The sequence below is a fragment of the Semicossyphus pulcher genome, unplaced genomic scaffold (assembly GCF_022749685.1).
Source record: "Semicossyphus pulcher isolate SPU_LCO1_2020_fin unplaced genomic scaffold, fSemPul1.0.p SCAF_7, whole genome shotgun sequence".
Classification (NCBI taxonomy): domain Eukaryota; kingdom Metazoa; phylum Chordata; class Actinopteri; order Labriformes; family Labridae; genus Semicossyphus; species Semicossyphus pulcher.
In genome coordinates this window covers 12,842,543-12,986,721 of record NW_027211748.1, presented here as the reverse complement: position 1 = coordinate 12,986,721, position 144,179 = coordinate 12,842,543, and the positions used below count along the sequence as shown (strand labels likewise).

The 144,179-nt window shown below is 42.5% G+C and overlaps 1 protein-coding gene across 1 annotated transcript; it reads left to right on the top strand.

Moving 5' to 3' along the window:
• The first annotated feature begins 71,872 nt into the window (after nucleotides 1–71,872).
• Nucleotides 71,873–130,966, top strand: cdh2 (cadherin 2, type 1, N-cadherin (neuronal)). Its single transcript, XM_069684245.1, has 16 exons — nucleotides 71,873–72,123; nucleotides 73,769–73,877; nucleotides 106,661–106,881; nucleotides 110,995–111,162; nucleotides 112,799–112,954; nucleotides 114,711–114,855; nucleotides 115,073–115,245; nucleotides 116,382–116,519; nucleotides 117,007–117,192; nucleotides 117,704–117,957; nucleotides 118,635–118,777; nucleotides 119,838–120,071; nucleotides 121,417–121,650; nucleotides 121,924–122,063; nucleotides 126,669–126,833; nucleotides 129,428–130,966. The coding sequence occupies exons 1-16, from the start codon at nucleotides 72,064–72,066 to the stop codon at nucleotides 129,632–129,634; spliced, it is 2,733 nt and encodes a 910-aa protein (XP_069540346.1). The 5' UTR covers nucleotides 71,873–72,063; the 3' UTR covers nucleotides 129,635–130,966.
• The last annotated feature ends 13,213 nt before the right edge of the window (nucleotides 130,967–144,179 follow it).

Here is a 144,179-nt window from a genome sequence, read left to right as displayed (position 1 = left end):
TACCCCATGTATAGAGGCACAGTCCTCTATGCAGCGGCCCCGGGTTCAACTCCGACCCTTGGCCCTGGTCACCCGCTGCTCTCTCTCCACTCATTTCCCATTCCATTCACTATGTTGTCAAAAAAGGCAAATAAAGCCCAAAAAATTATCTAAAAAAAGTTACATGTTCGTCATGTGATTTAACATACACTTGAACATTTTAGAAATGGTAGATGACATACTGTTTAACCCTAACCCTAACCCTAACCCTCGAGAACGGTAGCCCATAAGTCGATTTTTACTTATTTCAATAAGAAACGTGTCGCTCCACCTGTACTACTTTGGAGCTGTGGCTCAGAGGTAGAGTCGGTCATCTTTCAACCAGAAGGTTGGTGGTTTGATCCCCAGCTCCCTCAGTCTACATGCAGAAGTGTCCTTGGGCAAGACGCTGAACCCCAAATTTACTCCTGGTGACAAAGCGCTTTGAGTGGTCGCAAGACTAGAATCAGTCCATTTAGCATTTACTTTTTCATGCGGGTGTCAGAGTTGCTGAACTAAGTGTGGTAAAAGTAGTATGTACATGAAAACACAGCTTTCACCTGGTTTAAATTCTGTATTTTTTATATCGCAATATATATTGCAGAACAAAAATCATGAAACCCTAATTCTACTGTTGCTGTGTAATATTATAGTTATTGGCATTCCACTTGCTTAATTCAAATAATCCAAGCATAATCCATGAGAATAACAAAACAGCTGTAGTATATGCGTTAAAGACCTGTCGGTCAAATAAATAGTCCCACAGATAAAGCTCACCAAACCAGCAAAATCAAATTAATTTATTGTCCGTTAATGAGATTTAAAGAATAACTCTCATTAGTGCTGGACATCTAATGTGCTGATGGACAGGGTTGGTATATCTAAGGCTCTCAGCCCCGACACCCTCAAGAGCCACATTACAAGAAAAAGAGCCACATTTACAATCTCACTTGGTGCAGCACTAACAACTGTCTGCACCAATAAAAAAAGAGCGTTTCCCCCCTAAATGTAACCGCTGTAGAAGCTATTAGTATCAATCACGTCTTAGTGGAAGAGGCCATTTGAGGGAAAATGAGGCTCAAATCAGCCCTCTGAAATAAAATTGATGTGAAATATTAAGATTTATCGCTGCTCTTCAACACCCCCCCTCCAATCCACACACCTCCTTCATTCTGTTGCTTTCCTCCTCTTCCACTCCTGTCCCAAGTGTGCCCCTGTACGCCGTGCAAGGCCCGGGTTGGGCAGACAGTCGCACAGCTGGGGGCTAATGCAGAGAGGGATGGCTGATGATGCAGGCTGCAGATGGAGTGGTGCCATGGGAGGTTAATCCCCAGCGCAGTCAGAGGGCTCCTGAGATTTTAATTACGCCCCAAAAAGGAGAGAAAGAAGAAGAAAAAGGGATGAGGAACGCTGTCACGTTAATAATTTATAAGCAACAGAGCAATGTTTCTGTTTTATTTCAGCGGAGGGACTGTCATTTCCCAACTGCACCCGTCAGACCTTACCTCACCGTGAGGATGAACTGGTGGAGAGTTATGGTGGAAGAGGTGAAGACAGAACATCAATGGAGAAAGCGATTCTGTGTTTTAGGACTTAATGGCTGCACCTGGCCATCTCTTTTTTCCCCTGATCCACAGACAATATTACTACTCTCACATAAAGTGTCTGGGTTCCTAAAAAATGACTCTTCCTATCTTGTAACCTGTCGGCAATGGAGGCAGAAGGTTGCGTAACATGATGTACTGAAGCTAAAAACAGATTTTGAAAGAGAATATTTATGTTGACCGTGTTTGATCGCACTTTATTGGCTGCGTTCGCTGGATCGGTAGGGAATGATAAAGCCCTCACTGCTTTAGCTTTGGATTAATAATGTAAAAGCCCTTTTATCAACGGAAAATGTACGGATGTTGTCCGGTAGGGGTGCATGTAGGAAAGCAAATAAGGTGAGCTGATATGTTAACGCAGCTGGTAATAGTCTGGAACATTTACCAGAGTTGATGACATTGTTCACGCTGAGCTGTGCCTCAGTTGCCAGTGTTGTATTTCATGTGGTAGTTATTTAACCAAGACACAGTCACCCTCATGATTGACTCTTCCTCCTCCTCGTGCACGTTCTACCAAGGGGCCACTCACCCAAGCAGAGTCCGACAAATAATCAGGTGTTCATGTGCAAAAGGGCTTTAGACAAACAATTAGTCATGGTTACTAATGATTTCTTGTCAGTTTGTTCACATTTTTCAATAACACAATGTTTTGTGTTTGTCATCTCAACTAATGAAGTTTTCCAACTTACAAAAATGATCCTTTTCAACTTTCTTAATATTGAAGTTTCTGTCCGTAAATATATAATTGAGTCGATGTAGTCAGAAGTGTCTGCACGATGGTGCAGTGGTTCGCGCTGTTGCTTTAAGCTTCCTGGTTTGCATCCCAGCCCAGACTATGAAACTGGAACAGTGTTGCAAAACAAGAAAATTCAAAGGCAACTGAATTGTAATTAAAGGCTAAGTCAACTAAAAGATATGAATACAGCTTGTTTCATGTCGACTTCATTTGACAAGGAAAGTTTTTGTCTTGAATCAATACAAATTTACTCAGCTTATCTTCTCAAGTTTAGTCAAGTTAAAATTTTTTTTACATAAATTCTCAAGAAAAAAGAAAAAACTTTTCTTTTTTTTCCAATTCAAATAGTCACTCAGTTATAAAGTCAAGAGAGAACAAGAGTTGCTTTTCTTTTTATTCAAAGAGTTTTATTTGATGAAAAAACAGACAAATCTGCTGCGATGATGTTCAGCAAACAGCAAACATCTGTACGTAATGGCCCATAAGATGATTTGCAATGCAAAAATGTCATATTACCACCGTCTGCAAGTCACTAATGATATTCATTCTAATTGTTTCCACTATATGGTGTCTGATTACATTATATTAAAACAAAATGCAAAATCATTTAAATTGGAAAACACAATATGCAGCACATCTCGTCTCTGCTGTTTGGGGAAGGTTTGTGAAAGTTTATCGTATCTCCACGAGGGATAAACTGCATGAATTATTCTATTTTTACTCCAGTGATTTGTAATATTGAACAGAGGCTTTCAAGTACAAATGAGCTCTTTTGTTTCCCGTTGAAAAGTCACACAAACTGCTGCACAAAAAAAAATCATGTGAGCACGCCTCTAGTCTTTGTGAAGCTACGTGAACCTATTTAGCAGTATTTATTTGGTCAATTACCTTTAACAATTATCTTCATTGTCTTAATAAACCATCACAATTGAGTCAATATGTATCGGAGATATTCCTCATTGTTCAGTATGAGGGTTGACTGCTGAAAAGGCCTTCTGCATGATTTATTCCAAAGGGCAATCATGGCGATAATGGTGTAATGGACTGAAGACAAATAGACAAATAATGAGACAAAGAAATCAATAAATAAGAAATGGGCATGAAATGAGCACCCACACACAAAATTACAGCAACACACACACACACACCGGATAAAGAAAATTAGGCCTTTGGAGTTGGAGCTGGCAGACAACCCTGTCCTGTATTCAGCAGTGTGACGTGCAGACTGACCCAGAGAGACAAAAAAGAAGCTGTTTAGGGCGCCTGACTCACACAATTACACATCTCTGCCTAATGGGGGCCACCATTATTCAACATGAAAGGAGGGTGAGACATAAGCACCAGTGTTGGCTTTTCGGATGCCACGTGAACAAGTAATCTTCACCGTCATCCTCTCAGACAAAGGAGCTGTTTGGTCAAGTGCAGTCATGGTTTTATCAGGAATCCTTGAGTAACCTTTCTTTGGGAAACCAACCGTGTAATTCAAAGGAAGGGGTTTGGGTGTGTTATGTTTCTTTAAGAGAGAGATGAGGTATAAATGACAGGAAAGAAAACATGTTTTGGTTCATCTGTATGTGGCTGATTTCAAAATTTCAAAGACAGGAAGTAAAAAAATCGAGTGCTTATCAAATTTAGTTCATTTCTGCTGGTTAAAACAAGTAACAACAGCAGCCTTTGTGGTTTATTTGATAGGGACTGATACAATACAAACAGACAAACTGAAAACAGCCATCCAATGCAAGTATCCTCGTGTTTATAGCGTCTGCTAGTTTGCAACACCTCTCCCTAGAAGGGCTTTAAGGAAACTGAGAGGTTAGTAACAGAAAAGAAAGAACAGTAGTGCTTAAGCCCACCAAATAAAAATGTCCTGCATTTTTTGGCACTTCAACGGACACGAAGTCAAGCAGTGTAGCTTGTTTTATTAGAGGTATCAAAGCGAAAAGCAGCAGGAGGCCCGTCTTTGTCTCCTCCTGCCTGATGTTACATGTAAAGGTAGTGGCTTTTAATTTAAAGGGGTTGAGATGATAAAAGGGCAGAGGACTCTGACTGGTAAAAGTAAGGCTCCAGAATATAAATTGGTTGAAGGGATTGGATCAGGAGCAAAGCGATTGGTTGGACAGATAAGGAACCACCAGAATGAGAAGTGTGCAGTTCAGGCTGACAGAGGTGATGGATTGCTGTGTGTGTGTGTGTGTTTGTATGACATATGTCACCTTCCATGGCTTCACTCTCCTCAGGGAAAAACCATTACTATGGTTAATTCTTCCTTGGTGTTTGTCCTCCAATTTTCCTGTCTTTGCAGGAAGGCTGCTGAAAGGTTTGCAGGTGGTAAACAAAGACGCAGTTGCTACCTATTCACACTGCCAGCTGAGAATGGCCTCATGACACTTGGTTGTGTTTTTGCCAAAATGAATGTGTCTCCATTTAATCTTTATTAACACTATAGCTGTCATGACATCATCATCGCCCTCTTCATAATTACCCGGTTGTCTTCAGCTCGAATGATCCGTAAAGTTAAGGCTGTCAAGATAACCATGACCAATAAGCAGTCAAATGCAGGCAAATGCCCAAACAGAAAGGAAACTTTGCTTTTCAGCAGCATAAAGGAAAAAATCCATACCATCGCAGCCTTACGTGAAATACATGTGTGTTTTTTTGAGTAATAGCTCCACACTGTGCTTTTCTTTCTTCTGTTTAAAAGGTTCACATTTCTACTTAAGCACAGCTGAATCTTGAATCGAAAAAGGATGAAAACTGCTGTAACTTATTGTTGGTTTTCCTCAGAGATAACAATACAAAATCATTGAATAGTTTCCGAGCAAGGACCATGTAAAAAGCCTTCAAGCCTTCGCGGTATTGTGCGGGAGCATTAGTCAAGGCCAGCGTTTTCTACAGCTGAAAGGAAAAAGGAAACAAAGCATTCCTACAACTGGGTCAGGCAGACTCACCCCACCAATGAAAATGAATCAGAGTCACAAGTGACAAAAGAAACGATTCAGAAACATCTATTGAGGCGAGCACCATAAGTGGCAGTTCAGAGAATTATTTCTAATTAGCCTAGGGACTCGTATAGTGTCACCTGATTGTACGTCCCTTACAAAAGTACCAAACACAACATTTCACTCTGTATTTTCTGCTGGTATTAAAGAAATATCTCTTCATCGCCTGCTGGGAGTGTTGGATCAATTTGTGCTTGGCATGATTATTCACTGTGAGACCATGAGAGCTGTGGGTTTGGATGTTTAACACTTTGTTATACAGCCGCCAACAAGGAACCCATCTGAACTACAAATCTACTGTGGGTGGCCGTATGTATTTGTCTTGGTGACCCTCTGTTGCATTTAATAGTGTGAGATAGTGAAGGGTCAAAATAGCGATCCGGCAATATATCGTCGTCTTAACTCGTGCAGTACGATTATCGCTAGGCTGGCGCCAAATATTGATATTTTCTAGAGATAGGCCGATATGGTTTTTTCAGGGCCGATACCGATATCGATTATTAGCAGTCAAGGAGGCCGATAACCGATATTTGAAGCCGATACTCATTTGCAGTAAAATCGACCATCGACCGTCATCTGTTTCATGTTTTACCAGCAACACTCTTGTTATACTGCCTTTCTTTGTCATCTATAATGTGAAAAAATCAGGTTACAACACAGTCAGATACAGTTAAAGTGTCCACCCTGTTCATATGTAGTTACAAAATCCAACTGGATCTAAGAGTGTTCCTCCCCCAGGGCCAGTGTTTGTACCAACATCTGAGCAGAGAGCGTCATAGCAGCCTACAGACTGGAGTTGGGCTGCCCTGCCGCACTCTGTCCTGTGTCAAGCTGTCATCTATTTCTGCCTTCTCGACTTCCATGAGAGCGTTGTCAGGCGAAGAGTCTCTCACGGTGGACGGCAGTAGAGAAGGTCAAAATGCCGAATATCAGCGCCAATAATCGGCCCGGCCGATAATCGGTCTATCCCTAATATTTTCATTTACAAATACAGTTCATGGCGCTCTAAACAGATCTGCGATTTTAACTCACTGCATGACTCGTGAATGCTTCTAACATGAATGGAAATGAATTGGCCAAAGAAGTAATGACAGCAGGATAAAAGGCGAAGAAGAAGACGGCGGGATAATGTGTCTAGTATTGTTTTGGGGTTATTTAAAATGAGGAAAAAATGGATGGTATACAGGGTGTCAATTTTTATCTTCATATTCTTGCACTAAAGCTTCTGTGAGATTTCTTCATACGAGCTGGAGTCACCAAATTGTTTTAACTGGTCAAAGGTGACCTCAATAAATAAGCCCTTCATATTGGACCGTTGCCATAGTTTCTGGTGCTTTAAATGGCTTTTGAAAAATAATATTGAGGGTTTTTTTAAGGCAAAAAAAAAGATGTTACTTTGCGGGGGGTTAGGAAAACATTATGGTATGGTTTAAATTACTATTTCATGAAGTTTAAGGGAGCATCGACACCCTTGTTGGGATAATAAACACGCTGTTAAGGTTAAGGTAAGGGTAAGGTAAAGATTCTCAGTAAATTGGAAAGCTAGGATGATGTAAGCACAGTAATAATTTAGCATTTCATTAATCTATTGTGGTGGATTTTGGTATCAGATACGTCGACTCCAAATTTAGGAGGATTGTAGGAATTGTAGTCTAAAATTAAAGAAGTATTTTTCCCCTGGGGTGGTGAAAGGCTTAGCCTGTGAACATGCTTTATTCAGGAAGTCTGGACTGCTTGGAAATTTCATTTAGCGAAGAGGAAATTCTAAGTACAGGAAAATGGGTGAATGCTACAAATTCCCTTGAATCATTTCTACGTGCCACTTAAGCACGAACCTGTTCAGGAGAGTGGTTTTGCATGAGGCTCTCTGGCTGATGAGAGATTTTCTCTGCTCATGTATACCACTGTTTTCACATTCTTTCATCACAGCATGCGGACTCCAGCGGGCCTCTCTGCTTTGTTTTTCTTGGATAAAAACACAGGTTTGCTGTTTATCTGTACTATCAGCATCTGGCACTTATTACAGAGGGATGGGAGCGCAAGCTTGGATTATTAGGATTACTGCTGGATTGGTAGAAGGCCGGGATTCGTAGCGAGGTTAATAATAGCAAACTCTCCTTTTACCCATATAACAGCGGAGAGGCAGGCCTGCAGGCTCTCGCTGCATTACAAACGTCTGAGCCTGCCCCCACTTTTTTGGAACAGTCCATGAGAAAAAATCCCCTCAGCAATCTCATCTGAAGCTCTGCTACCAAAGGGAAGGCAAAAACATGTGTACAAACAAGCAGGATAAAACAGCACGAAGACCATACCTACCAATGTAAAGAAAAACAGGTGTACGTCTTTCTATAGAAGCGTGAAAAAGACGCATAATTTACTGTAATTCAGAAGCACCTCGCTGTTTGTTAAGCTCATTTAGAGCTCTAACACCTCGCTGTTATATTCTTACCATCCTGCTATCCAGTCAGCGTGTTTTCCTGGTTTTCCGCCATGGTGTGTGTGTGTTTGTGTTAAGAGCGTGGACTGGATGTGCTATTCCTCCAGGCAGATATAAAAGGACCACTAATCCAGAGCGACAGAGGAATAAACACAATCCCTAATCTCATTGATCCCTCGCAAAATCATTCAATTATACTCCACTGCTGAATATGGCACCATGCACAGAGGGAGAGGCGGCGAAGGTAACAACGTCTTTCTCTCATTACGGAAACATGATAATGAAATACCAAAAGCAGACAGATAGGCGGATGTATTCAAAAGAGGCCTGCCGCGCTGCTTTATGACCATGAAAAATGGTAGTCTGACAATGTGCTTGGTGGTATCACTGGAGAGGAATGTAGTTACTGTTATCAGAGGGGGGGCAGCGGGTTGCAGAGCAAAAGAGGAGCACTCAGGGCGTCATTTAAAAAAAAAGGGGGTGATGAGTGTGAAGATGAGAAGAAAAGAGACGCAGGATGTAAGAGGAAACAAGAGGAGGAAATATTTAGAGAGCTCCACAGATATATGCACCACTAAGTGACCCAGTTTAACAGCCTAAAGCCTGCTACCTATTATCACAAGGGATGCCTGTTTTTCTCCAACAGCTTCAGCTTGGAGGGCAGACCGGCTCTGATATCAGTGTGACAGCTACAGGGTTGGCTGCTGCCTGCTCATTGATTCAGGGGTTGTGTTTTTATCCTGTTCATTAGAGCTTTCTAAGTGGTTGGAGCGCTTGTAGGTTCGTGACATTTCAGCTAGTCACATCAAAGGCTTTGGCAAAAGGGGGGGGGACGCGTGGAGCAGCTGAGGGGATGAGGGCTGAGAGGTAAGGTGGGATTGGTGGCATACAAACACACACACACACACAAATAAAAAGCATTCGTACGCAGCCAAAAATAAGTACAGTCGCACTTCTTGGACTGGCAGTGACCTTTTAAAAAACAGGTACAAGAACCTGTTCTGCCTCTGGACCTCGTAGTCCCCTTTTCACCCTGTAAAGCAAATGTTAGTTTTAGAAGCGAGTTTGATCAGGCCAGCATTGAGCGTGCGGGGCGTGGATCGTGGCGGAGCTAGTTTGATGTATGGCACCAGATGCCCGCTGCCAGATGTTGTACAGGCTGACATGCAGGTCTGGCATGAGGCGAGTTTGCAGGGCTGGCTGTGAACTAATTAATCTACCCCCGCCCTGGTTTCACAGAAGGTCACACTAAAAAAAAATGTGAGTTTGTGAATATCTGAATGTCTGAGTATGTCTATGTTTGAGTCTGCATGGTTTTGAAATGCATATTTTAACTAGGGCTTTTGTGTCTAAGAATGTGCCCATATCCAAGGACGGCTCTCTTTTAACATGCGATTGTACAAGCGTACGCCGAGTATCCTCTTTGTGGGAGCATATTATGGCCGAAAAGCATGTCTGCCAGTGAGAGGATAAATTGAAACAAGATGTGCTGGCCCCTCGCTCCTTTGAAGGTGTTCCACATCATACCTCTGATTCTGCGGAGGGTAGGAGCACTACCATAAAAGGACACTCTGTTTACCTTAACCTGCCAGCGCCTGCTTGCCAGATGTTCCAAAGTTTTTCTTTCATCTCCTCACACGAACCTTATTTGTATTTTTACAGCAAGTTTGTTACTCCACATTTTTGCCCCGATGAGAAAGGAGAAACTTTCTTTGGCTGCAGGACGGAGTTACTAAATTTGAACATTGTTTGATTTGCCTTTTTGGAAAGCTCGCTGAGATTGAAGGATTTGGGTGGAGAGGCTCACAAGGTTCACTGGCCTCTCCTTCAGCCTGCCTGTACTGATGAAGGCATTGATACCGTAGAGACTCGAGGCTGGGACCTATAAACATGGCCTCCATTAAGTCCTCAGATTTAGAAAACACATCTACACATGTCAGACTTTCTCTCAAAGTCCCTGTTATTCTAGCACAAGTGTTTCCTTTGGATTACTTACTAGCTGATTGCGATGACGGCTGACGGCTAGTTAGAGCAATTTTCTTTTCATTTAGCACAAGGACACGTTGCAAAAAGGAAATGAAAGATAATATACAATATCTATGATACTTAACCTAGAGTGTGTTCTGCATTGAATAGTCAATATTAGAGAAAGTAGCTCATAATACAGCACACATTCAGCAAATACTCTAGCAATGAGTCTTGGTGTTTGAGTGCAGTGTGAAGTAGGTTAGCCTTGTATTTTGTGTCAGCAATGTAATTCTCCTGTATAGGCCACCATGCTACTAGCTCTCTCTTTTTTGTAACATCTCACAGAGTTGATGGTTTTTTATTATGATGAGGACATGGGTTACTTATGCTACATGTATGTCTGAATTAAGGAACACTTTCTTACTTACCTAGGTCTTTGTGTTCCCAAACAAACATAGCTCATCAATGAAAAGGCCTCCACCCTCTAGGGCCATGGTTCTCAACTGGTGGGTTGGGACCCAAAAGTGGGTCGCGGAGCTGTTTTCAGTGGGTCGCGGAAGTGTGCTTGGGGAAAAAGAAGTCGATGCTGCACTTTTATTTTGAAGGACACGAGTTTCCTACGACGTGCGTGCAGTAGTAGTGTCGTTTATTCACACTCCATGTATCCACTGATTGAGTAATCCAGGCTACAGTTACATTAAACTTGATGAACCCCAGGAGTTGCATTTATGTTGCAATTCTTTTGTCATTTTGGAGGACTATAAAGTCCAAACTGCACAGATTTTCACTAAATAAAATCGAGTGGTTAAAAAATTTGGGTCGCAATTCGTCATTAAGGAGGTGGTGGTGGGTTCTGAGGATGGACCAGTTGAGAACCACTGATCTACGGCATGTTCCATTCAATCCAGTTGCTGCTATGGCAGTTAGGGTTGGGCGATGTCAACCAAATTTGATGTCGTCCAGAGTGAAACATCCTCAGCCCAGCCAGACGTGGCAGACGGCTGTCCACCAGTAAGTTTGGTTCTACTCAGTTTATGCCTGTTAAAAGGAGGTTTTTCCTTGCCACTGTTGCCAAGTGTTCATTGGCGGATAAGTGTTGTATCTCTGTAAATAATATTACAAAGAGTTCTGTCTAGACCTGCTATGCTAAGTGCCATGAGATTAATTTTGTAGTGATTTGGTGCTTTATAAATACAAATTAGCTGATTGACGGAACATTGGAATGGTCAAAACCAAACTTAGTTCGGCTGTGATTTTATGTTTCGATAAAGAAAAAAAAGAGGAAGGCTACCGTATGTAACATAATACAGATATATTATAAAGCATACTTTTTGAAATTCAATAAAATACACAGTTTGACCCTGAACATTCAGCCAGAATTCCTTTCCTTAGCAGGTTGTTTAAATACGTTCATAATTTTCCTCCTCCTAATGTAATCAAGGAGAGCACTTTTCATGAAAATGGCTTTAATGTAATTATTTGTAATGAATTCTTAACCTTGAACCTCGAGTTGGTTTATTCCAAAGAGTCATTGAAATGCAGTGGCAGTTAAGACCAGTAATTATGAGGCCCTTAACTGGATGGAGGGAAAAAAATAATAAGAGTAGAAGGTCACATTCTCGCTTCCTCGCTGCCGTAACCTCTTCAAAAATGAGGAAAGTGAGGAAAGCTCTGCATGAATGAACATCTGACGAAAGAGCTCCACTAATTTAAATAGTAGAGAAGAATAATACTGAGAGAATATGTATTATTTGGGGATAAATGTATGACTGCCTTGTGAAAGCAAATGTTTGATGGAGTATAGGACGATTCTTAAACAGGATTTAGAGTATAGATTTTTGAATGCTTGATGAACTTAATTTTACAGATGGGTCTGGTAATCAGCCCTCATTTAATGAGGTTGCATGTTTGGGAGAGTAACAAAGATAAAATGTTTTCTTAAACTGGAGACGATTATTTCTTTTGCCTCGTTGAAAGGTTCCTAATTTGCTCATGTTTACAAAGAGGATGCTTCAAAGGAAGTAATGACTGACTATGATCATAAATTGTTCTGCTTTGATGTAAAAGATAATAACTATGAGATATTGTGCGGTGAACAAAAGACATGTAAGATTTAAAAAGGCATTTGACCACCCGAGTTTGGTTTAAACCCAGTAATATTTCTCAGGGCTTATATTTTATAAGGCGAATTAGAGGGGAGGTAAGTCCATAAAAACTGAACTACTCAGTGATCTGTTTTCCCTTGCAAAGGACAGAGACACTGGTAATCCCCTTCCACTCAGTACCCACATGAGCATATGCAGAAAAAAACATCTCATAAAAACTAAATAGAGGCTCTGACATGATAAAAACAGCTAGTGTTCACTTGGGAACACTATGTCTTTGAGTCGATCACAGGTTTGCAAATTCTTAAGGCCACGCCGATCATCAACACCCAGCGTCCCCTGCAACGAAAAAACCCCCTCCACAACATATTTATAGCAGCATTACAGGGATAAAGGTTAAATGTGCACACATGATCACAGAATATTCAAGAGATAGAAACACTACACTGCAAGAAAGTTTCAACAAATTGCGACAAAGTTACTCCCAACAACTTCTAAAGAGCAAAGAGGAAGATGATATGAGGACACACGCAGAGGCTCGGAGGCAGATAGGCGCATCATGAGAGAGGATGAGGGGAAACGCTGTCGTATGCTGTCATATTGTCATCACCATTAATGAAAATTAGCATCAAGTTTAAAATTAACCATATGTAACGGTTACAGTAATTTGAGCGCCCATGACAAAGTGTATTAAAGTTATTGTAAGAGAAGCACAGGTGGCTCAGCCGGACAGAGAGAGAGGGAGGGAGAGAGAGAGGGAGAGAGAGATGTGGGACAAGAATGGGAAAATGGTATCTCCCCATATTGTGCAGTCTGTATGCATCCACCATCTACTGCCATGGTTCTCAACTGGTGGGTCGGGACCCAAAAGTGGGTCACAGAGCTGTTTTCAGTGGGTCGCAGATGTGTGCTTGAAAAAAGTTCAAAGTTGTAGCTAAAAGTTTATCCTGCGCTTTTATTTTGAAAAACATGGGTATCCTGTGACGTGCATGCAGTAGTAGTGTAGTCTATTCACACTCCATGTATCCACTGATTGGTTGTCCCAGCTACAGTTACGTTTACATTCTTGAGACTTAATGATTCTTACAAGTTGTGTACAGTATGGCAGTGCATTTATCTTGCAGTTTTTAAGTTTATTTCTGTCAAAAAAGGCAGCTAACTGAATGAATTGTAGAGGGAATATGTTCTTCTTATGCACTGCTGCCTGCTTGTCATTTTGGCTGACAATTATACTGTTGTGTTTTGTCATGTTGACATACTGTGATGTTCCATCTCAGGTCCAAACTGCACAGATTTTAATTAGATTAATTTGACTAGTTAAAATGTGGGTTGCGATTCCTCATTAAGGAGGTGGTGGTGAGTCCTGAGGTCAGACCAGTTGAGAACCACTGATCTACTGTATGTAACACACTGTAGAGCTTTTTACACTGCCAGTTCAAGGCGGGATTATTACGCCTCTGGTACGTTCCCTCTTCTATGTAGAACGCACGGAGGCGTAATGGTGGGGCGAAGTCGTTTCGCCTCTGAGCTGGCATCAGAGGTAGTAACTAAGGCTGGGTTTCGATATGGATTTCTCAATTTGATTCGATTACGATACATAAGGTCCCGATCCGATTCAATTTCTGATCCGATTCAATATCGATTTGTTTAGGGGTATTACAGTTACAATATCAGTGCACCTCTAACCTGGTGCATTATCAAAATGTTTACTGTTTACAATAAGAATTAACCCCAAGGAAGTTACATCATGTTCTTTTTATTTAACATGACCAACACACAGCAGTCAACACAATATTAACAATGTTATGATTCACGAGATCTCATAGCGCGAAGAACAAAGCCACACGAGAGTTGTACGGAAAGGCATACTGTATAACAACATGCCGAAAATACACTCGCGGCCAAAGCCGACGCTAACAGAGAGCAACATAAACATCAGTCTAAAACTAACTTACATATTCATGGATGCACACACGATATAAAGAGTCCGTCAGCGATCACTGATGTCTCCATAGTAGCTGCAGTAAACAAGTCCAGGCATGTCTCCCTAACTGCCGTGTTTCGAGGGGATGTGCTGAATCGTGCTGCGTTCAGGAGCGCTCAGACACATTTTTACATATTTTTAAAGCTCAATCTCAGGATTTATGAATCGATATTGATTCATTTAAATGAGAATCTATTCGAATCGGAAAAACAGATGTTGTAAACCCAGCCCTAGTAGTAAAAGAGTCGTAACAGAGGCAAAATGGCGTCTGTGTAAACTGAAAGAGCTGGCATGGCGGAACAGTGCCTTGTGTGTGTATTTGAAGCACGCGCTGTTTGTTCACACCTCGCGCAGCTCTGCACAAAGCTCCATGATGTTTCTTAACAGCATCAAGCCTTCTATTCAACATTTGATCTTCACTACAGCCAGTGTAATGAAGCCAGCATGGACTATGATGTTATTACCTCGATCCAAGAATCCATAAGCGCCTTTTGTTTGAAGCGCAACTACAGTGCTCCATCAGCTGACAGGTCAATCAGCTGCTCCTGAGATGACAGCAGGGGGACAGGGAGGGAAGCATTAAATAGGTCACAAATCCATACCTGAGATCTGACCATAGGAGCGCTGCTAGATGGTTGAGGTGTTCAATTATTTTACCTTGAAATGTTTGCAGATAACATCATTTACCTCGAAAAACAAAAGCATAGAGAACACAGTCTTTTAGAAGAGAAATGATTTCAGTCAGATAGACACGACTCTTTAGAAAGTCCTCGCTGTGTTGATTCAAAGGAAATGGGTTGCCTTCAAAATAAAGCTACTGAACTTTGTTATAAGTTCAAATAGCCTTGTCAACACATTTCCTAAAGCAGCCTTGAAAAACCAGACAGGCTTTCATTAAGTTTACCAGACACATTTTGGCAGTGAGGGTCACAATGCCACAAAGAAAGTGTAAACAAGGAATAATATACAGATTTCAATTAAATGAATAAAGATATGTCTGCTGCTGTTTGGGAATAAAGTGAATTTAACTTGAATACTGTTAAAACGTTAAACGTCATTTACATTGGCCAGATTCCAACATCTTCTCTCTAGCCAGTCACACATTTGACCATACCTTTGGCAGCTGGCAAGTACGCATCTTCAGCAATTGTGTGAGGTAGCAAGGTAGCCCCTTTCTAGCTATACTTCACCTCTTGAGCTACGAGACAGCAGCGTGTTTTTGTAGCCGCAAAGCATTAATGTAACTGCAGTTTTTTTTGGCTGTTTTGCACCTCTTTAAATTTTGAATAACTGATGTTAGCTTTGATTAACATTGACACACTTCATGTTCAGGTGCTGACGTACATAAGAGGACTTGGACAGCTGCTAGCCGAAACCTCACTGAACACCACACACTGTGGCTTTGGACAATGGGCATTGCCAATCCAATTTAAGCCTGTACATCACATTACCTTATTTTCTTCAAGTCTGACACCCACCAATCTTCTCTTTGGGTTCACAAATACTTTAGGCAGTTCTCAGCTACAAATTAGGCTCGTTCATTTATTTTCTTTAAGGTGCTATATGTGCAGAAATCTTTATGGCTCCTTGTGTACAAGCACCTTAATGTAAAGAATCATCAACAACAAAAAATCCAACTACACCGACATACATTTTCCTCATGCACATCCCCTTAAGCCAACTTGCGCCCCCCAAAACTTTGAGAAAGTCTGGCTTATTTGAGTCAAGTCCATTATTCTCCAAGACAGCCTGAACCTCTGCTTCCTACACACTCTGCTCTGCTGTATTTTGTTCTTTTGCTACAACCTTTTTTTTTACATCACCTGAAGGACAGCTACTAAAAAAATCTTAAAGAACAAAATCTTATTTTCCTTTTGTCTTCCTGTTGTTTTGCATGCTACCTGAAAACCTGCTCTTACCCTCCCCTTTTTCCTGGGATAAAAGTGACAACATTTTCAAAAGGCTGCTTGATTAGGCAGAGTGCAGCAGTCGCTGGGCCCTGCGGCTGTTGTCAGGCTTGTCTCTGCACCACTGCCTCTGCTGGTGAGATTTATCCTGTTTGTTTTGGTACAGTAGCAACATGTTTCTCTTTCTGAGCAGATATGCACCTTCACTCCCTCGAAAGAAAAACAACATTTTCACAGGGAGGAGAAGAAGAAAGGCGCCGAGGCAGGTGCCTGCGCTACTTCCAGGAAGGATTTCTCACTGGCAGACAGTATATTACACGTTTGGTGTTCCTTTATCTGCTCTGCTTTGAAGGCTCTTCCACACCTTTATTTATGTGCACATTGATTCATACAGTAACACCTGCTGTATGATTATACAGCACAAGCACAAAATGCTTTTCCAGCTACAAATCCTGCCTAAAGTCTCAGGTGAGAGCGTGCTACTGGGAGTTATTATGTTATTATATGTAAGTGTGTCGCGTTATTCACACATGCATGGCAGAAGCTGCACAGAATAGACTGTGCAAGCGTGCGAGTTTATGCTTCTATAGGTGTCTTTTTAATATTCAAACAGAATACCATATTTTGTTCACCATATGCAAACATCACTCTGAATAAAGCAGGATGTTTAGTAAAAGCTTGAATCCACAGTGTTATGCTTGTCACCTTCTTTGTGAAGACAAGTAATTAAAATTATGTTTGAATTGTCGAGCTTCACTCACTGTGGACGGTTGCAATAAAAAGCCTGCTGTTTGTGTAAATCAGCCTTTACACAAAAAAAATCAAAGACACACCAGCTAGCAAAGCGTGATATTACTGTGCTCATGCAGCTTATTTTGATGCAGGAGAACACAAACGTGGTTTGAAAGGTGTCACTTTCAGTGTACTGGCTGTTTTGAACAGACTTTATTGGCATTGTCAACCAGGACGGATGCAACCAACGAGCCCATTAAGATTTGATTTCTCAGTTGCAAAAGCAATTACTGTGCTTTTCTAATGTATGAAAATATATTGTGGATGTATAAATTGAATTATATTAGTAAGTATGTTCAGGTTTAGCCGCTGATATTTTTAAGCACCAAGCCCACAGGCCTCTGAGCCCTGAAATTTGGTGGCCAAAGTATATTTTTGGTGGCCCAAATGTAAACTTCAGTAAAAACAATACATAAAAGGCATTTTAATGTAACTTCCCGTCTTCCTTATAAATGACACATCTATTAATGAAATTACACATGAAATGAAAATGTATTCTATCAATTTACCCAAGTTATTTGTAAACATACAGTACATGTATCCCCTTACAGTCCCACAGTTTACAGTCTAAGACACCTTAGATCAGGGGTACTCAATTAAACTTGAAAGAGGTCCAGTTACAGAATTTTTTCTCAAGCAAAGGTCCGGAACATCAAAATGTCTGACTTGTGTTATGATTCAGTATCATACATTTATCCATTCTGAACGTGTGTCAAATCAAATAATGAAAATACAATTAGGCTGAATAGTTTTTAAAACAATGCTTATTATAACTTTCACACAGAGCTCTCATAATTTAACAATAATAACATTGCATACTTCAATATTGGTAAGGAAATATAGTGTGTGTTTGTATGCTGGGGGTCTGGGGGGGTCTCTCTGCCACCTGACAGAATTATCAACATTTGACCATAACAGGAGGATTCACTTTATAGTTTATGTTTTGCCGAAAAGAAGTTGCAGTTAGACTTTTTCTCATGGTGAGTTTTAAAAGAGGCAATGACTATGAAATAAATAATATTTAAACGCACTGTACACTGACGGACTGCTGGAGAGAGCGAGAGTGAGGGGGAGAGAGAGAGAGAGAGGGCACATACCGGTACATATAAGAACAGAAGTGCGGACATAAGAGGAAAACTGGTCATGATGATGAAGCCCGATGAAGCTCTGTGTAACTCTCAGGTTTATCAGTGTTTGAACTAAACTGCAGCCTGGAGTGACAGTGTCAGACAATGTCTGAGTTTAATGATCGCCACGGTCACACAACATATACGAGTCTGTCCAGTCTTAAAAGCTTGGTTTTCTACTACTAATTTTAGAGCACGCCATGTCTACTTTTCCCAAACTCACTTATTTTCTCCCACTGTGTCTCTGTAACTCTCCTGTCGGCTGGCTCTTTAGTCTGTATCTGTATTCTCACACACCCACTGGGTCAGTCGTGATGTTTATCTGAGTCACAGATTTGATTGGCTGAGTAGCGTCACGTGTGATGATTTACAACAAATGCATTGGTCTGCGAGTTTCCTGGACCCCCAAATCACTACCGCAAAGACAAAAAAAAGCTGCGCAGGATAAAATAGATGCGTTTGTCAAAACTCTAAATAGATCTGGGTCCGGAAACGATGGCAGTTGGGTCCGGATCCGGACCGCAGTCCGCCGTTTGGGGACTGCAGTCCGCCGTTTGGGGACTGCAGTCCGCCGTTTGGGGACTGCAGTCCGCCGTTTGGGGACCACTGCCTTAGGGCCCGATCAGACAGGACGTGTTTGAACAGCTGGGAGTGGCTTTTTTCCCTACTGTTGTTAAAGCAACCACCGAATTATTAGCTGTCATTAACCTAACCATTATATTGTTAACCGACAGAAGGCCCGCCTCTCCTTTCATCCGATTGGACGATGAGAAAAAACGCCCATGACGTCGGCCGCTATTCTACTTTGAGTTGAAGGTTTTTCAGCTCGAGGCGGAAAAACGTGAGGCGCTCTGCAAAGCAAAAGCAGCACGCAAAAAGCGTCCCTCTCATTGAAAACAATGACAAAAAAGCCCCCGGCTGCTAAAACGTGTTCTGTCTGATCGGGCCCTTAGACTGCCTGTAAGTGTAAAAGTGGGGGTCAGCTACTACGGGAGCAAAGAACATATGATTGCTTTCATTTCTATAAGCCCAAACGCAGACAAAAAGCAACAGAATATGAGAACGCTGTGTCCACTTGACATATGGGTGTTTCTGCTGCCTGTACTCATGTTCTTTCACTGCTGGAGCCGTTCAAAAGTGGTGCCTTTGCTAATGCTAGTGTGAAGGAATCAGGATGTTTGTGGAACTGTAACACAGGGTTGTCAGAGACTCACAATATGGGGACAAAACATAAAACACATACATGTGATCCTCGGTGGCCACAAGGTAACTTTTTGTGCCCGTCAATGTTGAGCCCTGATAATAGAGATACAAGCTTTTAAGTAGGATATAATTGGGAAAAAAAGGACAGCCATTTATCTGACTTAAGTTATACCCAGAGCAGCAGTGACCCTGGTGACAGCTCGGCCGTGTGATTGAACAGAACATGTATTAACTCAGTCTGTCTGCTTTCTAAATGGATTCACATTTCTCAGAAGAATGTCACATACTATAAAGGCTTCAGCTGAACTCGGTAGATTTCCCTCCCTTCTCTATCTGCCATCCTGTGCATTTCTATAATGAAGACGATTTTGAGGCAGTTAGAGTTGAATGGATAATTTAATGTAACTGATTTCACTTGTGACAGTCGCTCCTTACAGGGAATGCCTCGAGAGAAACCATCTGTCCGGGCTTCTACCGACTTTCCTTGTAGTCATTAAAGCACAGTGCACCTTGCACAGCGTGGGAATGCTACAGCACTCTATGATTCACATCACACACACTTAGTGTCTCTCATTAACTGTGCCACCACAGTCATTGATGCTGCAGCAGCCAGGGTTGCCTATCAGACAGTGCCTGCATGCTTCCTGCAGGCCAGGGGGTCAACAAGCAGTCGAAAAAGAACCGTTTCCATCCAATGACAGACTGATGAAAATAAATTGGATTCACTTTAATATCTGGCTGGTTCCAGGAAAGGAGGTTGGCTCTTAGCATGGGGCATACGAGTAGAAGGTGAACAGCCTCTCTGCATGCATTCACAAATCCAGGACAATGCGAGAGACACCGAGACACGAGAGGAAAGAAGACAGGCTTTTCCTCTTTGTGTGGCTGATCTTGCAGGGCTGACAGTCTGTGTCCACAGAGTGTGAATTGTTATGGCACAGAAAGCTTAGCAGCTGCTCGACGCTAATTGTGGCCCTCAGGTGAATTGGCAGCTGATGCTTTCTAAGACACCTGAACAACGCGAGTCAGAGTAAAGTCATCAACTAGAGGAGAATTCAGGACGCTAACGTATATCCGCATACAGCAGAGGGGAAGATTTAGCTGACAAACTTGATTGTATTATCTAAAGGTGGGCGAATGTGAGACACTAAAACCATTTATGTCTTTCTTTTTGGTCTTTTCAATGCGTAACCATGGAAACACCTGTCATTTAAGAGCCCAACTGCAAAAATAATCATAATGACAGATCATTTTAGCTCCTGCAGAGTCTTCAGCTTATTTGAAAGAAGGTGTCAGCAGGAAGCCAAAATGTCTTTCATTTATAGCAAAATCTGTTTCTTTTACAGTCGAATTATTATTATTTTTTTAAGTAGAAATCTGTTTCTATAGTAAAAATCTGTTATTTTAATTGAATTCTTTTTTTAAAATTTACATAGAAATCTGTCATTTTACAGTAGAAATCTGTTTTTATAGTAGAAATCTGATATTTTGTGGTAGAAATTTATGTTATAACAGAAATTATTATCATTTCTTTAATAGTAGAATGTAACACAGAAGCTCCCAAACACACATCATCACACACTGACCACCAGTGGACTATATGTCTGTGCCGCCACATAAAGGGAGACTAGCAGAGCAGCAGGAGATGAAAATATATAATTGCTTATTTATTTTCAAATAGCAGAGTTAAAAAAAAAATCATACGCTAAAGACTTTAATAGGCTCTCTAATCGAGTATGACCTTTCCTGTGTGGCAGTGTGTTTTTGTCTGTGTGAAACAGAAAGAACAGAGAGAGAGAGAGAGAGAGAGAGAGAAAGAGATGAGGGAGAAGTAATACTGTTTTGTATCCACGTCTAACCTCCTGCCCTGTGGCGATGACATGGTCTGTAGGAGTTCCTCCATTAGGACGCGCTGACCTAATGTAATAAACATCCAGGACTGATTCCTCCCAGACCATGGGTACTTTATCACAGATGATAAACCCTGTTCTGGTAAGGCTGGCTGGGGGGGGGAGGGGGGAGGAAGCTAGAGGAGGAAGGGGGGTGTCTAGGGGGGGGTGCTTAAAGGGTGAGCACAGCCATTACAAAGGGCAGGGACGGCCTGTCATGCTTTTGCGTCAGCCTCTAACCCCCTTTTCTCTGTCTCTGTCTGCATTCTGCTTCACTTGTCAGGAAAATTGGCAAGCACTGGGAGTGAAAAAGGCGGATCAAGTTGAGCAAGCTCCCAACTCAGAGGCCATGCTCAGGCCCTGAAAAAGAAAAGTTAGGGTCCTCCCACTTGAGAAAACAAGAGGAAAAAGAAAAAAAACAGGAACTAAATTTAGACTAAACTTTTACAGCTGTGAGCATTTTATACTGCAACCAAAAAGTTGCCAGTTTTCACTGTTTCTTAACCATATAAGGAAACAAGAAAGATGCATGTGTGACCCCGTCGAGAGGTAAAATTCCCCTGTAAATATCATTGGACTTCCAGGCGTGTTCAAATGGAAAAGGCAGCCTGGGTGGGTGTTTCAGCTCTGTCTCTGTAGCAGCTGAACTTCACAGCAAACTGTCCTTTACATGAATGCAAAATGAGCTGTTCAACGCTATCACAGCGCTCATCTCTCCTTTGTAGCTCTCACTTTACGAACTGAAAGGTGCGATACAAAATGTGTGGTATCTGTCAGGAAGCAAGGTGTTTATCTTACAAGGGATTTCGCCAAGAAGAAAAAGGCTTAAACTCACAAACACGAGGCAAAAGTCTGAACTTTACACACACACACATCTCCGCTCATCCTTTGAGCACTGCATCAATAAAAAACACTCTGCCTTGTGTTGCTAAAGACTGACCCTTAGTGCTATAAAAACAGGCCAGGTGGGCTCAGTATAAAAGCAAAGGAGGATTTTGTGTCCCGGTGTTGCCACAGAAACTCTGAGCTTCAGTGATTAATATACCTCCCACAGTGAGTTCTCATTTATCAGACAGCCAGTGAGAACCGTGGGAACCTCTGCAATACGCTCAAGTGCTGAGCTCCTGCTAATGTTTTCAGTCTAACTGTGTTAATTTACCTTAAGTCCACTCTAAATATGAGTTTTTGAACTGTGTCTCACATACTGGGGTCGATTCAATGTTCCCACCAGTTAATAAACTCGTGACAACACTGGAGAGACTGGTTACACTGGACATTTCACAAGAGAAGATATTCGCTGATGACACCTGTCGAGAGTTTACTTTGATCTTGGCGGCCATTATCTTGTCAGTCAACAGCCTCGTAATATGGCGTGGGTCAACTCTCCGCGCTCTCATCATGATAGTAATATCTGACTGCTGCTATTGTATCAGGCTGAACAGACACGCTCAGTTTATCATTTTAGCATCCAGTCTCCAACTAAGAATTGATAACATTATTTTTCAAAGAAAGCAAAAGGACAGTGGGGGTTGGTTAAAAGTTACACAATCTATGCAATATTTTTTTTAAGCTGCGTTATTGTACACTATGGGTGGGAATCACAGGGTAACTCATGATATGTGATACGTGGCCCACGGTAACGATTAGGGATAGACTGGCTGATTACCGGCGCCGATATTCAGCATTTGGACGCATATCGGCATCAGCCTTTTTTTTTAATGTATTGTATTATTCAAAATTTTGACGCCAATATTTTCACTTTTACTGCAAATGAATATCGGCTCCAAATATCAGTTATCGGCCTCCTTGACTACTAATAATCGGTATCGGTATCGGCCCTGACAAAACCATATCGGTGTTTCTCTAGTAACGATAATATCACGATGAAGCAACTCTGCGATAGTTGATACATTCCAAGACAAGCATATAATGATACATCACCATATCTGATTATTCGCCAATTATTTTCCGTTCACAATACCCTCATTCATGTTATAAGTCGCCACCGTGAGGAGTCATGAAGAGGGGACGCGGAGACTCAAAATCGCAGGGAAATCTGTTCAGAGCGCTGTATATTTTTTAGATTAAGATAGCGATATTTGGTGCCAGCCTATCGATAACTGCATTGCACCAGTCAGGATGACGATATATTGCTGCATGAATATGTTGTCCCACCCTTATTGTACACAGAACAATGCAGGAGCAACAGCAATTTAAAAAACAAAAATTACCCTTCAGTTTCATGACGTTTTTTTCCTCCTCGTCAATACAAACAGAGCAGGAAAATGAAATTGGAAAAACACTCAGAAAAAGCAGTTTCATTGTGAAATTGGGGGCTCTCCGATGCTCTTCGGCGGGGCCTCTTGGGCTGCAAGTCAAAGTACCGCTAACATAAACTCACCAGCTGAACAAACTTTTTATTTACAATTATATAGCAAAAAAAGACACTGGTCAGATGGAAATGTTATAATGTTGGAACAACAGCCGTTGTGTATCTTACAAGCAGAGACTCCTGTAGGCTATTTGGAGAGTTTGGTGTAACACTGAAATTAAAAGAAACACGGGTAACATTGTCCTCCATTGTAACCTAAAAACATAGCCACTGATTTATGTACCGATTTTAGGCTAATTTACAGTACAATAATCCCATTGGGAGAATTATTACTCTTAAAGTAACTATGGAAACTTAAAATGTATCCAATGTTATGTGGTATGAATACACTCTATGCACAACTGGCCTGAAACAAAAGCGATTATACTGGTTCGATTGTCAAAAGTGGAGACTATGTTAGCACAACTGCTGCTCTGTACAATAAAGTTGCACTGAAATAGGGGAAAAAAACACGTCCTCCTGTTTGAGGTCTGCCTGTAATCCAGCTGATATCTGCTGACACAGAAACAAAGCACCAGATACAAGCCCAGGAGTATCTCTACCTTTTAGTTTTGCTTGTCAAAAGGAAGCTGTTGTTGTCTGTATTGTTTCAGGCGAGGCGCTGGGTGTGTAGCTAGAGTGGGATGGCGCCAGGTAATACATTGCGGTAAACTCATTAGAAGCCATTGGTAACTAATTGTCTGATAGGGGGGGCGATACCCTGAAGGAGCTCACTCCTAATGGGATTGGCTGAGTTTCCTCTAACCCGGCTCCATGCGCGTGTGCAGAAAACACTGCCAATACTATACAGGCACATAGCCATGGTCTTTTACTCCTTCAAACACACAGCCAGTTGACAGAAGGGAGATTAGGGAGTGAGAGATGTAATTAAAAGTATTGCTTTGGATGCAAATAGCGGAGGAGCAGTGTACGTTCAGGTTCGGTGGTTCATTGACTGAACGGGATGGATGCTGCTGTCCGTGTATGTGTCCATGTTTGTGTGTTCCCTGAAAGAAGAACACAATCTAGTAGCATAACCTGTCATCAAAAGTTATCTGAAAACTCAATCTGTAAGGCTTTATTGAAAAGATAAACGCAATTAACAATTCTAACGAGATCCAAATTGAAATGTATTCCAGGAAATCATATTAGGCACATTCAGCTGCCAAATGTAACTACATTACAGTACGCTTAATGTGGCACTGAAATAGGCCGACATAATTCTTCCTGTCACATGTACAGCGGCGGAAAGCAGCTCCAGTGATTTCAACACATGCAGTGATACAGAAGACTAACTGAGCTGTTGGAGCGTTTATCTGATCAATGATTGGTAAAGCCATTGAATGATCTGTGTGGGTGTGAGAGAAGCAATCTTTATGGGAGCAATCTGAGGAAGAGCCTGTGATGATGAACTCAACTTTTGTCTCACATACACGTGTTTGCATTTATAGTTATACAAAGCAGCGTGCTAACTAGCTAAACTTGTGTTGTTGTTCAAAAAAGTCATCCTTCTCGTGTTCTTGGCACATTAACGTCTCTTTTTGGATTTGTATGATTTGTAGATGACCAATCAGGTTTGTTATCTGACATATGGAGACACGTGCACAAGTGTAAACCAAAGTGGATTAAATCACATATGAAGCTCAAGAACCAGAGTCCTAGTTTGCAGTGGTCAGTTCTTGTGTTAGGTATTACTGGATTACACAACAATTTAATTCACTCAACAGCCCTTTTTACATTGTAAGTCCGCCACAGCGCCGGAACGAAGCTCCACTATATTGCTGCCTTTTCCATTTGTCATTGGACAGAGCAATGCTGGCGTAAAGCCGCCCTCACCCCGCGATCCCACAGGATCCGTCTGAGGCGCGTTTCTGATCTGTCAACGGCGCGAGCCCTAGCCCACAGGAAGCGTGTCTGGTCCGCAGCGCAGCGGAGCGCTGGTCCCGGCAGCTAGATTCGCGAGATCACAAGATCGCGAGAGAACTACATTATCGTGCAAGAATTGAGAAATCACGCGATAACATCAATGTTAGCAGAGCAACACACTACTATAATACAAACAATAGTTCAGTTTGCACATCCGAGGTTGATTATCTGCTCATTTGAAGATCATTCCGTGATTTTTGTGCTTCTACCATGGAGGAGTACACTACTTAATTAAAAGTGTTCTTTCTTCGAGATTTCAGTGAGCTGATTTTAAAATAAACGGAAAAAAACGGCAGTCTGAACATGGTGCTTTATTTTGAAATGACCGGATGCTGTATGCTGCTTTCGTGTGTGACTTCCTGTTTGGAACGATCTGCTCTGTTGAGCTTGCCGCGTGTTTGAAGCGGCCTCCATCAAAAATAGACCCGGCACGTATCTTTAGCAGAGCAAAGCGGAGACACGCTTCTGGGATGCGCCGGAGACGGCCGCAGCGCGTGCTTTTGGAATCACGATCGTTGATGCTGTTTCGCCTCTGTTACTAACTCCGATGCCGGCTCAAAGGTGGATAAACTTCGTTGTGCGTTTTACATAGAAGACGAGACGAGACAGAGGCTTAACAATCCCACCTTGAACTCGCATTGTGGAAACAAGTATTACATTGTGTTTAATGTATTAACACAGAAAGTTCACACTTTTATCATTATGCACCTGTAAAGCTATTAAAATAATTTCAAATATTGGGTCTAAACTTTGAGTCAGAGAAACGACACATTATCATAATAGCGTTTATAAGTAAATCCTGCCATGATGGATTAAGTCTTCTAAACTAATGTCTGAGCAGAACTCTTACAGAAGTGTGAACATTCATAAAGTTGAGTTAATGTTCTTATCAGTGTATCAGTGTGGTGACATGGCAGCCTTATATACACCCCTTCAAAGTGTTCTGTGCTAAAAAACTGAATTTTTACTGCGGTCTTATCAAATCCGTCTCCCAGCCGAGAGAGCCGGGTGTACTTCCTGCTGAAATATTTGCATTTTCATACATCTTCTGACAAATCCAGGGGGATACAGGCCATTAGGAACCTGGTCCAAAGGTACTATACATGAATGCTAAATGAGCTGTTAAATAAAATCACCCTCCTCATATTTCCTATCCGGGGGAGCTTGGCAAGACATGTCCTACCGCTCGCATTGACATATTGCTACAAATGTGAGTGAGGGGAACATACTGTATGTCTTATTATGCAAAGCCGGGACTGCATTGCTTACCTGCACCAAGCTGTTTTAACATACTCAATTTATCCTATATCAAACCACATCTCTGTTACAAGCTAAACATCTTTGCGAAGAGGATGCATCAATCTTTGGTTTCTAGATGGATGGCCAAAGCATCCGAGAATATCTTGCGCTGCCTGCTGCTCATTTATTAGAACTATTTATGTTTTTATGTAGATGCATAAAAGAAACATTGCTTTAGTCATGCATCTGCAGAGCAAAAATAACACCAAAGGGTTTTGAAGTCTGCAACGTGAAAGTTTTCATCAATATGCAGTCTGTGAAATCACCGTCCAAACTTTTGAACAAAAAAAACAAGATAACTTCGGTTCACTGCTGATGCATCAATGTTAGCTGTAAATTGATAAAACTGTGAGGCTGCCCTTGGTTTCATTGTGTTCACTGTCGGTTGCTGAATATCAATAATTAAAAAGGTTTATGAAAACGACCTTTGGTGTGATTAGACTTCCTCTGCGATGATGTGATCTCCTGTGACATTTCTTCAATGTTGTTCTCAGCGTTGAAAGGCCTTCTTGAGCTTGAAAGTGTAAATTCAAAATAACTTGGCCTTGAACTTAATACCCACCCGCTCTCTCCCTGTTTCGCTCTCTCGCTCTCTCTGCATCTACGCATCTAACCACACATCAAAGCGCAGGCTGTTAAAGCCCCGTGGTGAGTGCTCCAGAGGCCCAGCGTAGTGCACATACACAGAGGTGTCTGCATGTGAAGGAAGTTTAGAGAATCACCAGGACTTTAAACAACTTAAAATCTTGTAAAAGTAGGATTATGATTTCTGATTCTCTTTCATTTCCCTGAGTCTGACAGCGCCGTCGGCCTTATACAAATCAAAACAAACCAATTGTTGAGTTGACGGACAACTTCATTCTCAAGGCGGTATCACAGCCTACTCAGGAAACTGGGTTTGACAGAATTTCAGGAGTAAAGCTGCACACGCTCTGCTGCCAGGGTGTGCAGGTTAATAGTAGCCAGGTTTAAATCAACACATCTCTCAGGAGGGATGATAGGATATTTTCCCATCACTTTATACCAATAGCTGAACTACATGCATGAAAAGATATTATTGTATGTCTGTTATTTAACTTGCTAAAAGAATTGTGAAACTTATCTCAGCTTGAGGCGAATCGGAAACTGTTTCAGGAAGTAACCTCAAGACAGTTGCATTTCAAATATGCACACAGATACAAGTAACTGGAAGGCATCGCAGCATGGTGTCAGGGAGATATGTAGGCTGAGGATGTAAAACAGGATATGTTCTTTTCGCAGCACATCGGTGATGAATAGGCTGCATGTAAGAAGGCTACACAAACGCAGGGTATGTTTCACTCTTTATTACAAGGATGTCGGCTGTTATCTTACATACCGCTAAAATAACACGCAATGTTTTAATTTTTCATGTCCCTATTGTAATTATCTGTACATGAAAACATATACGGGTAAAACCACAGAAGCAAGGGAGGTATTAAGCCCTGGTGTGCGTGCCTGGAGGCGTGCATAATTTCCATCTCTTCTAAAACATTCTGCTAACAGTGTTCCATAACCATTTTTCTGCCAACGCCTTTGGCAAGAGACAAGAGAGGATATGATGTATCCCATACAACATACATATCTGCCAATGAAACATTTGATTCATATAAAACCAGACCATATGGACACATTATACCACCTGCAGACATATTTATAGCAACTATATAGCAGATCATGGATGGTAACCATAACTGCACGCTCTGGATTAAAGTAGAGATGCACGATATTGGATTTTTGGCCGATATCCAATATTTTACAACTCATTTAGCCGATTACCGATACCGATATTTTTTTCCCGCACACCTAATTGCAGAGATCATCAACTCTCATCTGTATTGGAATTAGTGTACAGTATAATGGTGATACTCTTATCACATTTGTTACAACGGTCGGAGTGACGGGTCTTGAGATGGTTAATCAAGTTTGTAGTGTTGAAAGACTTTGCCTTGGCTCCTCCTCGCATCACCGAAGCTGAGCAGTCATTGCAAATAGCAGTTTTGCTGTCTATTTCGGACACTTTGAAAAACTTCCACACCACGGACGTTTTAGCTTCCAACTCTCTCATGCTGCAGGTAGACAATGTGACGCGCAGGTCTTCTTCGCGCCGGGGACATTGCGCCAAGGTCGGGCATTTAATCAAGTATGCAGCAGCCCATTATTTTATCGGTTAATTATATCGGCGGATATCGGCGTGTTCATTTTTAAGCCATTATCAGCCGATACCGATAACGTGCTGATAATATCGTGCATCCCTAGATTAAAGCATTCAAATAATCACAACAGCATCTTCGCTTTTATCAAGGAAAATAACATTAAAATAGAAGTTTTAGAAACTTTTGTGATCCACAGAATGAATAAGTTTGTGCAGAAAAAAATACTGCACAGATACATAAAACTGTGTTCTATGTGCTTTAAAAAGCCTGCGCTTGCTGACGTATCAGGCTGCTGGGAGAAAAACATGTTTTTGTCTTTATTTTTAGACGTTTTTAGCCTAAAACATTTCTAAACTCTTCAGAATTTTGAAAAGCCCGTGGGAGGAGATCACATTTTTAGACATGTTTTCTCTCTTGGGGGAATTCTGAGAAGTAACAAAAGGTAAATTATCTCAAAGAGCAGCAATGTCTGTCTCATATAATGTATTCTTTCTTTTGGTTATCTCAGGCTCACGTCGTGCTGCAAACGCAGTGATCAGCAGAAGGTTTTCAGTGTCTGTTTGTGTTTTACTGCGGTGTCTTTTGTTTTAATAATGTTTTGTTGCTGCCCTCTGTAAGATAAGGATTCCTTGAAGGGCCTGTAATAGTAAGGTGAAGAGAAGAGAGCTAGCGAGAGTATCGTGCTATCTTGACATTTCAATAATACATTTTAGAGAAAAATAACTGCCGTTGTGGAGTGATGATTAAATGGTTTTTGCTATTTTTGACCTTTGCTCTGGCAGCTTGTCGTTGCCTAGAAGTTTTGCTTCCCCTTTCTCAAGATTACATCTTAGGGTGCGTTCTCACAGCTTTGGTCCGGACTTTCAGACTTTACTAGGAAAGTCCAGTTCGAAGTCTGGTGCGGACCTAACTACTAGGCCATGGTCCGCCAGAGAGACGGGACTCCGTTTCCAAATGAACCACGGTCCGGTTCGATTCAGGTGAGAACGTAAACTGACTTAAAGGATAACGTCGGGACTTTTGAACCTAGACCCTATTTTCCCATGTGTGTGTGTAAGTGACTAGTGGAGACAACAATTATCGAAATCGATCCAGTATTCAGGGAGGGAGCACCAGCTGGCAGCCGCGAAATGAGATACAATGTAACTAAATGAGGCACCACGCATACAGCCACTGAAAGCGCTTGTTTTTGCTACTGACAGGCTCAGATCGTTATAATAAGTGTCTCCCTGAATACTGGATCGATTTCAATAACTGTTGTCTCCATTAGTTACTTACACACAAACAAACACATGGGTTAGTTATCCTTTAAAGTAGGACCTAATACAGGAAGCAAAGCAAAAAACTGCATTATGGGTTGTTAACAGATGTTGACACCTGCAGAGACAGCCACACAGCCATACCACAAGATGAGTAAAGGACAGATGCGAGGGAGCGACGAGGGAATAGAAATATGGGCTGACCAAACAATTTCACAAATGCTTGTTTGAACGCACAAGAATACAAACGGTTCAGTGACAAACTAAAGGAGAATGGGACTGATCGAACTGTGGAAGAATGTTGGTTAAAAGTAAAGAAAAATCTGTCAACAATACGTTAAAGTCCGCGATACCTCTTGTCTTGTTCTCTTACTTCGAGTTTTCCCACATGGAAATTCGGACCAATCAGAAAGCAGTTTCCTCGTGCATCAAAAAGTTGCTGGTTTAAGCTGCCGTGTGAACACAAACCACAAAATGCAACATTGTATCACTTTGCTCTTTTGTTCGGATCAAACAGACTTTTACACAATTAAGTACTTTTACTGTGGCCACAGTTTGCAGCATTCTAATTTCCCTGCAGGGATTGTTGGAAATTAATCTAATGAAGTCCTGAATGGTTGGCAGAAATTTGCATGATGATGTATAGTAAAGCAAAACTTCTCATTCACCTTCCATCATTGGCTTCTTTTTAGCTGAGCAGTTAAACTCACAATATAATAATAATAATAATAATAATAATACATTTTATTTGAAAAGCGCCTTTCAGGACACTCAAGGTCGCTGTACAAACAAGAAAACACAAACAAGAGTAAAAACACCAACAAGAGTAATAACAAACCAGATAAAATACATTAAGAGTGGGTGAGGGACAGTGCCGAGCGTTAGGGAGAGTAGGTAAGGCGGAACAGATGAGTTTTGAGTTTAGTTTTAAAGATAGGGAGGGTGGTACAGTTTCAGATCAGGTGGGAGAGAATTCCAGAGCTGGGGAGCAGAGCGGCTGAAAGCTCTGCCCCCCATGGTGCTGAGGCGGGCAGAGGGTACGGTGAGGTGGATGGAGGAGGAAGACCGGAGGGTGCGGGATGGAGTGGCAATGTGCAGGAGGTCGGAGAGGTAGGGAGGGGCGAGGTTGTGAATAGATTTGAATGTATACAGAAGGATTTTGTAGGTGATTCGTTGGTTGATTGGGAGCCAGTGGAGTTGCTGTAGGATGGGGGTGATGTGGTGGGAAGAAGGTGTTCTGGTGATGATCCGGGCGGCAGAGTTCTGGACAAGCTGAAGTTTATGGAGGGCTTTCCGGGGAAGACAAGGGAGTTGCAATAATTGAGGCGGGAGGTGACAAGGCTGTAGACAAGAATGGCAGAGGTGTGGAGAGTGAGGGAGGGGCAGAGACGGTTGATATTACGGACCGGGTGACGTTATTGATGTGGGATTGGAAAAATAGAGTACTGTCGAGGATGACACCCAGACTCTTAACCTGGGGGGAGGGGGAAACTGAGGTGCTATCCATGGAGAGTGAGAAACTGTCAACTAATATACTAACTAATATGTTTTTTGATGAAAATCATCCATCACCAAATTGCATTAAAACGGACATTTTATGTTCCATTAAGACTTGATGCAGCAAATGAATGACTTACTTAGAGACAAAACAAACAACGCAGAGCTAAAGACAGGCTAAATGTTGTGTTTTGTAGCATAAAATACAAGAGTGAGCAGAGAGCGGAGGGAAAAAGCAGATAATCCCTGCTCATTAATTCATGACATTAAGACTTTCCATAAGAAGCTTTTCAGCTGAGAATCAGATCTTCATCTTCCCTCTGATGTTCTCATCTCACTCTAAATGAAGACAGACGGGTTTGTTTATTTGCATAACTTTTTTTTAAATTAATTTCTTTTTCATGGGAAACTGAAAATTGGGTGGAGTGTTTCCTCCGTTGCTTCTTCTGATGTCAGCACTTACAGCTCAAGTGCAGCAGATGTGTTCCACTTCCTGATTGAAGGACAGTTTTTAAAGTCTCTGAAGCTGCCATGTTGTCCGGCAATGCGAGTTTTTCTTACTGATAGAATAATCATGTAAAATGTCTGTTTTTAGAGGCTCCTCAGTTTTCAGTTCAATGACTTCTGACACTTCTGCGTAATACTAATCCAGGGTTTATGAGGCTCAGTCGTGGAAGCTCAGATGTGTTTTTTTTCACTGATGTTTCCTTCGTGTGATTCCAGGGATCGGACGAAGGCAAATGATAGCTTTTAGCAAAATAAGATTTGACTTGAGATGTGCTTGTCATGAGTCTGTAGAAGCAGAAATCACGCTGCGCAGGGAGGCCAGCGTCCAAAGCTAAATCACTGGGGGGGAAAAGAGGAAAATGTGTTTAATGGATGCATTACGCTGTATGCAACACATTCAAGTGTCAGAAGATGTACAGACACGCGGCATTATTTTCGCTTTTGTGTTAGATTGGTGCTAGGCTTGCATCAACCTCATTATCCATTTCTGAGAATCTCGTTCCTCCATTTATATTTATATTTTCTTCTCCTGCTTTTACGTCTTTTGCAGATAAATACCACCACACAGGGGGGAAAAAATGCAATGAATTCCAGGTACAGTAGACAGGTGCCCATCTTTTCCAATAGTGATAATTCTTCTCTTCATCCACATCAGAGCAGAGCCTCGGGGGACGGGGATGGAAACACAGATAGAGCCTGTGTAGTTCTTTCACCGACGGGAGCAGAGAAACCTGAAACTGGCACATCAATCATGGCCTGGTTTTTTTTTTTCTCAGCGTAATAAAGCAGAAAAAATCACATTTGTTACCTTTTCATGGGAGAAAGACTTCACATTTGTAAACTAAGAGGGAAAAATATGCCCAGGTGGTGATTTGTTATAGTGTGTATTCAGGAATGGAACAATTGTCGTTAAATCAATGATCACTGTTTTCTTGTGAAACTACTCTTTAAAAGTGTGCAAATGTGATCAGGGCTATGGAGTAGTTTCCTCTTGTCGTGTAGCTAATGCTAGCTTAAACAGCTACATTAGAGAGCTATAATAATGTATCATTAGAGGTCATCAGTCTGATAAAAGATGACAGATTTGACTATAATTACCAGCAGTTTTTTATTACAAATGGGCAACTTAGCTGTTATCGATAAATATAGAACAGATAAATAATGGCAAGTGCACTATTACGGTAAAATCTTATAATATTATTCTATATTAGACTTTTTGTAAGCAAACACAGCCTTACCTTTATGTACTATTTTTCCATCTTTCATGTAGAATCCAAAAAGTTCTGTTCTCATTGGTGTCTTCATCCTGTCTTCAAAATGGCCGACAGATTTTCGCAATTTACTTTGCAAAAGACAACAAGAACAGTCATGTAAGTGTAGTGGCTATACAGGAAACTCGACTGGTCAGATGGACGGTACTTTTTTTTTTCAAATGACCCCTCGCCCCTAAGGATAAGGCTCCATCTGTTGACTTTATACACACTGAATTTTGACTTCAAACTGATAAGTACAGGGGTGCTGGTTTAGCTCAGCGGTTAAATCGGGCTTCCCGTATACAGAGGGCTCAGTCCTCAAAGCGTTGTCATGCCCACGCTCTCTTCCCCTGTTTCTGACACTGCACTTTTCGACCTTACTCTCTCAATAAAGGCATAAAAAAGGTCCAAAAAGTACAGCTATAATGTATTGTTTGTATGTATGTATGTATTTATTTTAGTGACAGCCTAAGTAACTACATTATACATCTGGTTCTTGCTTGGTAGAAGTGAAACACAAATATTTGTTGTACTAAAAAAAATAATCAAGATGACATATTTTGCCTGAAATCGTTGGACCATAATTATAAATATATAATATTTAGTATGCTAAAGCTTGCAGGTACATTGATTATCTCAAATGAAATGTCCTCATTCTAGTGTAAATATAATAATTTACATTACAGAATTATTTTATTATTATATAACAGGAAGTGTACTTTATTTCCTTTATGCTGCATAAACAAACAAATCTTACATATGGTAAACTACAGATTTCTGAAGAATTGTTTCCGCAAGCAAGATCATTGTGTGACTATCATGTAAAACTTGATTGTTTGTTGTTGGTACTTTTGCATTGTAATTTAATTTAATCTCGATGTTAAAGTAATGAGCAAATTCAGTTTGACTGTTTGACTGATAAGTAGAGAATAGGAGTTCCAGCTTCTTCTTCAGATTTCCATCCACGTCCCAATCCAAGCTGCGGGCACCACCAGCACCGATACAGAGATAATTGTCCCACACAGTCGTCTCTGACTTCTGGTTACACAGACCAGTGGTTTAATATCTAATCAATCTGAATGAATTATGAGCTCCTGTCAGCTCTATTACAAATACAGACTTGACCATTACATTTTTAATTAACCCCAAGTACAGCATATCGGAGGGATGTCCCAGATGTCGCCGAGTGGAACTCTGGGTAATAGAATAAAATGGCTTCACATATTTTACATAGTGAATTACAACACGTATTGGAAAGTGAACGTCTTTGGCCAGATGATAGCAGGGTTTGTGCGACTTTCAAGTGATTAAGGCAATCTCTTTATTCGACTCTAGTTTCCATGGAGACGTGACTTGATTTGACGAGCACAATGTGTGCGCGTGTGTGTGAGACTGTGTGTGTGTGTGCTCTTTAGTGTAAAGTACAAAAGAGATATATCTGAAAGTAAACCCAAAAACCTTTTGTTAGTGTAAAATACACCAAGCAGTTTACACACGATGCTCATATAGCACATAAGGCCCAATTCAAGTTTAACTTTATTTGACATATAATAAAACATGGTTCAAGCATTGTGAAATGTATGTCCGGATGCTCCAACAAAGGACAAATCAGCCCTTACAATCCGTATTATTCAGTGTCTATCCTTTAACGATTAACTGACATCCCTGTAATTGATTGAAACTTAGTCACTAAGTCTGACACATGGTGCGAGAGGCCAAAGGCGATATACCGTCTGGATGTCCAGATGCGATCTCAAGTGAGAGATTTTTCTGCTTTTTTTTTTACAAACAGAAACAACTTTGAAAGCCGAAGGGGGGGAAGAGTTTCACCAGAGGCCAGAACTGTTTGATGAATAATGCAGTCGTCTATGATCAACAAAATTCTGAAATCCTTCCAGCACATGTTTGGACATGTTTTTCAGACAAGCCGAGCGAAGTCCAAAGTGTTTTTGAAAAGTGTTGTCCATCACCATCACATTGTAGACACACATGAATCCAAAATAACACAATAAAAGCCTACAGCCTCAATATTTAAAACAGAGAATCGACGACTCTGTGGGAATGTTTAACAGTTATTGTTATCAGTTTCACAAAGGAAGGATTTATTGCTAAACTTTTATGTCAAATTGAATTCTGTGAGCGTTACAAGAGAAAAAGTGATATTACTGGTGGTTGCGGCAAATTAGTTTTTTAATTAGCTTAGCTAATTAGACAAAGATTACAAAAACAATAAAGGGTGTTTTTGTAATGAATAAAAGAGAAAAACATATCATGTTTTATGCACAGTAATAGAGACTCTCTCACACACTGTACATGCACACACATGCACACGATTGGCTGTGAGAGAAAGAGGGTATGGGGGCTGCCTGGCCCTGAGGAGCTACTAAATTCGCTTGATCCTAATTGCACTGTCCTGCTGGGGAGAAAATGTACATCATTACAGCCATTAGTTATAATCATAGCCGATTAAGGCCGGAGCTAGCATGCACAGGGGCCAGAGCGTATCAGCTAACATGGGCTGGTTATGCAACCGTCATCACATGCGACGAGCCGCGGCTCCTTTCCCACTTCTGCAGGACAATGTGACCGCCTGCTTTGATTCCCTCGCTCCCATGTGGGATTGCATTGTGTGGTAGAAACTGTATTGTTTCATGGGACGTGATTTATGACGGGGGATGATTGGTGGATGGTTGCTGCGTGTCACAGGTTAATGACCATGTATGATGGATAGAGACGAAGCTGGGGTGAAATTTCCAGAGAATACCTTTGGAAGAGGGAGCCTTTGTTGCTTTTGAATTCCGTCCACACCGACGGGATACGACCCTTAAAATGTTTTTTCTGTAGTTTTCCTTTCTTTTGGTCAGGTGTTATCTTTCAAAAATCAAAGACTTGGCTTTACAAAAGAGCTAAGACTAATCCTCTGAGCACATCCTTCCTCCCTGGTACATCTATTATACTCTTCTCTCAGGGTGTACACACTGCCGCAACAGAGAAGAGGAGGTCATCTGCAGTTCAGGCGGCAATTAACTGGATGCTGCTAATTGCTGATTTCAGAAGAATAAACTGTTGAGAAAAATAAGGCAACACAATGGAATTTGGTTTGATCAGCTTTCATGGCGGCTTAGACTGAAACGGCTCATGCATAACGGCTAACGCTGTGCATTAGTTTGCCATTAGGTCCCTTTTTGCATACAGGGATGCGTTTAGGAGGAATACATATAATTAGATGCATCGTGTATGCTTGAATTACTGTGGGATAAGAAGGCTCTTAGTGTGTTATTCGTCCAGGTTGCCCATTAGTTATCCTTGACTTTCATACAAATTAATTTAGCCTTCAGTGCCCAGAGGAGGACATAGTTATTCATTATGTGTGCCTGCTACATTATGGTTGTTCACTTTGTGTACAAGCGCAGGTCAAAAGGTGCAGGTCAATTACAACCTCCAGTGGTGAGGGGTTATGAGCATGGGTGAAGCTGGGTGTGATCTCTAGAGGCCTGAGGGGGACAGAAAAAAAAAAGAGGTGACTGTCACAGAATCAAAAGAGAGAATCAGGCTTCTTTGTTTTTGTATGGAGGGAAAAGACTTTGAGTCTCAGCCATCTCTCTACAATTAGCTCAAGGACTGGACTTTTTTTTGTAGAAGAAGAAAGGACGCTGTTGATTAATTTAGACAGAAAAGAGTTTGCGGCCTATGAACCATTTTCTGAAATGACATGGAAGAAACTAATCACAGAAAATCCAGCCGCCTCAAAGACAAGAGAATAGAAATGACAGGCTAATTAGTTTGGTTCCAGCCTGGTTCAGGATGGAGAAGTCCTGACGCTGTGCTGTGAACCGGCGTGTAATGATGAGAGAGCTGGAGTGAGATTGCCAGCGTGGCCCTGAGACCAAGACGTTTCGGAAGGCGTGGGAGGAAAGGATGATGTCCCCCCGTGACTTAACAATGTTTGTTTCACCATCTGATATTTGACATAATGAGCGAGAAAGTGTGTGCGTGTCTGCGTTTTTATTTGTGCATGTGTACGCAGGCGGGTAATTTCTAGCATAAGCATAGATTAGGTAGGTGGTAATAAATGGGGAGAAGGAACTGGGGGCTCCATCTGGTGCGAGGCACTACAACTTCCCCTGTCAACAATCCCTAATCACTGGAGACAGGCCCTATTAAAGGACACAGACTGAGATGTCCGGCCCTCAGCAGAGCCCCCTCTGAGTGCAAATCATTACTCCCTGTGTGTTAAATAAAGACATAGCTGCAGCCCTTTCTCTTGTCAGCACAGGTCATTAGCCTGTGCAAATATGTAATGCTGTGACATTTAGGCTAAGGGATTGGGGGTTAATGTAAAAGCAAACTTATTAGGAAGAAGAAAAATGTGGAGAATTAAATATCAAATAAATGTGTTTTCCTGTTCAATGGAGGGAGAAGCACCAAAGATAATTTAGTGCTGAACTAAAGCAAACACTGTCTTTGTAATACATTTGTGTTAAGGATCTGGGATGTATGAGGACAAATAGGGTGTAGAGCAAGTATTTATTATTTCTCAGATAGCGGTTGAGTAGTCCTTTATATATATTTACTGTAGGGCTGCACAATATATCATTTAACTATCGCAATTGCGTTGTCTGCACGTTCGACTGTGAGGCAAATTAAGTGAAACACGTCAAGCTGCTTCTTCATTGTTGCTCGGTGCAAAACAAAAGCTCGCCAGTTTCTCGCTTCCCATCGCTAATTTACAAGAAAAGTCAGTCTGATATCACATGTGCACTGGCCGCTGTGCTGCAGAGTCTGTATATCACCTGCCTGTAAACTGTAAACAAGCACCCGATGCTGCTGTCGTCACAGATCATGTCGGCGGGATGACCAAGGCAGGCGCGAGGTGAGACTCTTCCTGTTACCAGCCGCACCTCGCCCCGGTGCTGGCTAACGCTGTTCACAGTAGGGATGGGGACAAATAATCGATTACTCGTTGTTGACGTCATTATTCAAGTAATGTGTTTTCGGCTAAAGTAGTTTAACTCAGTAACATGCACCATGTCAGCCGTGACCAGGAAAAGTTACGTGGTGTTAAACTTCTAGTTTGATGCTTCACCACATGCCCTTAAAGCACAGAGAAGCCAGCGGAGACAGACAGTCAGACAGGCTCGCATCACATCATTTGCTAGCCCTGTTATCACACATCGCTGTGATGACACCAGAGCGGAGAAGATTAGCCTGCTAATAACAAACATGGTGACTGGAGATATGCTCCCATTAAGTGTTGAGGAAGGAGAAGGCTTCCGTGAGCTGATGGTGTTTGTTGAGCTGGAGTACGAGCCACCATCACGCCGGACAACAGCTACGAGTGGAAAACATGCGAGTTACGTGTTAAGCAACACAGAACAGAAGTCCATACAGTCCGCTACCGCTGTGACGTTTGACAACGGAATGTTACAATTAATTGAAGAATGATTGATCGCATTTATTTTCATTAATGTGTTAGATAGTAATGTTCTCTTACAGGCACATAGCCTAACATTTCCGGACCGGGAGGTCTGCGTCCGACGTGTGTTTTTTTGTACGGTCAAAAATATAGAATTTGCGAGTACTCGATCACTTGTTCATGAGGTAATCAGATTACTCGAATATTGACATTACTAGAAATGTCCATCCCTAGTTCACAGACTTTTAACTTTTAGCTGCGACACCTGCAGCGCACACGGTGTGAGGTTGCCAACAGGAAGTAGAAGACGTGAGCTTTCATTTCAAAAAGTTACTGTCACGAGCTGGTCGCGCTGATCAAACATACATTTGAACCTCGTTAGAAACGGTCGATGACATAGCATATAAAAAACACAATGATTTCTGAATGTCTCACATAATGTAACCGTTGTTCTAGGTGGTATGCCTGTATGGTTGCTAATCATACTTTGGTGTAGACACTTCTTGCTGCTTTCGCTGTACGCCACTCATTTTAATATTTTAGGGATTCAAATGGATGGGCCACTTTTTTTGTAAGTTAATATAAATATTTTAATGACTGCATGATCACCCAGGCCGACTTCTTGTCAATCCGATTTTAAGTCAAAGTGACAGCTGACCGACTCAATCATCATGTTTCAGTTTAAAAAGCATGGATGTCAACCAATTCATGAGGAAGAAATGTACTCATGATTTTAAGCGCTACGGGCAGGAGTGGCCTTGTGTTCTCTCCGCAGGAAAATACGGCTGTAACATTTCCTGTTCACCACACGGACACAAGTCATTCTGATGTTTTCCCATCACACACAATGCTGTGTTTTATTACTGACAGATTTGAGAATTAGCAGAACAGGGGGAGGGAAATAACACGAGCCAGATATAAATAAAAAACATACAAAAATAATGTTTGATTGCTTTCCAAAAGTTCTGGTTAAACAAGGATTTAAAGATCTAGTAATCAGTCATTCAGGCTGTATCACACGTACCCCTCACTGCTTCACAGCATACTGCCGACGGCAAGCAATTGTACAAAAAGAGAGGCTGAAAGAAAAAGTCTATGATTTAATAATCAAGGAAAAACACAGAGCTGACAAATTCTTCTCACTGACGTTCTCTATTGTGCAATACAAATTTTTGGCTGGCCTAAAATAGATCACCAAACCATTAATTAGAAAAAGTCTTATTGGACCAAGTTTTTATTGGCTGCTTAGTTGCAGAAAGAGAGAGCTGGCCTTGAGAGTATGTGCAGGCGATGTACTCTGGAGTTCATTTGTTAAGAGAAGTCATCTCCACAGTGTGTGGGTAAAAAAAAAAAGATGTGCCACTTAAACAGTGCAATGCCGGAGCAAAGTTTATGAATCAAGTCTCAAAATGACCTCAAACCACAAAGCTAAACGTGATGGCTGAGGAGAAGGACATGAAAATGGTGGGCAGCGTGCGGGGCGGCGTGCGGGGCGGCGTGCGGGGCGGCGTGCGGGGCAGCGTGCGGGGCGACTCCAGCATGTCAGCTGATCCAGGATTTTGTAACTCAAATATTTTCATTGAAATAAATGTCTGTTTTTTTTATTTCACTATCTATCGCCAAATGAGGTAACACAATGGTGATTGAGCCTATGGCCCACTGATGAAAGCCTTTTGCATAAGAATTAGTAAAAAAGGTGTCTGGTGCGACTTTTGCGGCAAAAATCCCAAGCGTCGCCCAGTTAGTGACGTGTTTTCCATCACCCTGCAGTGGTTGGTCTGCCAGAGAGGGTAGGCGGAGCTTAGCGGCTGCTTTTCAGGTCTCTGCAAGTGCTGCGAGTAAACAGTAATCTACTATGGCTGAACAAACAAAGAAAAGATCGATCTTCGAGATAACCACTTTAATATAGTAGGATTTACACTTTTACTTCTTCCCGACTGTGTGGGACTTTATCTTTTTAAATCAAGAATGAGAAAATTGTTGTGAGTGGAAGTAGCAAAACCTGAGCTTCCACGTGGGATGAAAGGTTTGGGCTTTTAAATCACAAGGTTTTGATGTTAGAAGGCTTTAAGGTAGATAACTGTCAGCCATCCAACTCCAGTAAGACTTGTAAACATAAAAACATTTCTCCACAGCTAATGCCAAGCTGAAACAATTCAGTGCATTTGTATGATCAGTGAAGAAGTGTGTCTCCAAAGTATGAAGATGGATTTTTGTGTTTGAGCCAGTTTCTCTCCTCCGCCAGGTCTAACATTTAATCTGGAGAGCTTTTACTTCAGGTTAATGTGTGCTGTTGAAAGCGAGAGCTTATTGGGTTGTGTGTAAATGGATTTGGTTGCGACGATGACCAAAAGCTCTGCACCAGAGACCTCTCAGACAACACATTCGAGGAGCGGGAAAGCCAGCCCTGACCGCCTGTCAACTTAAAAGCCATTAAAACAAACAGCACGATGAGAGACGCGGGGAGAATATTGACTCGTGCTTTGCTCAGGGGACGGCACAGCAGAAGGAAATAGAGGAACGTCGGAGAAATCTGAAGAGGGTGAGAAACAGGTTGATTCAACCACCAAAAAAAAAAAACACCAACAGCAGCAGGCTTTTGTAGAAAAATATTGATGGTGGTTTCTCCACAGAGACAGCAGTGCAGCAACCTGAAAACCTACGAGTCAGAAACTCAGCTGTGTAATATCTGCTCTTGTCCCTCTCTCCATCCATCACACCCTTTAATGTTAGCTTTGCAGGATAAACAATTTAGAAGGACAAAAAGGGCGGCCTGTGTTAAATCCGTAAAGCTCCAAACTTTTAATTAGGACAAGCCACGAAACAACAACAACATTAACAATAGAATACAAAAACAATAAAAGGGTAATTATCGTGAAGCCATACTCAGGCTGCCAAGAACACCATAAAACTAATTACCAATGTCTGACAGCAGATGGTTCGGGGGTGGCAAGTTAAACTAGGAAGGTATATGTGCATCAGAGGATGAGCCGTTGATTCCAAAACAGAGTCGTGTTTGTACTTCTTCTGAGTCTTTGTCTTCGCCGCGGCAACATTTGGAGTGACAGAAAAGGGGAGTGATTGACAGTTTCGTTTTAGAATTCAATTATGGCAGCAAGCTGGCAGGATGCTCAGCCGAGTCTCACAAGAAACACTTTTTTATTATTTAGATAGGAGATAAGAGACCTGACGATACAGGATCACAGCGAGACTACAGGACGGGACATTCTTCGACTTTAATATTCACCAACGGGGCTCGTGTCCATAGACTGCATAAAAAGATGGACGACATGACAGCTCCTCAAAAGTCCGTCCAGCCATCCATCCATCCAAGACAGCCTCCTCCATGTTAACAGATGGGACATGGGTCAAACTATAAAATCTAAATACATTTTTCTCAAATATGTCTTCTGTATTATCATGCTGATTTATGTGTAAGGGTTCTTTCATTTCAAACGCTTGCTTTAGTGTAGCATTTGATGCTATAAAAACGGGGTGTAGCGTCATGATTGACAGCTCTGATATCAAATATGGATCCTGCAGCCGATCTGTTCCGGATTAGGAGAGCAGAGGAGAAACGGCGTGAAGAAACGTAACTAAACAATCGCTGCAGTCACTGAACTTTCCCCAACAGTGAATATGTGCTTCAGACCAACACGAGAAGCTGCTCTGCTGTTCGATGTGCCTGTGGCGGCCTGCCCAGGTATATTTGATCGATTTGAGCATTATTATTTTTTCAGTCTGTCAAAGAGAACTACGCCACCCACAAACAAAAAGAGAGAGGTTTTGACAGAAGTTAAAACACAAGTTTTTTGTGATCTTGAAGACATTAATGAAAAAAGTTAACGGAGCAGACAGGAAGACAGACTTGTGGGAACGCAAGGTGCACAATGAATAATGACATAAGAATAAAGCAATGTATCCTTCTACGTGTTTTCAATGCGTCGTCTATCTTTGTACACAGTCACTGGTCTTGTCCAGCACATTTTTAATTACTTTCAGATGTTATGAGAAGTGACTAATCGCCTGCAGGCCTGGCAGCACGAGTTCATGTGGAGGTAAAAAGCTGAGGAAGGGTCACTAAATCTCTCAATTAAAGAGCAGAACAAGCAAACATGGCCGAGTGAAAGCAAACACGCCAGGCGTGATTTCCAGCTCACATAGATCAGTTTGATGTACACTTTGTCACACCAAGCAGCTCAAACTCTCCTCTAACCGTGAAATATATTTATGTATGTAAGAGTAGACTAATAGCACCGCCGGTTTAATGCTGCTGAGACTTTATCTATCTTGCTTTTAAAAGTCTGTCTGTTCTCCTTATATGGTCGTGTGCAGCGCGCCTGTAGATTGAAATAGGGCTCTACTTATTGAGTTTCAGGACTGATCGCTCAGGGCTCATTTAAAAGGCTGAACCTGGAACATGTTGAGGACACCACTTTATATTCCTGAAAGCATCATGGCTGCTTTCCAAAAGCACTGGAATAAATGTAATTAACAATTATGGTCTGCCCTGCTTGACATCTCATTATTTGAGCTTTCCTGATGTCCTTCGCCTTTCCCGCCTGCATCTGTTTCTCTCCGCCGCGGAAATGTTTCAGCCCGTCAAAACACACAGTGACAGCTGTGGGAGGATGGTGCGTGAGACAGACAAGAGTCTGAAGGCAACGCTTGTGTTTAAGTACATTTTTGGCTTGGGCATCAAAACCAGAGGGGGGTTGAAAGAACTTCCAGCAAACAAGTGGATTAGAAAATCCATTTGTGAGCACTGACACCGCGCTGCCTGCTGATATTCTGACATAAAAAGAGTAGGTGGGTATGTGGTATGCGCACATCAAACGCACAGTCAAACATGCTGTCTGCGGCAAGCCATTAGGCCCAGGTGAAGTGGCTGATGGATGATATCTCTGTCTGCCTCGAATCGCTCACATCCAGCCTGCGTGACTGGATGAGGTCTTGTAGAACTTCTCAAAGTCATCGAGTGAGCCGGCTGTCTCAACTAGCTCACCTCTGAGCGCCGTGACAGTCGGACATTTGTCTTTCCGTGTTACTGAAATTGGCTGAAGTAACAAAATGACATGCAACACATTCATGAAGCAAAAAATGTGTGTATTTATCTTATTCATGCCTCATTTTACAGTCAAAAATACAACCCAATAAGACAGAATGGAGGGCATGATACAATATAAAAAAGGTAACAGTATGGAGGAATAAATGTAAGATAGGCCATCTACCTGAGGTTACTCCAGGCGAAGAAAAACCTTGTCACTCACTCAGTAATCTCAACATAAAATCAGGCTAACATTCCTCACTGTTCCCGGCCATGTGCATCAAAGAAATATTATGCATGACTGATGAAACACTTGCAAAATGAGTTTTTAAGCACACTACAGCGAGTTGATGGAGCAGTTCTAACATGGTCGTACAGAAGGCTCTTCATTACTCCAGACAAGCTACATCTTTGATTTTAGGGCGATCCCACTTAAGAGCTAAATTATTCAGTCTGTTTTGGAAAAGAGTGCACTTTCAGTGTGAAAAAATTAGAGGGCATTCAAAACAGAGCCCACGAAACATGGTGGATATAATCATTAGAGAGTGTTTAGAGTTATAAGAGATTGCTTACTCCCTGTTTACCCCCTTTAATTGAGACCAAGTGCCTTTTGAAGCACCACACTATAACAGAATATATCTTACTGTCTGCAATTTTTCTGTGTTTTGGATTCACTTTTTGACTGAGCTAAACCAGCGCCCCCGAAAAAGGTTTTCTTTAACTATTTATTAATAAAAACGTGTTTAGTTATTTCAACACTACTTCAATTTATTTTCATTTGAAACACATTCAAAACAGACAATTTAAACCATCTGTTTTCACCATGTCGAGATGTCTGCACGCGCGATCTAGATAATAGTGCCATCGCCTGTGTAAAATACCTCTCTCTGCATTTGTCGCATATATTATTGGTCGCACTGGACAGTAGGACGCAGCCCACATTTTAGATGGGAAAAAAACGTATTAAAAGTGTGTCTTATAGCTGCTGGTTTGGCTCGGTTGGTGTAGCGGGTGCCCCGTGTATAGAGGCTGCAGTCCTCGACGCACTGATCGCAGGTTCGACTCCCGGTCTGCCGATCCATTTGGTGCGTGTCTTCCCCCACTCTCTACTCCCCATGTTTCCTGTCTCTCTTCAGCTGTCCTGTATAATAAAGGCAAAATGCCCCCCCCAAAAAAAGTGCGTCTTATACAACGAATTTGACAGTATTTGGGGGGAGCAGCTATGACATTTCTGTGGTTGGTTATTTTCAAATTTAGGCTTACTTCCTTTTAACAGACAGAAACCTCCATCAGAACCAGACTCAGTGGTGAACAGCCATCTGTCGCGATATTTAAGACATGTCTGCAGAATTTAAAGGGTCTGTTGAAGCCTTCGATTTTTACTTGACGTATGAACAAAGCATTATGGGTTGTTTAAATGTCTTAAAACATCAAATTAATCAGTTTTTCATCATTAGCATGTAGCACATTAGCTTGTCTCTAAAATGAATTAAAGACAGGGAGTTTAAAAGTGTGACAAAGGTGTTGATGTGGGATTGATTTCTCTATGAGGCTAATGGATTTTAGAGTGCAACAAGGATTTGGATATATTAACATACATTGCAATTTCATCATCCAACATCAGCATATCAAATTTCAACATATTTCACATTACACTGATGATGTAAGCATGAAACATCTTACTCTTACAACAATGGGTGTTTACAGTTGCATATCTAAACAGCCTGTGTTGTCAGAAATCTATGATTCTCCAGGCTGTAAGTTTCCAGCCAGGATCTAGCGACTTCTAGGTTTTTAAGTCAAGATCTCATAACTCCAGGAACATTTACTTGCAATGCCACAGCTTTTCACCATCCGGCTGCATCGTATCAATGTTTACAGCTTGTCTGGATGTAAGACGTGTTGTGAGTGTGGCAAGTAGAAGGAGGAGTATTTTTTTTTCTCTCCCACAGCTGCAGAAATCCTCGCTAAGAGAGAAAAAGAAGCTACACTTAGAACGGATCAATACCAGCTCGGACCAAAGTAAAATGGATGACACGTCTGACCCGCTGAACTTGTTGGAACAAAAAGTCATCAGACTATTATCGGAGCGTTCGTGCGAGACGTCTGCGGGAGCAGAGTGCACAAGGACGGACGTTCGAGGGATGCTTGTTGGGGACAAAGACTAAACACATAGTAAAGAAATGTTGCAGGTAGCCAACAAAGAGCACTCAACTCTTCATATACTATATTGTAATGTGCTTGCAAAGAGAATAGCTGTACATATTTAATTAGAGGCTAATGTATTACATTGGTGCCAGTCAAATAATTGTGTCTTAATTGATTTGATGGAGACTGTTCATGTACTTTTAATCAAACCATCTCATTGTATCGATCTGTTAAAATGTACAATTGCCTTCCTTTTCCATAAGAGAGAAATGACTCATGGGAAACTGTCCTATAATTAAGAGCCTGCCCAAAACCATTAAACCTCACAGTAGCTCAGGCCTCTTTAGTTTGGCGTGCACAGCCTCCCATAGTCCATTACTGTGATCTACAGGTCACAGAGGAACAAAACTCAATAGGCAGGCTTAGACGCCGTTGTGAGCTATATCAAGTTCAGGTGGTGTCGGTGTGAAATCCATGACTTTTCTTCAGTATATCAGCTGTAATTTCTCAACACGATGGAGAACGGAGATAAAAATAGCTTAAAACTGTCACAGTGCATCACTTCAGTAATACAGCTGAGCGGCTCGGTGGTGGCAGAATAAATGAGTGGGAAGCCCCCAACTGCAAACTGCTCCATCTAAATCCCCATAAAAAGATAACTGCATTTCAACACATCTGAATTTTAAGGGGGGTATTTGCTGAAAGTGTGCCATATTTGAGGTTCCTGAACAGCTTGGACATATTGGCAGAGCTCTTTATGTCATATAAAAGCTTCATTACGCACTATATCAACTATGAGTGAACAGTGCAGAGCCTAAATCTAAAAGTGAGGAAGAATAAAAAATAGCCACAAATTTCTACAACGACCGGACATTTAATTATATTAGATGCTGCTGTTCCATGTAGTCACCAGGAAGTAAAAGTCCTTTTATCACCAGTTTAAATGTCAATTAAATGTATGTCAAGGAGAGTACCTAATTTTCTTAAATTGTGATGATCACCTTTTCAGTCAACCTTGTAAAGCTGCTTTGTACTGATAGATGTCATAACCTTTGTCTTTCTTTGATTAGCTTTTTAATGTACTGTTTATTGAAAAGGTCATTTCTTTGAGAATGAAGGCCACAAATGAGTTTCCGCATCCGGCATTTAACAAGCTCCCCGGACGTTTCTATCCCTCTCTTTAGGAATATCTGATGAGTTTCTCTTTCCGTCCTGAGTGAGCACATACCTCCTTGGACAGAACTGCTTATTGCCTGTCAATCACTCTTGCTCTGCTCAGTTAAGACCACGCTTTAGACTGAGTCAGTATACACGCTTATTCACTTTATATATATATGTTCTGAGTGTTTGTGCTCTACAGTGTAATTACCACAAAAAGCAGTTCCACTTGTCAGATAAATGGTAAATGGACTGCACTTCTATAACGCCTTTCAGTGTTCCAAGCATTCGCCACACAAATGGTATGTGGTCACTAAACTGCTGCAGGGTAAAAGTGGGTATCGTGTATTGCCATACTAGTTGGCACCAGAGTTGCCAGATTGGGCGGGTTTCCTCCAAATCGGGCTTCTTTTGATTACCTTGGGCTGGGGAAAATAGCGTTGAGCTGGTAGATCAATTTTGGGCTGCGTCTGTCAACATTTGGGCGGGGTTTTGAACGCCAAACAAGCTGTCATTTTATGGTCAAAAACAAAGATTTCGTGGTTTCCACTCACCCATTGTTTACACATTTGATTGACATGATGTATTCATTCATTTATATTTGACTTTGGCAGTTTCATTCTTCCATATAGTTTTTAATGTCATATTTCATGGCAGTAATTGATCACTTCATCATGGTTTGGCCACGACGCCAGACGCCACCACAACGCCAATTTGTATTTGGTTGTCTAACTCTTTTTGGACTGCGATAGCATATTAATCTAACATTTTATCTATGGTTATTTGATGCAGGTATGAAGCTTAATATGCTAATGATCCGTTTTCTATTGCGTATGTAATGGTTTTACGGTTTTACACAGGTTTCTGGTAAGGTTATGATTTGGGCTTTTTTATTGAATTGGGCTGGTTTTGAGTTGTAATTGGGCTGAAAACTGTCAATCAGATCTGGCAACACTTGTTGGCATATGTGATAACTGCTTTAATGTACCAAACTTCCCGTTGGTTTTCTCAGAATTTTGCTTACAAGTGAAAGCTGTGGTTATCAGTGTCGCCATTTAACACATGGACGTGGGATTTTGTCTTTAGGTACAGACTCCTTCAGTTTATGTTTACCAAGTTTTGACTGACAGCTGAATTATCCAGAAAGAAGTCCCCCTCTCTAAAACAAACGGACCCAGTAACCAAAACTTCTGAAAACCCAGAATTAAGCAGTTTCACGTCAAACATTTGTTTTTCATTTTAGTCTTTGGTGGGTGTTTGGAAACTGCAAGCCAAGCAGCCCTTAACTTACAAAAAATCCTTCATCTGGTTAAATGTTATAGGTAAGGACGTTGAAATGATGAATGAGAAACATTGAAAAAGTAATCTGCTGGAAATGTTTTGCTTATTGACTAACAAAACTCTGACTTTATTACCTTCCAAGCTTCAGAATTTATTTGTCTTGTTCATTAGTTCAGTAAGCATGCACTTTGGGAGTCTTCATCTCTCACACGAGAACAGAAAGCCTGGCTTTGTTTCAGCAGCCACGACTAAAGCACACTCCAGCTCCGACTGTCTATGATGCACTCTGTCTATTATGCTCCATCTCGCTCAAGAGCTTATAATGCTCTGGGCTGTCTTTGGTTTTCACCTGGAGCCATCAAAATTGAAAAAAAAAAAAGTCTGTCTTCCAAACAGGTTCAAGCATGAACTTGCAATTGTGCTTAAACAAAAGATTTTTTTTATATGAAAATTAGTATGAAGTTTATAATTCTGTATTAGCTTGAAATTTCAGTCGAGATAGCAAAAGAACGATGAATTAAAGTCTGAAAGAAAAGTTTAGTTTTCTTCTTATTAAGTTATTATACTCACCAATTACGCCACTTAACCCATTTTATGGTCTCTGACTGAAATTCAGAGCAAGAATTGATTTACTTATAAAAACATATAAGGACATTTTAGTGAAAAGTTTTATGAGTATTAGATTCAAAGAATGGTGCTTTCATAAGCTCTGGGATTGAAGACTTCTAAATGCAGTGATAGAAAAATGTCCTGGACATTCAGAAATAATAGCAATAATAACCAAAAAGCACTTTATCCTTTCGTTCAAGGCTGCAATATTCAGAACAAAATATACTTTTATAATATAACAACATAAAAAGCATTGAAATATCTCAACACCTCTTTTAGAAGCAAAAAGACAGGGCTGAAAACATCCTGACCTTGGTGGGTTAGTAAGTAGTAAAATATGTAGCCAGAAGGCAGAGTCTCTGCAGATACACAAAGTGACAGAGTTTTGGGGGCTAAAAGTCACAACTGAGCTGTAGATTTTAAACAAATGCTTTTCAAGGAAAAATCCTGCACAGTCTTGTTTCTTTGAGTCTTTTGGTTTACACTAACCTGCTGTCTGATTAACTCTGATTTGAGTGTTTTAACAGCAAATATACAATCAAAGTGCTCAAGATTAAAGCAAATACTCAAATATATGTCTTCAAACCTTAAGCTTGCTGGCTTTTTTGCATACCAACGAGGATGAAAAATTGTGTTCAAGCTTTCAACTAATGAAAGGACAACATTTGAGTTGAATCGTACTGAATTAAAAATGTATGGCCTTTAAATATGCAAAAGCCATACACTTACAGTTATCACCATAAGAGTGAATAAAGAGAGAAACAAGTAGAATATTGTTTCATTAAACATCTTTAATGTCCTCTAATAAATACCAGAGAACAACCTCTAACAGCATTCATCTGGCTGAGATATCTACATGCAACGTGTGTACTGAAACTACTTTAATGGGTTCAGAAATTGGTTTTCCTCTTTTCCCACAGTTGGGATAAGCTCAAGTGATTTGTCTCTGTAATTACCACCTTAATTCTGCAGCAGCAGCCTGAAAACCCTTCTTGGCCTCCTGTAAAGCAGCACCATTATAATATCTGATTTCAGTGGTTTTAACACGCAGGTACAATAAAAGGTAAATGATGCAGAGTTTGCAGAGAGGAACGCCCTGACTACTGCAATGAATTAGCAAAAGCCCTAGTGAGCTAATTATGTTATATTCCAGGGGAAATTCATTTTAATCAATCTACATGAAAACAAAAGCTTCTGAGGTGCAATATGGGCTCCTGTATGCCATTTTTTCACTGGGTAAAAAAAAGGAAAACGCCTGCCATGCTTTTCGTGTTATCACCATTTTTTGCAAAGAAATAAGAAGCCCAGAGTCAACCTCCTTTATCTTGTGTCTGCTTAATGTTAAATACCTGCACAATGCTGCTCCACCTTTTTGACAGGACTGAAAGCTACTTGATTTTAACACAACGGGTAACCTTTCTGTTCTAAAAATGCAAGCCTTGATCGAACACGTCTTCTTTTAGGATATTTAATCATTTATCAGGCGTGTAGATTTCCCACGTCAGCTAAACAACAATATCCTTTTCAAGATAGCTCCCACTAGATCCCGACTGTCACCGAATGTGACAACAGCAGCCGTACCCACATTTTAGCGTGAGAACATCGCTTTTTGCAACACTTTAATCAGAGCTTTTCAGAGACAGTTTGACACCTAAAGATGCTTTGTTTCTCGAGCAAAAAAGGCCAATTTCAACAATCAGCCTCTTGTTTTTGTTTCCAATATCCAAAATGCTTTGATGATAATCACGCTCGACTAAATTTAGGCATCAAACTGCTTTCCTGCTCCTTTGAATGAGCCACATATACCCATTAACTGCAACAAGCAATGGATGTGCACAGTGCAATATATCCCTTTTATTCAGGGTTGGCCAGTCCATTAATTTCAAATCTAATCCATTCCAAGTAGTGTGACATTATATTAACCCTATCTGCAGCGAAAACTGTATTTTAGCATTATCTTCACTCAGAGAAATGAGGGGTCACAATCCCCCGTGCAGCATAAAAATTAAAACCACGGATCAAATGCAAAACTCAACAGATTTGTTAATTAGCTTCTTCTAGCTGTTATGTTGTCTTTTGAGTGTAATGAGGATAATGTTCAGAGTGAGAACAGAAGTAAGGCATATTGATATAATCCTTATATGGGGAATTGTTCAAAATACCACTGCTGTTATGTTATCAGCTGCTTTGGTGTTAAAAATATATCAAATGTTATGTTGGGTTATCTTTTATCATAGCTGCCATGAAATAAGCAACATCCCAAAAGCCTATAAGCTTAATTTACACATATTTAACATGCGTTTCCTCTGTTTTATCCCTCTGCGGTTTCCCGTTTTATATGTGAAGCCCAATACTGAAGCTGTACTACGTATTAAATGACCATATTATGTGTCCCTAAAGAGACAACAGACTTTTGAAATGATTCTCATAGTATTGTGAAGTATATTCAGCAGATATTCAGTGCCAAAATATCACAAAATTGAGCTCCAGCACAACACTGAAACAAAAGCCCTGTGCTCATGGACCAAACAATATAGCAGGCAGAGAGTGTGTGTGTGTAATGCACACATTTACCCACAGCAAAAGCAGCACAACAATGTCAGTGGGAAAAATAAAACTTGACTCACCATTAGCATAACTGAAGAATGCGGGGGTCGCTGTAGAACAGTCTCAGGATAAATATCCCTCCAGTCATTAGAGCACTGTTTGCGGGTAAAAGTCTCTTTCCAAGGCCAGCTAAGCCCCCTCATTTTGTCAACAAGCTGCACCTTCCCAGAGTGAAGAATTGCAGGTCAATTTTCGGTGAAAATATTCTTCAGTGGTAAAAAAAATATTGTTTAACATGTAGCAGTGTAACGTTCAGGGTCCAGTGATACTGAAATTATTGGCCTCTACCTTGAACTGTATAACACTTCTCTAATACTCAAAGAACGCGCATTGTACCGTTGTATAAGAGTACCTAACATCACTTAATCAGTCCTACTATCCGCCATGGCCTGCGGTGCCAGGAAGCAGTCCTGGCAGATGAGACGATGTACCGTGAGGAGGAGGCTGACTGGCTTCACCTGAGCAACGCAAGCCGGTGAGTCCATAGCTTTGCGGCCGCAGGGATCTGTCAATCTGAAGTTGGCTGAACTTCCTCATTTTGCGCCTGCTCTGGGGCACAACTTCTTCCTCAGCTGCTGTAGTGTCTTGTTTCGCTAAAATTGGCGAACTAGGTATCCGAACGTTAGCTAGCTACATTTTTCGCGCGTATCAACTGTTGTAACATTAATTAACGCCCCATTGACACAATACCCACAATTAGTTCCGCTGGAACATTACTACAGTAGTAGATAGTATAATAATTATTTTTGCATCTAAAATTCGCTTTGAATTCTAATATTTTAAGCTGCTGCTATTGATACCATTTTTTTCTTTTATTGGGGTGTGGTCGTTTTGAAAAGCTCCTGGTTTTCCAGGTCACTCCTAGCACCTCCACCTTGTAAGTTCTCTTTAGTTATTTTAAAGGGGACATATTTTAGCTATGCAATCAATTTTTCTATTATTCTACTGTGTTTTTGAATCACATTAGGGAAGTTTGTTTCGTTTTTTAAATTGTATACATATTTTAATTTAATTTGTTTCCAGAGCCTCTACTTCTTCCTGAAACAAACAAGCCGTTTTGCCATTCAAAGGTTATCTCATATCCACGTTTGGCTGACAGTATTTGGAGTGACTGCATTGCCCCTCCCCTATGTGTGTGATCCCACGTAGGGGGAGGGGCCGAATTGGACTGGCAAAGTTTTCGAAAACATGGCTGCCGCAGGATCGGTTATTCGGCCTTATATGCACGAGCCACAATCGCCAGGAGGTATCGGAATGGTAAGTTGAAATCTTGACAACGCAGCCTGAGGTGAATGACGGTGAATGACGATTCTACGTAGAAACCTGCAGCTTTTCTGAACGGCCCATTTCAGAGGCTACCTTTTTAAAAATGTAATTCCGGAAAAACACGGAATTATGCAGTTTTCACTTTTTCACTGTGAACAATAAACATTTTTCAAAGTTTAAAATTTAAGGGACTCTCTTGCCTATAAAGCATTTATTCTGGGTTGCTTTCCTTTACTTCTCATTTAACTTGTTTGCACTCCCCTACTGTCATCACACTGAGCTAACACGCATGTGACTGTGAGCAGTGGTAGAGCCAGGCCAGGTCAGGGAGGATGTGTCACTGCCAGTCCAAAGCATTTTCAGAAAAGGCACTCAGGCCAAGGCCTTTAGAGATATCTCTGAGTGAAACTAAAGTACTGCCAGCACTACAGTGAAATCTCTTAATCACTGAAGTAGTTCCAGACAAAACTTGACTGAAGCTCAAAGTCAAGCCGGGGAGGTATTGCATGCGTAAAGTGTTTATTCAGCCTATCTGGCTGAGATTACTTCAAACCTTTTTGTTTTATTACGTCTTCCCAAAGCTCAATGGTATCAAGGGGAGGAAAGGTGACGTGAGGCTGATATCAACCACTGGCATCTCGAGCGTGTGAGTATAAGAGCTACAGTATGTCAAGTACATGTGGCAATGTTACAGTTTCTCTATATATAGCCTATGATTGTCTTCAGCTTCCACTCTGTTGCAAGGGCATGTGATCACTTCAACTTACCACTTTACGAAAGTAAGTGGAAAATGTATTTATATTCTTGCAGTATTGAATTGTTTGATTTCCAATAGCAGAGCCTGAGTCCAACTATTATAACTCCCCAGCTAGGAAACAATCATCTGGACATTTTGCAATGCAGTTAGATACAGTCCATATTATAGCAGCCCTATAGGCTATAAGAGGCCAGGCTTGATGCTGTTTTATTTCTCATTGCGGCATATTTTACTTGCAGGAAAAATATCAACTGAAAAGAACTGAACTTTTTTTCCCTCACTTTCTGCATTGAATGCTACATAATTGTTAAACACACATTTTCATCAAATGAATAGTAGATGAATTAAATTGCTCGTGGGCACCTTTCAATTATGCTTTTGTAATGCTTTCATCCGGTGACCACATGCTGTATAATTGCAAAAAAAATGGAGAATTGCTATGATAGAGGTCCCTCAGCAAATCAGGGGTGATTATTGGAAGCAATGATGTTAGCTGCGGTAACAGTATGCAAATGTACCAGGTAATTTGTTATTGTGCCAGCATTAGAGATGTCCCATTTAACAGAGCGTTGGGGAGGGGCAAAACAAAAACAACAAACCCATCGCCTGATCCAACTGGACAGGATCATCAAAAATATCAGCATGACGTTTATAGCTACTCCGATACATTCCTGCTAACAAGGACACATTCATTTGCTTAGAAAAATGCAGGAAACCTTGTTATTCTTGCTGTAACTTGCGACCCTGAATAACATGAATTTCATAAGTTAAGATGAAGCGCACAGACTTGGGCGCGCGAGGGGTCGATGATTCCAAGGATGTGGACGAATCAATACAGCTGACAACTAATTTTTCAATTTGCCTCATATGTCCTGTCACCTTGTGCTCAGACGTGCGGCTGCGGTCGCTATAGAAGATTTATTTTTTGATCGGTAATGGAGATTAGAAGCAGGGTTTGGTCACACATCTGGGCAGTGGAAGACAGACTTTGAAGGGCTGCAAATGAAATAAGATGTGGCATTTTATTAAGATCAAGAATCATTTCATAATCAAGCATATGCAGCAGGAAATAGCCTTTGTTTTTGACTGTAGAGAATTTGCAGATGTTTATACCACTGGATATTTACTGTTTAGCCTGGTTTGACATTCTTTTTTTGCTGCAGGAAAATGGAAATCCATCTTTATTTGCAAACAAACTTCAACCAGAATGCTCAACGTCAACACAAATTACCCAGACAGCAAGATTTTTCCACTCTGTTGGCAGGATTAATGGTAATCATAAACATGAGTACGGCCCATGAAGGACACTGGTAGGAGAAGCCTGTTTAACATGTCAGTATCCACATAAGAAATCTAATTAGCTATTATAAGATAAGATTTTTTTCCCTACTTTGTATGCAGGAAGATGTCCTCTCAAATTGTATAGCGGGAGTACAAATTCAATTATCATCTTGATATTAAAAGGACAATTTCCAGCATCCCATTCATAGAGTCTGTTATTTTCATCCAGTGACAGGCTAAGCATATCTGCATTGTCTAAACATTTTGCAAATTTTCAGCCTCATTTTTTGCATTTTCATCCCATAACTTCCAGCGAAGGTTGTGTAAAGGACGGCAGAGATGGCTAGCCTTTCCGCTTCAAGCTTTGGCAGAAGCCAGGTGATGATGGTGACAGGAAGTCACAAAGTTGCCTCTCTGCCTGCGTGACTAAGAGGCATCATCAGGAGGTACTTCTGCAATTAATCACAAAAACAGCTCTCAAATATTCAAGGGGATTAAGAAATAACATCCCTTTCAAATCAACCATTTTAATCCTATACGTAATAATGCAGGTTTTATCAAGGTGATTCACTGCGAACACAACGGCACTTTAATTGAAAACAATTGGATGGTATCACCGAAGCTAAAAATACATTTTAATTAACAGCAGTCAATTTAATCCTGACAGTGATTTGAAGCACAAGATCAAAAGCTTAACACAAGTAAAGCACATCAACAGTGAGGGAACCTTTGATAAAACACAGAGTAAGAGGCAAAAAAAAAGCACAAGTGTAACATGGACATTTTCTCCTGAGTTCCTTAAAAGCTGGCATTAAATAGAGTACATCATAGGGTCCTCATAGGAGGGGTGGGGGTGCAATATGTATAAAACACTTTGAGTCACTTTCCTAGATCCAGCATGGCTCAAAGAACAGCTAAAAATAAAATGCAGGTAATGGGAGGCGGTAAATCTCTGCTGGGTTCCTCTTCTCTTCTAGCAGCATATTTTGTGATTCCAACATGATGCCGTGGGGAGGCTGAGTGTTAGACTTGTTCCAGGTTTATGTGTGAATAGGGAGGTTTGATAAGCGCAGGAGCTTTTAGCTTTTATCTGATTATTTCTGTTTGACATAAAGGCGCTTTTAGATTTCAAAAGCAAAGTGATAGCATGTGTTTGTTTCTACGCAGACGGAAACAAGTGAAAATAAAAAAGATTTGCTCTGCTGGAATGTGAAATCGTGTGGTTCACAGGGAGCACTTGAAAAAACCGTTTGGCCTCAGCGACTCTCAGTGCTCGAACAGTAAGCCTGTCAGGAGTGAACAGCCTCGTGTGCTCACTGCCTCTCTCCACCTCACTGCCACCTTGTTTAGCCTGATCCGCCAATCTCCAGCCGGCTAATGCAAGATGACACTTTGTCACCAGAATCCTAAACTCTACCACAATACAATTTGTCATCACACTCAAGAGCCCGTGACATTCATAAGAGCTTCTCTGTCAGTATCAATTTCAGTCTTATTTTAAGGGGGTCTGAGTCCTGGCATTCTCACCAACAGATGCTCAAGCGGTGTCCCTGAGGTTCATTGCCAGTGAGTAAACCAGGAGTGTCCACGGCCCTGACTACCAGATGGGAATATCCACCATGTAATTTCTACATTTCATCTGCATGTTAAGGTTATCTTCAGATTAAAATAATCATTAACAAAAAAAACTAATAAAAAACCTTCTTTTGTACAATGAGTATGGTGGCCAAGGAGGACAAACATGCTGCAAAGGCCTATAAGATTTTCATTAGGAGAAATGAAAAGCAAATTCAAAAACATATACAAAAGTCTGAAACAAATGCAAACAAGAACATGCCAGTGAAAAAACGTGCATTGACAGAAAACACGCTGCAAGAAAAACAAGCGATGCAAAGTAAAAAACAACAAACGCAACAGAAAAATGCTTCAAATCTAGTCATCACAACTGTAGTATTCCAGGCCTGTAGGGGGCTGGTAATTGGGCCTAGTTATGTTGAAATGTGTTGTACTGAGAATAATTCACAAAGGAGATTTGGGCCACCGGGAGGATGATGTTTTCAGGAATGCTGGGGGAGACGCACATAAACGACGAACACAGCCCCCGGAGACCAACGGAAGTCAGTATGATAACAAGGAACACGGTTGGAAGATGGTTGTTTCCGTTCCAGCTGCATTTAGCGATTTTTGGTTTCAGAATTATTAAATTTGGTGCCTGGTCTCTCTCTCTCTCTCTCTCTCTCTTTCTCTTGTTTAAAAAAAAAGGCAATTACACTTAGCGCCCCCTACTGGTCTGGAGTACTTCTGTTGTATTAACTGATAATGCAGCGTTTTGTTTTTATGTTTTTCATTTTGCATGATTTATGTATTTGCAGCATTTTAACTGTTGTTTTTTTTCATTTGCAGGACGTCTCCGTTATTGTAATTGTTTTGTATTATTGAACATGTTTTTGAATTTGCCTCGTGTCTGAATTTGCAGCCAGTTTCTCCTGAGAAAGTCTATTTGACCATTTCCCCCTCGTCAGCCAGCACATAACAGCGGTGGTCATGGTATTGAAATAACTCATATGCATCAACACAAGCAATTAGAACTGTATATTAATTCCCGTACTGTAATACTGACCTTTCAAGCTGGAACTTTGTAACAGTAACCTCCAATCAAGGTGACGTCTGTCTAACGTGGCCCTGCAGGCAGAAGTGGAATACAGGCTTAATGATGCGTTTATGATAAGTAATTTCTGACCCTCAAGGAAACAAAGTAAATTACACACTTGGGCATTAACATGTCGGCTTCTGCCCCGGCCACTATTAAACTAACATTTACATTTCTGCTCTCTGTATGTGAGAAATGAGAAGGAGGTTTTAATTGAAGGTTGATGTAACCTTTTCATGTGTAAGGTTGGGCAATCAGTCTTAATGCAGGGGGGTGCAATGCTCAGTTAACCTACTCAGGTTACATCAGGTCTAATACATCTAGCGTTTGCAATCTGCCTGCATTAGAAAAGCTAAGTAATGAAGTGAACATAGAAGCTAATTAAAAGTTGACTGTGAAGCTGTGTCAAAAGGTCAGCAGTCTGTCTTACTGTAAACTCGGCCTCACGAAATTGACCTTGTCAAGTTAGATTAGACTAGAAATACTTGTGGCAAACACAGAAACTTAAATATTAGCAACTTCTCATTGATATCGACGTGACTTTAAAAGGTGAAGTCGTAACCCATCTGTAAATTACTGCTTCCCACAGCCAGGCCTGGCAAAGTGATTAGTTTTTCTATTTTTAGATCAGTTTCCTGTGTATTTATTTCTTTATTTAATGTAGGAGGCAGACGGCAGCTCTGCCAACAGAAATACTTTGTCAGCAACTTGATTGCATTTACATGGTAGACTGAAGCCAAAGCTGGAGCAAATTAGAGAGTTAAGCCATGGGCGATGCTGAAATAACAGGCACTCCAATAAATGCTATGTGAGGAGACTTCTGAAAAATCAACACCTCGGGAATGTTTCTCACCTTGTTTGTTTCACACATCATCTTTCCACCATCTCTGCCCTTTGAATTGCTCTTACACAAGTTTTTCTCTCTCCTTAATACAGTGTAACAGGAGACGACAAAGGGATGACGAGAGCTGTCTACAACAACAGATGGTATTATTTATCACTCACATCTTCAAGGGGAAATTCCCCGGTTGGATACTTTTATACAGAAGATATTCAATTGTGATGTTCAGGGCGTCTGAGGGATTGTTTTATGGCTTGTAATTTAGAAGTATACTGTAAATACGGGACTAGAACTGCAGCCTTGGCAGCGAGGCCATAAAAACATCCTTATTTTCTGATTTGATTGATGTTCTTAATGAAACATTTCCGCTATGATGCATTTCCTCTATTAAACCTACGGCAGCTGTGAAAAAATCTCAAGGTGACCTCACCTCATTTCACATAGTTTATAACTGAGCTGTTCTCCACAATAACACAAATACACCACTGAGAAACATGCTCAGAAAAGTCTTATATTATTATGACTCTGCTTCATGTTGAACTATAACTTCACATTTTTTGTTTAAAGCTGTTCTAATCCATTTTTAGCCTCTAGGGGGCAGCTAAACAAGCAGTAAACATGACATTGACATATTGTATCTTCATTTTTAAGTCATTGTGGCTAACAGTTGCTTATTTACACATCAAGCACAGGCGAAGCAGCATTAGCATTCATTGGAGCTGTGTTTATAGCCGCCTGATGAATGCTAAGTCCAATATCCACTCTCCATTTACCTCAGTTTTGTTCTTCCCGGACTCCTGAGGGAAATACCTGGCTCTTTAGCTGCTAAGTGCTTCTTTATTTCACCAGCTAGTTGCTAACTTTTTTTCCCCTGTCATTTGGTGCTGGGCGGGTCGTCTACTGGGTTTATCAGACCTTGCTGAAAAGAGATTCCTGCTGCGACTGGAAATGAGGTGAGAGTGTTGAGGCTGAACTAAAACAGTAAAAGTGCTGGAAGTAAAACACAACAATACGCTGAAAGATGTTTAAACGCTCCATAGAGACGAGGGGAGCCACCCCCTTCACATTACACATAGTCATATTTTCAATTGTTAGTATAAGAAAATCAGTAAGTGCAGCTTTAAACATAGAAATCTGCCTATTACAGTATATATGTTAATTTCAAGCTACATATTTCACACACCTGTGGAGTAGCATAGCATAATTTACAGTAATAAAAAACTAATTTTTCTCACACTGGTGCTCTGGACAGGCCCTCATACAGCCTCTGCCTGAAAGGACAGCTCTGTCCCTTTAAGAAACCCCGCCCCTACTAGCCCGCTTTCTTCTGATTAGCCAACTTGACGAGTAGAGCCTTTGAAAAATTTCCAAAGCAGACTAAGGCCATGTCTACACATATACAGAGTTTTTTTACCTCCTTCGTTTTCAACCCCCCCGTCCACACAAGCACGGTTAAAAAAAAATTCAAACAAAAACGCAAAAACACAACAGAAACACTGTCATGAGAATGCCACACCAACAGGCGATGATATAACCGAGTCATGTAAAGAAGAAAAAGAAAATCGCAGCAAATCAAAAGTCTGACAAAATTTATTGCCAGAAGACTACCTGGCAGGCTGCAATGGCGCATCGAGGAAAGGGGACAATATATCAATATAGTGAACGAGTAACTATACATCGTCGTGACCCCCCCCCCATAAGAATGGGGCCCTACCGGAACCCCGGCAGGAACCAAAAACTTAGAGTTAACAAATAACTTAATCATAATAACGATAAGCAAATATTACCATAAATAAATTGTGCTCAAAACAAATTGAGTAAATAAACTGTTACCACGCTCCTGGGTCTCTCCAACATGGCCACTCTGCTCTACCCTTTACTCAGCAACTGCTGGCGCCTGGAGAAGCAAATTTAAGAGCTTGAAGGGAAAGCAAGAGGAGGAAGGAGGAGACCGGCAAGTTGGAAACAGAAAATCAAGAAACAAATTCAAGAGCAAAGGGTCCTAGACCAGATGAGAGCTACCAAATGTTTTAACTTTAAGAGCAAATGATTATTATTTTTTGATGCTCTGACATATGGTCATGCCAGCAATTCACTCTCTTTTTAGGCGTACAGAATGATGTTTTAGCCATTTAGCCTCTTCCTGTGGTCTCCGCAACAGTGCCTTTTGAAGCCATTGAAAACATTCAGCCTGTTCTGAAAGACAAGGTGGGAAGGTTAGCACAGGCAATGAAGGAACATCAGTCCAGACACAACTACCTGCCAAATCATTTCCCAGAATGACTGCAATACCCTCAATGGGCAGTCCGGGGCGCAAACCCATCTTAACCTCACCCCTCACCAAACCACAGTCTAGCGTCAACTTATGCAGTGGAACTGGAAAAACGTAGGTAATCTGAAAGCTTACCCTTACTACCTGTTTTCACATCTACCTGGCCACAAGACAGAGCAGAACTTGGGACAGTTCAGACAGACGCAGCCAGCGCTGAAGGTTTCACATACCCATCCCCAGTACGCTTGCTTTTAGCCCTTAAAACAGGACATTCTGCTTTCCAGTGCCCATAATCCTTACAATAGTTACATATTCCAGACTGAACTCCTGGAAGTCTTTCTGACCTAGCAGCCAGATCACCTGACCACTTTGCTGAATGAACCTTGACACCAGCATCAAAAGCCTTGGACTCAAAGTCAACCTTCTGCGTCAGGACATACTCATCTGCAAGTGCAGCAGCCTCTGCAAGTGCACAGGCCTCTGCAGCAGTTTTGACCTTGCGCTCATTTATATAGGTAGCACGGTGCTTGGCAGAGTATTTTTAAACTGTTCACAAACTACAAGATTACACAAGTCATCAAATGTTTGTACCTCTAGAGCCATACACCACTGATTAAAGTGAGTTACTAACTCCCTAGCAAACGCCATATTAGTCTGCTGACTTGACTTTTCAGACATCCTAAACCTTTGCCTGTAAGCCTCCAGCACCAACTCATATGCCTTCAACACAGCATTTTTAACCGAAGAATAACTTTGGCTTTCACTCACAGGAAGGGAACAGTAAGCTTCTTGAGCCTTGCCAGTTAACACACATTGTAATAAGAGAGTACGCTCAGAATCAGGCCACTTTCTACTGTCAGCTACAAGATCAAACAATGAAAAGAAAGTGTCCGGATCATTCTCACAGAACTTTGGGACCAAACGCAAATTGCTTGCCACATCAAACCGTGGTGACAACTCAGGAGATACGGATGAAACATTAAACATAGAGTCCGCTGTGACCCTACCATCACGAATCACCTAGTTTATACTGCTCCAACTCGAGTGTTTTAAGTTCTGTCTCATGCCTCAGTTTTTCTACAGCCTCAACCTGTTGCTGAATCCTACTGTGCTCCATCTGCAACAACACAAGTTCCTTTTGCTGCTCAAAAGTTAAACTAGAACTCAAACCAGCAACACCAGAAACAGAACCAACAGGAGGCGCAATCACTTTGAGAACTTTATGTTCTCCTTCATACGTTTATCACCAACATCCATTCTGAAGTGCTCTGCAATTTTCAAAAGCTGCTCTCGACTACAATGCTCCAAAACCTCCACTGAAGGTGCTTTCAAAAAGTCCTCAACCCCTGCCATAACAAAACCAAGATGCTTGACCAAAAGGACAAACTACTACACCGCACTACACTTACAAGCAAAAGTATGCTATGTAACCTGAGCACACAAACAGCCACATTCACATCAAAACAAAGTCAGAGCCATTCCCACTAACTGCCTAACAAAAACTAGCTAAACTCCCTCCCTAGTCTTCAGGTAGCTAATTGCGGTGGGTACTGACGCACTGATAGCCCGCTGGACGTCAAGGCAACCAGAAACTGGCAACCTGCCAGTTACCACGGATGTGCTCCCTAGACAACTGCTCTAGCCACGTTCACTACCACACTACAAATCCTCCCAAACGAGTTCCAAAGGGAAAACGTCCTTCAGCCTAACCAGGGAAGAAGCTCTGACAAAACTAAGTTCAATGTGTAATGGCTAACCTGTACTCAAAAGTTACCTAATTCACCAAAGTACACACACACTACCCAAAACAACAACCTATAGTTCCAAATCACAAAAACAACACTGACAACCTATTGGCTTAATTACTTACAGCACAAGAACATTTTCTTACAAACAGCAAACTCTGGACATGTGTACAAACACACCCAAGACAAATTTCCACTGATTACACAGTTCAAATGACAAACTCACAGGGGAAAACAGTGAGCAAAAGCACTACCCAAACTTACCAGGAACACTTCAGCAAAAAGGAAAAGCTGGACGAGCCCCATTTGTCACAGCCCAGCTCTTAGACTGCGACAAAAACGGGAGACACACGGGTACACTAATCAAAAAAGTAATTAATTTACAACATAAGTAGTGAAAACCAACAAAAACATGTAGATATGAATAATCTGTAATGTCAGTCATGTGGGGTGTGGATGTTGTAGTGTAAAAACAAAGAAGAACAAACAAAACAGCAACGCAGAGGTGTGTGGTGATAGGAGGTCTGCCCAGACTGGCTGCTGCTCTGGCTTAAATACTTGAGGCACCCCGGGCCCAGGTGTGTCCCATTCTCCTGATTAGCCTGCCACCAAGTCTGCAGTCCTGGAGACAGAGAGCAAAATCAAGTGTACCAAGTAGAGGGGCTGTGACAGTGTGAACATGTAAAAAGTCCTGTTAGCAAGGTTAGAAGCATAACAAAGGAGATAACGGCGCACAGCCTGACGTCACGGCCAAAAATGGCGTTTATCCTGTCTACACGTCTCTGGAAAAATAACCATGTACATGTAGACATGGCCTTAGCTGCTGAGTGGGCGTGTCCTTGAACTGTGCCGGGGGAAGGAAGTTCTGCTGTGTCTCGGGCAGATGCCCAAATATAGAGTTCCTCCACTTTGTGACATCACAAAGTGAAGCGTCTGGAGAAGTCTTTTTGAAAGCAAGCGTTCACAGCAGCCTGCAGACTGAGACTTTTTAAGCAGGGGATTACTCCAACATACTTTAACCTACAGATTTGAAACTTCACCACTTTTAATATGGACATCCAACATAAATAAACATAATAAATATATATATATGTCTTAGAATGTAAAACACCCTCTTTAAGTCAAGCAAAATAATCTTCTCAGAAGTGGATATAAGAATTTTCCTGCAATTGCAGTCATGTTGTAGTGTATGTTATCTTTGGCCGGACATGCCTTGTAGCCTGCAGTGCTCAGATGGATGGATAATGTCTGGTTTAAGGTCGTCTCAGTGTGCTCCGGGAATGCAAATCAGCCCATTTTGCCCACTAAAGTGTAATGATATCTCCAAAATTAAACAAGACCAAGTTCAGAAAACACCAGTGGCCCATGAAAATCTAAATCAAACAATAAAAGCCCAATTTAAATTGTGCATTTGGATCATGGCAGTGTGAACACAACAGTTGTGTGAGGCTGATTCATGTAATATCCCCTTCTCTCTGGCTCCAGAGTCCCGCTGACACAGCAGCTGTGAGCAATACGTACGCGCGTGGGCGTGTGTGTGTATGTGTGTGCACTTTAGCTCATGTCTGTGTGTGTCAGTGTGTGTGTGTCTGTGCAGGTGGTAAGAGGGAGGGACAGCAATGCCTGTGAGCTGAATAACAAATCTAGCATACTGCACACCTGAGGAGCTGTCACTGTCATAATCAGCCGTTTATAATGCACGGCAGAAGGGGGACAGGAGTCGAGAGGAGGAAACGAGGACACAGTCGGTATCAAAGCTCTGTCTGTGTTATCTCCTTTCCTTGTTATCCTCTCGATTGCTGTGTGCAGAATTGAAAGGGTGAAGGCATTCTTTTCTTTTTTTTTAATTTCTCTCGGCTCGAATATCCTTCAAGTTATTGCTTAGCTCTCTCTTATCCACTGAGTCACAGCACAGTTGTCGCATATGGCAAGCTGGAAAGCTAGCTTCGCTTTCTCTCTGTGTTATTTCTTCCTTCCTCCTTCCTCACACCCCGTCTGGCCCAGCAGGTTTGTGTCCGGACACCTCCTCCAGAGAGCTCAAGGTGACACACGGCTGCTCAGGCACAGATGAGCGGCTGTATCCCCAGGCCTCTTCACGACCGCCAATTGGCCCCCCCTCACTTCCCGTGCTAGAGTCCATGAGCAAGGGGCACAAACACCCCCCCCCCCGGAGCCTTTTGTTGTTTCAGTGCGACGCTAATCTAGGGGTTCTGCTGTGAGGGCCACAGGAGCGGCAGGTTGACTCACTTCCAGCTCACTGACACAATCATTCACTGCTTGTATTGGGAGTGCTGGGCGTGTGTGTGTGTGTGTGTGTCGCCGGAACAGTGCCTGTTAGACAGCCTGGCTGATATTTTTCTGCAGGGTCAGCAGAGACTCGGCCAAGCCAGCATCATGGAGGAGTAAATCAATGAAACCCAATTAGGCACTGGGAAAGGTGAGAGAGGAATTGAGCAGCTAAAAAAGCCCAGACTGAGACAAAAAGTGATCCTTGAGACTTTTTGTGGAAGCACCTGAGAGTAAATCAAACATTTTTGCCTCGAAGACACACACAGGAGCTTTTGTGTTTAACAGAGCACAAGCGGGATGATAAAAAACCCACAAATCAGCTCACAGCTTCACTCAGGATCCGTGGGAGTTTAAAAGTATTGTGTGGGACAGGCTTTGTGTGTCTGCGTGAGTCACGCTGGTGCATCATTCTGCTTCACTTTAATCAAATAAACCCTGCTATGACTATGAAGAGCTGTTTGTTATCACAGCCTTCATGAACAAACATTATCCGACACCTGAAATACTTCACTTCTGACGATTTCCTGCATCATACTGACCCTTTCATACGAGTCTTACTGAATTCCCCTGCGGGTGAAGAGAGCAGTCATGTGCCCGTGTGGAGGGCGAGAGTAAAGGCAATATGTCTCATGATCACCTCCTGAGCGAGCCAAATGAGGCACCCTTTGCTCTGAGCAACCTGCCACTAACATCTGCTGCTTTGGCCATGAATGCCCTTGTAAGTTGTATAAATCCTGTCCGCTTATTGGTTTGAGCCATTGTCTTTGCTGCGAGACTGAAAACCTGAAACACTTCAGATGCAAAACAATGCTTTTAAACTGCTTCATATTGTTGTTCTGCAGGTGTTTTATTTTTCATAATTATCTGATTGAGATGAAAAATGCACTATTTTTTTCCGCTTTAATGAAAGACAAACAGCATCTCAGGCATTTGATAACCTGCTGACTGCTAATGAGCTGTGTAGATGGCATTATGCACCAGATAATAATCCTGTTCATGTTGACAGGAGAAAAAATAGATACTAATACCCACAGGCAAGGGTGTTAGAATAGGTACCATAGCAATTATCAGCAATTAGGATCATATTTTAATCTCATTAAAAGACAATGTATTGCGTCAAATCGGGAATACACTGTAAAAAAATATAACATTCTGTCTATTTGAGGGTTTTTTTTATCAGCGATTATTTAATATTGCATATGTTTAATATAAACTGGCTGTATAACACTCTAAAAAAGAAGCTTATTTTAATAATATTGCATCTAAATATTCCTTTATTAACAGATTTTAGTAATCAGGCTTCTCCGCCATTTGCATGAAAGCAATCTAACATACAGCTGAACACATTAAGAAAACCAAAAAAATCTAATATTTGTTAAAGTAACCTCTAATCTTATTACCTCTATGATTGCCAAATAAGAAAACTGTCCCCCTCCCTTTCAGCCTCCACAATTAAGCTCTTGATAATGCAGCCCAGTGTGAGACAGAGGAATGTGTAAAGGGGGATCAGCGGCAGCACCGGCCCTCGTATAAATCCATCCAGGCCCCCGTGCTCAGACAGGCTGTTGGTCCACTCTTAAATCAGACAGGCCAGGCTGTCACCACCAGAGACCTTGTCTTCTTGCAGATCAATAGCGATAAGGGGAAATAAATTTCGAGCTGCAAATACTGAAGACACCAAAGAGGCACTCAGGTTGCCAGGAGCTCCATAGACATGCATACTGCACTTTAGAATGTAATGGTGGAGGACTAAAGAAGTTATCCATCACTTTGAAAATGACGGTAACCCTGCAGATGAGAATGCCGTTGAGAGGATTTCGACATATGCACGTTTTGTATTTGCTGTAATTGTTTGGTTGAATGAGGAATATGGCTGTGCATTGATTCAAAATGTGAGACCAATGATAGAAAGCTGGTGGGCTTCTTCTTAGCTTAGCATTTTCAAACCAGTTCAAAACCGCAAATAAGTCTTGAACCTTCCAACTTTTTTTATTAATTTCCACTTAGCCTTATCATTGAGTGCAGGACAAAATAGTTCCAGACCAATGTTAGAAATGAAACTTTTGATGTTGCGTTGGGCTACCAGGGCTTGGTTGAATTTAAATGGCTTCTAATTCAAATTAATAATGACATGATTTTGTAGCCAACGCTTAAAACTTGTACATGAGGTGAACTACTGCCAGGTTATTTAACATTCTACACCACCAGCAGCCATCTTGATTATATACCGCAGTCAGTTTTTGCATTAAGCCCGCCCCTGATTAGATAAACTGTTGTGATTGGCTCGACCTGAATCAAGTGGGATGGAAATCTGTCTGAGAGGGTGCTAAACGCATTTTCCTGAGGGAATAAACCACAAGCTCACAGATTTGTCTGCTTCAAAGGATGCTCACTTGTAACATATAGTGAATATAAGTGGGTGCAAGCACTTGACAGACTAACCTGTCGTGTATCGTAGATAAAGCTTTTTATTGAAGCAAAACTTTCCGGTTTCACCCTGAAAAAGTCAGATAACAACACAGCCATTTATTACTTTTCCATTAAGTGCTGAAGAGGAATAGAAAATTGTTTAGTGTCTTTTGTCTTGTGTCTTTGGAGTCAAAGCCATCTGTTAGGTTGGCTTGGCTTTATGGATAGCAGTATTGGCCTATTAGTTGGTTTCTCCACTGTAGTGTAGAACTTTTAGATGTATTGCGATGAAAGCTTGGAAAGACATTAATGGTCCTCAAACTGGGGAATTTTAAGGACACTGGTATTTCCCATTATTTTCCACCAATGGCACCATACGGTTGACATTTTAGTTTTTAAGTAAAATGTCTTTGACAACCATCAGATGGATTCATGTCCCCCTCAGCATGAACTTTCACAGTGTCGTTTCGGTTCATCCAAAACTTTAAAGCGCCACCATCAGGTCAAATGTTTGATTCGTCAAGTACTTTGGTTGGTGTTAGCTATAATTAGCAAATGTTAGCATCCAGCAGGCTAAACTAAGTTGGTGAACATGGTACACATTATACCTGCTAAACATCAGTATGTGAGCATTGTCATTGTGAGCTAATGCTAATATTAGCACTGATTTAGCTTAAAGCAAAACGGTGCCTTATAGCCTCACAGAGATGCTAGCATGACCTTGAAATGCATCATTTAAATTCCTGCTGTACATTTCTCTTTTATAGTATCATATGATACATTTGTGGTAAAATTAAAGGAACCAAAATGGCCTTTTTATCTTCTTATTTTTGAATACTTATTTTTACAGTTTCGATTTCAAGTAATGAACAAGGAACAATTTATACAATGCAAAAGACAACTATGGGAATTGGTTTGTCGGAAATAAAATAAAAGATAACAAGTGAATAGTGAATAATTGAGACAACTGCCATCTCACACATGTGCCATTACAAATCAATAGCCACACTTTTATTGCATCACTAACTAAAGATGCTTTCTTCTCTGCTCGGGCTGCTCTGGAGTTCAACACAATTTGCCTTAATCAGGCAATCAATCACTATTAGATCTGTGTGCTACGCCAGCACACAGCAGGCAGATGTGGCCCCCAGTAAAAGCTACAATCCCTAAATTGGGGCAGACACACACTTGTACGAGCCCAGTGACTCGGTAGACGCTGCCAGAGCTGCTGCCAGAGCTCGCAAAGCAGCATTTTTCCTTTATTTGTCGACAAGGGGGTGGCACCAAGCTGCTTTACTGACATGTCTTTTCACTAGAAATTACAGAGAATGCGCTCAGCGGAAATGTTCCAGCTTGTCTCTGTCACTGTTTGTCACTTTGCAAGAAAAACAATATAATCAGATCCTTTTAAAGGTTACAACTTTTCAGTTAAGTAATCGTGCGATATTACGCCCGTCATGCACATTTATAGACGATGACATGGCGTGACTTTCCTATAGATTATGATAAAAGCCAGAAACCAGACGATGAGTGACACCTGCATAATGTAGTATTCACACCAAACATATATGCTGTACTTGCTCCTCTCTAGTTGGCTCCATTGTTCAAACGGCATAAAAGATTAAATGAGTCGATTTTGCACAAGAGGAGAATAATCAGAGCATCACTGTGGTCCTTGGAGAAGCTTTATTGAATGCATAACAATGAAGTTTGATTGGAATTGATAATGGCTTTGAGGACTGGGTTGCTCCTTTCCAATCGCTAATTTGTTCCAAAGCAACCTTCGACATTGGATTGGATTGCCAATGACGGGATAATAAGCCAAGAGTTGAAAAGGGCTGAAATATGTGTGTTTATAGGAAAGGGTACTTTGTCCCTTTAAATACTGAGGCTTAGTGTCATTTCAAAATAAAATGCAACTGTGCCAATGTTAATTTACATAAGCAGCTATAAATCCAAAAGACAGAGGCTGTATACATGTATGTCACTGAATATATAATTATCTATATTTGTCTTTCAGTTAATGTGACGGAGCTCTAAATTACAGAACATGAGAGCAGAGGCTGGACTGTGTGATATTCCCGCTCCAACACAGAGTCAGCAGGAGGAATTGCCGCAGATGTGAAAGTGCTGCTGACCTCGTCCATTTTTCTTCCCGTGCCATCAAGGCCACCGTGCTGCAATGCTCCACGCTGCATCCAATTGTGCAGAGTAAAAGGTGTGGAATCAAGGGCTCCTCTAGGCCACCAGCCCCTCGGACACCTGCGTTTATGAGAGTCAACCGCAGTGTCAGCACCACGAGCAACATGCATCGTACAGCTGCCTCGCACACAGGCCTGCAACACAATGTTATCTGTCTGCTCACAGACAGCACAGGCAGGAGAGTGTGTTCACCACAGACTCCACAGCGACCTTGATGCTAAATTTCACCTTTGATTGCACATTTTAGACCAAGCCTTATGCAGGTGTGTGCCCGCACACAGCGCTCTCAGGGGGTCTCGGATTGGTCTTATGAATCATGCAACATGATATTGTTTGATTGAATGCACCAAGTCCAAATTGGATTTCCACCAACGCCTCCTCCCCTCCCTGCCCAGACAAGTACTGATGAAAGATAACCGCCTCTGCATTAATCAAAGAGATGGGGCATTTTGATCCCACTCTCAATTAGATTAGATTACATGAATTTAACAATTTGTACAAAATGTGATATCAATTATCAACAGGTTATTCACTTTGATCTCTTGCCCGATTCTGTCAAAGCAAACAAAAGAAGTGTGCATTGTATCTGACTGCCTGTGGTAGAAACAGGATTTTGTTATGTTATAATAGCTGTTGGAAAAGCTGGCTGTGGCAAAGCAGCAGGGGCACTTCCAAGCGGTGTCATGGGCACCTTCTGAAATCTGATTGGCCACCTGAGATGCTACCCCGATTAGAGGCGGGACTTAAATTCAAACCAACTTATCAGGCTTTGTTGTATCAGGCTGCTTGTAGCCCTTGAGACATTTCAATGTAGCATTTTTCTTTTGTAGATGTTTCATCCAGTGACTTTTAGAAAAACATCTACTTTAACTTCTGTTATTTTTTAAACAAAAAAACAATACACGGGAATGTAGCAACTGTATGATAAGACAGGGTATATACATGCTATTTGGACACGCGTGTGTGCGCAAACATACTTCTTGCCAACCCTGCATAAGTCACTGCCCGGGTTGGGCTACCCGAGTCCAAAAATTCTAGACACACCCCTGTTAACCATGAGCACACCAGTGTGTCTTTAATGGGCTAAGAATGTCATCTTAATTTGGTTGCCCTTTCTTTCTTCTTTTGATTGCTTTCATTCCCCCAAAAGAGAACCCTAATTATTTCAAAACATGGATGATCAGGCGTGCTAATCAATGACAAGAGTGTGAAGTGACATGAGTCACTTGTTATGAGCAGCAAGCACTTTCAAGACTATTCAGTCCCCTCTTCCTCTGTGTGTGTGTTGTCTGTAAACGGGATGTGATGGTGCTCACTGTTTGTTTAGGATTACAGCACACTCTCAAGAGCGGATGGTTTGATTTATAGGAGGAGGGATGCAGCATCACTCCCATCAAATACTCACATGCACCTGAAAACACCAATAAGTTGAAAAACAACAGATTGCCCAGGAGGAGGTGAACCAGGAGTCATCGTTTCTTTATTATTGGGAGATAAAATACGTATTTTTCTCGCCTGCTGAACTGAAATATCTCTTTGTCGGAGATGCAATCTATTCCATACTGTCTTCTCTTGATAGTTAATTAGGTGTCAGCAGCACAACCGAGGTAATTTAACCTTCATCAGGCTATATCACATGAGAAGATAATGTGAGGGAATTATTCATTGCATATTTTAGAGGAACATGAAAAAAGCTTTACTTACAGACTCCAGACTTAAGTGAGGATGAATGGGTAGAATGCAAAATTCAAAATTCAGCAGTGATAGATTCATTAGTGAAACAGTGTGCTCATTGGGCAGCAATGATGGAGACTGGGTGGATGTGTAAAATAAAAAAAGTCTCATACACACATTTACGTAGATTAAGAGTCCAAGAATTGACACTTCATAATCCTTAAGATCTAACATGCAGTAAACAGCAATTATCTAAGGGCAATCTGATCAAAATCTCACACCAAATGATCAATAGAGCCTGCAGGCTGAGAGACAACTGGATGAATCCTAAATTACTGATGTTTATGACATTCAAAAAGCATTTTTTTCTCAGAGGAGTCTGGAGCGCATAACCATAAAATTCAAATCAAAAACAATACAGGAAAAACCCAGCGATCATGATTAGAAATAATAGCATTTTATAACTTGAAAAACAATTTCAAATTATTGTACATTGACAATCCCCTGTTTTAACTTTGAAGAGATATATTGTAAGATATTTTGTCTGTCCGTGCATTGATAAAAGAGTCTCATTTAAATATAATGTGCATGAGTAAGTCAAATCAAACAATGACCAAATAAGTGCCGACCTCAAAGTGACCTTAAAATGATGAAAACTTCTGTAGGGTGTTGTAATCTGAAATAAGAAGACATTGTTTTTTGAGAGTTAATTGAATTTGTACCAGAAGGACCTCTGTGGGACATCTATGAGAGCCATATTAAAATTGGTTGGTGTAGTTTAAATCCCTTTACGAAATAATTTACATTTAAATGTTTAAAAAATTCAATATAATGGGCTAAAACAGAAAAGAAAAATCATAATGTTAGATAAGACCACCATTTACTCCACACTGGCTACCACACACTGCGAGTGAACATGACTATTACGTGTTAATATTATAATACTCCGTCATATGGGATGATGGCTGACATAGGGGACCCCGCTCCGTCCCAGCAGTGAAATTGGCTGTGTGACCAGTAGGGAGAGACAGTGAGATGGGCGGTTTATAGACTAGTGGCTGGGGCTCTTATTGTTTTTGTGTGTAGGACTGGATGGGAGGGAGCAGCAGCAGCCTCAGTACCAGGCAGTGCTCTCCCTCTCAGTACTGACTGGATAGATAGAGGAGGAGGCTGCTGCTACATGCTGCCGCCGCCGCTCCTGCTGCTACCGCTGCTCCTGCCTTTGTCGTAGAGAGGAACCTTTTACACCGCGGCCACACTTGTGCCAGAGGGATATTCTTTTTATTTTTTACTTCTTTCTTTCTTTTTTTTTACAAGGATTCCGAAGGGGGAAATTAAACAGTCACGGCCGTACCAATGTACTCACTACACGAGGGCAGCGGTCTGTTCCTGCTGGCGGTCTTGGCAGGACTGCAGGTAATGTAATTTCAAACCGGTTTCAAGCTAGCGGAGTTACACCGGACAGTTTTGGGTGCCTTTTTTTCACTGGAGATGCTGTTTGTTGAGTTACAAGACCGGTGTAGCTGCTAGCTTTTCCAACAGGCACTTTACACGGCGTGCAGTTTAGAAACAGTGTCGTGAATGTAGCAAAAATGAACGGTTAGGAACGTCTAGCAAGCGTTGGAATATCAGCCAACGGCTCTTTTGACTATGCGCACGAGACGCTATGTTGTTTGAAACTACGCACATCTAAATTAATTATTTATTGTTAGAATAATTTAAATTCGCGATGACGTAGCCTTATTTAAGAGTTCATTTAGCTGAATCTTTTATTGCGTAAAAGTTGAACGATTCAGGCCCACATTAACCTAGTTTTTACTCGGTTATATTTAGTTTAGGTTTAATATTTATGTAGATTGCTGCAGCGTGTCCCCAGCTGAGATAATTGTCTGTCTTGTAAAAGCCGTCATGAGCAACAATGAAAAGTAGCCTACTGTAGAATATCGTGGCAGTACATTATTTATAGCCAAACTGAATGTAATAGTGATGGGGAAATGATTGTTCTCTAAACCCAGGGATGGAAACTGTCCGTGTAGTGGAGTGTTTTTGTGGAAATGTATTTTCAATGTGACTACTTTGTTGTAACAGTGCTCCCTGAGAACCTGCACAGTTAAATAATGCAGTTTCAGCAGATGAAATAGTTAGTTGCAAAGGATTGTTACATGTTGAAATGCATATATCCTGCTGTAGTGCTTGAATTCCCGGCTCTGCTCCTCCCCCTCTCTGCCAGCATTTTCCATTTAAATTCCTCTGATTAAGAATGGCAAGTGGCACGGATACCCACAATGCTCTTTTTCAGCAGGACTCCTCTCGTTTTACATTCTTTTGAGAGTGCATGCAAAGAAATAGGGCCAGGCTTCTGTTCCTAGGAGCTGAATCAATGCTGAGGTTGTGTGATGGAGTATATTTGGAAACCAGAGCATTTTATTCAGTTGTGATTTCTTTCATTCTTGCTCAATACTTTTACAGAAACACAGTGACTCACATTTGTTTGCCCCCTTTGCAACATCCTCTATTATTCCCCAAATCTTTTGTGTGACACCTTAAGCACAGAGTTTTCCTTTTCAAAACCAGGCAAAATAGCACTATATTGATCACACTCTTAGCTCTGCAGTTTCTTTAGACATCAGCAGTTGTTATTTCTTGTTTACTCTGACTTTACTCATGTTTATTCCTCCACCAGTGGATCGTTAGCATTTACTTTTTATTCCCTTGTTTCTGTACTTCAAAGTGGAGTGTTTGTCCAGAGCGGCGTGTTGATCAGAGGGGCCGACCGAGAGAGAGTTGGTCGTAACCCTTGCCTGTGCCTGGGCCTCTCCTGGGGGACAAATGGAGCTTGTTCTTGCCTAGCCATGCTTTTTGGCTAATGCTTAACCCTTTTGGCCTCATTATCCTAATTGCGGTCCCCGCTATAAAAACAACAGATGCTTTTGTACAACTGCAGGGACTTCAGAACGTGACCAAGAGGTTTTAGAGGCAACAGAGTGCATTTTTTAAGGTTGATTTATGACTCATCCCCCCCCTTTTTCTTTACCATTTCCCCCCTCCCCCCACGTCACAGATTGCAGCAGAGGGCAGGGGCACCCCACTATGCCGGCCGGGCTTCTCTGAAGATGTATACAAGGTTGTGGTGCCAGATATGACGGAGAGAGGACAGCCCCTTTTTAACGGTGAGTGCTGAAATATTCCTGCTAGTGCTGCTGTTCTGGGCCGGAAGCTTGTTATGTCTATGTTTGAGTGTGTGTGTCAGCGTGCGTATCAGTTGAGCGTGCTTGCCTACATGTGTTACATTTTAGGGAGGAACAGAACAAGCCTACCATATTTAAACAATTAGCCGCAGTGTAGCCGTGTGGTGTTGAAAGTCGTGTAGTTTTCCTTGTAAACCAGCTCAAATGTGGTTCAGCTTTATGGAGCTCCTGTCCATTTTGCTTACATGCGGTTTTTTTCCTTCAGCAGACACAAACACAAGCAGATTTTTTTTATGTGACCATACACTATGAGATAACAGTTTGTGTTGTGCAAATTGGCATTTTGTTGAAACAAATATTAGCTGTCTTTTTTTATGAGTAACATGAAAGCTTTGTTGATTGAACCAGGGACATTTGTTGCGCAACTTTAATCAAGCAAATATCCTAACTTGCATGCCAAACATGCCATGCCTTGAGCTGGAGCCTTTGTAATTTTCATTTCACATTATTTAGCATTCAATGTTTCCTTATTTAAAATCCCCTCTATTAACTTCCTCCTTTACTACTTTCACTTCACTTTAAACCACATGCAGAAAGCATATCTTTCCCTTACTCTCAACACATGTGCCTAAAGGTTGTTCCTAGAATTGTATGGTAATGTGTCCAATTGCAGTATTACATTGCTACGCCCACTCAGTGGCACAAATAACAACAATTTTAGCATCTTTCAAAGTGTTTGTTGAGCAATTGTCCTTCTGTGAGAAACCCAGTTGTAGTAGTTTCATATTTTTTCTAAGCAACAACCTGGTGCAAACAAGAAAGTGAAAAAGGAATAAATAAGTAGTCCATTACATAGCAGCAGGCATGACCAATAGAGCTTCTTTGGAGTTTAATTTTGGAAAATGAGGATGCAGCTGCCGTGAAACACTGTGCAATCCTACAGTCGGTAATAAAACTGGAATATATCACCAGTGTGCCATTAGAGAGGTTAGAGCCTTGAGGTCATTTGGACCAGAAAACATTCTCGCTTGTGTTGGATTTCACAGCTAGTGCCTAAAACTTGCATGCTGCCGTTGGTGTGAGTCAGAGAGGTGGTGGGGGAGGTAGCAATGACGAGGGAAGAAAGGAGAGAGGGAAGCGAGTGCTTAGATGGGTGGGTACAGCTTTCACTGGGCTTTACCTTGTGCACAAGTTTCCGTTTGATCCTGCAGGTGATGGATTTCCCTCTGTTGGCTTGTGGATGAGCCGTGACCGGGGGTAATCAGGTTCCCTTTTGTTTGCCCCCCCTATTCTGTCTCTCCCCTTTTCTCTACCGTCCCCTCCCCCCAGCGAGTTGTTGCTCGGTGGAGATTTCCTTGACAGAGAGGGGCACTCCTGTGTCATTGTAATGCAGCAAGGCTCAGCAGCGTGGGATGATGTTAATGAAACTGCATTCTCTAATGAAAAGCTCCTGTGGCATGTTTTGAAAGACAAAGCCCCCACAGAGTGGAGAGTATGGCCCAACTCTCAACTTTGCTTTCACCATGCTGTTTTGGGATATTGTTTTTGACCAGGAGCTGAGTTCTTTTTTTTTCAAATTGATGTGTCTGTAGCCCCATGTAGCTTTCTAATGCTTTAAGTTCCTTTGCATTTCATTAACTTTGTCAATGGTGCCTGAACCGCCATAGCTAATGAATGGAAAGGCATTTAGTGAGTCTGTGAATCCTGTTGGAGTCATCTTATTAACATTACCCAAAAGTCTGAAGACGCTCCTAAAGAAAACATAGAATGTGTCTTGTTTTAAAACCCAGTCAGCCAACAGTTTACATATGCTCCTTAAATGATTTGGTAGTTAGCTTATTTAAAAAACAATCTGTAATACCATCGGCCCATTGTGTAAGATGTCAGTAATTTGAGTCTCTTGCTCATATTGTATTGCTTTTGACCCCAGAACATAGCGGGGGTGAGCTGTTAGATATCTCTGTCCCATCTAATTGCATTCTCGTCTTTGTTATTGATCAAGAGAATACACATCCTGAGGTCTGTAAAACCTGGAAATGGTAGCACTTCACATTCAAACATCTGGCATTGTATGCGCTAAATGAAAGACATCCTGTGGATTTGATGATGGCAATTGTGGCCAACCAGTTAACAGAGCTATTTGACTGTAAGATTTAATCACATTCCTGGAGGCGTAAACTAGACTTTTAACTGTAAGCCGGCCAAGAGATGCCCCATTGATTCTCAATAGATTTGTTAAAATGCGTGTCTTCAAAGTTGCTTGGGAGAGCAGCACAGGGAATAGCCAGGAAGGACAATTATTCTTCTACGAGAAGTCCTCTCCAATGATCCATTAAAGGGAGGTTACGCTCATTGTTTGCAGATGCAAAACCATATCAGGCTTAGCGGAGCCCACATGACCTTGCTTTTAGGGTTGGAATATTTGCTCTGGCCTGATACCGAGTGGAGGGAAACGACCAAACATTGTTAGCTCCTATCAGACCACCGTAAACATGAAAGCAGCTTTAAACGTTTGTGCAGCGTTTCCTCTTATCTTGTTTAGTCACTTGATAAAGCGACTTGTTTTACTAAATTGCATTTAATTTCAGGTAGGCTGCGGGTGATTTGCCCCTGGGTGTCTAATGGAATTCTGGTGGCTTTGGAGAGCTGACACACATTGTGCAGTTTTTTCCAGATGAGGCCTTTAAAGCAGGGTTGCAGAGTGAGTCAGTCGGAGCATTATTCAGCAGAGGTTTCCCTCCCGAAAAACTGGGTTAATGAAAAGCCCAAAAGCCTAATTGGGCTTAATACACTCTCTTATGCTGCTGTTCTTCCGTCCCTACCCCCAACCATCTATTCTGCTTTCATTTTTCCTCCCCGCACCCCACCGCCCTGTGTTGTACTTAATTTTCTTGACAATTATGCGAGCTCTGGTGATGAAAGAGAAGTATGTCTGTAGTCTGCCTTAGCTTCAGTTCAAATGCTTTTAGTGTAAGCGTGTCAAGAGGGTCCAGTGAGCCGGCTCCACAGATGAGTTGGGGGGGGGAGGGACTTACAGTTGACTAGTTTAATAATGTGATTGTAACAATTAGTGTCAACGTCAGCAATGAGAACATGGACTGGAAAGCTCTCTGGAGCTATAAATGTATCTTGGAATCTGCAGTTAATCCATCATTAGGTGTAATCACCTCTCTTTGCTGTTTGTTTAAGGCAGACCTGTTAAACAAACCAAACTTCACCCCTTTGACAAGAAAAACATTTTACTCGTGAAATCTTGAATTTTGCACCGACTGAACCCATTTTTATGTTGTTCTGGTTCTCTGCGCTCTGTTAAGATTGTGATAGCTCTTGGGTACAGCTGGGGCCACTCAGATGTGTTTAAGGGGCCCCAGTGTTTGGTGAGACGTGACCCTGCTCGACCCTCTCCTGTAAACTGGGCCAAGTGCTCAGCGACATACTCTCTTTCCTGAGCGCAGATTCGGGATGGGGCCGGTGGGGGTTTTCCTGGTGAGGTGTAGATGAATGAAAGACCAGCCAAAGAGGCCCTGACCCCTCACCAGGGAGGCCGCAATTGGACTGCACCCCTACCTGATGTTGTTCTGACCTACGGGGTTGATCGTTCATCACTTGGAGAAACAGACAGAGGACGTTTTCACAAAAACAGGTTTCAGGCAGTCATAGCGAGTTTGTTAGTACTTCTCCTCCAACTGCATGATGGACAGTAAATAATGATTATGGCCCTTGTGGTATTGGCCAAGGACTATAAGGAAATGTCTTCGGGAACGGTGCAGAATTTCAATTTTCTATCTAGCTCTGTTGTTTATTGAAATATTCAATATATGTTGATAACTTTGAGGAAAGGCCTGGGACGGGCATATCTGCCGAAGCCCACAGTGTCAGAAAAAGAGCGTCCGCCACTCAGATCTTTATGTTTGAGGTGTATGAGGTCTGCATTGATGTCTGTGCCTGTGCTGAATAATTCACTAGCCAAACATGACTTTCTTAATATTCAAATCCCTGTTCAAGATGACACCCTATAGAGCACAGAGGAGCCATCACACAGCTGATAAGAAAAATGAAGAAAGGCACGAGACACTGTGAAGCTCTTCCTTTTTAATTGTATAGCAGCTTCTGCGTGTTTCACATATTCTCTTTGTCATTGTGAGAACGACCCCATGAGCATTTTTTTCTCTTTTAGGTTGGGTTCAAACTCTTGGGTTGCCTCCTTTAATATTTATAATCTAAGGCTGCAGATTGACTCTAAGTTTGTTTGTAAGAGCAGTTCATTGCCCCCATCCCCCATCCTTTTTTTTCAGGAAGTGGATCAATGAATCCAGGGTCTTTGTTTGCGGTGATCAATATGTTGTAATGAAGGCTGCGCTCCAGTTCCCAGCCAAAGCATCGGTGGCGGGTTGGGGTTGAATTCCTTTTATTCTTTATTGTTATCAGGCTGCATAAATTTATTTTCATCTCCCTGTCACTGTGGGGTTTTTTTGCTCTGGGAGCGCCATGGCCTAGATATCCACAGCATATTGTGATGGCAGATTGGATCTTGGCAGTGTATGGTTTTGGGGGAGTAACCTTTGATGCAGTTCGCCTACAGTATAACAAGGAAGTGGAGTAAGTGGAGTGCTCTAGTAGGGCCAACACAGCCATTCGTCACAGAATCGCAGCTCCTTTGCAGTCTTAAATCTATATCGTAAAAATGAAATAATAATGTTGGCGTACTGAAGCGAGTGCACCCATGTGCGGCTAATTTGTGGGTGTGCTTTCTGAGCCTGCTGGGTGGCATGGCGGAACAGAAAGAACATATTTTATTTATGTCTGACCTTTTTTAGGCTCTACGTTCTGAACCAAAACAAAGGCTGGTCTGAAAATAATCTCTCCTTACTTGGAGGCAGACGGGGACTTGAAAAATGCCTCCGTGTAGATAAAGTATTTTGTAGAGGCAGACATTATCCTGATGGCTTCTCGTCACCTCTGCTCATATCGCTCTTATCAGCTTCAGGCCCTGCCCTCTGCTGTTGGCACCTAACTGTGTGTGGCTCTGACATTGGTCAGTAGTTAAGGTGTCCCTCGCTCGTGCCTGTGTGAGTGTGTGGGGGGTTTGTCCTTGGCATATAATTAGCTTTAACCCAGACGGCTCCTGGTCACACAGACTTCTATAACTAGCTGTTCTTAAAACTGAAAATCAGCAGTCAGACTGTGCTGTATAATCCCACTGTGACTACTTAAATATAGGATGTCATTTGTTTTTCACAAGGTTGCGTGTAACTAGATTTGCCGAATCAAAATTTAATTGTCTGTCATGACTGACAGGGACTAGGTGCAGATCTGAAAGGCAGACCTTTTAACCGTATTGCTTCTTCACACAGTCATGTGAAGGTTAGACGGGTTTTATAGGTTATTTGGTTCTGGATCACACCTGGGCCCCTCCATCCCTGACGCCATATTGCTGAGGTTTTAAAATTGATGTGTGTTCTCTCATCTAAAGGACTGTCACAAGAGGAAAGATTTATTTCTTTTTCTAAAACAATCTTTTCCTATTGGTCGTGACGTGAGAAAGACAGAGCTGGAATCCCTCTTAGTGATTTTGGTTCAGCTGGCACACTGGTTCTTTTATTAAACGTGAAGAACACCCAGGAAGTGCATAAGATGACCCTGCTATGTAATGAGGCCGTGTATAAATAGCTATATTGACCTGACTTTCTGCATATATTCCTCTTTATAACTAGGCTAGTGTTATTTTTCACAAGTGAAATGTTAGAACGAGTGCGGAAAAGAAAATGCCAGCTTGCACTTAGAAGACAATACATCAGCCCTCCGAGTGAATTGTTTACTTTTCTAGGGACTGATTTGTGGATTTCGCTGCCATTTTTCTTCTGTTGAACGGCCTCTTTTTTGGCTGGTAGAGCAAACAGCTCCATATCTCTTTCACAGATCCTGTCTCTACAAAGAAAGCTCTGTTTGCAGTGTTGCCCCAGCTGTTTATTGTGCAATACCCCCGTTCGATTTTGCCCACAGTTTCTCCCTTTGCGGTGCTTGTTTTTCTCATTATGTTAAGCTAGATTAGAGTAAAAAAGAGCCTTTGCTCCACGTTTTCCATCGGCAGGCATGTGAACGGAAGTAACACCAAGTCCCTGCTACTTTCTCTCTTTCTCGTTAAACCTTTTGTCCCTGAGGCAATACGTTTAGCTTCTTTTACCTTTAGCTTTGTTGCTGCTGGACAAGAGGACATTCACTGGCTGCCCAGATGTAGATTCAACAGCACTAAACGACAGGCAGACACAGCGTCTTTGTGCACAGGGTCAAACAGGGAAGCTAATACTCAAATGAATATATTAATGAGACCGTTTGAGCAAATGTAGAAAATAGAAACAAAACTATCCTTGTGTTTAGCCCTGTTCTGTATGCGAGTGACACACATAGCTCACATTTTCAAACCTCATGCTGCGTTCAAGAGGCTACATGAATTGGCACGCTATTTTCCCCCCCGACAACAAAAGAGAAATTTGAAGCAGGGACATGTTAATTGACCCAGATACTGTAACCATGTTTCACAAAGACCAATATCCTGCCTGAGAAGAGATGTCTACCTCCTGCCGGCCACGCCGACTATTGTGTTCCGGCAGGGGCTTCAATTTCAACGCACCAGCGCCTCTCTGGACACTAGCCTCTGATGAGTCGCTAGGTCGTATCCCGTGACATTCTCTTCTCCTTTTTATACAAGCCTCTGTCACCTCCACCACTCCCTCCCTTCCCCCCGCCACACGTGCGCTTTAAGATGGAGGAGCTCCCTCCGCTCCATACAGTGATTGATGGGACTTAATTGAGTAATGCAAGGACAGTACTGTAGCATTTAGTCCTTTATTCTACAACTGAGTTTGTTTCCTGGAGTGACCTTGGTTGCTTCACGGCTCCAGTCATGAGTGTGATGTGCGATTTTAGTAGTGTTGGTAATATCTTTGATAGATGGCTGTCTGAGGTTTTGTGGAGGTTGTGTTTTTTTTTTATAGTTTCTTATGAGAAGTCTCGGTGGTGTGTCCGCCGCCGCTGTAGAAAACAGGATATGAATACAGTTCCATTCAAACTGATTGATCTTATCTTTCCTGTGAGTTGTGAGGTGAGAGTTGTTTCTATTTTGTACTTGTCTTACAAACTAAAGAACATCATTACTTTTATTTATGGTAGATAAATCTGTTCGTTTAATCTTGATGGGAACATTGCTGAACTGTTGGCTCATCAGATAAGCATATGTAGCCCACCATATTACTTGTCTCAAGTGATCTACTGTTACCAGGCCTTGCTGACACCAGCGTCTGCCATCACCACGCGGATATTATGATTGACCTGCAGCAATTTCTTGTCTCCCATTTGAGCGCGCACTATGGCAGTGAGCAACATATCGCTCTGCGGCCTGCGTTGTCTGAGTTTATATTATCTCTGCCTCTGTCGATATTTACTGAGGCATTAAAGAGCGTGCAGCATGTCGCCACTTTATTTCCTGTAGCAGTGCCTGCTCAGCAGGACAGGGGCTGGAGGGGGGGGATTCTTACTGGAGGGTATAAACGCTGCTACAAGATGAAAGTCTGCTAATTTCCTCAAGCATGTTGAGTCTGACTTGCATAAAATAGCCTTGTGTATTAGGCAAATATGCACCAACGGGGCGCCTCAGACGAAGGCATTTGGCATGGCAGTTTGAATGTAATTTAGATTTAAATATCTGTTGTGAGCACAATGGACAGAATTGTGGCCACAATACAATGGTTTACTGTCTGTAGCAATAAGTGGCTGTCATCATTAATCAAGTTTCACTAAATCAAAAGATTTCCAAACACTTAGTGTCAGAGTTACTCAACCACAAACTGATTTTTTTATACATCTTAACAAACATAAATCTATCAGGAGTAAGAGCAGCATGATCATCCCAACACAGTTCTCCTTCTCCCCACCTGTCAAATGTAAGTCAGATATTCAGGATTTCTTATCTACATGTTTCTACCGAGTCCTGAATGAAAAATACGGGTCTCTTTACCTTCCTTAATGTTTAACTTTCCTCACCAGTTTCTCATTCTCTCTGGCTCGCTGCCATTTCACTCTGGGCAGGTAGATTCTGCTTGTGCGAGGCAGGGAGCTGGCAGCCGCCCTCCATTAGAGCTGCCTGATTAATTCTATTAAAATCAATATTTACATTCATAACTCTGAAATCACATTCGTACATGACAATGATTTTGTGTTTGGATTAGCAGGAGATCAGTTGCATTAAGCCAAACACTCCTAATTCCTCCCTAAATTGCAAATTGAGAATGAAAATGAGTCTGGAAAATAGGAAACCCTGCTGGTAATGTTGAGGGAAAGGAAATAGATTGATCCAGTTCTGACGTTAGCAGGCTTACTAAAATAAGGGGCCACATTCTTTGGCATGAACACTTTTAGATTAAAGGATCAGGATGATAGTTGAAAGTACAATGCAGGCAATTATAGTTTAAGCATTGAAAGGTAACAGATTTGTTCAATATGATGAAACAATGGAGGCCATAAAAACTACCAGATAATCCCTGTTTCCTGGAGGGTCTAATCTCCTGGTATTTGTTGGAGAAACTGAGGTCTCAACAAAGACATTTTAAGGTACTACTTTTTCCAAGGTTGTTACACTGCATTGGTTTACATTATGGGGTAGAGGTGTTGCTATTTTCTGGTCACGTAAAGAAGCAAATACAAATAAAATACAGTGATGAAACGATAATATCAAAAATTAGTGAGTATTTTTTATGTAAAGTGGAGCTGCTTGGCAACACTGACGCAGGTTTTCAACTGATTACCAGCATCCCACCCACCTTCCATCTGATTCCACCAGAATGCAATACACTCCATCTTGCATAGGTCCTGTGTCAGCCCTTCACTCTCACACTAAGTGTTCTAAGCACTGTGACCTTTGTAGAAGATAAGCTTCCTTCGGATGACTTGAAGAGTTTGGAATAACGGCCGCAACCATTAATTTATGGCATTGCTAACCATATGAGGGCTATGAGCCAAGGTTATTGACCTTTCACGCCTGTCACTAGTGATAGAGGGAGCCAGGCCCAGGAGGAAAATGAATTGGGCTTATTAAGGAGCTGGGCTTTGGATCAAACCTAGGGGGCATCTTTATTCTCCAGTTTTCTCTTTCATTTAAATCACGCCTTTTTTTTTTTTCTTACACCGTTTGACCAATTGTCTTCTGCCAAAGAAGAAATTGAGAGCACATACAGCAGGAGTTCCTCTGAATCATAATGCTCCCCTGACTGTGTCTGGGAGAGATCAGGGTGCAATGCGTGAAATGCCTGGAGGATTAACACTTGGAGCACAAAACACATTACAGCAGCACATCTTGAACTGAGGTCATTATTATCAGATGAATGATTTTGCAGACTCAGAATCGCTAATCAGGTTTTTTTTTCCGGCAAAGGCGATTTAAACAGCTCGACAACACTTTGCAGTTTTATTTTCCTCGCAAATCTTTTTGTCCCTGTGTGTCTTTGCTTGTAATTTACTTGTACAATTTGTAGCTGTAAGACAAAGGAGGAAAGCTGGACAGGCATAAAATAAACCATTTGAATAAAATGAAGCATGCAAAGAATGTGTGTGGACTGCCATGGACAGAGAAGATTGAGCACATGTTATTTCAGCCCCATCCTCCCTCTGAGCTCCCAGTCTGTGAAACCCTTGTGGGAGGCAAGGGAGGCATGCATTTATATTGGATCAACATGCTATGATGTTATTTTTCCAGGTCCACTACTTGTGTTTATAATCATACCCGGTCCCTTATGGGGTTCAACTAAAACCATTTTTATTGACTCTGGAGAAGCCTATCTGTGCCTGATGCATTGTTCGTACATAGGACCACAATCACATCCCAGTGGAAATAAGCAATAGATGAAAACAGAGAACTTGTACTATAAATGTATTTTGTTATTAGTGAGCGTCCCTGGTGAGCTCCAACTTAAAGGACATTTTTAATAATGCACATTTGTTCTGTTCGTACATATATCTCAGACATTACAAGCGGCCTTATAGCTAAAACCTCATTTAGAGAGCAGGAACACAGACCGAATCAGTGATGTGCTTCAGCCAGCCTCTGTAGGATTAATTTAGAGGAGCTCGTTGAATTTTTCAAGTGTTTGTTTATTTGCAGGGAGATAGCCAGAGGATGAGGTAAAGGACTAATGCGTCAGTATTTTGTGTGCCTTAGAGTGCTGTTTATAAATGCGATGCGTACTTGTGTGTTTGTGGGACTTATATGCGTGCTTAGATGGACTACTTCTCAAACCGTACAGTACGTACAAAATGGAAAAAAAAACAACTTTATCTCTGCCGCTGGGTAGCAGCGGTACCTATGAGTGGGAGGGCTATTTTGGACCTGAAAAGCTCCATATCGCAGAAGCTTATACCTCGAGCGGGGACTGTGGACAAGTGGGTGCCAGCTGATGGGGGGGGGGAAACATGCACTTAGGGTGTGATCACACAGCAGCCGAATATGGTGTTCACTCTAAAGCTTAAGTTCAAACATAGTGCAGTTACAAAAGCGGAAAAACCACCAAATACTGGGAAAGCTTGAAAAATTCTGCTAAATCTGAGTGTGTATATGCCGTGTTTCCACAGCACGCGCTATAATGCACCCAACAGCTATAAGTGTGCAACATAACAGTAATACCTCACCCTTCACGCACTCACTTCCTGTGTCTTTGAGGTGGGACTCGCCTTTGCCTTTTTCCGTGCTAGATGCCACTTTGTGATAGAGATGAGATGTAACATCCTCCTGTTGCGGGCCATACTGTGGTCTGGGAGCAAATGCTGCACTATAAGCTGAGCACTTCACTTAAAGCTACTAAATTTGTCAGGATGAAAAGCACAAGAAGTCAGTGTTGGTTTATCACAGGCTGGTGGATAAAATCACACCTTTGGTTGTTTGAGCAATCGAGGCAAGCTGAAAAAACACTTCACGGCGCTCATGGTGGCCCTTTGTTGTTTTTACTAGTGTAACTGAGGTTCTGGGTGTTAGTGATGAATAAGGACACACATTTAATTTCCCCATTTATATTCCTCATGCTCTGATGTAGTGTTTAATTTTAAATCTTTGTCAGCGTTTGATAAAGCTATCAATCACTAACTTTTACTATGCTGCCCACCCTATTAGTCATCCGGGTTTCATTTGACTAAGACATATTAAGTCTAAGATTGTGTTTTTATGGAGAATCACCCATTAGCCATTATTCATGTTAGGGATATACAGAAACCTTTTAGGGACAGTACTGTTTGAGAAACATGTCAAGGAGTTTGCAGTTAAATCAACAAACTTCAGAAAGCCTCTTCCCAGCCGACGGGGAACTTCTTCAGACAGCAAAGTCTTAAATAAAGTACGCCGAGGAGGACTTGCCAGGAACGTAAACCATCAGGTTGACATGGCATTATTACTTCAGTATGTAGTGTTTGTTTAAAGCAGCTCCCCCACACACAGCACACACGCACACACACACACACACACACACACACACACACACACACACAAGCAAACAGTTTGTCTTTAAAGCAGGATCTTATTGGATAAATAGCGGAAAAACAACTCCGGTGGACCCGTTTTAAATGTCTCTCCTCTATCCGACCAAGAATGTGTTGTCTTGGAGAGCCGAGGTCAAAAGATACAAACAAGCCTTTGTTCTTCATTTACCAGGCTTATTCTGTGCGCATGGACTGTAGTGGGCAACACTGGCACACATTGTTCCTTTATACGTCTGTTGATAGATTGGGTGGCTGATTGACAGATTTTATTTATTCATGAGCTATAATGCCATATGTTAATTGTCCTTTTTGTTGGAATTAAATGTAGTTGCTAACTTTGTGATTTTTCACAGACTTAAATATACTGCTGGCAGATTATTGATTCAGACTTTAATATTACCAATAAGACTATTAATGCTGTTGAATCCAGACGCATGTTAGCTGATATCCTGCTTGATAAGGCCTTTAAATCATCTGTTATGGAGGTGAGATGATTCATTAGTGTTTTTGGGCCTCGTACACGTACAACCAGCACAATCTCACAGGAAGGCAGCACGGCCAACAAAGACAAACTAACAACCAGAGCTTCCTAACACGAGCACCTGAACTATGGACCTTGAACACGGCTGGCAGGCATTAAAGGGTGCATGTGTGTGCAGCGCTAGGTGTTATGCCCTGCAGACAGCTGGAACAGCATTCTGTAAAACAGCCTATGCAGTGTCTAGCCTCCCCTCAGCCTGTCCTCTGATCACCAGCCTTCATTTATTGGTCTGTCTGCAGTGTGCTTGGAAAATGCAATTGCACCACCATTGATTTGTGTCTGTTTGAAAGAAGGCGGTGCAGATACCGGGCACATGCATACGTTGGAGTGCTCTTCCTTTTACTCCTTTTCTCTCCCTTTTTCTCTCCCCTTTTCTCTCCCTATTTCCATCCCTTTCTCTCTTTCACTCCTCCACTTCTTGCAAATCCATTCTCAGCGTGCCACACAGACAAGGGCGACAGTTCCTTAGCCGCTTATCGTGCCTTCCACCAGACCACCAAGGGGTCTAAGCATGTGTACACAGGCAGCTGTGCACCACTGTTAGACTCCATTCTGTGCAGGATAAGTGGGGATTGGCATGTTCTCTGCCCGTCAGAGAGGGCTTCGCCTGCTCAAAAATGCGACAGCTGGGCAGAGCTTTTTCTCTCCTCCCATATAAGAAAGACGGACTGAAATGAGACATACAGAGACAGAATGAGAGGAGGAACACGGACCCAGAGAGGGGTTGCCTCAGCCTCCCGACTGTGGCTTGGAGCAAAGCAAATGTTGGCACATGTGTTATGAGTTAGCGCCGACATAACTGTTTTTAAGAGTGGCCTAACGCATTAAAGATGTGTGGCTGGCTCCTCGACTTTCATTCTTTACTCTTTATGCTGTAAACACTGAGCAGTAATGGGAGGAAGGGCATAAGAAGAGTAATTTATGTGCGGAGGAGAAGCCCGAGATGAGCCCTCCCTCCGGGATTAATGGGAGTCTCTGTCTCTGTTCACAGGAAATATGAAAGGCCCTTTGTTGGTAAAGGGCTTGCTGCTGCCAGCAAATAACTACCCCCTGTCATATCGAAAATCCCCCAACCTCTAAATTCATTGCCCCCTCTGCTGCTCATCCTTCACCCCCTTTTTTTTTTTATAAGCCTATGTGTTTTCTGTCAAAGTCGCTCATTTATGATTCTACGCTGTGCCTGCTGTACAGAAGCCCAGGAGACGCTCGCATTGTTAGTATTCACTGTCACTTCTCGAGCTGTGGCCATCGGGCGAGCAGAAGAAAAGAGTGCTAGAAACAGTGCTGTGCAGGTGGTGATTCACACCTTAACCCGTGATGCCATGTTCAGTCGTCTCCCTCTCCTGTTTCCTGTCTGCTGTGTTTAATTCCAAGACTCTGTATCATATCAGGCTGGAAACAGCTAGCTTTCTGCGCTTAATGTGTGACCGCTGAACTGTGCTGGGGGTATGGGTTTATTTTTAGTGTTGGTGCCCGTGTGTGTTGGTCTGAACACACCTCCTTAGGCTAGGCTAAATAAAGAATGGCCTATCAGTGAGGGGAAATGACTGTTTGGCACTAAACTGGCAGTGTGTCTTTCATCAGGTCACACATTGGTCTCCTCACACCTGCGGCTCAGGACAGGAGGGTGAAAGGCTGTTGGCAGGTGTTAATTGCTAAAAAAGACAGCAGAGAAGCGGGCATGATGCTGTATATAGTTTTACCCTGTCTTTATGGTCTCTGCAGAGCTGATATTTCACACTGCTGAGAATAATTTCAGCACATTTTTATTTCTGCATCCAAACCTAAATGGGAGGAAAAAGTAATGCACAAACTGATTGTTCTGCTCTTTGTCTGCTTTGAATGTGATTTTTTTTTTCCCTTTGCTCACAAACTTCAATAACATACACAAATGAATGTGTTTTTTTTTCTTTTAAATTCCTTTTTTCAGTGACTCAGAGCTTTCCGACCCCTGAGAAGAGTTTCATTCTTTTCTCTATCATGTCCAGCTTTTCATTTAAGCATGGGGGCTTTAGACTTTTTCATTTACTTGCACATTGCTTGAAGGAAAAACAGTTTACTGGAACATCTCTGTCACACCTGAATAAGAATGCGTCAAGAAATGGCAGTATTGAATTGTTTTTTCCCTGAAAAGATATTCTTGGTTTATACGAAAACGGTTTTATTTTACCGTTGTTTGGAGCTGTCCGTGATAGTTTCTGCTGTGTTTGCCTTCCCTGCCTCAGGAGTTCCACCGTGAATCTATTGGCTCCATATTAACTTCCCCAGGCTGTCTCCAATGGATTTGACATGGATAACGCGGTTGTGTTTGTAACGAAAGGGGGGGAGGGGACTTAATAAAAGCAGGAGACCCCCAACTGAAAAAAAGAGGGAGGAAGAGTGAAATGAAGGAGCGGGGAACTTAAATGAAGAGGGCTCAACTTGGCAAAAGCCATGGGTTGTCAGGGGCAACTGAAATGACTCTGTGTAACCTGCCTCCGTCTCTCCCTCCCCTCAGGAACGCTCAGATGCAGGCACATAGTAGGACTGAATACGAGCCTGACATTGAAAGGATGAAACAAAATACACACATTGGATGTGTGCCTTATAAATGATGTATAATTGAGTTTTCCCGGGCTCTGCTTGGAGTGTAGATGAAGGAGCGCTTTAATGAGCTGCATAGTTTCATGTTATTCTATGCTTTAATTGTGATACTGAGGACGCCATTCATTTGTTTAATTTACTAGACTGGGAGCTGATGGCTGGGCTGGCATGGTAGGGGGGGAGTTTAATAGCGATCCTCTGGAAAGGATAAGGCTTATTAGGTCTGATGGCGCCCTGTCTCATATAACCTAATGTAGCCATGATAGACAGAGGATTCCAGGGTTTGGATACATTGGAACTATAAATCGGAGCATATTTCCCCGGCGCTGGACATGATAATAGCCCATTAAGGACCATGTTTGTAGATGGAGGGGCCAGATGTGCCTCATGTGGCTGAGGTTCCAACGTGGGCTTTGAGGCAGCGCGCAGTTAAAGCGAGGAGGAGCATAGGCAGGACATCGCCACTCATTAAAGTGACCTGCTCTCTGCAAGCAGACCCATAAAAAACATCCCTTTAATGTTCTTACCAGAGAAGCTCCACAATTTGCCCACAATTCCACAGCCGTAAAAAGCGGGAATTGAATTCCATATGAATTCTCTGCTGTCGTAGCTCACGGCACCAGCTGTCCGTCCGTGTTAAAATCTAACCCTTGGGCGCCGCTCCCTCGCAGTTCGGTGTGTTCCATATGTTACGTTGATCTTAAAAAGCTCGGCTCCCACCGGTCTACTTGAGCAGAAGATCTTAGCGTGATTGAGTGGGACACATGCAAGGACAACATCAAACATTTCAGTATTTTGGTAAGATCACATGACCTTGGTGATGTTATCCTGATTGATTTATGATGCAAATGGGGTGTCTCGTGTTACCCCTCACCTCATTTCTCATCCTTACCCCCTCTTACTTAAAAGCCGTGTACTTTACTTTAAACTAATGTGTACTTGTGTCCATGAAACTTGCAGGCATGAAGTGGTAATTTAATTTACTCCAGGCTCACTTTCAGGACTAGCGTGTCAGTGTCTTACTGTACATGCATGGCAGCACCCATCCCCTCTCTGAGCATCCCAATCTCTTGTTTGTGTTTGGGCTGTAAACTCCCCTGCACAGCTGCCACCGGGTCATGTCTGGGGGTTTCAGTAATGCCGATGACCTCCTAATGTGGATTCCAGTGAGGCAGAAAGGCAAATGTTTGTGCTTCCAGGTCCTCCTGGTATCCCGGGTCGCTACAGCTGTCATGTTATCCCCCTTCCTGCTCCAGCCTCCCAGCTCAGAATGCAACACAATATCTGCCAGCATCCCAGCTGCAGACGCTTAAAGATATCTGCTGTTATTTTGACAGAAGCCTGCATACTTAATCATTAGGGCTTCCGGCACAATAGCCCTCTTTGAGGCTCAACCGGAAAACAACAACTGTAGTTTTCAAGGCAGGAATCAGATTTAATGCCCTCGTAAAACCATACTCTCCTCCTGCACTTTACATGAACCACGCTTTCTTTTAAAGCGAATGTACACTTTAAATGTTGTTGAGGGTAAAAGGCAGTAAACTCCCTGCTTAGCTACGCTTGGTTAGTGTGCAGAAATCCTCCCTCCCATTGTGTCTTTAATTTCATTGTTTTGTTGTGTGGAATGTTACGGCCTTGTTTGTATGCTTCACGTAATGAGTGCCAATGGAAATCTTATTTACACTAGCTGGGTTTAGGAGTGTTGGCCGGCACAGTGGAAAGTGTCCCCTCTTTGCCAGTCTGCGGGGACTACACAGAGCTCTGTTTCTGACGGATGGGTCTTTTAATGTGACAACTGAAAAAAGCCCCATAGTTTCTTCCGTGGACCAGGATACAATAAAACAGCCACTAGTAGAGCTCTGCATCCACCCCCTCCTCCTCCTCTTTGTTTCACATGTTTTTGTTTTTTTTTCAGCCTAATTCTGTTTCTTCCTCCTCTCTTTTTCACAGCTCTGGTTTCTCCCAGTTGAAAATTGATATGCAGACCGCTTCAGGTTACAGTGCAGGCAGGAAGATTCTTTTCAAACGATCAACTCCATGAATACGGGGATGTGGTAGAGGTATGGGGATGGAGGAACGCAGCACCTAGGGAGGAGCCGCTCTCCCCTTTTGCCGCTAGGCTAAAAGCATTCAGCTCCTGCCCATTGTGAGCCTCGCTCAAAGGGATTTGTGATGGGGATGATCTTTGACCCCTCTACGCCCACATTATGTAAATGAGTGTACAAAAGAGGGGGATGAGACAATTATTTTCCTACACACTCTGAATGTATTTCGAGTATGTTGATTTTTGTGAGTGTGCAGAGGTCTGAACGTAGACATCGTGTCTTTGTGATGATGCAAAATTTTAGCTGTCTCGACTGTTTCGCCGCAGCAACGCTCTGCTTCTCTCCCCCGTGTGTGTTTGTTTACTGCTTAACAATCAGTGTCCCGAGGCATCTAAAACAGCAGAGAGAGAAATATAGGAAGATGGACCTGTTGTCATGTAACTGAGCTTCCTCCATATGTTGTTATGGCAGTGGTTGGGAAGGTAACAAGATCCCCCCCCCCCCCCCCCTGTCAGCCCTGCAGCCCCCCTCCCTCTCCCAAATGCTGTTATTGTCCCTGTGCACAAAGGATGGGGGGATGTGTAACTCTAGATGGAGCAACATGCTGAGGTTCATGGACAACGCCCTTTCCCAGACTGTATCTGAGTGTATCAACTGACCAATTTCTGGTCATCCAAGTTTTACATTTCACCCCAAAGAAACCGGAAAAACACTGTTTGTAATCAGTGTGAACGGGTTCAACAGTTTTTCTCTCTACCTTGTGTGTACTCTGGATGCTTTGGTGTGAATGTGGTGAACACTGGCTACTGCAACCCTTGTGTTTCAACACGCTACTATAACAAGCCTCTAGTTACTATGACTGTATTGCAGTTTATAGTGCTGACAACTTCCATTCATGTCAGCCAGAGAAGCAAGTAATCTAAGTAACAACTGTGTGTTTACAAACCTCCACTAATATAACTGACCTGGACGTTTGATAGCCTTTATAGCACGGGAGGTTAGAGCTCATGCAGTTCTACTTCTGTAATACAGCATGACGTGTTATGGATTAGATGTGTGGATTCTTGTTTTGACAAACGGTCAACTCATTCATTTTTAACCCTCCTCCAGGAAACATAAGTAAACATTTGCTGTGCTTTGTGTGTTTGCTTTAACCAGACTAAAAACCAGTCCTCCCTGCCCGTGTGTGGAGGTTAATGAATAAAACAGCACCCTGTTTGACACTTCAGTAATGGAAGTTGCACAGCTGGACTAAATGGCTTTCAGTATCCAGTCTCTTCTGTTTTAACACCTCATCTCTGCTGTTATGTTGATTTTGCTTACTATAGTGGTGCAGAACAGAAAAATGTGTTAAAGGAAAGACTGGCCTTCAAACGCCATTAAATAAACAAGCGGTAAAGTTTACGTATGTGTGATTGGGAGCTGTTGGTAAATGCGTGTTAATGTGCAGGGGAAGGTGGGGAGTTTGGCTGTGGAAGCTTTAATTTCACTTTGATTTCTTGAATATTTCCCACCTCCACGGTATTTTTAGAGCTGAGAAAATGTCCCGAGACACTTAAGCACCATATTAGAGTGTTGATTGCTTGATTTTAAATGCACAAGACCTTTCAGTCACTGTGAACCTCGCTAACAAACGCTGCTTAGATTCTAATTTAAATCAGGATCACTCTGAAACAGTGAGCCAAGTGTTTTTTTTCTCGCCTGGGGAATTATGTGGCCGCATAAGTACAGTGTCAGCATTTCTGTACATCATGATGCATTTTATGACGTGTTTGTTCGTGTTTTAAACGAGTCCAGCGTTTGCGAATACATGGACCCTTCGCTTGTTTTTAAAACTCAGTGTGACTCTGATGTTCTGGATTGAAACCATATGTTGAAACGGGCTTGAAAGGGTTCCACAGCATCAACAGACACAGCTGGTCGCCAGTCTGTGATCTCATTGCATGCCATGTTTGCCATATTTTGCTGTACTCCCCCGGCCTTGCCAAAACCCTACCTCCTCGAACTAATTATTTTCCCTCAGCTGCCAAATCGCGTCCTGATGAATAACCTTCAAAAGTGGTCACTGTCATGCTAACCTCAGAAAACAATCGAGTGTGATTAGTAAGACAAAGTGGTGAGTTTTTGGGGAATTCAAGTTCAGCACTGACGTCACAGAGCTGGTAAGCTTGTTAAAACGTCAAAGGGATGTTATTCATGGGTGCTGTGGAGGGACATTTTTCAGTGTTCCTGTAAAATGTTAGCATGAGAGTAACAGGCTTCTAGACGGTGGGGCGGCTGCAGACAGTGAGTTACAGCCTCACTGCCCTCAGAGCTGATCATTAACAGTTCTAACACACTGGGATATTAAAGTTTGTTTTACTGCTCCCATCAACAAGCATGCAGGGCTACAGACATGTGTTATTGAATTCATATAATGTAAGTTATTAGGCCGTACATCTTGGGTGTCCATGTATATTGCCGGATCTGTCCGGTGCGGTCCTAGAGGAAATGGAGTAGCAGAGGAGATCATATTGGTTAATAAGCAGCGGTGCCACAGCTGACCACCGAAGATCTGCACAAAAAATAAAAGGTTATTATAATTATCATCACCCCAGGGCTGCTTTTCCCCCGCATTCATCTGAGCATGCTCACACCTGGTGCATACAGACTTTGTTCAAAACAATAAATAATAAGCTCACTTTTAGCGCAGGGTTTTATCAACCAATGAAAATAATGAGATTAGGCTCGTAAAAAAAACCCCATAATTCCTGTGCCCACTCCAGTGAATCAGAGGAATGTGGATAAGTGGGGAGAGCAGCCTTAGATGAGAAGCTGCGTAAGTAATAAAACCAGCAGCCACCTAGTGTTGCAGCCCCCATTATTCCCGTTGGTCTGTTCATGCGCTTGAAAAAATAGGATCAATTCCAGTGTCGGGAATTGCTGTTCTTGTACCTGCAGGCCTAACAGAGGAGTTTTAAAGAAAATAGGACTCCACCTGGAACAATTGAATCATCCAGCTTCTCTAACAAAGAAGCGGTGCTCCATGCTGCCTGTGTCATGTGCCCGCTCGCCAGTTGTTGCCAACTTTCGACTTTCTTAACCCGTGAAATACCAGAATTACATTTCATCATGAAGTGAGATTTAGCTTCTCTTGTTCGAAGAAAACTAACAAAGGAATGTTATCTCAGCTGTCCTACAAAGTCTTACCGGCACTTTTTAAACACAACATCTCATTGAGGGATTATCTCTGAATACTGTTAGGAATCAGCTCGTCTATACTTTGTGTATATGTGAAGGAAGAAAGCAAGACAAACAGGGAGGCACATCAGGAACTGGGTGGCGGATTAGGGTGCAACAGCGTGGTTTGATGTTTAATCACTCCTTGTGCGTAAGCTCTTCTAAGGGGGATAGAAAGGCTTTCCAGTAAGCTCTAATGGTAGTGGGATGTCTTTCTGGTGAATCTTGCCTCTGTGGGCATAACACGCTGTGAACCTGCATTTTTTTGTTTGCTTGAGAGGTTCCACTGAAGCAGAATGATGGGACTGCTCAGACCAAACATAGCACTACTCTTCTCTCCCTCTCGTCTCTCTCTCCACTCGCTCTCTTTCCCTCTCTGGGTCGGTTAGGGTGACTCAGGTTGAGGCACTATGATCATGATCACTTGCTTTTTTTCACTTTAAAAGCCCGCTCCACAACTGTGCAGATGCACCGTAAGGCCCGTCCTGAAAGCTTTGCATAATTAGACCACAATAAATTGCTTAATGGCAGTTTAGGCTGTTTTTGTGCTGGGAAACAGCGCATGCCATTCACAGTAAAACTAAGAGTCCCAATAAAAAACACTCCTGCAGGTTTCCCTGAGACCGCACAATAGCACCAGAAGCTGTCTGCAGTGATTCACATGGTTGTGCCACCTGCTTGCTCGTGCCACTGCTGTCGATGTTAGTGTGACCCTGACGAACATCGCTATCACTACGAGGAGACAGAGTACTCCCGTGGGTCCTCGCGTTAGGGCGCAGGCGGGCTTTCCGAGCGGAGACAGATTTGTACATGGCCATGCTTGTGGTTTGGTGTTATAGCTGCAGACAAACTGAGGACAGATGTGTTTGGAGTCATTTTCGCCCCCCCCTCCCCTCCCTCCCCCCTGCGTGATCCTCTATTCGCTCCCTCCTTCCAGTTCCCCTAATCTGGGACTCATTGTGTCTGTAATAAAGCACAGCTGCACAGATCCTTCCTCTGAACCCACTCGGTTCAGCTGATTACATGGGAGTAAGAGGGCTCTCCTCTCGCAGAGTCCAGTCACACAGCCGTGCTTCCCACATGGTAATGCTCCACTGTTCCACAGATAATACATGCGAGAGGAGACACTTCCATGTGCTGGACGGACACCAAGGCTAATTGTTCACACCCGATGTTGAATTCGCTCTGGGCAACTGTTACAGATCAGCTAGACTGTTAGACATTACAAGTAGATATAACATAGATTTGCTTACTAAAGGAAAACAATGCTCAGTCTTTATCTACACGAAATATCGAAATCTGTATTTGAGCTCTGCCCATCGCCGATGCTGATACATATTTTTCATTCTGCAGGCATTTTTTGCTGGACTATTTCCATTGGACCAAAAGTTTGTGAGGTTTCAATGCTGCTCACATGCTTTAGGTGAAGGCGCGACTCCAATGCAGTATGTCAATTTGTTGGCTGCGATTGTGTTAAATTGCTTCTGCCCAGAAATAAAAAAAAAAAAAGAAGCCATGCATATGAAAGTGAGCAGCCGTAATAGAAAGATGTGTCTCTCTTACAAATTGATGCCGCATTGAGCGTCGGGTGCTGAACTTCTGCATTAAAGACGGAAAAAAAAAAACGTAACGGGAATCAATATTGGCTCTGAATTGTGCAGGAGATGTCTGTTTCACACTGCATTTCAACTTTCAATCCAAATCAGATGAAGAACTCGAGCACTGAAAGTCTTCAAACCGGCCACGATCGAGAAAAGCTTTTGCATTGATTTCTTTGTCTTCGGGAAGTATACACGTTTGTGCTATCAATTTGAAAACATTCATTCAGCCTCGAGGTATAGACATTAATTCCTCTCCACAGGGTTTGTTACACTACCATCCATATGGAAAAACGTGCCTCCTCCCCTTTGATCTCTTTTGAGCACACGTTACGAGTGGGGGAGGGTCATGCAGGTCAAATATGTTTAGTTGCGAGCAGCGTTCGGCATCTCAGCCGAAGCTTGATCTCTCCAGGAACCAGCGCAGTACAAAGGGATAAGCTGGTTGACACATTAAGACAGCGTTTGTAAATTCATACAAATGCATGCTTTCCTCTGTGTTTGCTTTTCTCCGACTGGAGCCGCACATAACAAGCTGTCATGCGTCTCAAAAGCTGTGTATGTGTTGAATGCGAAAGCTTTTGAGAGGGAACATTGGGCTTGTCTTTAATCTTCCCTCTGTGTATTTTTCGTCTTTTTCTTTAAGCACGGGCTAATTGTGTTTCAAGCAGAATTTGACACGTATTGATTCAAACGTGCAATGGCAAATGCTCACTCCCCGTGTATTGGCAGCTGCCCTAATCCCTCTCTTTGAAGAAGCTTCTTTTTCCTTGCTGTCATTGTTTTGAGCATGGATTTTTTTCCCTTCCCTCCTCCCCAACCTTTCAGAGACGGCAGGATTTTTAACCCAGTGACTCCGCAGCCTTGGGTTTTTTCCATATGTTAGTTTGTTTTGCTCTTAAGAAGCGGTGTAAGGAGAAAAAATGCCTTGTGTCTCATAATGTGTGGCATAGGGCGAGTGAGTAAAATGAGGATAATGTTTGGTAGCAGCAACTGGAATGGTCTGCCCACTATGATGACTCATTTCCTTTGTTTAGCTCCAAAAAGAAGAATTTCAGTGTCCTCATGGCCTCTTGAGCAAGAGCTTTTTTCTTCTTCTCCTCCTTTTGTCTTTAATGATTTTGTATTAAAATTGGAAATAAGTTTTATTTTCCATCCCTTAAGGATGGTTTAACCCACTACCACATGTGCATGTGTGCAATACACAAAGGTTTGTGTAATCAGTAAGGCAGGATGTACTGTATATTTCTGTGTGAATCGTTTGTCCGTACTTGGAGAGAGACGCGGAAGCAGCCTGTATCTCACAGTATAACATTCTTCTCCAGAGGCTGTCAGCCTCATCTTCCTTTGTCTGCCGCTTTGTTTCTCAGCCAAAGAGGATTCACATGCCTTCTCCTTGTTCCTCCCCGTGCCCCGACTTCTCCAAAGGAAAAAAAAAAGAGAAGCAGGAATTCCATTAGCTTTGTTCTCAAAAACTCAGCGTGAACTTGTGACTGTGCTACACATGACATAATGGCCCCAGAACCGGTTCCATGCATTTCATTTTACATCGCACACTGTAGGTGGGTGCGTCTCATCCCTCCGTGTCTTTTCTTGTTATAGACACTCTGTGTTGTGTAAAATCCCTCACTTTTAAAATCTGGCTCAAATTGCTGGGCTGTTCTGTTTTGAGCACACCGAAGGATAAAAGAAAATTGAAGGTGTGTGCGTGTGTGCGCACGCACGCACATGTGCATGTTAAAAAGAGCGGGGGAGAAAGTGAGCAGAAACGGCATGTTTGTGTGTGTGGTTAGGTTTGTAATTGGATGCAGTGGACCGCATCAGTCTTTACCTGAGCTAGTCATTTGCATGGGTTTGATTGACAACAGGGCTATGCAAAGCGGGCATAGTATTATTCCCTATGAAGGCAGAGAGGATGCAAAGACCATGCCTTTTTCATTAGCTATCACTTTCTTGTTAATTAGTATTGAGTCATTATTGCTAAGAAACAGACTGAAATTGCGTCTGCATAACGGCATATCAACTCGACCCCGCCATGGGCCATCTACTGTAGCGTCTGAGTTTATTTTTGCAGATTAGATCTCACCTCGGGTTAAACATAGAGGGAGGTTTCCATAAATGTGCTGAAGTCATCAAACTTAATGGACTCAGAAGAATCATAAATGTGCGAGTCCATCTTAAGATGTGCAGCAGAGCTAAAAAGAAAAGAACAGCAGGGAGGTATCAATCAAGAACCGAGTGAGGAGATTCAGACAAAACATAAAAGAAGTGAAAACTCATTAAGTGCGAGGTGTAATAATAAAGCAATAAAAGGAAATAAAATTGGCTGCTTATTTTAGTCTTGTTCTTTTTCTACATTTGTTTTTAATGTACAGAATGCTTGTTTTTACTCACACACATCGGCTTCTAGCCGCTTATGGATGTGTGAATATGACTCTGTAGACAGAAAGTGGGAAGTAATGCATTTTAATTGGAATATTATTCATACTGTTCGGTTACATTCCCTTGTTTAACATGTGGTATCCTTGCTGTAGTGTTTTTTCTGGCTGGTCATGTGGCCTTTTCAGCACCCATAATGAAACCACTTATACATAGATTAAGATGGTTGCATTTACTACTAGACAGACAGCACTTCAAGGCTTTAGGATTAGTATTAACCATGTGCTGCTGTATAGCTATGCGTGGGGCGTGTCACATATGAAAAGCGGGCGCCTAGCCCTGTCACGCATGGGGGTTATTATTTACGGTGGCTTGATCCGCCTCCATTCAGCGTTAAATGAACCCCGTGTCAAGCAATGACACACGAGGTTAGACAATTTGTCAGAATTTAATCACTTCCTAATGTACGACTGTGTTCATCTTATCAAATTTGATAACATACAAATAGCTTCCTCGGTGGTCAATCTCGGAGGCTTTGTCTTCTTGAAAATGAATTTGCACAACCTTTGTCCTGCAAAAACCCAAGTTTTAAGGAAGTGTTTGGCTCATCCTGTCCGTCTTTCAAGCGTCTACTAACATATGTGCATAAATACATGTGTTTGAGTGTATTTAAGATCAAATTTGTATTTCTTTATTCCATTTGTATTACCATTATCTATCATAAAACACACATCAGGCAAGAACTCTTCTGATCGCATTGAAAAACTAGTTTAAACCTCTCAAACAACCTCTCAAGAATGACATCAAAATGTGTGTAAATACACAGCTTCCGCTTGCCAATCGTTCCCTGCAAGAATGCACAATTACTGTATGTAAGTGGTCAGGATTTGATGGATTCAGCTAGTTTCCTGCCTTCACTATAACATGCAATGTTTTGCACACAAGCTGGTACTTTTCTGTCTGGCACCAGTTGTTTCCAACCACAGAGGCACCAATAGTATGTTTCCTGCAATGATAACAGCTCTACTCTCTTTCTCAAATAAATGAGTATCTTCTCGCAGACACTCTAAGTGATTGTTGATATAATTTCCATAAACATGCACTCCTGACTCAGTTTAGATAAGGGAGCCACTGTGCCAGTGCTGAGCCATAGTGTTGGGCAGCCGGACACAGTGGAGTCTGCGCCTGTAGCCGTACATTTAACACATTAGTTTTCCACTTGGTGAAAGCAGAACTAGACATTGACATCATTGCATAAGTCACCTATTCTGCTTTTTCCCACCAAAAAGCTGGATAATGACTGTCCCCGCAGACCCATGATTGTTACAGTTCAGTGCAGAGAGAAATATATATTTCTGTTTCTTCTCTCAGCAACAAATCGCAGACAGGACCCGCTCTGCTGCCGTGATTAAAAAGTCTTACAAGAGCCAGCGAACATGCCAGCAGAGGTTACCTCATCCCTGGTCACTGCCTTCTTCTTTGTCTCTTTGATTTTTATGATGGGATTTTGACAGGAATGATCAAGGGGGAGAACTAAATAGCTTCGAGTCTGTGCTTTTGAGATCAAAGGAACCTAATAATGTCACATTACAGGTTGCTCCGAGGCAGTTTTAGTGCCCGGCCCTCGTGATCAGCCTCTTCAGAAAATAGTAGTCAGGTGACGTAGGCATTGGCTGCTCTACTTTAATACACAGCTGTCTTTTCTGTTTTCTCTTTATGACTTCCTGTATGACATTAACCTCCAATTATATTTACGAAAAAAGATTGTTTGAAGCAATTGAAATAATACATCATATAAACCACGACTTTTAGAATGAATCTAGATTTGTGAGTGAATCTGATGCTCTGTGACTTTGTTTTCAACACATCGGATGTATAAAAGATGAATGAGATCAATATCCGATGTTTAATATTCATGGTTATTCTCACCCTCAGCGATGAGTCAACTCTCTGTCCAGCTGAAAATGCCTGAGACGCAGTAGCAGCACCAGGACACAGCTGTGATGGATGTGCGGTGCAGCCGAGCATCCCCTAAATTGTGTATTACTGCTCTGTACGGGCACCGGAGAATGACCTGTGTAATACAGAAACAATAAAAAGTGATGCATGTGGACACCTTAAATGGATTATTATTCACAGGCTGATTTCTGAAAAGACGTGTCAGTGTCCCGACCTGCATCTAGCCTCCAACCTCACACAGATTGCTTTATTTTAACCCTATCTGCTTTACTTCTCTCGTCTCTTTCTCCTCCCCTCCGTTCATCATTAAAGCCTTTTGTAGGCTGAACAAGGTGACCAACGCCAGCAGCTATGAGTTGAATTAAGGTATGGAGAGTAATTAAAAACCAGTGACCTTACATGAGAAGGAGGTCAGAGATTCGCTGTTACGGTCGTTAAGTTCAACACCTCATTTCATTGAACTCTGGTTTACTCTGGTTCAAACAACTGGGTGTGTAGGCTTTGAGAGTTAGAGACAGGGACTACATTGTTATTATAAGATCACATAGCACCGTCATAGTCTGCAGTAATTATAAGGTGCATTCTTCAAGAAGTATCAACTATTGTCCTTTGAACTTGAAGGAGAAAACATCTCCTGGCAGCCCATGAGCCATCCGTTTTGTAAACTATTCCTTTGATTTGTTTACCAGCTTTTAATGTGATGCTTTCCATAATGAGCTTCACCTTTAAGCATTGGCAGGGGTCGCAGAGCTCTTCTAAAAGACGCCATAAAGCATTACAGTTTGACATCCCGGTAATGTGGTCGCCCCACTAAAGCCTCTGTATCAAGCCTCTCGTCTCTATAACTCACAGAGCAAAATCCCAGTAGCTATGCGCTGATAACTGCAGAAGGATGTAGCTTAGCCTTATCAGCTCTTGGCTCCAGTGACACAGTAATCCACACAATGCGCGGCTGTCATTGTACTGGAAAACACACAATCATTTCATTTACCCAACAAAGGCCTGAGAATAATTGTGATGTCCCTCCTGCGCTTTCCCTTCACTACTAACCAATTGAGATTTCTAATTTTCAAAGGCCAAATATTACTCATTCAAAAGAGCCCGAATGTCATCATGCATTTTTTCTCTTTGCACTGAAACGTGTTATGCCACTAGAATAATGTCAGTTTAGGAAGATCAAAGGAGCCGGGTCCTTTTGGTTGTAGCTTTTCTCTCAGTCAGAACACAGCAGGTATCTATTGAGCATGTAGCTGATGTGTAGGCACGGGACAGCCGGTGGAGAGGGCGATAGAAGTTCCTTTTAGGGGGGATCACAGCTGGGACACAACAGAGGAAATTTGTACTCAACAAGAACAAGGAGAAGCTTTTGGCCCTCTGAAGAGAATGGAGGTGACTCTTGGCCTGGTGGGGGGTCTGCTTACCTTGTAATTGTCCTTTTTTTTGAACACAATGGTTGTCAAACTTGGTTGCTGTACCCTGGGAGAACCAACGGCTATGTGCAAATGTGATGTAAATGCAAGTGTAAAAAGAAAAGAGAGAACACGTCAAAACGAATAAAAATAGTTTCCCTCTCCTCAGGGCCGGTTTGCTAGATCAAGGGAGCTTAAAAAAACCCATGTGTTTTGAGATTGAGCAAGCTCATATCGCTGGAGCCGCTCACACGTCCATGCTACTTAAATTTCTCAGTGTGTATACCAATGTGGGCGCGCGTGATAACGGAAGGTAGTATCAATACGTTTGTCGAGGGCCTCTTCATAATTCTCTAATCGAGGTCCGCAGTTTTAGGAAGGAAAAATAGCTCCTACAATACGCATAAACCACACACAATATGTTGGGAATGGTCACTGCAATCAAGCTTAGAAAAAGAGCCAGCTGCTTGTTCAATGTGTCCACGCTCTGATGCAATTCCTCTTTAGTTTTCTTAATTGCTCTAGACACTGAACAGAGTACAAACATTGCTTGGTTTTTGTTTCTTCTTCATGCAAATCCCTTACATATTTTAGGCCCAGCTATAAATGCATGGAATGCTTTGCGCGTTAGAAGTGCGGTGCATTAGTACAACGCCTTCAAGGGCTTAGTCTGGCAAAAGGCAGTATCATCATTCCCAGATCCAAGCTTCAGCTACAAACAGTTTACTTTCTCTGAAGAATACCCAGTTGTCTGGAAACAGAAATAAGCCTTTGTCTCTTCTCTGTATTCTCAGCTTCTTTAAATAAATAGATATTGAGAATGTCTTGATTAGCTGGGCAACATAGCATCACCTCTAGCACCATGGCTGCCCCTCTACCAGTGCTTGTTATTGTACTGAAACATGATTGGTTATTCTGTCACAAATCCATATTTATGACTTCATTCTAGACACAAGTGAGTGTACTTTTGATACGATCCATTTAAATGCGACTTCATTGATTGCATCAGACCAGAGAGCAACTAACAATCATTTTCAAATGGAAGAAAAAGTATTCTGACATTTAAAGCATCTCCATTAAAACTAAGTCATAATAGTGAAGAATAGGATGTTATAAATGGCACAATGGGGGTTTGTTTGCCTGCCAGCCTTGGAGCTGTACAATCTGAATTGATAATAATAGCATTAAAAAAAGAGTCCGCTCAGAGAGACCAAAAACATGCATGCACAATTACGCATAGCAAGCAGCCATCTTAGTTTAAAAAACATTAGCGTATTCTGCTTTTAGCACTTTGTGCAATAATTGGGCAATTACGGAATACGCTGTGAAGGATATTTTTGTGGTCGGGCACAAAGTCTGCACGCTGTTAGAGAACGTTGACCTTAATTTGGCATGTTCTCCCCAATGTTTTGGACTGGATTAGAATTTCATATCACAGCAGTTTGAATTGAGGTACCCGAGTGCGAGCTCCACTGGGGCTTAACAGGATCTTATAAACAGTGGTGCTGGCATGGATGTCTCACACAGCACATTCAGCTGGAGCCTCTGCTTCATATTGCATTGTCTCATCGCCAGTGCAGGCCACTCTACTAAACCTGCTCACATTCATTTGTGAATAATGCATTTTGTCAGGGGTGTCGTACCATTTGCCCGGCCTGTGTGTGTGCGTGCGTGTGTGTGGAGGGTTTGCCACTGGGGTATTTGCCTGGGTCTGCATTTATCCACGGCTACTGATGAAACACCTATGCTGAGTATTTCTCAACTGCCAGTGACCTCACTTCCCAGAAATGAGTGATGGTATATTGGGATGATCTCACATGAGAGGTTTCAGACTTGTCACATTTACAGCACATTAGAGGGACACTCAGCCTGCTCACTTGCAGCCAGAGATTTTGGCAGGCAGGCGTAAAAAAGCTGAGATTGTGGAACATTTTCTTTTGCCTCCGTGCAGTCACACAGTCCACATTCCCTGTTCCAAATTAAATGTATCTCTCTCTCTGCCTCTCTCTGTCTCTCTCTAACTATTTGTGTCTGTCTGAGTTAGAGTTATCACGTGATGGAGCGGACAATAGAGAGGCACTCTGGCACTACGATGAGGTTAGCCGGGTTTTTTGTGTTGCCTGTCAGTAAGGGGGGGCATCTGAGCCGTGAATAGGATCATTGAGTCGGAGGTAATTTTGGGCCCCGGTGCAGGGCATTAGTTGGACAGGCCTTTCTGCTGACAGGCCTGTTTCTACCACCCCTCCCTCCCTCTCCCCCTCCTTTTTTTAACCCCCAACCCCCAGTCCCCCTCTGCTGCATCGGCATTTCTATCCAAACCATAGGCCTTTATCGCTGTGGCCATGACGACATGTCTGATAGGGTGGGGCAGCCAAGACCTCTCTTAGCTGTGTACCTTGGGGAGCCAATACATCTAGATAAAGATAAGTTGCAGAAGCCAGGGTTTAAGCGGCGTCGCACTGCATGTTTCTATGGGTTTCTAAGCCACCAGAGTGTTTCTGATAAATGAAGAGACACATGCCGGACACTCTCATTCATTATCATTGGAAATGGTCGTGCCTGCTGGGAGTTTGTGCAGTGATTGCCGTGGGGGCTGACTGTTGAAGGGCCTCTCAGAGGTGTCCTGATGGCCAAATTTCAGACGAAGTTAAAGAGCTGGAGCACAGCTCGACAAGAGGATTGGGCTAAAATAACTGGCAGGGGAACGCTGCTGTCAAGTGCACTGCTACTCACTATCATGGAAATGTATAGCCAAAAGTGCCTGAAGGAGTGAAAATGGAAACACATGGACAGCAGCCTGAATGTATTTAGTGGTGATTTAAAGTAGGGATGAGTAGTGAGTTAAAAGCCTCAAATTGTACTTATTTGGATTCAGTACGCCGAGTCAGATTGACATCTAACATCTATAAATTACTTTTTAAGGTCAGACAAGTCTGTGTTACTTTACGGGTTTGCTTTTACTGTTTATTGATCAAATGCTGACTGAAAGTCCTTAAATACACTTATGGGGAGACAAGTCGCCAAAAAGGAGCTGCTGGAAGAAAGCACAGGAAGAGTCTAACAATGGACAGTTCCTTTTAATCATTAACAAGACCAACAAAAACGGGTGTTTTCACACATCATTTCTTACTTGTTCATATAATCCCAAGTCATTGTTTTCGTTTCCAATTAATTAGCCTGTTATTTTCTCAAATCATCTAAAACGTGGTCTGTAAAACAACAGGCCGTCACATTTTTGTTTACTCCAACAGTCAAAAGCTCCCAACGTCTTTAATTTAAAAAACGAATAAGCTATTCTTAATATTTGAGAAACTGGAGCAATCTAACGCTTGACATTTGTTTTATAAAGTGCGTAAATGATTGATGTTATTCAATCATCATTAGTTCATTAATTTCAGCATAGTGTTTGCACCTCAGACAGAAAAGCATGAGTGAGACCTCACCTCCCTCTATGTGATGTCTTAAGTCTGCAAACTGTCTTCTGCTACATTGTGAGGGTTTTTTTTTTTTTTGACAGACCCTTACTCTGTATTCTCCCTCTGTCTGACTATGTGCTGACTTGGGCTGTGCTGGTGATTGCCTGAAGGCTTTGAGTTTACAGGCGGCTGGCTTTAAGGCAAAACCTTCACAGGGAGAAGGTCATCTATCTGATGTCAGCTTTGCCAGGTTCAAAGAGAGAAAAAACTAATTGGTCAAGGGTAATTTAACAAAAGCAGCCAGCAAGGAGATGGTCAATATCAAGTGCATTCCTGTACAGAGGAAAGATCTTGTCATCTTCTATCTTCATTATTGGAACTGCTTTGCTCTCCTCTAATGCTGTTTCACCTTGAGAGCTGTTAAACAACATTTAGATGAATTGCGGTTCTTCAGGTAAAGAAGAAGCCGCTTCCGTGTTTTGTCGCTGTTTAAATCTTTTAGCAGTAGCTGTAATAAAATGCAGCGTGCAGAAGATTTGCTCTCCTTGTTTGGGGTTTGATAAAGGAGAGCAAGATTGCGCTTTCATTTATCACCATGCATACAGTGTGATTACGCTGCATGTTTGCAAACCTTCCATCGGTGCCCCAACATGCTAGTTTGTAAAGGACATTATCACTCGTATTTCTCCACTCTTTTTTAGCCGCATTCACTTTTGAAGAATAGTCTTTACTAGAAGAGTTCCTTTTCCATTTCCTGCTGCTGTGTTGCTTCCAGCATTCTGCCTGTAGTTGCTCACCAGGAAAACACGTACGTCTTTGTCAGCGCTGGGACCAAGGGCATCTACCTGAAAACATCTGCTGTTACAAGCAACAAGAAAAGTGTTAAATTCACTCCTGTCACCACTGCCAGATTTATTGGTAGTAGGGTGTGGTGCACTCTAGGACAATTGATTGCATGTGTTTGGGTGATACTATTAAATTAAGCCTGGTGGTTAAAGTTATGACTTCCTTTGGACCCTGAATGCATCCACTGCATCCTCTCCCTGAGCCCAGAGGAACTCAGTGTGCTCAGATGGTACTCTGAAGACATCATTTGGTCCCCAAGGTGGCAGCACAAAGGAAGATTAGGCACCCCCCTTCAAGGCTTTTGTTAAGTAATTCCACATCTCCTTTAATAATTCAGGGCAGCACCAGCAGAGCATCCACACAAACGATAGACGGGAACGTTGTGATCTATTGGCCGGGAGGAATTTTTTATCTTTCCCTTTATGCCGTTTTGTGTGCTCTAAACACGAGGGGGGGGGGGGGGGAGCCTGCCAGGAAAACATATCCACACAAAAGAATCACACAGTGAAGCTCAAGGTGTTGAGGTGTGTGTGTGTGTGTACATGTTGAAGCAACATAGGCTCTGCTATGCTGTCACTCACTTGTAACATGAACTGGTGTTGTACCACTGCCACCGAGGCACCCGTGGGACTCGAGCCCCCATGAGCCACCTGTCTGCAGCGTCCGTATGCGTGCATGAGTTCCAGTGTCTTTTCTGTGTGAGCATGCTGATGAAATAAACATCACACGCCCTTACTTCTGTCTCTTGAGGAGCTGAGGATCGGTAGTCATCCGAGGAAGGCATCCCTGTATGTCATGGAGGACAAAGCTAGCATGCGATGGCCTGAGCTGGAAGTAAAATAAGACTTCTCTCGCAGAATTAAACCCGTTTTACCCAGACTGTTTCTATCCTCTCACACAGCGGGGCGTTTAGACAGTGTAATTTACACATCTGGTTTTAAGGTAATGCTTTAGGTTTTTGGGTTCATCTTTAATAGCCCTTAAGGGCCACACTTCTCTTTTTTCTTTAGTTTTTCTCCCCCTCTAACTCTCTCCTCCACTGCACCTGTTTTGAGCAATACCTTTGGGGCACAGCTTGAAGTGAATAATGTATGAGCGCGAAGGAGAATCAGAAAACCTTTGTGGACCTTCTGTCTGTCTGCGTGTCTGTCTGTCTTCCACTTCCATTGTCTAACTCTTGGTTATTTTCTTGTTTTTTTCTCTCTCATTGTTGGGCTATTTTTTTAACCTAAATCTCTCTCCGTCTCTTGCAGTGAGGTTCGTCGACTGTGGCAGAGGCGGTCTGGTGCGGTTTGAATGCAGTAACCCATCTGACTTCCGGATAGAGACCGACGGAGTTGTTTACGCTGCCAGGAGTATTCAGCACTCTACGCTCCCTGCAACAACGTTGTTGATCAAGGCCAGCGACAGCAACACTCAGCAGCAATGGGTGACTCAAGTCAGGCTGACGCCCTCCACGCTCTCCAGCCAGCAGGTGAACAAACCTTAACTGCCTCCGTAACATTTCTGGCTTGTTTGCTGATTGTCTGACTGATGTTACCGCCATAGAAAGGTGGAGCGATCAATTCTCCCCTCGCCTCAAATAACTTACGCTTATTAGGCAAACTGCACATTCACAGATGACTAGTTCCCTAAATTGTAGCAGGTGTTCCGAGAGACTGGATGGATGCTTGCTAATTAAAACTTAATGTGTCAATTTACTAGCAGCACAAACATATACTCAACACGGTCAGTGGGTAGCAAGAGCAGATGCAAAATAGCTCCTCATAAAGTTGATGTCAGTGAGCATGCCTTGTCATTGTGAGGTTATTGCCTTATCATCCAAAAGGGGACGCACCTCTTTCAGTGCTTTGGAAGACAGGAAGCATCTGTCTGAGCCGTGGAGTGCTGCTCTAACCGTTCCACTGGACGTGTTGTGCAGTCATCTGCAATTAGTTAGAATGACCGTGTGCTCATATGTCAACATTGTGCTTGGCTGGGGATCAGAGGAATTGCACAAAATAGCCCCGCACATGTCCCATCCGTCTCCCTCGTAACCAGGAAATGAAAAGAAGCTCTAAAGGCGGTGTTATTGTAGAGGTTTTAACTCCAGCGCCAGTGGATTATGTGATTCTGCTCAATTAGATCATATCTGCTGCTTTAATCTTACAGGACCGAGTGACGCTGCACACACATGCTGCTCCAAACTCTGTGCTGCTATCTATCCTGACCCATTCTGTAGGGTTACAAGGGAGCAGTTATGTGCATTTGTTAATAATCATTACTGTAAGACCTTAGATCATTAACCTTGTGGCGTCTTAATGAACACCCAGAAATGCAACAATCATGTTTGCTCTACAAAGACCAATGCACGCCTCGTTGTTATCTCTGCAATACACTTAAGCAAACGTTCACAAGTGGCCTTTTCTAAATGTGCGGCACAGAAGATCATCTCAGGAAAGGCGGACATTGTTTTTATGTGCGTGCAGATTAAAAGTTTACACTGACAGTTATGTGTAGTTACTGTCGGTGCTGCGGGCTCAGTGGTCTGCTGGGCCGAAATTAAACGTGTAGCCGGTAATGATTTCACGGCTTTTGAAAACACCATCGTTAGCCACTGACACTCATTAACTACGGGGACTGCTGCAGGTATGTGATTTTAATGATACCATCAGTCACTGTTGTCGGTTGGTCACAGGCAAATGCATAGTTTTCCCGTGCAGGTAAACAAGTCACAGGAGGTCTTTTAAAGTTTTTAAGTAAAAGTCAGAACACTGCATTAGCGAGACGTGCCTTTACAAATTATCAGCTGCATCATCAGCCGCCGTACTCCGATCTGTATCTGCAGAGAGCTCGTGGGTTCGCCCTGATTCGTCTGTAATGAAATCAGGGATTGACTTTCCCGTATCTCGCACGTTTAGGAGGTCATGAGCGGTTGTCTTCCCCACAGCATAATTATTGTCATGAATCATCACGCATCTCTTAATCACATCAGCGATTACATTTTTTATTAGTCCATGAATGCGGCAGCCTTGGGGAAACATTTTAATCAATGACAACCAAACAATATCCTCATTAACATGAGAGTGTCCTCGCTCGCTATCTCCACCTCTATTAGAACCTCAGCCCGACCGCAGTCCGTGAGGAGAAAACATTTAAGCAATGTTTTTCTAAAGGAATACACACATGCTTAATTCTTGCCGCACATTCGCAAACACGCAGGCCATCACTCAGCCAAGCATTCCTCCAGACTCTGAAGTCGACTCCCAGTCAGAAGATGGAGGGGGGGTTCAGGGAGTGTGTATAGGTGCAGACCCCCAGTGCACCGGAGATAGATGCGTGTTGGGCTGAACAAACCCGCCGTGCCATTCATCATTCCAGACACAAGTTGCAAATAATTACCGCTCGCACTCGGACCCATTTTAATAGGGTAATAGATATTTCTGAAGCATGCTCCTTTACTATCTGTCCGCTTGCCTCTCTGAATTTCCAATGTGTGAAAGCAGAATAATCGGATTTCAAACATGATTAGTGAAAGCTCTCCGACAGCTCCCCAGATGTAAGGGGAGGGGGAGTGTAGGATGTGGGTCACGTTTTTAGGTGGTAAAGTGGTAATTAATTTCTATTTGCATAAGACATTCTGTAGTAGTTTGTAGTATTCGACTACCTCAACAAATCCACATTCAAATGATTCCAACAACAGTAGGAGAAGATGCTTCAAGGGACGTGACGGCGCCGCAGAAATCCCAGCTATCACTCATTGACATTGACAGATTTTACATATTGTTTTTCTGTTTTCCTTCCCGCCTTGTTTTGTTCAAGGTTATTTTAACTTTCTCTGGCACTACTTCAGTCTCCTCAGTCTCTGGAGCAGCAGAGGCAATTTGAGCCATCTGTGTGTTTAGTGTCTGGCTTGCAGGTACCATCCTCCTTTGTTTCAAATCTCATTCATTACAGCAGAGGGAGGATGGCAGATCCATTATGGGAGCTGGTCTGTCTGTGTGGGTGCATTTTATCAGGACATGAGAGGAGGCCTGCCATTTAAAGCAAAGCAGCGCTGGTGTTGTGAGGCTGCTGCAGTAGCCACACCAAAGCGTTTTCAAGCATATCATCACATGCTGTACTGTAGATATTTTAAGCTACAAAGGAAGTCATAAAAGAATGGATGGGTTGATTGAACACATATTTAGAATGGGTATTAAATGACATTTGGAAGAGCTTATTAGGTTCTGGAGAAAAATGGCAGCAGTTCCCTTTTATCCCCACTTCAATTTCCTTCTGTAAAACCCAAAGTGAAGGGTTATTGGTCAGCCTGAACACCGGTCTATGCAGTAAGGTGTCGCTTCAGTACATTGGTTGGCATGAGCTGCTGTTTAAAGGCTACACAATCGGGATTAAGCCTTTTTATTTTTACAGTGTGAAATAATAGCAAGACAAAGAGTCACCAGCCGTGCTGCCAGTTATGTAAGGGTGTACTGAGGCACAGTGGAGCTTTGAACAAAATGCTAATTTAAGCATCCTAACATCATATTGATAGTGCTTAAGTGCTAATGCTGAGCAGGTATCAGGTTATCAATGTCCAGCCTCCTAGTTCAGCATGTTTGCTTACAATGAATTTAGCACTAAACAAAAACTACCTTTTTACCCAAATTTAAATTGTGACTTGATTCTGAGTCCGAACGATCTGCTGACTGTGGCTGCACGATGAATCGAATTTTGATCGCGATCACGATTTTTGCTTCGCACAATTTAATAATTAATTGACGGCGATATTGATGTTAAAAATGCATCCTCTGCCTGCTGCATGTCAAATCAAGCGCTTCCTAACGAACAGCCCCTCCCCCAGGGGGCGGTTGAGAGGTTTTGGTCGCACTTTTGGGGGAGCTGGCATGTCATGAGCGCCTACCTTGCAGCGGCAGTTTAGAGTGGAAGAGTAAACAACAGAGAACAGTGTTACGGTTTTAATGAGTGACCATGCTAACTGTGACTTTCAGCCAAATGTGTGGTTGTCGTAGATAGCAGCTGATGAAAACAGGAAGAGATTACGTAGCTGTCCTTTGAACGCATCTTTTTGTTTGTCATTACAATCTTAAAATCTCTGTTACGTCTTTGATTGCGTCATGTGGACTACTAACGCCTGTTTGCGCCTCAAAGCAACACAACTTACTTGCTCAACCAGCTGAAAAACAACGTGCAGTATGAAGCGTGTATGGAGGCCAAGAGGAGTAACGTCGCTACTCCCCGTCCTTGTCCAACGTGAAGTCAGACATAACAGCGACTCTGCTAGATAAAAGGCAAAGGGAGACACGACTGTGTGTACCTGATTTTATTCAGTTGTTATCATGACATTTAAATCAAAGCAACAAAGTCGAGCCTCATGATGGTGCTTAACGAAAATGTATGGGCCCACTGAAGTCATAATATTCATCCAATGGGGTCCATGATTGACCGTACGGAATTTAATGGCAATCCATCACGGAGTTGTTGTGATATTCTTGACTGTGTGGTATAAACCAACAGATGAACATTTCCATCAATAGGGCAATGCTGCTAGCTGGAAATGTATGATCCCTTCACACAGTTGAACTAAATCATTTCCTTTCCACAGGTCCAGGAAGGTGCCGTCCCTCCAGTCATGTCCAAGGATTTGAAGGAAATAGCATTTCCATCACGAAACATGGACAGCCAACTCAAACGCATGAAGAGAGACTGGGTCATCCCCCCAATCAATGTCCCGGAGAACTCGCGAGGCCCGTTCCCACAAGAGCTTGTTCGGGTAACGTAGCTCGCCCAAGCACATGCATGCACAGAACACACACACAAACACACACACTACTCTCACAACTTCAGAGAAAATGCTTTTTTCCTCATATGACAACCTTATAGGTCCCTCTGCCCACTCAGGGGGTCACAGATATGAGACTAGGGCTTTCAACAAAATGCTTCATATTTACAGCACTTAGCTAAAGGTCAGAGCTCTTTTTCCGCTCTATTATTTATCTTTTGTTTCAGGGGGCAGTTGATATCAATGTAACCTGGTATTATTTAGAAGCAGAGAGAGATCTGAAGTGCTCACCGCCGCAAATGCTCCTCAGTCCACTGTCGAGATATTACACTCCTTTTATCTTGGCTCAAGGACGCACACGACTCGATTCATTTGCATCAATTCTGCGGTCAGGGCCGGGTGTGGGTGGCTGACAGAGGACAAGCAATACTGGGGACAGCTAAGAACTAGATCCTTTTCAGCATATTAAGCGGACTTCCTTACCGAGTGTTAAGTCCTGTACATGCTATTTGTATGTATTATATTTAATCCGGCCATATTAGGAGGGATGTTTCTGGGCTTTAGCGGATGATATCAGAATGAGGAAATGCTCTGTTTGCTCAGCATGGATTCAGGGTGAAGGCACAGAGGGTCTCAGCTTACATGGCAGGCAGAATAGACGGCCGAGCCAAGACAGGACTTCAATACAAATACAACACTTAGATTGATTTTGAAATAATGAGTAAAAAGTCCGTTGGTTTACAGGAAGTTTGATGAGAAATTAAAGCTCCTGTGATGAGTTTTTTGCAGGTTATGAAACAAACTGAAATTAATTCTGATGACTCTGTATGAGCTACAAAAGCAAACCAGACCATCAGCGACAAGATTGATTATTTCTATATAGTTACTTTTAATGCCTGAAACTGCTGGCGGGGGGTCGGTGTCAGACGAAGTGATTACATGAATGCTGCCTTTGAAACCGAAAGTTACTCACAGCAGCTTTAAACAGATAATTGAGAGAAAGATTTTCTGATTTGGCTTCTAAAATCTTTGATTTTTCTACTTCATATTATTAAAAATAGAAGACTTTTGGATTGAATGCGGCTGATATAAGTGAATTGCCGATGAATCAATAACTAACATGTCAGCTAATAAGTAGGGGTGGGAAACGCTGGGTAACTCACAATGCGATACACGATAGGTGGCCCACGATAACGATAATATTACGATACAGCGATTCTTTGATAACTGATATATTGCAAGACAATTATACAAAGACTGACTGTATACTTACTTATATACTTATATATATACACAACTTTGGATATGCAAGGAGTCATGAAGTAGTGACGCGGTCAGTGAAAATCGCAGGGAAATCTGTTTAGAGCGCCGTGTATTTATGTAAATTAAAATATCATCATTTAGCGCCAGCCTGGCGACAATTGTATCGCACAAATAAGGACGATGATATATTGCCAGATGGATATTTTGTCACACACCTTCCAATAAGTAAAAACCACTTTGCATGTAAACCTTCAGTATATTTCATGCCGGTATTTACTGTTCAGATATGATCTAAATGCGTCATTAATCAGGGTAACGTTGGCATTGTTTTAAAGGTTTTATTAACGAATATTTGCATCCACAGATCCGGTCGGACCACGACAAAAACCGGTCCCTCAGATACAGTGTGACAGGCCCAGGAGCTGACCAGCCTCCCACCGGCATCTTCATCATCGACCCCATCTCTGGAGAGCTTTCTGTCAACAAGCCCCTGGATCGAGAGCACATCCCCAACTTCCACGTAAGTCAGACATAATCGTTTAAACTAAAAAACTTTAATGATATCCTTACAACTTGTGATTCCATTCTGCTTCATCGAGAGGCGCGGGCTCTCAGTGGTGGTGCTGTCTGCTCCTGCCTGTCTGCATGTGCTAGAAAGTCATGTGGTGCCCACGCGGTCTCCTCAGACACAATGGGGTCTCCCTGGAAGTCTGACTGATCCGTCTGAGAATTTGAACGTGATGTTTTTGAGAGTGTGTTAGATGTATTACGATAACCTCCAGCTCCTTCACAGCCGCTTTGCTCATTAGTGTTTCTCCCATTACATAGCAATGGTCTTTAAATTATATAGCTTTCCTTTTAATGCTATAAATTTATGTGCTCTTGCGCTAAGTGGTAGACGTTAAGCAAAGATGTAGTTAAATCAAATTATAGACCTATTCATCGTCTGCTTATGTGATGTTAGATTAGCAAGAAAGACTTTCACGTTTGTCAGACACTGTAACATAAATTATGAATTACTTTATACTTGAATTAAACTGCAAGGTATTATATTCAAAAGCATGTCAAGACTGATGTAACATAGCTTGTTGATCACCCATACATACAACGTAACTAATTCCGGAGCATGACGGGGCGGTATTGAAATAAAGATGCATCAGTGAGGTGAAATCCTGTGTAAGGCACTACCTTGAAGTTGTTTTTCTGCTGGAAAGATGCACTTGAAGTACAAATAAATGCAGCAGATCAGTCTTGTTTTTGCAAAACAGAATTGAACCTTTGCTGACCCAGTGTAGGCATCAGTACTGAATATCTGTTTCGAAAGACGCCTATAAAAATGCAGCTAAAAGGCTCATGTTGTTGTCGAGTCTGGCAGGTATCTCACTAAATCCAGTCACTTGCTTCTCTTTTGGCTTTGCACATGATTGATTTTCGTCTTGGGAAAAACGTGTTCTTTATAGAAACCGAATTCTTCTCTTGGTCACAAGCTGGTCTGATAAAGAGGACTTTACTTAAGAAAGTTTGTGCTTTTCTGTAAACAGTAAAAGTTTTCTAGTGAGGGTTATTAGAGGTCAAGATTTACACTTAAATAAATTAACACTCCAATACTCTTAAATGCTAATTAAATTCTATTATTATTCGGAATAGGACATTGTTACACTTTTGGGTCAAATGTCTCAAGGACAGTGCATATTATACAATTACTTGAACATGCCAAAGTTTGTCAGAAGGCCAGTTTACATCTAAAGTATGCATACAGGTGGGCGGAGTCAATCTGTATCAAGAAAGACGTTTTAAAAGAATAACAGTGATGTGGTGCTCGTCAATTACAGTAAGCACAAAACAGACATGACAGCAATAAAGCAGATTATGTAAACAACAAATTGTTTTGGATATCCTGAATTAGGCCTTACAGAATAAAGCATTTCCTGTCTGCTAATCATTTGGTGCATGTCATTCCCCACTCTCTACTCCCCATATGTCCTGTCTCTCTTCAGCTGTCCTTTCAAATAAAGGCAAAAGCCAAAGAAATAACCTTTAATAAAAAAGGCATGTCGTTATATTTCAATGATGGAAAATAAATCCTTATTAAGATGCATTTTTGAAATAAGAATCGAGGTTGTGACACCCCAAGTGTTTAGTGGGGTTAATTAACACAGCTGTTCAATGGGTGACATTGAGTTGTACTTTGTCCTGATGTGTTGTTTGTTTACACAGCTGAGAATCACGTGTGTTCAAACAGTTCTACAGTCCAGATGTGTTTGTGTTCCCTGCAGCTGAGAGCTCACGCAGTGGACCTGAACGGAAACCAGGTAGAAAACCCTATTGACATTGTGATCAATGTGATCGACATGAACGACAACAGACCGGAGTTCACTCATCAGATCTGGAACGGCACCGTTCCAGAGGGTTCCAAGCCAGGTAATGTACCACATAGAGCCAACCTCAGCATCACACTGTATGAGCAGCCGATCGGCTGTAGTCTGAGCCGCCGGCTTCACGCGCTGCTGTAGTGTTAGCAGATCAAACAGGTGGCATTCCTGCGGTGCCCACTTTGTTAAGTTTGCTCCTGCTGTATCAAAGGGATCAGTAGCAACATATTGATAATGTTTTTGCATCTTGTCTTTCTATATTATAGGGACTTTTGTTATGACAGTCACTTCTGTTGACAAAGACGACCCCAAAACCGCTAACGGGATGCTGCGCTACAAGATCCTGTCTCAGAATCCAGAGAGTCCGACCTCCAATATGTTCACCATCAACAATAAAACAGGAGGTATCATCACGGTGGCAGCAGGCCTGGACAGAGAGGTGACTGACACGCCCTCTTTCATTCTTTCTCTCTGATGATTTAGATTCTTCTTCTTCTTCTTCTTGACACTCTTTCATTAACATGTCTTTTATTTTATTACCTAATTCTCTTCTTTGCTTGCTGCCTGTTGTAGCTGTATAACAACATATTATTTTCCTTGTTTCATAAATGGGCTGTCCAGCTTTTTAAAATAAGATATTAAAACACAGCTTCAGTGTATTTGCTTAAATCCAGACTGTCTGAGACCTAATGAACCAAAGGGAATTTTTCTGATTACCGACTAAATGAGAGGTAGAAAAGGACTTGGCTGTTTCACACTTATTTACTCTTACAAAGAAGCAGCGTGCATCACTGAGCAGCTAAATGTTTCCATTCCACCATTCACGCCTTCTTTCTTTAAAGCAGCAGCTTTAGCTGCATTTTCTTTCTCACTATTCCCCTGTGCTGTAAATGCAACTATTTGTCATTTAATTGGATCGCACGGCTGTCTGAGAAAAAAAAAATGATATAGAAAGCCGAAGCCAGTTGGTGCAATTCTTGTGAGGGCAATCTGGCTAGGTGGCTGCTCAATCACTTCCGCCTTGGGGCCGCCGTTTTATGTCCGCCAGTTGCCACCATGAAAGTAATTTGCCCTACACTCATTACCCAGCAACTGGTCCGTCACCGGAGTGGCTTTTAATGTGAAAAGAGTCATTTGTTAGCTTTATGATGGTGTGTATAGCATAGCTGCAAGTTTCACACATGCAGGGAGGAACACATATCCCCATATATATAAAGTAGATCAGATTTATAGAAAAGACGCCATCAGTCACAATAATTAAGAAGGTAGGCAGCTCAGATCTGTTTCATTTGAGTTGAACACATTAAGACTTATGTGTGCTGAGTTACCAGCGAATAAGAGACACATGTAGTCCAGATGTAGATCCTGTCTTTTTTAAATGTTCCGTTTTTAATGATCAGAGATAAATCGATTCAGTCTGATGGTGATTCAATAAGATTTACCTACGTTTACCTAAAACACTGAACAATCAGTGAATCCACATTATTCAAACATGGCAAAAAATGTATTATCTTGTTCAAAGATGAAAGAATATTTTGTTAATTATTGTGTTGCTTCTCTTCCCCTTCCTTCCAGAAAGTGCCTCAGTACACGCTGATCATCCAGGCCACTGACATGGAGGGCAACCCCATGTACGGCCTCTCCAACACAGCCACCGCTGTCATCAGAGTCACCGACATTAATGACAATCCACCAGAGTTCACTGTCGACACGGTAAGAAACAAACACTCACCGTAGCAACATCAGCACAGCAATCTGTGCGAGAGGAAAGCACCCCATGGGCCCCTGTTTCACTTCACTGTCTGTAGAAATATGCTCTCAACTGACACTTCTGCTCACTTACCTAGTTCTGCGGGCCCAGCATTTCTGAAGCTATACAGATATACAAGTAGCCGGCCATGCGTGAAGTGTTATATCCCCCCTCCAAATGTTGACACATGCAACTACGGGGATGTCTGCCCGAGTGAAAGAGGCACTTACTGTGCCTGCGAATCACTGAAATTTGTAATGCCACTGTTGTGCTATCAGGGGAGGACAGGGAATGAGATGACCATGACGACATGATAAGTTACCTCAGATGTCTATTTACCCGAGATTGGTCCTGCTGTGCTGCGCGAGGCAGGGCTCACTGTATTTTCCGCTGCCACAGCAGTATCACTAACAGCTCGCTGTTCTCTGCGTTCATGGTTTATTCATGCAGTTTTTCGGAGAGGTGCCTGAAAACCGTGTGAATGTCATTGTGGCCAACCTGACGGTGACTGACAAGGACCAACCCAACACGCCCGCCTGGAACGCCGTCTACAAAATCACCGGGGGTGACCCCACCGGCAGGTTCTCCGTGCCCACTGATCCCACCACTAATGAGGGGCTGGTAACGGTGGTCAAGGTAAGGCCTGCTCTTCAAACTCCACCCTTATTATTCCTTGGGGATGCATAGTGGATGTATTTATGCCCCACTGAGAGGGTTGGTTCTGAATTAATGTCTGGCAGGTGGAGGATTTTGCAAGTGTATGTTTATAAGATAGAATCAATTTGATAGAAAGTAAGATGTTATTTTGCCTCCTGTTACTTAAGAGAGTGTATAGTTAATAATCCAACTGTCTTGCTCAGAAGAATAGTAGCATTGTGTGTATAAAAGCAACTTCACAGCAGACTAGTACTGATCAAATTAAAGGCTCCTGTGTCTCTGTCAGCTGACCACAAAAGAGTACAGTCCTACTGTCTATTGTGAGCTTCCACAAAAAGACTTTTCAGGCAGGAGGAAGCAAAAGCTTTAATTCTTTGCTCTCACCAGTTTCACACATCCAACAATATAATGTGATTTCCTTTTTCGTTAATTTATGCCGCATTTTCATGTGTGACTCACTCTCTGCATACTCTTTCTCACTGTTTTCCAGCCCATTGACTATGAAATCAGCAGGACGTATGTGCTGACGGTGGAAGCCAGGAACGAGGTCCCCCTGGCCAGAGGCATCCACTCTCCTCGTCAGTCAACCGCCACCGTCTCCATCAGAGTCATAGATGCCAACGAGAGTCCCTACTTCGAGCCCAACCCCAAACTCATTAAGCTGGAGGAGGGGATACCGCCTGAGTCTACGCTGACCACCTTCACTGCACAGGACCCTGATCGCTTCATGCAGCAGAGGATCACGTGGGTTTTATAAGCAAAAGACAGAGGTCGAGTGCTGTGCATTTGACCGAGTCAAGTCCAGTTCACAGATGTTTAAATGACACATTCCGATAAAATAAACAGCAACGAAAGAGATGCTAGGTTCAGCGCTTATTTCTTTGTTTAATAAGAGTGACATTAATATGCCTTTCTGCATCATTCCTGCTCAAATAAGACACCGTTTCTCCCTCTCCTTGTTGTTGAAAAAGCCCTATTTTTTCCCTTTTCATCATCAGACGTCTTGCCTCACAGCTGTTTGGTCGTGGAAGAGTTTATCTGCCTGAAAACAGTCTGTGTGAAATGAGCTAGCTTTGTAATTCCACAGTTTGTCCTACAAATTAGTTTGAGCTGCTGATAACAACAAGCTGCTTTGGTCTCCCCTGTGAGGCTGTTCTCAAAAGTTAGATAATTATGTAAAATGTGTGGCGTCTAAAATATTTATTCTGTGTAAACAAACAGAAACAAAAGTATTTTGAGAGGGAAAAGATATCCACTGGAAATGGAGACGAAAAAAGGTTGACTTTGGGTTGTGTGCGGAAGGTGAAATTAGACTTCATCACTGCTTGTGCAGGAGAGCTTGCAGACGAGCACTGTCTTGAAATTCAGCTTAAAATAAGTAGTGAGGATTATGAATCACTGTGTTTTTTTTCTTCCCTCAGATACTCCAAACTCTTAGATCCGGCCAACTGGCTCAGGATTGACCCGAACACCGGTCGTATCACAACAATTGCCATTTTGGACCGAGAGTCGCCCTTCGTGAAGAACAGCTTGTACAATGCAACATTCCTGGCGACTGACGACGGTATGTAACCATTTTAGTGGTACTTTAGTTGCCAAAAATACCTTGTTGAGCTCCCGTGATGCACCGGTTACGTGGTCTAGGTGTTTTAGCCATGCTGTTACACAAGCACTCCAATGGAAGCCATTATTGTGAGAGCATTCAGGAGGAGATAATGCCGCCTTTTCAAAAGAAAGCCTGGTGGAAGTCTAATATAGCCTCCCTTTCAAAGGTCAGTCTCAACCTAGCATCACTTTAACTACCTTTGTGGTGTTTTTCAGTGGAAGGCAGTGCACAAACTCTCCTTATCAGGGGGGGGAAACTATCTCAGTTACGGCCACAAAAGACATCCTCCATGCTTGAAGGTCAACCTTGTACCAGGCACTTGGCGTGTCTGCAACGCTGACCACCTAAGTTGAAGGTTAATGGGCTAGCAATCCCAGAACCATCCAGCATGTGGATGTATTCACCTCTTCCCTGCACTGGTGGGATTTACCTCTGTTCAGGTTTACCCTGTTCTGTGGAGCATAGCTTAGGCCAATAGGCTTAAAAACTCTACCAATAAAGAGGTTTCTCAGCATTAATGGGTCAGGATTGGATGACTAGCTCCTTTGAGCGTGGCCTGAATGATAAAAAAGCCTCTTAGCTGAGTGAATACATAGAGGAGCCTGAGAGCAGCGACAGTGGGCTCTGTTTGTCTGCTTTAGTATTCCCATCCCGTGTCCTTCGTCAGGAAGACGTTCTTTAGGCACACACACAAACACGCACACACTACCCAAATGTTCTGATATCTCCCTCTTTCTGTCTTCCTCCTCACTTGAGATTAGATTCTCAGATCAGTATGCAGTTTGGATGAGTCTTCTCCCACTAGAGTAAATAGCTGTTTAGAGTGTCTTATTATAACACGAGACCCAAAGAAAAAACTTAAATACTTTACTTTTCTCTGTCGAGTGCATAATGGCTGCAAAATGAGGGATGGCATTTCAGTAGTATATATTCCTATCCATATGTAAATTTGTAAAATCCCTGTCTGCATAAATATGCATGTGCTGAGTGTGTGTGTGTCGTTTCACGGCTTGTGCAGGTGTACCAAAAGCAAGTGGCACAGGGACTCTCCAGATCTTTCTGCTGGATATCAACGACAACGCTCCCAAGGTTTACCCTCAGGAGGCGGAGGTGTGTGAAAAGCCAGAGCCAAATGCCATCAACATCACAGCGCTCGACGGAGACCTGAACCCCAACGCCGGGCCGTTTGCCTTCGAGTTAGCCCACCGACCCCCTGATGTGAGGAGAAACTGGACCATCACAAGAATCAGCGGTGAGACTCAGACCACTCACACAGGTTCACATCAGTAACCCTTGAGTGATCATAGATACCAAAGTTAAAGGGCCGGTTCGCCAATTTTCAACCTCACTCTTATCATGCTGTTATGGGGAGCTAATGCCATTAAATGCAATTTGGCTCTGTGCCTTTGGAGGCTACCCGCTTCTCCAATGGGCCCTGGAAAACCTCCTCCAGACTATGTAAAAACGCGCCAGCTGGCAGAGGCCAGGGCGCTTGCTAAACTACACTTCCTCACTCTAGGACGCCTGCCTCCGATGTCATGTCTCGTTCAAAATCGTCAGGTTTGAAATGTAGACTGCAGACCTGAAGATTTCTTAGACGATCCATCGGTATAATCTCGTCGTATTTCTGATTCTGTACCTCTCTGAGCCATTGCCTGCAGCAATCAATGTCCTGAACTGGAAAATGGTATTTCAATCCAGTGTTTCTCGCTGGGCCATCCTTTCAGAGGGAGGGGCGCAATGCACGCTGGGTGTTGTAGGAATGTAGAATGGGCGAAACCACGAGCTGTCTGTACAACTTTCTCCACGGCTATGGCGCCAATTTCAAATATTATTGCTTCTATCGATTACAGAGAACACCAGCTTTGACTGACAGTGGCTTTTTCCAGGAGCGGATTGCTCCTTTAAGTTCACTAATCTTCATATGATGTTGATTAGGCTTTCTGGCTTCCACATATTTATTTGTATTTTGTAAATAAAAGAGGACAAAATTACCCTTTTCAGCAGCATTTTTCAATTACTGCCATTTAATGATTAGAAAGAAAAGTGAAATAAAAATCACTCCACAGAGGGGTCAGCTAGAGCCCGGGCGGACAATAGGATATTATGTTAACATTACCAAACAGACCTTAATTGTTTATGGTAATTCAAACCCAAAATATGAGAGGAGGAACTAATTTGTTGTGTGTTAGCTGTTAGACAGTGTGAGTTGAAAAGCAGTGAATATATCTTAATAGGATAATGGATTACAGCGACTGGGAATTTAGCCTAAGCAGCATTATCAAAAGGTATTCAGCGGGTTTATAAGCTCCAAATCTAAATCCTGACCATGTTTTGGATTAGATATGCTGATGCAACTTCCAGGTATGAATTCACGCTGCATATTTGTGGTAATAGGAGTGTAATCGTGCTGTGAACAAGGTTTATACAAACGACTATTCAGAGTTTTGATTTAATCCTCTCCGAAAGACTCCTCCGCTAAAGAAACGTGATGTTATTTCATTTGAAACACATGAATTTCAGTGTTCGATCTGACGAGGAGCGGTTGTGGATCCCGTCCTCACTCTTGCTTTCTTTTCTCCTCTTCTTCCTCTCAGGTGACTATGCTCAGATGAGCCTGAAGATTGGCTTCCTTGAAAGAGGTATCTACGAGGTCCCCATCATAATCACGGACTCAGGCAACCTGCCCATGTCCAACACCTCCTATCTGCGGATTAAAGTGTGCCAGTGCGACATCAACGGGGACTGCACTGACCAGCAACACATCATGGCTGCCGGTCTGGGCACTGGAGCCATCATCTCCATCCTCCTCTGCATCATCATCCTCCTCAGTGAGTCTCTCTCAAACAGCTCATCACACGATCACACACAGGGATTATAAAGGCAGCTAAACATGATCCGAGGTACCGCTAGATTACTGTGGGATTACTAAAAAGATAGCCTTGATCAGGCCTCCGTCCAAGCTCTAAAACATCGGATCCGATTACGCTTGTATGAAAATATGTAATTTATTATGTTTTTTTGTAACATGAGACCTCTCTCTCTCTCTCTCTCTCTCTCTCTCTCTCTCTCTCTCTCTCTCTCTCTCTGTGTCTGTGTGTTAGTTCTCGTGCTGATGTTTGTGGTGTGGATGAAGCGCCGCGATAAAGAGCGTCAGGCCAAGCAGCTCCTCATCGATCCAGAGGATGATGTGAGAGACAACATCCTGAAGTATGATGAGGAAGGTGGAGGAGAGGAGGATCAGGTAAGAATGATAAATACACTGTACACTCCTTAAAGTATCAGCAGAGAAATGTTCATCATCATATTGGTACTCGTACAGAAAAATGTCAAGCATCCCCCAGCCCTGCATACCGTGAAGCTCCACAGGGTGACATGAGGCGAGCGTGAGGTCTTTGTTAGAGTAAAACATTCAGCTCACATCTACAGTGTGCAGCACAGTGGCCGTTTCTGTCGAAGTGAAGCAGCGTGAGGACGAAGGGGACCACCTAGACTCTTTCAGCAAGCATACAAACACTTACAATGCATTCTTTTTAGTGGCAGCCTGCTCGTTATGCTGCTCCGAGATACACATTCACACTGACGAGTGTCGACACTGCTTAACGATCCGCTACTTTAACTGCGTTTTTATCGGCTCTTTTTGTTATTTTGAAAAAATGAAAGAAATGAAGAACTGAATAATGATTGCTTTATTTTCTGAAATGTAAAATAAACAATTATTCACAACAAAAGAAACTACAGTGTTTAGAACAGATCACCATTATAGACTAGAAGTATGAAACTAATTTGGCTGGCTGGAAGTGGGCGGTGCTTATCAATTAACCCGGTTCCCCAGTTTGCTGGCGTCCAGTGAGAAGTGTGGCGCATGTCTCTGCCTGTATATGAGGAACTTCAGACAGCTGTTTGGACAGATCGCTCGTGTTTCCGCACTTACAAGCAAAAGTGTTGTTGCACTCGAGGCAACGAGCAACGTCGCCGTCAACTCGACCACACTTTTGAACATTTAGTGAGAGCAGGAGCAGGATCTCTTGTGTGTGTGTGTGCGCGAGCTGTAGTGTGTATGAGAGAGAGCTGCCCCCGCCCCTCACACACAGGCTCCGCGAAAAAGATCTCTCTTCTGGATTGGAAATATGCATCGTAGACAAATGTCTTAATCTTACTGCAAAATTAGAAACAGTTGCTGAGAACATTTTTTGAAGCAATGATACCTTTATTTTCTTTATTTCTCTGGTACCGAAAGCAGAACCGATAACGTCAAAAGTTTATCAATACTGCGGTATTTCATAATTCAGCCCCGGGGCCCGTTTAATGCCGGGTTTCTATACCCTTCCCTCCTAAGGAGTGAGGCGTTTCGGTGTGAACTGGAAATAAGTACCTTCTTAAAAGAGCTGGAAATAGAAATCTGGAATCAATACGGTAAACAACATTTTGATCGGCTCTGGAAATATTGGAACTGCTTTCTCGACTGGAACTGCTTCCAGTAGAAATGCATTGCCACAGGCATCAATACAGTCACATCTCTGTATCCCCCTTCACTGATCAGGCACACGCAGACACAAATTCAATTGTCCTAATGACCCCTTGTTAGCAGAACGGAACCATTTCATAAAAAAAGGCTGTATTATTCCAAATGGGCCATTGTCTCGCTGCTGGCTGAAGTGCTGCCGAGGCTTAGGTAAAGCAGAAATGAGCAGGAGACCCCGGTCTGACCCAGCACAGTGCCAAATTAGCCTCGGAGACTTGTAATTGGTGAGCTGATGTCATTTGGAGATAGACATCTGCTGTGGCACAATAATGAAGGTCTGTCTAAGGTAGCAATACGACTGGAAAGCCATTACCCACATCAGCCAGTGATTAGGCAGGAGGGAGTGCAGCGACTTGTGTATTCACATCCTCGCTTTAACATAAAATGCACAAAGTTTTGGTCCGGGAACGTGATGTAACACCCATCAAAGGCAAACGAGCCGGTGCAGCAATTTATTGTGGGAAAACAAGCTTCCATTTTGAGTGGCGCAGAGGAAGGCGGGGCGCCTGGAGAAAATGGTCTTGTCTGCGGAATCAGGGGAGTCAGTGTTGGATAAAAAATGTCCCTTTCTTTCCCGGCGATGTGGTCTTTATAATGCCCACCTCTGTTCTCCCTATCTCCCGCTGGGGAGGAAATTGAAGTGTCAGACCATTGGACGCTCTCAGAGTATATGATTTTAGTTGCTGCTGCCATTGCCCTGGTTTGTATTGGTTTGTGAAGCACTCATTTCATCAAAAGCAGACAGCTGATCAGGCGGCGGCGCACAGACACGGAAAAAAATGATGTGGAGATAATAGCAAATTGACAAGTTTTTGTGCAGAGGTTCACAGGTGAAGAAAATAAAATGTAAGACAGAGATGAGTCATCTGCTTCTTCAAATCACCTCCGAATAATTTGATGCACATTAACCTTAGACAGTGTGGCTTTGGAGGCACGCTTTGAAAAATGTTTTGATTTGTTTTCAATCTCGCACGATAAGTGAAACAAAACGAATCAGACCTGTTTTTGTAGATACCGCAGATACCCATTGTGTTCCTCATCAGAGGTAAAGACAAGTTTGACATCTCAGTCAATCCTGGTTTATCGCACCTCAGGGGTATTTTTGGATCTATTTTGATCAATAAAATATTCTACAAAAGGAGGTAATTGCCTGGATTTGGGATCACAGAAACAACGCTACAACTCAAACATGGCACGAGACGAGAGCGGACATGTTTAAGAGAAATGTTTAAAATGTTAAGAAATATGCTTATTCACATTCCTGCAGAGAGTTAAATCCATCCATCCATCATCTATACCGCTTGTTCAGGGTCACATGGGGCTGGAGCCAATCCCATCTGTCATTGGGCGAGAGGCGGGTACACCTGGACCCATCGCCAGTCAATCACAGGGCTGACGCATAGAGACAGGCAACCTTTCACGCTCACATCTACAGGCAAATTTAGAGTCACCAATGAACCTGACGAGCATGTCTTGGAATGTGGGAGGAAGCCGGAGTACCCGGAGAGAATCCACGCATGCACGGGGAGAACATGCAAACTCCACACAGAGAGGCCCACTTTGTTCGATCCGCGGTTTCGAACTAGGAACCTTCTAGCTGTGAGGCGACAGCTCTAACCACTGCACCACTGTGCAGCCCAGAGAGTTAAATGATCTAGTGCAGAGACAGACGGAAACAGCTTATTCGAAAGGGAACAAAATCAGTCTTTAGCCTTTCTATGTCTCGTTTCTGTGCTAAGCTAACAGACTCCTGGCTCTGGCTTTATATTAAATGAACAGACTTGAGAGTGGCATCAATCTTTTTATGTAATTAGAGGAAAGAAATCATATCTCCCATAATTTAAATTTGCACCAAAGCCAGATTATCTAACCTGATGTTAGCTGCTGTAGTTTGGAGAAGGAGTTAGCTGCACTAAAAGCAGAGCGTCTGATGGCTTGTGTTTTCTCTATTGGAATCATTTTTAGGGTTGTTTCTCTTTCTCTCCACTCCAATATTAAGTGCTATTTTCCCGGCTAAGAATGGCAACAGAAGCTATAAAAGAAATAAACTCAGTTCTGTTTGAAATTGCTCGGCTATATCTAACGACAGATAAACGGTTAAGGCTTTGCAACATTCAGTCTCCCATAATCGAATGTGGGTCATGAGTGCCAGGGGCGGCCATTTCACCGGGCCACTGTACGTGTGAGGAGTCAATTCCCTGAAGGGGTCGGTATGTCATTAGACCTTCCTGCTTAGTTCAGCCATTATACGGCTCCGTTGCAATTCCTGTCACCAACTCCTGACCCCTCCGGTGTGTGACCTCAGAGAAGGTCACACAGGAGTCAGACGGGAATGAAGCGCGGATGATGGATGGCGTTATTGCGTGATGTGCGATGTGCGATGGCAGTCGTTCTTTTTCCCACTGGCCTCGGGGTTACTGTCATTCCTCATGAAAATCACATTACACATGAATAATCAATGTGTTTGTTTTAGGTTTGAGATGATACTCATCAGTGGGGAGTTGGTGTCTGTGTGCTTCAGCGTGTTTCTGGGCTGTTTGTGCTTCATCACAGGGTTTATATTTATTCTCATGTTTATTTTTACATTGGAGCGTCTTCAACCTTTTTTTTTCTCTTCTTGGGAGTGAGCATGAAAGTGTGTGTGGGTACATGTGCAACTGAGCAAAGACAATTTTGAAGGGGGATATTAGAGATGGATGGATTACTGAAAATCTTCTAAAGAGGGACAATCCATCATGCACGCTTATTAGGCACACACCCTGATTCTCAACTGGCGTTTTCTCTATCATATCTGCTGTCACCGTGATACCATCCCGCCATTCAGCTCTCCCCAAACTCCTTCTCTCTCCTCGCTCCTTCTCCTCCTCCTTCCCTGCCCATGACTTTGCACAAACTGCGAGCCATTCAGGTTGCCTTGGTAATGTTAATAGGATTAGCGATGGCTTATGCATATCCACCATCCCGTGTCTGGGCATTGATTAGAGCAAAACAGTCGCCTGCACATCCTTCCTGCAGCACGCCGCACAAGTACAAACACTCTGCAGCGTATGATGTGGTCCTCAGCCCGGCCCCCCTCAGTGCCGCCTCTTTTAATGTGTCAAATTGTCCCTGGGCTTGTGCTTCACAGACAAGAAGATTAAAGTTTCCCCTCGTGTCCCCTCAACTGTCCCCGCAGCATTCTAACTTTAAAATCTTCTCCACTCAGTTGAACTTCTCTTCCCTCTCTGCTGTACAGGATGTGTTTACCTTTTTAAACAATCCCACTCAGTTTGGGGTCTCGTCACGCCACTCAAGCTAACTCCCATCTGTCCGTGTGTTTGCCAGGATTACGACCTCAGTCAGCTCCAGCAGCCCGACACGATAGAGCATGACGCCATCAAGCCGGTGGGAATCCGCCGTCTAGACGAGAGACCCCTCCACCCTGAGCCGCAGTACCCCATGAGGTCAGCGGCACCCCACCCCGGAGACATCGGAGACTTCATCAACGAGGTAAACGCAACATCCTGCAACAACACCAAAGAGTTACTGAGATTGTTGTGCTGTAGAGTTTACAGTCCCAGGACAAATGGCTGGAATAAAAAGGATCTGTGCTGCCACAGTGATTGAATTTCATTTTCAAGATGAATTACTTTCTTTTAATCAGCTTTCATCTAAATAAACAATTTTGTTCTTATAACTCAGTATCAAGCAGTTGCAGTGGGAGGCAAAGAATTACTTTAATAATCAATTATTATTAAAACAGTTTTCATCTTTTCCCCCGCAGAAAGCAGAAACTTTTCTCCTCTAACATACATCCGCTCAGACATGCATGAAGCCCAGAAAGTACATGATGCTAACTCGCTTTGATATAATTCTTTCTCTCCTCACTTTCCGCCAAAGTGGAGTTATAGACGTGTCAGCTTCGAAATAGGAGATGAGAGGAGCAATACATTGGCTTTCTATCGGAGTGCAGTGTTCAGAGTGCCCTCGTTTGCCTGAGGCCATCATTGACTCCAGCATGAAGGGAGAATGTAAAATGAAAAGAGCAGTCATGTATTTTTCACAAGCTCCAACAGACAAGAGTTTCACGGCATTACAAATGGGGCTCTCTTCGAGGTTTTGGATGGCGCCCATGTTTTTAGATTAGAACTTGCTCGCTCAGCTCGGCTCCCCCCAACCATCTTTCTCTCAGATCCCTCCACCCGGGCGCCGCTCGTTTTCACCCTCGCCGCGCGTGTCATTAGTACACCTCGTACACTTGTCCTAACAGCTGATATCGAGATGTAATATTTTTCCACTGCTCGATAACGTTTTTTTCACAGTGCGCGCCATCTTTCATCACACTTGTTATTTTAATATTCTCACAAGACCTAAGAGATGTTTCAAGTCTGAGCATCCTGACCCAGAAAACTCGCGCTGCAACCAGGCAACGCTGATCTGTTTTTAGTCCCAGATTTGACTGTCGCTAAAGCTCAGTCATGGTAGCGCCGGCGCTCGCATGGAGCTCGAATCTGACCGAACTGATAAGGGATGGCTGCCAGAGGAGCAGGGAGACGAGAGAGAAGGGTGGGGGAGGGGAGGAGAGGGGGTTTGATCTCCATCCTGCACACGCCCCTGGAGCTCCTGGCTCTTAATTAAATTAAAGGGAGAAAAATTAGGCGTAGGTTTAGCATAAGGGCTTTAACCTCGCAGGAGGACAAACAAAGGTCTCCTGGTCTGGTCCCGCAGAGGGGGCTTACATTAAACACAGTTGGGTGACCTCTGTTGGTCACAGGTGGACACAGTGTCACAAAGCTGGAGTGATTACACTCAGTGTTTTGCCTAGTTTCAGCCCTGGCAAGGCTTCATCTGCACAGAAAAGCCAGAGGGTTTTATTACACATCCCTTTTGTTATCCGTGGGGCAGACCGGCTCCAAAAACTGAGGACAGCTTCACCGATTGTCTGCAGCTCAGACGATGACTCAGTTCTAAAAACGAGTTCTGTGATTGACTAACCTTATGAAAGTGCCGGTGGGGTTTTGGTCGTGGATGTAGGGGGCTATAACCAGCAGAGCGCTTATGGTTGTAATTGTAATGAACGATCCATCTGTCATATTTCCCACCAAATTATCAGCACCGCAGCCCTGAGCAAATACTTAACGAAAGCTAACAAGTGGAAAATAATCGCTAAGTGCCCGGGCACTTTAATTCAATCCATCTTTTTATTTGAGAGCGTTTCAGCGCTATAATGGCAGCACGGAGGAAACTATAAATCTTCGACAAGTTCCCGATGAGCTGAGGTCTCGTTTCTCCGTGTTGTGTTGCTCCACTTCTGTTCATTCATTTATTATTTGTTGGGGATCCTCAGTTGTGGCGATGAGAGGGAAAAAACCAGGCTCGGGTCCAAAGGGGTTCATGGCCAAAGCACATCTCCACTCCTAGATTAGCAATCCATCAAACCTCCAGAGTCCCGTTAGGGAATGGGGCTGGAAATCAATAACAATCCATGAGGACCTCTCATGACGCTGTGAGGATTTCTAGGAATGTCGAGCACAATCTTCAAAATAGAACCGCCCCCACTGGTGCCATGAGCCTTGAGATAACATAGAGACACGCATGCGTGGCAGACACACACATACTCATCTCTTCTTTGCCTCACATGAGCTCAGTGCGTACAGCTAGTGTTAAACCAGGAGACACATGTTATATTAAAGACATTGCCATCTATATTATATGTGACAAAGTATCAGTGCAGCTTGTAGTGCCTGTCTGATTAGAGAAAGGGGGCCTGCACAGGGGTGAGTGCAGGAAGGGGGGATGATTCCAGTCATGTGAGCCTGCTGGTCATGCTCCATCTTGGCTTTCGATCAAGCAGCAGATGATCCAACATCCCGCAAACCAAAACACAGAGGAAGCTCACAGGAACACCGGCGTCGGATTAATCTTATTTCCTGAACAATTGGAGGAAGAAGCAGTGACAGGTTTAAGGACAGATTAGCCTGTTTGTGTGCAGCAGTAGGGGGGTGGCTGTGTTAATGTGGCTCCCTCCTTATTGCAGACAGTGTCAGTGTGCAGACGTGCTTTAATCTTCTCATCTCACCGTGGCTTTATTTCCTCCTGTACAGGGGCTGAAGGCAGCAGACAACGACCCCACCGCTCCTCCCTACGACTCCCTGCTAGTGTTCGACTACGAGGGCAGCGGCTCCACAGCTGGCTCCCTAAGCTCCCTCAACTCCTCCAGCAGCGGGGGCGACCAGGACTACGATTACCTCAACGACTGGGGCCCTCGCTTTAGAAAACTGGCAGACATGTACGGCGGAAGCGATGACTAGGACACACAGCCACTCCCTGAAGGATGAAAAGATGAAGGAGAAAAAAGATGAGGAGGAAAAGATTTCTTGTTGATGGACATGGACAGCTTCTGATATTCCCTGAGAGAGCGACGGAACTGTGACAGAAAAGAAAACAAAAAACAAACATTGATTCAGAAATATTTTCAAAAACAACCAACCTAGGCTTATTGTTGTAGTCTACGCATACATATGCTTGTTGAAAGCTTAGGCATAGGCTGTGGTCCAGTTTTGGAGGCTGTGGGAGGGAACACTGGTGGACTGTCACCACTCGGATTGTTGGTATTGAATGCGCTCAGTTACACTTGAATTTCACAGTACAGAAGCACTGGGATATAATGTGCCTTTTTGTACATTTTTTTGGATCTAAATGATTAGTTTTATGTTCAAGGCTTTAATGGTACTGACTTTTGGAGTGATTTCAAACAAAGTATGTTACACTCTGGTATGCTTCTACATGCTTTTTTTCTTTGGTTCCACAATGCTCCTGTTTGTTGAAGATTATTTAAATACAAAGACGAAGAAGAAATGAAGGATCATCTGTTAGCTTTCGATGGAGAGGAGAACAATTAAGAGCAGCACTGTACAGTACGCTAGACTTCTAGACTTTTTCACTAAAAAATTAAAATTATGCAGCTGGTTGCAACTAAAGGGAGTTCTGAATCATACTTTTGTAGCAGATTTTTTTCTTTTGTTTTCTGAAGTGATGTAGTATTTTACAAAAACAACAAAAAAACTGTTTTGGTCTAATCTATGTACACTTCATTTGCCTTAGTCATCATCTGATATTTTCAAGTTTTACTTCACTGTAAAAAGATGTGTGTACATAATGTTTTTTTCTTTATCTTTTTTCTTTTGATGTAGTATATGAAAAAGTGCAAAAAGTTCCAAACTTGTAAATGTATAATTTGGACAACAAATTCAAGTTTTTTGCATGTTTTTATCTTTTCATGACAACAAAAATGAAAAATGTTGTTTCCCAAATTTATTTACAAAGTGAAAAAAAAAATAAAAATCTGGGTGACATTAAATGTGTAGAAGTTAAGAGAGTTTTTTTGTATAAAACCTGAAAAAAAAAAAACACGTCGATAAAAAATTGAAAAGTAGTGATCTGTCAGCACAACTGTTGAATTTGTACCAAAAAGGGGGAGGGGGTGGGCTGGGATGACATGCTAGGCACTAATTACTGGATCAGCTTTAAGACTGGAAAAGGTTTTGGACTTAAGCCTTGAGGATAACCATGTGTACTGGAAAACAAATTATACATCTCTGACCCCAACCATCCAAATAAAATGCTAATTTTGGAGCTAAAAATCTGCCTCTTTATTTATGTGTTTTTGCTCGAGCTCAGCATTGTTGCAGAGGCTTAATTAGATTGCGAAATGTGCAATTTATCTCAAAAAGACAATAGCTTTAAAGAAAAAAGTAGTGTATTGTACAGTACTTAACCAGAGGGGGGAATAAATCATTTATACTCTTATTTATTTGTTTTTATTTGCACACATTGTGAACAAGTAAAAGGCTTTGGGCCGATACAAGTGTATGGATGATAAGTCGTGTGGCTTGCGGGCTGTGAAGTAAACAATAAGCTCATTCTGTAACACTATCTGTGCTTTCATAAGCCAAGTCAAGGTCAAACGCTCATGGAAATGCCAAATCCATGCAGCACCTGTCTGCTATCAGGGATTTGCACTGTAAAGTACTGTAGGTCACTCAGGACTTGACCTCAAAATGAAGGATGCCTGCAAAAACCGCCTCTGGGGACTTTGCATGTATCTGCACTCCTGGGACCAGTGGAAGGGGAAGAGAATGACGTGCATGTGCGTGTGTGTGTACTGTATGTGTTGGCAGCGCTAACACTCGTTTAGCCATCACGTGCAGAGTATTCTGATGATGAAAGTCACGGACGGCGGACCGTTTAGCCTTCACCTGCCCTTCCTTTCACCTCTCTGCTCTGTTACTGTGGGACTTTGAATTCACAGAGACACCCACTGGCACCCAGTCGCATAGATTGGGACATGGCTTATTAATTCAACCAAATTAGACAGCAGCAAGTTTAGTTTTGTAGTCCTCACACAAAACCCAATGAATGTCTATTAGGGAATAACCAGTGAACCGTACCTGCCTTTTGTTTTCCAGCAGGTGTAATCAGTGTAGCAGCTCCGTGTTAATCAGTTCCACATCCTGAACCGCGTAAGAACATCGGTAGTTTTCATACATCCTCCCGCATGAGGAGTTGTTCTTACACAGTTGTTTCCAATGACCTAGTGTGGTGAATATCACTTATCTCATTGTATGCTTGGCTATGCACTCCGCATGCCAGGAGCAACACGAAATTTTACGTCAACAAACCGTCTGACCTCGAGGTGTTGTTTCAACTGCAGCTGAGTCAGATTTGTTTTGCCAAATCGCTGCCTTTAACTTTGAGGTTTTCTAACCAGACGGCTGGTTTTGTTTCTGCTTCTCCTTCAGGAAGCATTACACCGCTCTGACCTTTGCCGAGCTACTTTCAATGCTTTGATCTTAGGCAGGCACAGATGTGGTTACAGTGACTCAACATCTCAGAAGGGCTTCATCGAGTCCTTTTTATGTCCCAGTTTGTGCCCGGAGTTAACAGCTGTGCAGCCAAGCAGGACAAACTTTCAGAGGAAGATTTCACATTAAAAGGGAAAGTTTGAAGGAATTTGCATTCTGGTGGATACTTTGACAGGAAGATCGATTGGCTACAAGTATTATATCTGTCCATTGAAGACTGGGTTTCTTGCTAGCAGCCAGTTAGCTTAACATAAGCCGGACTCAGACTACAGGATTTTAAAAATCCTAACTGATTTAAAAATGGGGTTGCATCACGCACATGAGGAGAAACTTTCTCAAACATATGCACGTTAGAGGATCTGAAATAATGATGCGTCATTCACTACAGAATATCATGAAGAGAGGGAGCAGCATATACCACCTCAAATGATCTCCTGCTTGTGCAGAAGGTTTAACGGGTCAGGTTTGCAGCACACTTCAGAGCAGGGATTGTTGGTAATAATCTTTAGTATCAGCTTAAGCAGGTACAGGGGCAAACAGGCAGGTGTTAATACAGCGAGATACAAAAAAAATCAAGGCAGAAGCTGTAAAAGTCACTGGACTGAGCAGGGGACCCAAACTGGCCCAGTTGGAAGATCAAGGCGCCAGCAGGTAAAGTTCCAAAGAACGTGAGTCTCTGAGCCACAGTAATCCACAAGAAGGCAGACGGGAAAACTCACAAAGCAGAGTCATAGCAGGGGAACACCTAGCAGCCAAGGCAGACAGGAACCGGGAGCACACAGGCAGAAGGCTGAGGTGATTTCCGGGATTACGACTCGGCTGGCAGGTCAGAGGCAAACAGGGTCAGCCGCGGAGAATCAGTCCAAAGCACGGTGCTCGTATGAGTATCAAAGAACAATCTGGCAGTGAGTGTGTGAGCAGGAGAGGCTTATATACTGGCTTGATTACTGATCAGAAGCAGCTGTGTGCCCAGGTGAACTGAGTAAGCTGACAAGGTGGCCGTGGCAGAGTGGAGCAGAGGAGGAGCAATCTCGGATCCCATCGGCTACAGTCTGAGACGATATTATCTCTGGGGACACCGGTGAACGTGCCGGGCGGTATGCAATAATCGACTTCCCATCGATTAAATTCAAGCTTTGTCAGGTCTGTCCTCACGAGGAGAAGAAAACGTTTGTTGAACGGACATCGAATCGATCGGATGCTTTCGGGGAAGTCGGGAAATCTGAACGGCTTTCGTGACACAGCGTCAAGGGAATTCATCTCAAGTTACATTTTAGATCTAGAACAGTTTGTTAGCTGTTAGCATGCAGATGTCTGTTTTTAGAGATTTATACGAAGCTGAATCAACGTCAGGTGACGCTGATGGGAGCCGGGGTGGGATTACGGCGGATCTGCTTTTGCTGTCCTCACAGACTGTTTTTCCTGCATACGCTGCAGCCTGCTGATACGTGATTGGTCAATATTACTCAGACTCGTGCGTAGTACACTTGCCATCAATAAAATCCACATCCCTGCCTACAGATTCTACATTTCTACATGAACGTGTATGCATGTTTTTATTAATACATAGCTATAGAAAACCTTTTTCCCTCTGGGATACCCCCCACAAACAGACTGCGTCTTATATTCTGGATGCTCTGCTGGGAGAGAAAAACTAAAGTATGTCTCAACACATCTAGGTATGAAAATGTTTGGGTTAAATTCAGTCAGAGCTTGAGTTTAGATTTACTCTGTTGGTTTTCTGTGAATGCTAGTATGCTTACTAACATTAGTTTAATTTTCAGTTCAGTTAAGTTTGCTTGAATATGCCGTTAGCAGCTCTGTCTGCTTCTGTCTTTCATTGACTCTTGTGTTCTCTCCTGAAAAGTATGGACGCAATCACAGAGATTAAAAATCCTAATGTCAAACATGCACCACTTGCCTGACTCTTTCCAAAGATACAATAACAAATCTCATCAAATGCTACCAGCACCGCTAGCTCTAAAGAGTTTACACCTTACGCCACCTTTGTTTAATTTGAAGAAAAAAGACACTTCAAGACGTTACAGTGCTTCATTTCTGGTCTATCTGTTAGCCCGGAAAAGATTAGTAGTTGTTTCATGGTTTTGTAATAATCAAACAACCAGGATAAGTGTTCATTAGCTTCGGAAAGGCATGCTAGGTGGATTTTGCTAGCTAGCTACCAGTCTACTGACTTTAGCCTCACATTTAAAGGACAGATAAGAAGCCTTATTCATCTTTTTATCTAACTCTCTGCCAGAAAGCAAGTCAGCCTATTTCTCTAAATGTCAGACTATTCCTGTAAATCTCACTCCAAAGATGAATAGCTTTCGAGTTTGCAGCGCGGAGCTACAGCGTACATTAGTCCACTTCTTAATGCCGCCGCTCTAACTCCTCTACAGGCTCTCCCACCATGTCTGTATTGTCATCTTGATGTTCAGATTACTCCAACGGCTTCATATCCACCAAGCAGTCGAGTCCTGTTTCATTTTTTAACCCGCAGCAGGAGGAGAAAAAAAAAAAGAATTGATATTCCAGCGCTGCACTTCAATTTCACAACATGGATTATCCCCGAAGGAAAGCTGGCAATCATAAAGAGCCCAGGACATAAAGGCAGCCACTGCACAGCTCCTCCACCATCCACACCCCGAACCGTTCTGTACATTTATAGACATGTAGTGTCGGAGACTGTTAAACAATGCAGGGAGAAGGGCTCTGCTTCAGCTCGAATGTGGCGTATTATATGGGAAATTAAAGTATTTTGAGGATTATAATCATTGACATTGACTGACTGAGCTGTAATTGGAATGACTATTGTGTGAGGAGCATATTTTCATCATTTATTTTGCCATATGGTCCGGCAAGGATGGCTGAAATAATTGCTGAAATAGGATCTCATTTGCACATTTTAGGTAGCCGACAAATGGATAAAAATAGTAAAGTGAGGGAATTTAAATATGCAGAGGATTACTCGCAAAGCTAATTAGGTTGGATGGAAATGACATTGGTTTCATGTGCCAGATGACATACACACACAAAAAAGAAGCAAACACCTCAGGAATACAAAACGATAAATAAATAATGAATGTGTTAGCGTTTTGTTGGCTAGCACTCTGGGCTTTGTTGTCTATCCTGGAGCGAGTTGTGCACAGTGGATTCTCCATATCTTTTTCCCATTAGATGCTGCAATATGTGCCGGGCGTTTTGTCTCTGTTTTTATTCGAAATATTAACTCCAAATACAAGAGGAACTCAACTTATAACCCCTGAGTACTCCCGAGATGTTCTCTTTTGGAAAATGGCTGCAGATTGCTGTTCTTACAAGCACCCCAGGGCCCTTTTTATTGACTGCGAAACAATGCTTTCACCAACACCCCCTCAACATCACAGATTTACAAGATCCTCAGCCTCTCACTCTCTCTGTGAGAGTGTGTGTGTGCGGACGGCTGGTGGGTAAGTGTCACAGAGCCACCCAGCCCCTCCGCGGGGGGAGCTGGCGGTAAACATGCAGAATACAGACGAGAATCCGATGCAAACCAGCTTCTAAGTTATGCTGCTCCTGACCTTTGGTGGACTTTGGGAAGATGGATGCTACCCGGGCTATCGACAGAAAATTCTGGCCCGCAGCAGCAAGAGCATATTTCTTATGGTTTCCACCCCGGCATGCTACCTTTGGAATGAATAAGTAAGCAGGCTGGATGACAGAGTGCACACACACACACTCACAGGGCATTCGCAGCCTTTAATGTATTTGTGTACAGACCAAGTCACTTGTGCAGAATCAATCAATTTCATTTCTACGTTGTTGCCCTCTAAGTGTAATATCAGATCAATTTTGTTTGGATTGCTTCACCCACAGAGAGGGGAAAGGACCTGTTCTCGAGTCTCACATTTTTTTCTTCACCAACATCCAGCCTTGATCTACTACTCCCTGTGTTCTCCCTGACTGCAGACAGATATCTCTCCAATGGCACTCCCTCTGTTTCAGCAGATATTGTTCTGCCTCCTGTTCGCGATCCTGATTTATCTGCTCTCATTTATCAGGCCCCATCCTGCCATTATTCTCAGTCCACGCACAGCCACAGTGACACCGTGGTCACAGAAGAGGAGGCGGGGAGGTGCGAGGGTGGGGCTCACTGAGACGAAAATGACGAACCCTGTTTCTTTCATAAGATGCATATCGGCCCGAGCATGAGATTTCCCAGCTTGCGCACGAAACCTTCAATGTCACTTTCTGCCGCCTCTGCGAGAGCACGGAAGGAATTTCTCATCTGGCGGTGCTTCCTCCTGCATGAATGGCTGATGCGCCCGACAAAGGACATGTAATCATAAACCGTGCACACACATTTACAGACACTCAGGCCATCTCTTTCCCTTTCTACTCCTCTCTCTCTCATACTCCCACACAGGCGCTTACCGTCTTTATCACAACCTGGAAATTACTAACAAAGAGAAAACAATTACATTACGGCACTCTGGAGAAATACTTTTTGATTTTTTATTCTCCTGTGCAATAAAATATGCAGAAACAGAGTGAGGAGAAAAAAAGGAAGAGAAGGGCAACAAAGACTCCCTCGAGAGCCTGTGGATTTATTCCTGCTTTTAAACACTTGACACTCCGTCACCCTCTTGCCATTAAGGCTTTTATGTCCCTCGGCCACATCCACACAATAACAAGATAATATCCTCCAATGAGAGCAAATATGTGTGACTCTTTGTGTGGTCTTTGCCGCTGAGTAGAGTGAGGGACTTCCACGATAGATATGCTGAAGGCTAGACGGCCCTGAGATCAATGTGCTGCTGATTGTACAACCGGGTCGTTACATTATTGTCTGTACGGAGGAGAAAAGAGGCCACTGGGTAGGCCAGACTTTCCCGTCTGCTGACTCTATTGTAGTCACACATTGGTATGGATAGCCGAGGGCGCGGGTGACAAGCCATCAGACGGGCAGGAACAAAACTCCAGCGCAGCGTCAGACTGAAGAACATCAGCTTTTATTCACACATTGTCAGAGAAAAGATGTGATACAAGAGCGCACATCCATCCGCGTGCGCTATAATCAGGCTTTTATTTGTTTGACATCTGTAAGAAGCAGTAAATACATGAATTATGGCTCATTATTGTAACATAGCAATGAATTAGGGAGTGAAAATCAGTCAGTTGTGACATGCATGTCAAACCACCACAAAGTAATGACGGTGATTATGAGCACCCTTTAATCCTTTTACACTTTAAAATCAATCTGCAAAACTCCCATGATGCAACTCAAACTCATATTTACAGCTGATATGACTTTGCTTAGCTACTTTTATAAGCTGTAAAAAAAATAAAAAGATTTACCCGGCAACTGGATGATGTTAAATGAGTTTTCACCCTAATCTCTCCTCAGGCCGTCGTTTTCACAAATGCAGACTCCTCTTGATTTGACCCTTTGGCCTCAATTCTAAGTGGAGACGAGCTTCAAAAAGCCGGTGGCTCTCCCTCTCAGAGCTGTGTCCTTTTAAAGTCAGAAGTCCGAGCACAGATTCCACTCAGGGGACATTTCAGAAGTGTCACATTGGACCTTACTGCCACCGAGTCCTTGAATCATCTGCATGTCTCACGTGGATGTAAGAAATAAAAATACACCCAGTTATTGCTGCGCTGGATGAAATTGAATTATGCTGGTTTTCAGTGTGCACATTGCAGAGCGATATGCATCCATGATATATCTTTGTATTTTGTTACAGCTACAATTACATCCTAAGACCTCCTACACTAAAGGAGGGTGGAAATAAAGCTGTAGCTGCTTCACAGTTTTTCATATTTCAACTCATTTCTTGGATGCTTAAAGTCTCATAGCGGAATATGTATTTGTTTCTCCTTTCTTTTGTTTTCTGTTTGACTAAAAATAAGTATTTTTAGCACCAGAAAAAGGGAACGATAGCGGCTTAAAGAAGGATCCTTAAGCAAAGATGTAAGAGGACTGCACAGGACACAGAAGCACGTTATAGGCTGTAGCCCGATCCCACAGTGTCGAGGTAGGTGTATGAAGGTGAGCTTTTTACAGTTTACCCAGTTCACTCTCAAGAATAACCTTTAGGTGTTCTTTATACAGAATGTGTCTCATATGATCTTATTTTCAGCCTGTTTTTCCTACAGTTTTGTCTGAAAATGCTGCCAGCTCAGTCAGGTTGTCCCGTCATCCACCCGCTCTGAGGTACAATGCTTGGATGTTTTGTTTCCTCCTGCAGTATGGAGAAACTATTTCATCTCTAAAAGAAAAGACAGACGAAGACAGCGGTGCCAAAGCTAAGAACCCCATAAACTCTTCAGTTTATAAACAAGCAGAAACTCACGCCTGCCAAGATGAATAAATCATCTTCACGGCTTTAAAAGCTGCAAACACACATCTAAGAACCTCAAACCCTGCTTTATGATCAGTATGTAGAACACAGAGGAAGTGGTTTCGGTCAGGTGCACAGGCAAAAACAATGCACAAGACAAAGAAACAACAATGCCAGCGTGCCTTTTCATAATGCTGTTTGATTATTGCTGTTTCTGGCAGCCGTGTGCAGAGCGAGACAGCCAAGAAATACAAATATGCAGTTTTTATTTACAGCACAGAGCAGAATGAACAGAGCCAGAGCTATTGTAGTGGTTAAATGAAGTTAAATGAACAAATTAAACAACTTATTAGTCAATTAACTAATTAAATTCCCCGCCTTCAAAATTTGTGACATCACCCACACGACCTTTATGACCTCATGAATCCCTTTAAATCCGCGATTCCTTGTTCAATTAGACAAGCAACGCTGTAACAATAACAAATTCATTCTAATTAGGTGTAAAATATGGCGGAAATGATGCCGGACATGAATACAGAACATAACAATTCCAGCTCATTATCCTCATGTATCGACGCCGCATTGTAGACACATCTCTGCGCCTATGTTTCATTGATTTCCCTCATTTCAATGCGGACTACAAATTGCATCATTGCCGCTGAAAATGTCCGCGCACGTCGTGTGTCTGTTTCACGCTCCACAGCCTGATGCATTTTTCCTCCTCAGACATGCTTTACAGCCTCGGAAAAAATGCATCAATAACACGGTATCCAAGGACTGAGACATCAATTGCATATAAAACTGAGATCGATAATTAATTTAATAAAACACACCACAGTTTGAGATCCGTTACTGCCCATTAGTGTCTTAAATAGGACCCACAGAGATGTCATTAACACACATTAGACATGAAATGACTATGCAAAGCCAGTAATTCCTCGCTTGTAGTTGGATGGGAGCGATTCATGAAACATTCATATGCAAAACAGGCTTTAAATAGAATAACAAGCATGTTTTTATATTGTCACAAATCAACATTTTTAATAATAACAGCACGTCAATCTAAAAGGAACGATTGAGAAGAGAGAGGAGGATATTGCCACCCTGTCGAGGAGCGGCGCTGCACAATAGTGTGGCAGCGTGACCTTGTTATCCCCTACGCCTCGATGTGAGCGCCGACACCATTAATGGCACGATACTGTGATCAATCACACCTTATAATAAGAAAGAGGTGAACCCTGTCTCAGTCCTTCACCTGATTTTGTCTTTTACCTGCATTTCTGACTTCCATTCTTTCCGACACATGCGGCTCGTTTTATGACTGTTCATTGTGCTGCAGGTTTTAGCAATGAGATGATGATTTTTAACATACATTTCTGAGTTGATGGTGTTTTTTCCATCTCCTGGAGATGCTGGTGTCGTTTTAAATACTTAGAGCAGCCTGTCACAGATCTCCAGACCTGCGATTGCTTCCACTTGCCAGTCACATAGTCTACATTTAACGCTAATGAGAGCTGAAAGGAAAGAAGACTGAAAACATATTTTATTCTGCAATCAGGAATTTCCTTAAATGTTAACAAACACGTAAAACCCAAGTAAATACATTTTTGTTATAATATGTTTATCTGACCTACATTGAAGCAATCTGACCTAAAACACACACAAGCTGAGCTAACGTTAGCCGTTGCTCTGCGTTGCGGTCTCTCCTGCATCCTGTGTTCACCAAAGACCATTGGAGAAATACGTTTCTTTTAAAAACATGTAACTGCTTTATTAGGGCCCGAGCACTGCAAGCAGTGGCGAGAACCTCTTGGAACCCTAGTGAATTGCAAATTTGATGGCTTAAACATGCCCCAAAACTCAAATTTGGAATGTGCATCAGGTCTGGCGAAAAATTGGATATTTTATGGGCCTCAGGCATGACTTTACCAAAATGGCTCTATATCTTTGAAATGTATGATGCCAGTCCCGACCTGAACATATCTACATATACATTTTTTGCTCATACTCATAGCGCCACCTACTGGTAAGAGCCAGTAATGACTCTCACTTACAATTTTCAATCAGCTTCCAATTTCACATGATGATTATAGTCTCGGCCTGAACAGGTCTACATAGGAATTTGGGTCATACTGGTGAGCAGCCCCTGGCTGCAGCATATGCTGTGGCTCATTCACACCCTGCTGCCTCGCACCCCGCGGCCGCGACACGCCCCAAAGTGGCCACGGGTGCGAGGGACTGTTCATCGCCGCTTGCGGCTTTAATTAGGGCCCGAGCACTACACGCAGTGGCGAGGACCTCTTGGAACCCTGGCAATTGTTAGGGCTTGAGCACCAACGGGTACGAGGACCCTATTGGAATGCAAGGAATTATTATTATTACGCCCAAATGATTTGCATAGCGCCACCAACTGGGCAGAGTCTGTATCAACTCTCTTATACATTGTCCAATCTCCTCCAAATTTCACAGGTTTCAAGAGGATACTGCCCTGAACAGGTCTACAAATTAATCTTTTGCTCATACTCTTAGCGCCACCTACTGGTAAAAGCCAGTAGTAGCTCTCATATACAATGCTCAATCAGCATCACATTTCACATGCATGATTATAGTCTCGGCACACCCCGCGGCCGCAACACGCCCCAACGTGGCCACGGGTGTGAGGGCCTGTTCATCGCCGCTTGCGGCTTTAATTTGGTGTTGTTTTTTTACTAGTTTATTTCATAGTAACTTTAAATTAAAGCTGTAAAATGTCTAACTGGAGAACGCTAATGCTGACATTTTGCTAGCTTGTTACACTCTTTGCTAGCAGCCACTGTTCTTTGCGCCTCTACAGCAGTAGTTGCTTCTGTTTTGGAGAAACTAGTCAATTTTATGGGCATAGTAATTTTTGTATTTACCCAGGACAACAACTAGTTTACCTGTAATGTAATTTTGTATTTTTGGACAGGGATTAAATTGTTATTGATATGATGTAAATCTGTAAAGCGAACATAAAAATATCCTTTTCATTTACCCGTACGGTGAGTGTGGACTTCTGAACGTCTTCAACTGCAATTTAAAAATAATGAGAAAGAAATTCAAATCAGTGTATCCAACATTTACATACATTTACTCAGGCGAAAGAATCCTGCTGTTGTTCCTGCATGTTCCTATTTTAAGCACTTACACAAATGTGTTTGTAAGGAAGTTTAAACTGGCAAGGCGGGCTCACACGCTAGATATGTGAGTGCAATGAGCGAGTGTGGACTGGTTTAAGAAGAGCAGCACCAGAACTGTTTGAGCTGTGTAATGAATGTAAAGCATTGAAGGCAAAGAAGTTAAGTTTTTTTGGTTAATGTTTTTCTTTTATTTTTGTAGAGACTGAAAATAAAAGTCTGATTAATTTTTCAAAGCATAACTCCCTGCCATAGTGATAATTTTTTTGTCTTTCTGAAGTCTCCCCATGCTTCCCTGCACCTCACTTTGTAACAGTTGGTGGCAGTGGTGGGATTAAATACGCCTGTGAAGAGTTGGTGTTGAAATACTGGCTAAATGAGAGGTGTAGGACGTGGAAGAGCTTGTTTGCCAAGAAAAAACACCATGGCAGAAATGGGGGAAGGAAACGCTGAAGGGACAGTGGAGTTGGAGCCACGGCCGCTGAAGGTGAAGATGAGTCGGTGGTACAGCCAAAAGTAGTTACAGTCCGTGATACAAGTCCAGAACTCTCTGCGCTAGATTTTTTTGAAGAAATGAGAGAGTTTATGTGTCGGTCTAAACAAACTGAAGCTATACTTTTTGAAGAGATTAAACAGCTCAGAAGGGATATGTGACCAAAGTTAAGGCAGGACTGGACATCAGAAGAACCTTATGAGAGGCCTGTCTCCTCATCACCTCAGCTGCCAGCCAGTGGGCCTGTCTCCTTATCACCTCAGCTGCCAGCCAGTGGACCTGTTTTCTCATTACCCCAGCTGCCAGCACAGCATCAACAGCCTGCTGTCCAACCCACCCAGACTGCAGGGCCCCATGTGGGTGAACCCAGAATACCTGACTTCAAAGAAGGTGAAGATCCTGAGAGCTTCTTTGTTCGGTTTGAGCGGATAGCCAGAACATGGGGGTGGCAGCCAGTGGAGAGGGCAGCCAGAGTGGTCACCTTGCTAACAGGAAAAGCTCTTGAGGCTTATGCTGAAATGGATGAGGAACAGTCAGGGTCCTATGAGGCTATTAAAGCAGCAGTATTGATGAAGTTCAATATTACAGAAGAGACATACAGACAGCACTTCCGGAGCACCATTGTGCCGGTGGGAGAGACGGTGCGAGAAACCTACAACGGGATAAAGGGATTGTACAAACGATGGATGCGACCTGACAGCCGCACCAAGGAGCAGATTGGGGAAACCATCATCTTGGAGCAATACCCTTGTGTGCTTCCTCCAGATATCCGCACCTGGGTTGAGGAGCATAATCCCCAAACCGGAGAGGAAGCAGCAAATTTGGCAGAACGCTATGCATCCGCCCACCGGGACCCTTAAAAGAAAAAGATGACAGTTGGGAAACCAAGGTTTGGAGAAGGCAAACCTTACATTTTGCCTGCTATGGACAGTACAGACACTAACTGTTGGAGTACTAGATAACTTAGCCTATGATGTAATCCTTGGAGAAGATTTGCCTATCCTTGATAACTTGGTCCAGCAAAACTCTGATGCATACTTTTGTGCTGTTGTTACCCGCTCTGTAGCCAAAAGGGATAGAACCCCTACCAGGTATACATGAGAGTTTGTTTGAGGGGGAAATAAGGTTAAGAAAACAAGGCGACAACGTCGTCAGGAGAAAAACAGAAAGCATGATAAAGCTAAAAACCCTGAACCTTCTCTCCCTGTGTCATCTCTCATTGACCCTCAGTGGCAAATCCCTGACAATTTCAGACAAAGAGGAGGAGAATGACTCATCTCTTAAACCACTCTTTGCAAAAGCAATTAAAGTTGATGGGGACAATGACACAGGCACAGGGGGGCTAAAATGTGCAACTGGGGATCCTTTCATCATAAAAGACAATCTTTTGTATTTGGCAGACATTGAGAAACCTAGGCTTGTTATTCCAAAAGAGTATCGTCAAGTAATCCTGCGTTTGGGTCGTACTGTTCCATGGGCTGGGCATTTGGGACAAGCCAAGACCTATAACCGCATTGCTCAGCGCTTCTACTGGCCAGGATTATACAAAGAGGTGATGGAATGCCATAACTGTCAGGTTGTAGCCCCCACCAAAGTTTCCGACTGTGGCCTATTACAACCATTGCCTATCATGAGTGTGCCCTATGAGAGAGTAGCTATGGATATCATTGGCCCCCTGCCAAAAAGTAGCCATGGACACAAGTTTGCCCTTGTCATATGTGACTACGCAACCAGGTACCCTGATGTCTATCCACTACGCTCCATTCAGGTCAAACATATTGTTCGATGTTTAGTGGAGTTATTCTCTAGAGTTGGTATCCCCAAAGAGATCTTGGCAGATCAAGGTACAAGCTTTATGTCACATCTGATGAAGTCCCTGTATTTCCAACTTGGTGTAAAAGGGGTAAGAACAACGCCATACCACCCTGAAACTGATGGTCTTGTTGAATGATTAATGACACTGGTAAAGACTGGGATAAATGGTTGCCTTTTCTATTGTTTGCATACAGAGACCCCAG

Bases quoted from the DNA above. Each gene is read 5' to 3' on its own strand.
- cdh2 (XM_069684245.1), top strand. From the start codon at position 72,064: ATGTACTCACTACACGAGGGCAGCGGTCTGTTCCTGCTGGCGGTCTTG. The intron at 72,124-73,768 runs GTAATGTAATTT...CCCACGTCACAG, and splicing joins CGGTCTTGGCAGGACTGCAG to ATTGCAGCAGAGGGCAGGGG. The intron at 118,778-119,837 runs GTATGTAACCAT...CGGCTTGTGCAG, and splicing joins ATTCCTGGCGACTGACGACG to GTGTACCAAAAGCAAGTGGC.